The 144179-nt window shown below is 39.0% G+C and overlaps 1 protein-coding gene across 1 annotated transcript; it reads right to left on the reverse strand.

The window, feature by feature from the left end:
- Positions 1-3382: 3382 nt before the first annotated feature.
- On the reverse strand, positions 3383-103045 carry KLHL14 (kelch like family member 14). Its single transcript, XM_025996934.2, has 8 exons — positions 101219-103045; positions 74203-74324; positions 26469-26558; positions 18794-18872; positions 11247-11437; positions 11007-11165; positions 8043-8200; positions 3383-5550 (listed from the first exon to the last, which is right to left on the reverse strand). Exons 1-8 carry the CDS (start codon positions 102166-102168, stop codon positions 5410-5412), a joined length of 1890 nt encoding a protein of 629 aa, XP_025852719.1. The 5' UTR covers positions 102169-103045; the 3' UTR covers positions 3383-5409.
- Between the last annotated feature and the right edge of the window lie 41134 nt (positions 103046-144179).

Here is a 144179-nt window from a genome sequence, read left to right on the forward strand (position 1 = left end):
AAGCAAGGATTCACATTGCTCAATGAACACAGAAGGAAAGAAAAATGTCACCTAGAAGTGAGGCTGAGACCAGATTTTAAGGTATACTTTCCTGCCAAGGGAAAAGTTGGACTTTGTCGTTGCATCCAGGTAGCTGATCTGCATATTTCACTTTGAAGTTCACAAGATGCAAAGTGTTTTCACATTCTTTACATATGATTTTCATGATGATGTTTTGAATAAGAGATTATCACTCCATATACAGATGACAAAACTCAAGTTGGAGAAGCTCCATGACCTCCGAAGATCACAGAACAAGTTCCTTTTGCCTACTCTTCACATCCCTGTAGTTAATTTACACCAACAAGACAGCATTTGCCATGATGCATCATCATTCATTGTTCACTGTCCCCTCCAGCACAACATCTTCATAGATGGCAAATGTAGACAGATAATTCACCAAGAGTTCCTACATGACTTCAAATGGTTGACTTAAGAAGTTTCTTTGTTGGCAGGAGAAGATGGTGGTTAGAGGATGACTTAATCTTAAAGCCTTGGTTTGACTCCTAGCTCCATTACCTATCAGCTGTCTGACCTTATCAAATAGTGTACTCTTTCTGAGCTTAAGTGTCCTGACCTTTAATATATGAACAAATATTTACCTCATGGAATTGTTCAGAAGAGTAAATGAGAAAACATGTATAAAATGCCACAACAAGCGTTAAATTAGTGGGAGTGTTATGGTGGTATAATATTGTTGACATAACTTTGATTAATAAACAAATCTTATTTCTTTTGTTCCTTTTTCCTAATTTAGTTCAATCAGTTTCCAAATGTCCCTGATTTTTAAAAAAGATTTTATTTGTTTGAGAGAGAGAGAGAGAGTGAGAGAGCACAAAGTGGGGAGGTGACAGGCAGAGGGAAAGGGAGAAGCAGGCTGCTCTATACAGGGCTCCATCCCATGACCCATGAAATCATGACTTGAACCAAAGGCAGCTGCTTAACCAACTGAGCTACCCAGATCCACCTCCCCCCAAATATCCTGGATTTGAGTGACTTGATTGGGAGCAAGAAGCCACCATCTCTCCAAATGTAGGATGACTTCATTCCACAGCCGAATGTTTACCTCACTACCCCTTACCCCCACCACCTAACTCCATGTGTCATTTTGTCGTACATAGGGGATTTGAAAGGCCTCAGAGGAAGAGTCGGCCTAATAAATGAAAAACAAAAGGGGAGGTTAGAATCAAGGACCACTTTACCTGAAGTTATATAATTCTTTTTAGCTTGAGGAGTGGACAGTTCTACATGTTAACTCACTCCAGTCATCTTGTTTTTAGGATCATTAGTGAGCTAAAAGCATTAAGGTAATACTAATGTTAAGAATTGGCATTTACTGTGTCCTTAATATATGCCAGACAATAACCTAGAATAAAATGAGCCACTTAAACTTCAATTTGTAGAAGACTTCTTTCTTATTCTGATACCGTTGTGTTGCATTTTAAAGCATATTTTTCTTATTCATCTGTAAAAATGAACCTTTTGTCATTACACCAAGCCTGTAAACTCAACAAATGTAGAATACCTCCATCAAGAGCCCCATCCAATCCCTGGCCTGTATTTATTGTACCAACCAGAGCAGAACTGTATGGATACATCTACACAAAGAAAACTTACTACTTAGTTTCTTTTTATGTTGACCTTTCTGCTTTTCATTGCCGTTTTCTTTTCTTTTTTTTTTTTAAAGATTTATTTATTTTAGAGAGAGAGTGAGTATGAGTGGAAGGAGAGGCAGAGGGAGGGAACCTTAAGCAGAATCCACACTGAGCATGGAACCCTACACAAGGCTTGCTCTCATGACCCTAAGATCATGACCTAAGCTGAAACCAAGAGTCAGACACTTGACCGACTGAACGACCCAGATGCCCTGCCATTTCATTTTCTATCACAGTTTCAACATTCTCTAGATCAGATGCCTCTAGGAAGTCAGGCTTGATCAGTCATGATCTTCCTGGTACTTCATATATGTGACCTCAGTCTATCAAGATACCCACCAATGTGTATTAATTGGCTTTGGGATGTTTTTCCAACCTTATTTTAGCTCACTTGCTATTTCATTTAAAAAAGACCTTGACCTAGAGAACCAAATTTAATAAGAACTCTGACATTTATAGTGATGCTTTCTGGGATGTGTTCAAGAAATACTCATTACTTATAATGTCGATAATGATGACAATTTGTTAGGTGATATAAATATCAAGCAGCTGAGAAAATATGCATTTGGCCCTAATAGGGGAGCACAAATACAGGTACTAATTTTAAGCCTAGAAACACAGCTTCACTGACTAAAAAATCTGGTTCCTATGCTCACGCTCCTGGTTTTTGCCAGTCCAGTTATGGACTTAAAGTAGGTGGTTCCTTGGGATTAGGAAAAAGACAAGTTTTTGCTTGACTGCCCATATCTGGTCAGTACTAGAGATTTTGGGGACTCAGGGCATTTGGAAGAAGCCCTGCAACAACTAGCCGATTGACTCAGGAGAAGATGGTAACAGAGGCTACCACAGAGAGCAAGCATGGAAAGCAGGACATCCAGTAGAAGAACACAGAAACTCCATTACTCTTGTTTTCATGGAATATTCGGAGGGATCATATGATCCTTTCATCATGAGTTTAATCATCAATGAAGGCACACTTGCTGGGAAGAATTAAAGTAAATTATTTCCAGCTTGCAGGCTTTAGGAAATAGCTTCCAGCCCTTCACAGCTCTTTGCCTAGAAGGTTGCCTAACTTCTACCTTCAGCTACACGCTTCAGTTTCTTCTACTATCTCCCACAGCCTCTTTCCTCACCCTGCACTTCCTTTTCAGATTTTTAAGAAGAAAATACAGTTAAATACTATGTTTTAAGATGATTGATCCAGTTAAGTGGGTGATTCACTTATTCTTTAGCAAGTGTGCGAGTACCATTTAACACCTATGGTGCCTCTAATAATCTGCATAAATATTTAGTTACTAGATCTTAGATAATGTATACCTCATTACAGCACTCTTGTAGTGGACAAATTAGATTCTCCTCATGACTTTAAAAAAATAATTTTTTTAAGTCAGCTTTACACCCAACTTGGGGCTTAAACTCACTACCCCAAGATCAATAGTCACACACTGCACTGACTGAGGCACCCCCTAACAGATAATTTTTAACTCACTATTTTTTCAGAAGCATTCCATAATTTCTTTGCATTGTCCATACCATATATGTTTACATATTGCCAGGAAGCTAAATAAACTTGAAAAACATATCAGCAGAATAACAATAGTTAGGCACTTACATATTGTAAACCTTTGAACAATCCACCGTAGAGATTCATACATATGCCTTATAAGTAGGAATATGAGGCAATTGAATTAGTACATAAAGTTTTTATTTAAAGTTTTCCCCTTCCAAGCAAGCTTCATTTACACATTCTAATACTGTACAAAATTTACAATCTCTGTGACTTATGTACTCACTTTTCACTTCTAATAGTGTGTGCTTTTCTGAAATACAGAAAGCTTTACTTATAGTTATCATAAATGCTCTTATTTATTTTGGCTAGAAATAAAAAATAAACAAAGAACAAGTCTAAGGAAAGCGAATATCCTCATATAAACTGTGACTTTCAGAAGAAATGGTAGCAGTTGACGATCAAAGGTTCTGAAGCTGACCTTGTTCTCTTCATGATGCCAGCTAGGATTTTCCCCGCAAAGTGCTGTCACTTTTCTTTCCTTCTCTATATTGTTATGTTTTCAAGGAAAAAGAAATGAAAGTTGATTGCACTGGAGATAGATAGAGATATATATATATATTTATATATATATTTTTACAACGGATCCTTTGGATCTGAACATACAAATAAATACAAAAACAACAAAGATTGCACTTTACTGTAGAAACGGCGTTAGATTCCAGTACACACCCATCTATCTGGACATGCTCTGCAGTGAAAGCCTATCACCAAGGCATTTTTAATCTGTGCCTTCCCCAGGTTGTTGTTTGGAATGACACATTTGTTGAGGGGTTCAACAACACCTCTGGGTGATCAAAAAATATTTTAGGCTAGTATTTACTCCTAACTGCTGCTGTTTCAGCTCTGAAGGGCTTGAAAATAAAATTCATGTTCCTTCCGGTTTTGCTTTTTTGACTGGCCGCACTGAAAACTATCTCATGCTGTCCTGACCTTCTCCTAAATTCCTCATGCTCCTAAAGACAGCTAGCAATTGCTCACCTAACTGAGCTCAGGCATCTTTGGCGATAACAGACAAATATGGTGAGTTGGAGAACAATCGGGGGTAAGTCATGTGCTTTTCTAGAGCCAAATCTAGAGCATTCCTAGAGCCAAGGGTGAGGAAGAGGGCGAAATATTTGTTAAGAGCTATAATTCACTCCTGTGGCTCCTTTAAGTGGCATGTTTTAGGGACAGAGAGACAACTGGGATTGTACTTAAAAGAAACGATTCTTTCTTTTCATCCCTGAATTCCTGAAAGCAATCTCCCAGTTTCAGTACGGGTTACGTTCGGGTCAGATGTGTGATCCAACAGCATCTCTTCAATAGTGTACGAGTGACTTTGTCAGTCTTACCTTTTGAAGGAAATGACAGGTGTGTTCACTACTTTTTTATATACTGTAAAAAATGAGAAAACATGAGCCTCTGTGGAGTGAAGAGTGACATAATACATTTTGTTTTAATCTTTCGTATAAAATTGAGGACACAGATTACAACTGGCTAGCCTACAACCTACAGGGCAGAAAGCAATTGCTACGAGAGCCAACATCTTTCTCTTCTCTGATCCCAGGAGGTGCTGTGAGGGGCAGAAGGTAAATGAAATGAAGGTATACAGAAACAAATATGTTCCTCTTTAATCTTCTGTGATTTTCTAGAACTGTGTTGCCTATGGAGTCTGTGAAGTAGCCACAGGTTAGGAATATAGAATCAAGTGGCAATTTCGGTAATGCAGTAAGTATTTTAGCGGGGTCAAATTCTGAATCATTCATTAACACAATATCCCCAAAACTTCAACATAGATCACATGCAGGTAGACTACAATGCACAATACTGATCTTAGGTCTCTCTGGGGGCACTCTTCTGTATTTTATCTTTCTCCTTTCAAAAGTTAAGATCCACGTGAGGAGTTTTTGTAAAGCTGGGACAAGTTAAAACCAGTCTGAAATGGAAGAGTCTGTCACCACAGGAAGTTTGGTGTGATCCGATTACAGACACAGTTATCTGTTCAAGAACAGGTCTTTTTCTTGTGTAGTTACTTGTAAATCATTAGAAACCAAGGGTGGGTTTCGGCAGTTGTACCATTAGGATGCACTGTTCATAGTATAATAGTGATGTCACCTGTCATTGTCTCCTAGAATGTGATACTGTTCATTCCAGGGTTTCCTGGTGTTATTTATTGTAAGGTACACAGGCAGGCAGGATAACTGTTGCACAGGCTGGGCCTGCCAGTGGTTCTGCTACATCTCCTTCCAGTTCTGTCCAGGTGCCTTTTTCCGGACAATAGCATATCGTAGATGACTTGTAGGCCCCCTGTAATGGCAGAGTAGGGGGCATTTAGGGAAGGATGTCCAGAGAAGTGCAATGACAATCTTATTGATTACATTTACGTTGGAAAGAAAATATTAATTCTCTGCTCTTGCTAAAAAGTTCCAAATGAAACAGTGGACTTTAAACTGTTTTATCCTAAGGGAAAATTTGGGATTCAGAAGATTTCAACTTCTGCTGCATGTGTGTGTATAGTGTGTGTGTGTGTGTGTGTGTGTATGATTAATAATAAAAGTCGGGATGCCTGAGTGGCTCAGTGGTTAAGCGTCTGCCTCCAGCTCAGAGCATGATCCTGGAGTCCCGGGATTGAGTCCCGCATTGGGCTCCCTGCATGGAGCTTGCTTCTCCCTCTGCCTATGTCTCTGCCTATCTCTCTCTCTCTCTCTCTCTCTCTCTGTCTCTCTGTGTGTGTGTGTCTCTCATGAATGAATAAATAAAATCTTAAAAAAAATAAATAAAAGTTAAATGCCTACAACACCTAGATGATCAGCAAATCCCTTAAAATAATTGACCAAAATTGGAGTTTATCCAGCTGGTTTAAACTAAAAAAATTCATCTTAAATTTTCAAATAATTTCAAGAGATTGGATTTGAGATTGTTGCCTCACTTTCTCATTTTTATTTTACTACTGTAGAGAATCAGAGCTGGGATTAAAAACTAGCTTAAAATAAACTGGAAAAAAAGGGCTTGCCAACTTCTTTGCACGTTGATTGATTGATTGGTTGATTTTCAAGTGGCCACATTAGAAATAAAAAAAAGTCTTTAAGTAGTGCTTCTCTAGTTTCCCTTCCAAAACCAAAGCAGTTTGGTTTTTATCATAGGCAAAACCCAAAAATCCCAACCAACCTAATCATCCTATTTTGAAAGTGTACTCCTCATGTCTGGTTCCAAATGTGTACACTTTTGCAGCTAGTCATATGTACCAGCGAACAAGAACATGCCAAGTTATATATGTCTAGTTATATATATCAGTATATATTTGTCTCCATATAACTAATACCCTTTTAAAACTCCCCTCCGGAATAAAGGGGAAAGGAGAAAAAAACGAGTGGGAAATATCAGAAAGGGAGACAGAACAGGAGAGACTCCTTACTCTGGGAAACGAACTAGGGGTGGTGGAAGGGGAGGTGGGCAGGGGGTGGGGGTGACTGGGTGACAGGCACCGAGAGGGGCACTTGATGGGATGAGCACTGGGTGTTATTCTATATGTTGGCAAATTGAACACCAATAAAAAATAAATTTATATAAAAAAACTCTCCCCCCCAAATTTACACAATAACCTTGTTTGATGCAAAAGAAATAAACCCCACATAAATCTTATAAAACCAACACATAAATAAGATAATATAAAACAGTCATCATATATAAAATGAATTATGCAGACCATGAGGCCCTACATGTGTCCTAATGTGATGTAATTTGAACTACACAGCCACCTCCTCAGATGTTCTTGATGAAAGAGAAAAAAATAAAGAAGAAAAGAAATTTTAAAAAGAAAAAAGCTGAGCTTAATTATTAAGTCCTTAAGTCCAAGTTTCCATTTTATAGGAAATACAGAGACTATTTTAGATGACATTGCAAAGAAATTATTAACCAATTCCAGAATGCCAGCTATTCTGTATGATAATTGACCCTGTTTTATTTTTGTTTTGTTTTTTCTACAAGTTAATGGAAGAAGAAGTGGAGTGTGGTAATTTTCCAGATTGCAAGAGATGGATGAGATGTAATAGCCAAATACAAGTGAGACTATTGGATCCTGCCTTGAACATATCAACTTGAAATATACATTTCAATAGGAAAAAATCTGAATTCTGAATATAGATTAGATATGAAGGAGTTATTGTTAATTTTGTTGGATATGATGATAGTATGTTTACATACACAAATAATTTTTTAAAGATAAATACTGAAGCACTTAGGGTGAAATAATATGATGTCTAGAATTTGCTTCAAATTACTTCAGCCAAAATTTTTAAAAAGGTGGACAGATGGCGGCTGGGTTAACAAGAGTCCCCTGTACTCTTTTTGTGTGAGCTTGGAAATTTTCACGATAAAATTTGGGCAAAGTGAAAAGCAATGGCAAATTATATATTCTAAAGAGAATCTGTGGATATTCAACAATTTTTTGTTTTCATGCCTTACGGGTCAGAAACTTTTCAGACGATTCAAACAATTCAACAAACTAAGCAAACAATTTCAACAGAACATTTGTAAAACCCCTTTAGTCTCACTTTTAGTTGGAAAAGCAGAATCACAAAAGTATGGGGATAAGAGAGAAGAGATAGACCATATTTTGGGACACTGTTGATCAGATAGGAAGCCAGCTCGACAGGAACCATACTGATTCTTTCTTACTACCGAAAGTAACTTACTGCTTGCATACAAACATGATACTCTTAAAAGGTTTATGTATGGATGGTAACACATAGTAAGAACAAATCAGGAAGCAGGAGGGGAAGGTAAACGTGGACACATACCATACTCCAGCTGTAGCCTCCCACAAGGTAGATGCTGTCATCAAGCGCTGCGCAACCAGGACCACTTCGACCCTCCAAAATGGGAGTTTGGAGAATATTCCACTGGTCACCTTTTGGGTCATAGCATTCCACAAGCATTACATCAAGGTGGGAGAAACCTAAATGACACAGCAAGATGGAACCACACAAGGATAAACTCTTGGGGTCCTGATTCAAGGTTTGGGCTTTGTTTTAAAAACGCTCTAGAGCCAAGAAACAGATAATTGTGTCTTTAAAGAGACAAAAGTATAAATTTACTAGTGAAATTGGGAGACATGTTACAGAGACCTAAAACAAACAAACAAACAAACAAACAAACAAACAAATTCTGGATATTTCCAATTAATTCGAAGCAAGAATGTTTGACTCAAGTCATTGGTAAACATTGATTACATGGGGGTAGATCTTATTTAAAAGTGTTTATCAAAACCTTATTAAAAAGGTTTATAATAATTAAAAGCAAGCATTTTATAGAATGCTTACAATAAGCTAGTTGTCTTCCAAGTGCTTTCTGTAGATGAATTCACTTAATTCCCCTCAACCACACTATGGGATAGTTATGCCATTATGTTCATTTTACAGATGAAACAACTGAGTTGCAGAGAAAAGTAGTGACTTGAAGAAGTCACACAGCCAGCGAGTATACAGACTGAGGTTTAAACTCAGGCAAACAGGCTTTGGAGCTCATATTCTTACAGACTAAATTGTATTGCTTTTCCTAAATGAATATTTAACTCTGTCAAAATGTTTTAGTTAACTAAAAATGTGGTGTTCAGCATCTTTTACCTTTTTAGCAGCTTATATTTATAAGCCACAATGTGCATGATTTCCAATATCCACTAAGGATAGAGGTAGAGTAGAGGGCTAACTTCTGCTAAGGGTTGCTCCTCCCACTTCTGATGAAGTTTATCAGTGGCTGGGGCAGTAAGTAGGTTGCAGAGAACAACTTAAAAGTTCGAGGACTCCACTGGGGCTCTGCTTTTAATTTAGGAAGTCAAAAATCCATAGGGGGAGAGCTTCATGGTCACCGATCAGACCAAATCATTAGTAATATTTTTCTTCTATTTAAATGCATGCAATGGATATTTGCTAGCTGATACAATGCATACACTAAATTAATCAACCTATTGGACTCTTTTTTTTTTTTTTTTTTTTTTAACCTACTGGACTCTTCAAGGTAATTGAGAAGATAGACCAAAAAGTAGAATAATTTTCATTCTGGAAGAGGTAGATGAATTATTTCAGGCCACTAACTTCTTACATAAAATAAATCCTATAGCTTTGAGGACAGTAGAGCAAAGGGCTTACTGGAATTCTATGGTATATTCCTTTTCCCATTAAGGTTATCGATGATAATATACATACTTGAGGATTGGAGCAAATTCCTAGTTCTGAAGCCCTATAGTGGCATCGTAGGAGGATATGCATGCCTTCTCTGTGCCTAGTTCATATACATGTTGACTGTAAGCCTCACAAAAATTACCAAGGAAAGGATAATTATCCCTCTTTTATAGACATGAGGTTGAGAGTCTCGGTAAGACCACACAAGTGCATAACTGGGATCCAGACCCATACTTTCCCTCTAAGTCATGATGTCTCCCTGAACCAACCTCACTGTTATTTCTCATTTAGGTTGTCATTCCCCAAGTCTTTCTGTTCAAGTATAACCTCAAACATTAGAAGTTTCTAGAATGTTTAGTCATTATATGCAAAGGAAATCACATTTGAATGAGGAAAGCTACAAAGTTAATACTTTATATGAATATTTTGCTATAAAGGCAGGGTGTATGGATTGAGATGAAGGAACACCAGTGAGAAAGAAGGAGAAGAAAAAAAAAGAGTGACAGCAGCAAAGATAACCTCCCACTGAAGAGAGCACAAAGGTGAGCAGCACAGATGAGGATACTGACCTTTCTGACTAAATATGAACTTGGAAATATTTACATTTAATGATGACACCTGTGTGGTCTTTAGTATGTTAGGGGGACACATGTATGAGAAAGCCCAGAAAGGAATGTCTACACCTAACCCAGTGTTTAGATGGGTATATTGTGGAAAAGTAAATGCACAGATGGGCCTTAGCTACCACACATGGATGGCCTGCTTCTCATGGGGTTCAATTTCAAGGATTGTGAAAGGTCAGAGCTGGAGGAGATTTTAGAGATCAGCGCGACCAGTGTTGTCATTTTCAGGTGAGGACACTGAGGCCCAAAGCAGTTTGGGACTCCTCTCAGCACCAGAGATCTCTGTTTCCCTGTTACACTCAGTGTGACATACATGCATATCCTGGTTACACACGTGTGCATAAATTGCAGAAAGTTGTAGTCATAGATGTATATGGAGAAGGAAAGGAGCCCAAACAAAACCCTAAAAATACCTTGTTTTAAATGTTTGTTATTAGTAAAGCAAATGGAAGGAAGTTGAGAATCACAGAAGGTTTGATACTCAACTCGCAGAAGAATTTATTCTCAATTTAGACATGAAATTCCATGACATGTTTTTGTTAAGAAAAATCACGTATGAGCTTCTTTATGCAGCTATGACTGAAGTTCTTTATGATTACCACAAAAAACAATTTTCTGGAAAAAATTTATTACTATAACTTTGGTGATAAGGAATAATTTATTTTACTGAATTCATTGTTACAACAAATTGTTTGTGCTTTTCCGTTATTAATGCTCTCGTTTCTTACTTTCTGTTGACATCATTATTCATTTCTTTAATGTGTGTGGTAACTTAAAAATAATCCTCTCTGCAGAGGAGCCAAAATAAATGCCTGCCCAAGGGTACAGCTAATTTACACAGAGTAGATTTTATTTGGTCAACATGTTTTTTACTTGGTTAACTATGATTATCTAACAAGAAACCCCCTTAGCAAAGAAACAGGAGATGCAAATGATATTGTGATTAAAAAAAAAAAAAGACCTTTCAAATGATTTCCTCCAATTGCATACAAGCGATCATTCATTACAGCCAAAGTGTGGATGGCGCGTTTTGTGTTCATATCTTGTTTTCGAGCCCAGACATCCATTACAGGGTCATAGCAATATAGCCATGGGACATATTCTCCATTGTGTACACCCCCTGTGAATTAAACATATACATACAAGTCAAGAAAGTGCCTTGGAACTGAACTTTGTAACAGAAAGTGGAGGAATGACTTGCCTGAAATGTATATTTTCCCATTGTGCACTGCTCCTGCATGAGCTGCCAGGGGCTGTGGCAAAGAGGACACATAACGCCATTCATTTGTTTCTAGGTTATAGCACTCCACGCTGGACAAATAGCCGGTTTCGTTCCTTCCACCAATAACGTATAAATGTTTGTCCAACCGACATGCATAGAAACTGGCTCTTCTACAATGAAAACAACAACCCACCGTAAATCACAAAAGGAGCTCAGTCAGGCAAAGGAGGTACATCCTGCTTTAGAAAAAGCTAGCAGAAATTTGGAAATTACACACAGTCCCCTTCTGAATCCCAGACCTTTACAGTAATCATATGCATTGCCCACTCTGGCTAACATTTTGTTATTAAAGTAACAGTAGAGGAGAAATTTCACCAACTCTGATGCAGCTCCTTTTCTCTTGCTTTCTTATACACCGGTAAAGTGTTCACTAATGTTTGGGATATTTGGTACCTTGTAAGGATATCACAGCTCAGTAAGACAAAGTGAAAAATGAGGTAGATAATGTAACAATAATAAATTATCTTGACATTCACTTTTTTCATGGTCCTTCAAGGGTCATTGTTCCCAATTTATAAGAGAACTACATCATCAAATTTTTTCTTCAATTATCATTTTTTTCATTCCCAGTACTACTGCAAATAGAGAAACTTTTGTGAACTGAATTTAGTGTTGAAGTTTTGCTCTTACATAACCTATTGTAGGAATTTCATTGATATGGCTTTTGGTGTTGCTTCTTACAAAGCTACAGGATATTTTTCAGTCTCTATTCAAGAGAGGCACTTTATTCAATTTTCCCAGTACGCCTTCAAAGGCCAAAGACACCAGCTGTGTTGAAAGGCCTGGAAACAGGGAGACCAATTCTGAGGTACACCATAAAACAGGAGTGAGATATCGAGGGTCTGAATTAGAGTTTTATGGAAGACATACAAGGGCAGATGCAAAAAATGTTTTAGAGCAAGACATAAGACCTGGGAGCCAGCAAGACATGAGAGCTGAAGGAGAACACATGTTCAAAGGTGACTCAAAAATTTGGAGTTTGGATGACTAGGTTGATATGCTGAGCAAGTCCTTGACCTTTTGCTTCTTTTTTTCTCATTGATGCTACTGGAATCACATATATTTTGGGGATAACATGTGGTCCAATACTGAATAAGTACAATTGTTAAGTGCCAAGCCCCTCAGAGAGTATAATTTGTTTGACGAATGGATAGTTCTCATAAAATTTAGTGCCAAGACTCTTGGGCCATGTGAGTAGCAAGATCCAGTCCTAGAGGTTTTTATCAGGAGATTTTTGAAGCTCTGTTTACAAAGTGCCAAAACCTCTGGGAAGCAGTATTCAGCATCTTGATTGTCAGTTTAGTCTCTGGGATAGATTGCCTGGCTACAAGATTTATTGGATGCGTGACCTTTGACATGTTACTTAACCCCTCTCAGCCTGGATTGCTCATCTGTAACAGGGAGATGTTAATGGTACCTTCCTTAGAGGATTATTTGCAAATACATATGTAAAGTGCCGTCATAGTGTCCCCGTTTGTGTTCATGCTTTGGAATCTTCAGTTAACATTACCCAGACAAAAAAGTTTTTAAAAATCAGCCATCAGGGTGTTTGCAAGGAAACTTTTCCTAGTAATACTTTATTTTTTTAAAATTTTTATTTATTTATTATAGTCACAGAGAGAGAGATTGAGAGAGAGGCAGAGACACAGGCAGAGGGAGAAGCAGGCTCCATGCGCCGGGAGCCTGATGTGGGATTCGATCCCGGGTCTCCAGGATCGCGCCCTGGGCCAAAGGCAGGTGCCAAACCGCTGCGCCACCCAGGGATCCCCCTAGTAATACTTTAAATGACAGTTAAATTCTTTAATGTTGGTTTAGGTGATTTATTACCATATAGATAATGGTCTATGTTATAGATGATGATATATTCAGTTTTGCTTTATTTTTCCCAGCTTTATTGAGGGATAATTGACAAATAAAATTGTAGTATATGTAAAGTTACACTGTAATGATTTGATACATGCATGCATTGTGGAAGGATTTGCATAATCAAGTGAATTAACACATCCATCACTTCACATAGCTACCTTTTTTTGTGTGTGTGTGACAACACAAGATCTACTTTCTTAGCAAATTTCAAGTATACGCTACAATGTTAACGATAGATCAACTATAGTCACCATGTTAATACATTAGATATTCAGAACTTTTTCATTGTGTAACGTGTCTGCTTTTTCACCAACCTCTCATTTCCTTCATCCTCTAGCCCCTAGCAACCACCATTCATTTTGTTTCTGTAAGTTTGACTTCTTTTTTTGCTTCTTCATTTTTTTTTTTTTTTTAGATCCCACATATAAGTGATACCATGCAGTATCTGTCTTTCTCTGTTTGGCATCTGTTACTTTGCAAAATATCCTTCAATTTCATCCATGTTGTCACAAATGGCAGGATTTAGCCATAAATAAGATTCCATTGTACATATATACCACATTTTCTTTATCTATTCATCTGTTGGTAGGCAGATTGTTTCTATATTTTGGCTATTGTGAATAATGCTGCAGTGAACGTGGGAGTACAGATATCCCTTGAGGATACTGATTTCTTTCTCTTTGGATATTGTATGGTTCAGGTTTTTTTGAGTATTCCTGAAACTGTTAGCATCATTGATAATTTTAGAGCAAAATGTTGGCTGTCTTTGTTTTTTCTGTATTTTCTTGATGCTTTTGAAAGAAATATGTGCTGTGGGAAATTCAGAAGGATGGTAAAGAACACAATGATGGAGAAAGGAGGAAGGAAAATAAAAAGCAGGAGTGGCAGATGTCCTAAAATAAGGCCTATTAACCTGGGCCCTCTGGGTCTTCTGACGGGTTCAGGAAACTCTGACATTGTAATAAAATTGCCATAAAAAGTTGCATATATAGGTTTTGCACATGTGCATTTTTTGGAGAAAATAGGTTTGGAGAAAGTATTTGGAAGAAGCTTTTAATCAGATTATCAGAGCAATAATTAATCTAAAAAATTTTGAGATTTTCTGTTACAGAGAAGTAAAAACTCGTTTAAATATACTATTAGGTTAAAAACAGTCGCAAAATTAAATGCCCACAGATGTCCATTACTTCCTTCTATTTCTCTAACCAGATTTCAGTTCTCTCATTGAATGTGATAGGTCACGGTTGTCTTACAAGGATTTTTACCCTCTCAGTTAAAATATTTTAAAAAAGAATTTATTTATTTATCCATGAGAGACACAGAGAGGGAGAGAGAGGGAGAGAGAGAGAGAGAGAGAGAGAGAGAGAGAATGGCAGAGACAGACGCAGGCTCCATGCAGAGAGCCCGACGTGGGACCCGATCCCAGGTCTCCAGGATCACACCCTGGGCTGAAGGTGGTGCTAAACCGCTGAGCCTCCTGGGCTGCCCAGTTAAAATGTTTTATTGAAAAGACTGATCTGTCTACAAGAATAGATTGGAGTAACAGATATTTCTTTGCACCATGGACACAAGAGTACATCAGTACCCTTTTTCTATACGATGAGTCTATAACAAGTCATAGAGCCTCTGAAATAATTTTACTACTGGGCCATCTTTAAATAATTTGAACTATGTGGGCTGTAAGGTGTTGAGTTCTCTGCGCTATATACTGGTCTAGAAGAGAAATGCCTGTTAGTCATGACAAGTGCGAAAACCCTCCATTAAATAAGTTTAGATAATGGCGAATAAGAGCAAGATCTCCTCACCGTAGTGTGAACTCCTTTCATCTAGACTAAATTTCAGTTCTCTCACTTTTTCTGTCCTGGCTCCTTCCTTTCTTCCTGACCTTAAGTGAGCCTGTCAGAATTTGCTCTTGTTTTAGCCAATATTTTCTTAATTTGATGCTTCGTGTGTACTCCTAGCTTTATCCACACAGTGTCACTGTTAGGATCTAAATGGGGGAAAAAATCAGCAGGTTTCATTTCCTGACTAAAAGTGCATTTTTATGTAGAAATTCCAATAGTGAAGATTCTGAGCCTATGACTTATTCCCTTGCTAGCCCAAAGTAAGAATTCATGAAATGCATCATAGGAACAATGGATAGTTAATGGTCTGTCAGCATCTGTGAATATTTGCTCCAGGCTGAATTTTACCATACCAGGTCTCTCCTGGGAGTGCTCTCAGCCCCTCCTCCCCACATGAAGAACACACAGGATTAGGCTGTTTGGGTTTTTTTGTTTTGTTTTGTTTTGTTTGAAAAGTAAGTTCAAGATTACAGAAGATTTTTAAATGGGATTGTGCTATTTCTATTTCAAATTGTTCATCCATCCCTCCTCCAGCACCTCCTCCCCCAAAGCCAGAGGCAATAGTCAATGCATTGCAGTAAGTTTAAAGAGACTACCAGCAACTTCTACAAACATACTTTGAACGCTGCGTATTGTACAGGTCTTTACTAGTTCTTTCTGACCCTTAAGATGGTCAGTTTATATCCTAAAGCATGAGATTGAATTACTATAGCCTTAGATCAGCTTGAATTCTTGACTTTCAACCTCAGGTTAAAAATGGTAACAGATTTTTTTCAAACAGAAAATTGTCTTACGTCTTACATTGCTTATGTTGTTTCGTGTAAGGCTTCTAGAAACAAAATATTTAGATTTGGAAACAATTTTTTTAATGTATTTGCTTCTATCATTTCTGTTACTCTGTGAAATATGAACTTTGTTATTGGTGCTCTCCAAACTGCCTTTTCTTTTTCATCTTTTTTTTTTTTTCTTGACTGGCTAGGAGGTAAGATCTCCATATGAACAATACCTAAAATATCGATTTTTACTGGAAAAAAGTGTAAAGTTATCAAATCATTTCTATTGATCCTAGTTTCAATTTTTTAACCTCTTTGTTTCACTGAAGAATCAAATCCTACATCTGAGACCAAAACAACTCAGTAGCATTACATTTAAATGTATGTTTTCCTGCAACCATTTCTTAGGTAGCAGAGATGTAATCCATGAGTTAGCTGAGTAAACCTAGGAGTAGTGTATCCATTCCCCTGTTGAGCTGTGTGTGTGCCTGTGTGTTGCAGGGAGTATCCTGCATTTATATTAGAGCGCTCCTTTGGAAGCTCTGATTAGGTAAAAGATGTTAGGAGTCTGTCCAGCCAGCTCTAGGAGTGGGTTACCCCAGAGGTGGTTTTCAACATGTTTCTATTATTCTCAGTTTGGTAATTTCTCAGCATAATCACTTCTTAGCAGTTTGGTAGCAACTCATGGAAGGAGGGAGGTTGGGGAACTTCTGGTGAGTCTAATTCATGATGTATGCAATGCAAAATTAACTCATTTAAATGTTTCAAGAAACTTCTTTTCAGATCTGAAGGATGTCTCAATATTTTCTTTTACTTTTTTTTTCTTCTTTGTTTAATCACCAATTAAGCCACGCCAGTAACTTAGTATGCTACTTAGAATGGAGGCTTGGCAATGACAGAAAAATTTCACTTTAAGTTATGGATTGCTGCCTGGGTCAACCAACCCATAGGAGATCTGGAGCTAGAAGATTGACTGGGCATTTGTGAGATCTGCCTTTTCCCACTCAGCTCTGTAAGGAGCTCTTTATTTGGTCTATCGAGTTGATTGTTCTAAATCTAAAAAAAAACTTCTCTTACTAGGGACCTGACATGATATACCATAATGACTTAGAAAGAAACGTTAAACAGTCCATCCTGTCAACGGTGGCTGCCGGGCGCCGACAGACCATGGCAGGTCTTTTTATCAGGTCAATGAGCTGCTAAAAATTGTCTAAGTAGGACCCTGCCATGATAGGCCATAGTGCCTCAGAGGAAGTCATTATAGAATATCAAGTAAACAATACACATTTAAAAAAATTACTAATTAGGTTTTGCAGCAATACTTCTCATCCTTAGGGGCTCTACAGTGAGATAATTGACCGCGACGTGAGTTATGCTTCCCAAACCGAAGGCGTGAAGGTTAATTATCGTGGTGTGCAGCCCCCAGCAAAGGGGACCATGGTGATGAGATGCCGTCATTTCAAACATATTACTGATATTTATTTGAAAAATATTTTTTTAAATAAAACTTTTTGGAATGGTTTTGATTAAACGGTAAAGTGATGCAGCCACAATAAGAGGATCCAAGAAATAACCCCCGAGGGAGAGACACCAGGCACACTGGAGGAAGGCTTTGCGAGGCTCCCATGCACACATGTATGCACACGACAGGGACAGAGAAGTTGGTCAGGACATTAACTAGAATAATTTCCCAAGGTATTTTTGAACTACACCTTTTCCTAAAAGTGTCTGTGGTTCTTATACTGTGTCTCATCATTTCCAATGTATAGCTTTTAGGCTCTTGAAAGAGAGTTTTAATTTATTTAGAGGGAACAGAGTGTTGGATATGAAGTTTTCTCTTAACATTGTTCAAACTGTCTTGCTGCAGCAACGCACATTTTTGAATCAAGGATAGTATCTGAAAACTTCCTTTTAACTTGGAATTTATGATTAAGGATCTAAGTTGATCCCAGTGTAATCTTAGTGAATGTTTATAAAAGAGACGTTAAGGTGAAGAGTCCTGAGGGAAACAGGAAAGAAAATTATTTCTTAAATAATTCAGTTGAGAAGAAGAAATAGGTTGCAGCTTATTGTTATCATGGTGGGTACTTTCATCAAGAGGGTGTTGAAGTACTATTATTATTTTTTTAAAGATGTTATTTATTTATTTGACAGAGAGAGTGTGAGAGAGCATAAGCAGGGGGAAAGGCGGAGGGAGAAGCAGGCTCCCCACCCCTTGCAGGGCTCCCTATCAGGACCTGGGATCATGACCTGAGCTGAAGGCAAATGCTCAACCGACTGAGCCACCCTAAAGTATTATTCAAAAAGAATCGAGTGCTCAAAATTCAGCATAGGAATTCGCACATGCTTTTAAGATGTGGCCTCACATGGGTAAGAGCAGGAGCAGCAAAATATGTATAAATGTAATAGTCACTTGTCCCTTGGCCGCTAGGAGACTTTGAGATAAACACCAAATACATAAAAGATAAGATGACATCTTGCAAAACTATTTTTTTAAAGCGAACAAATGATCTGTTCTTCAATGTATGATGGGAGGATAGTTGAGAGGGCAAACGTAAAGTATTTGAGTTAGCGAGACTTGGAGCACTTAATACCGCAATTTCTACATCAAAATGGATATTATCCTAAGAATGGTGTTTTATATTTCAGTGATAGGATTAAAATATACTATCACTGAAAAAAGAGGGATAGGCGGTGAGGTTTTAGGTCCACTTGCCAAAAAAACCAAAGCAATGTGGTAAGAGAAGACAAGTCATACATTTTTTTTCTTCCTCCTTTAGGACCAATAATTGACTCATTTGATTATTTTTCTCCATTGAGTTAATAAAGTAGTTATTCTAAATTGGCCAGGTCAAATTTTGCATTTTGACTCATGTGTCTTTCATTGGCTCCATTTAGCATAATTTACCACAGAAAACCATTCAGCATCCATGCTTCCTGTAAAGCAGCCACAAATGTTCAGACATAAGAAATAAACACTTACCTTTCTTGCATGGGTGGAAGTTGTATCCAGCTATTAAATCGAGGATCATATCGGCTGACAAAATTTGTACTGTGTTTTCCTGTAAAAATATATTTGAGACATTTAAAACTTAAATTCCTTTGCTGTTTTGCACATTTAATAGTGTTTATAAGATGTCTTTGTTCTTGAGTTTAACACACAGATGAATTAAGAACAGGGACTATCTAACATAGTCTGAGAAGCAGTAAATCAGTGGTAAATGTGCCACCTCAATTATTTTTCTTTTTCTTCTCTTCCCCTCCATCTTTTCTTTTCTTTTCTTTTTTATTTTTTGGAATGAATCAGAGTAAAACTAAATCAACCATAAGAAAAAAAGCAAGTATGTTTATCAAAACAGTTTTACCACCAAGTTAGGGGACACATTTCCGGGTTTTGGTATTTTTGTGTTTTAAGAATGAAGTTACAGTCTATAAATAAACAGTTCTGGAGACTACCTTGTGTGATATCTCTGGTTAGAGCCCTTTTTTTTAATGATCCAAGAACCTAGCAGTGGTTGAGTCAGCTCTCTCCCCATGGAAATAACAGTGATCACTATAGTAAGAGTTTGCTTTAGGAAATCAAGTTTAGCCTATGCATGTCATGTAAGTTCTGTGCATGTATTTGGGGGAAGCACAGTTGCAGGTATATGTGATGAAATGGGAAACAGGAGTCCTAAGAGCTGGTCAACCAGCTTGTCCCCTCTGTTGGGCCTAGGAAGCACAGTAATGCCTCCAAAGCATTATAATGGATTTTATTTTACATATAGATTGACACCAAAGCAAGAAATGGAAGCAAAAGAGTACATTCCAATTTTCTTTGTAGCATCTGAGATGACAGTCATCTAAAGCAGAAGTTTTAACTCTGGAAGTCTGTTTTTGTTTACATTTGTAAGTAAAAATTGAAATACAGGTACCAAACTTCACCACAGTAATAAATGGATAGGAGTGTGTGTGTGTGTGTGTGTGTATGTGTGTGTACCTGCTCTCACAGGCATGTATATTCCACACAATCGTTAATTGGATAAATATGCTTTAAGCATTTATTGTATGTCTTATGTGTTCTAGGTTCTGAGAATATATTGGTGAACAAAAAAGGAAAAGTCCCCATTTTTGTAAATGAATAAAGAAATATATACTATATTTTCAAGTAGAGATGAATGCTATAAAGAAAAATAAAGCAGGGATTGAAAAGGAGGAGAATAGTTTAAGTAGAATGGTTTCCTGCCTACAGATGTCTTCTGCAAACCATGCAAATATCTGCAGAATGAGCCTCTCACACAGTGGGCCAGGTGAGTAGAAAGTCCCAGAGGTTGGCCAAGAGTTCAAAATGGGCAAAATGCTGGGGTGACTTGAACAGAAGTCAGAGGCATAACAAAATCCAGAACATAGTGCGCCTTATGGACTGGTATAGGGTTGTGCCTTCTGTTATAAGAATAGTAAGAAGCCACTGGAGGTTTTGAGCAAATGAGGAGCATGGACTAATTTACATCTTACAAAGATCACTCTGGCTATTATATGAAGAATACACTATAGAGGAGCACTCTGGAAGCAGGGGAGCTGTCAGGAAGCCATTATAACAGGCAAGGCAAGAGTTGATGGAGGCTTGGATGAAGGTGGAAGCATTAAGATATGGCCAAGTTTGGGATCTATTGTATGGGCACAGCCAATAAAATTTTCAGATAGATTGAATATTGGTAGGTGAAAAAGTAAATAATTAAAGATGACTGCCAGATTTTTAGTCTGAGTAAGTAGATGGAAGGTCATGAGATTTGCTGAAGTAGGGAAGACCAGGCAAGAGCAGTTTGGAGGTCGAGAAGAGAAACCATTAGTTCTGTTTTGGATTTAACTTTGAGAGGCCTACAGAATTTCAAAGTGGAAGTGTGTGGTAGGCTACTGGCTAAATGAGGCTGCATATGCAAATTTTAGAGTTATTAGTCTAGAGATATTTAAAATCCTAGAACAAAATGAAACCCTTTAGGCAGAAGGTATGGGCGTGGAAGATAAGGGGTCCTGGGATTGAGCCCTAGAATACAAAAAGAAAAACCAGCAAGGAAAGGAATTGTCAGAGATAGGAGGAAAGATATGATATTTTGGAAGTCATGGCAAATAGTGCTTAAAAAAGACCGATGGACAACTGAATATTGACCATAGGATTTGGCAACATGGAGGCTGGCGGTGGCCTTGACAAGTGTTGATTCAGGGAACAGGTAGGGGATTCCTCAAGAGAGACTAAAATCTGAGAAAACAGATGCAAGAGGAAGGCAGTGCTTCTGAGCACTTTTGTCATTAAAAAAAAAAAGATAGCTAGAGGATGTAGCATCAAGAGAAGGTTTTGTTTGGTAGTTTGGTTGTATTTTCATGTCCAGAAATACAGGCAAGAGCTTGGGCATGCAAGAGGGAACGAGAAATAGGCCTTAGATTGGAGCAGAAACAATAATAGGAGGGAAGATAAAATATATGGGTAGACTTGGAGGTAAGTGGCACTAGAATTGGTAGTGGCAAGATGAAGATTTTATCTTCTGATTGCTTCTATTCTCAATGAACTACAAAGAAAGGCCATCAGTGGACAGTGAGGAGGGAGGTTTTGGAGAAGGAGGCATTTGAGAGAGAAAGTGTGAGATAGCTAACCTGGAGGGTAGGATAGTATACCTACCAGGGAAATTTAGTGGGGTTGACTAGTAGCCAATATGGTTTATCAGTAGCCAGTGTGATTGTGCAGTTTTCTACAACCAGATTTAGTCACTCAAGTACAGGGACGAGGTGGAAGAGTGTTGGGCTTAACCAGAGCCAGGGCTTTACCAGGCAAGTATAATGGAAGGAGAGATGGACGCAAGGACTGCTGGTATATGTGCTAATGTGAATACAGGGATGGGCAACCTAAGTCCAGTAAGGAGGGAAGTAAGGACATCATATGATGACAGACAGTGAGAAAATAGTAGGGTGGAGTGAAGGAGGTGGCACATCCAGGATAACAGTAGACAGCTGCCACATAAAGGGGCAGCAGGTGATAAAGACTAGAGACATCCTTTAAAGTGGTGGGTTTTAGGATTGTGGGAGTGACAGTAAAGAGGTAGTAGAAAGCTACCTGCCTTCAATAATATGAAGTTCTGGATCAGTTTGGGGAGCAGAACCCAGTTCCCAGTATAGAGGGTGGCTGGGAAAACAGTACTCTCAGAAGATTGCCAGCCTTTGATTAGAAAAGGATGGAAGTAATCATTCAGAGGAGAGTTTAAGGATTCTTGGGATTTTGTGGACGTGATATGAGTTCTAAGGATCTTGTGAAAGGGTCCGGATGGTGTGATTGGTTGGTAAATTAAATTTTATTTGGGAATATACAGAAACAGGTAAGAGTCCAGAGGTGGGGATGACCCAAAAGACAAATGACACAGAGAGGCTCCAACTCATGGAAGGATTACATCTAGAGTTGGTTTATAAGAGAGTTTTGTAGAATTTGTAATCGTTTCACTCTTGGAAAAAAATATTCTTGATAGGTTCCAAGGTTAATTCCCAAGAGAACCTGAAGATGAATATCGTTCATAGGAATGTAGAGCATACCTGCCATAGATAAGAAAGTTTCTCTATAAAATTTGGTTTAGAATTTCCATTTAAAGGAAGACATCTGTCTCCTTTCAGGAATGGGGCAGAGTGCCTTCTGGTAGAAATTAACAATGTTTTCTTTGGTTGTATCGGTAGTGGTCTTCACTCATGGAAAAGGTTAAGTAGGGACTGGTGTGATATGGATTTAAGATGAAGAAAGAATTTCCAGGGGCAGCTTCAATGGTGTGAAAGAGGGGTGAGCGTGGAGGACTGGGGAGAGAAAAGGCAGACATTCTGGAGTTGGCAAAGCATGTGTAGAGGGGATAATGAATCTCAGAAGAAACGAGTATGGTGGAGTGAGGAAGGTGAGCTAGAAGAGTTATTTGTTCCTTCCTCATGGCTTCTCTTAGGACTCTATCAGTAGCTTGAGAGTGGTAGCCACGCGCAATGGAATTTTGGATTATTCCACATAATGGAATAATGCTTTAGTTAAACATAATGCTTTAGTCTCTTCTCATCTTTTCTATTTTTTTCTTAAATCTTCCCCAATTTCTTCTCTTTTTGTGATGATGCCCTGTCACCAGACACCATTGTTGACTACCCTTTAGGTGACAGGTAAAATGGAGCATGGGGTGGCAGTTTCCAGCCAGTGGTCAAAGGGAAGAAGGGGGAAGGAAAGGAAGACTGCCATAGGCAGTGTTTTGGGGAGTGAATCATCAGTAAGTGACAAATATAAGTCATTTTCCTGTAATCTGGGACACTGACGGAACATATGCATATGTATTAGAATATTATAATGCATTCCTGTCATTAATGACATGGAGTCAATAAGATTTAATATCTATAGCTGACTAGAAAAACAGTGTATGTATCCTGTTTAAATTTCCAGTAACTAATATGTTTTATGATTTCAAATTCTGGTCTTGTAATCAAGATAATAGAGAAATGAAATTATATTTGTATTTTACGAGTAAATATATGTTTTATGAGAATGTATTCAAATTCACAATTTTCTATTTCATTCCAAGACATGCATCTCAGGCATCATTTTCATAAGAAGTAAAGTTTAACTTAAGATTTTGTCTTTGGAACTGACATATCCAAAGCATTCGAATTCATGGATTTTAAATTTTTCCTCCCTGGTAGCAGTGAAATTAAAGTTCTATATTATCATAGGATTGCTATTCTTCATAAGTTTTGATATTAACTGCTTACTTTTTAATTGTATAAGGTATTATAACATGAAAATCCCATATTTTTGAGATGACTGAATCCCTGCACAGTTTTCTAAATGAGAAATGAAGAGTTCCCTGAGAATCAGAACCACTTTCCACCATGATAGAATACTGACTTAATTTCACAAAATCAAGGCAAAAACATGATTGTTATTTAGTATCTAGCAAAATACATATGTTTATGTGAGGAGGAAATGTTATACAAGCCTTAAAGACTAAAGCAGACAGACCTAGGTAGGAATCAGTCCATCTTCGTGCAAGCTCTGTGACCTGGCAAGTCCTTTCACCTCTTCAGGCTTAGATTCCCATAGTGAAACTAGAACAATCATGGAACAGGCCTCCCAGGATGGGTGTGAGGATTAAGTAAAATGATGCAGGTGAGTGCTTAGCAAATTCCTGGGAAATAATTAGTACTCAATAAATACTACTTGTTAATGTAGTATTTAATGTAAAAAATAAAAAATAAAAAAATAAAAGGTGGTCAGCTATGGTTGACCAGATGGTTGGAATATAAAGCTACATGAAAAATGTTTAAAGGATTGTGGTGGCTGTGTGATTGGTACCTAGCCCAGATACCTTTACCGGACTGGTACCTGCGCTCCCAGGTTGCTCACTGTCATAGCAGCTCCCTCCCTGGGGAATTATTCTCAGCCAGACAGGCCACATCCCTGCCTATCCTTCCCCTGACCTGGGGGAAGGCCTCAGCCAATGACTGAGTGATTGACCCAGGGGCACAGAAGACTGGCCTGCTTGCCTCCTGAGGTGACTGATTCTCCTCTGTTTAGGAGAGCCAGCTCAGTGACTCATCAGCATCTGCCCAGATCTGTACAAATGACTTGTTGTACCAAATACCCCTTCAGGGACAGAGTGACTCAGCTTTGTAGGTGGGACTCCCATAACTCTAAAAGAGTTAGCTGCCAGGCCCTTATTGAGAGTTATTGTAAAGTTAAAATAGTTATTAGAGTCTTTCTATAATTCAATTCTGAGCCTCCTAGTGGCCAAAGCAAAAAAAGGAGAGACATGTTAAATCACACAAATGCATTAGTGGCAATTTTCAAAAGCACACAATGCCTTAGTACTGCAGTCTGGCAAGAATTTGTCACATGAGTCTTCACATGTGGCACGCTGAGTGGTGACAGTGACAGGTATCCCTGCAGTAAATGCAACACTATGTTTTCTATAGTCTTTTGTTGCAGCATATTCATTCAGGGCTTTCAACTGAATTCCTGTTCCTCTCAGGGGTGGGGGGAGGCAAATCAGTGAGGTCCAATGGCACAGTTTAATGGGAATCTGAATTAGTCCAGAGATAAACCATGACTCTATAGACCAGAGGAAGAAATGCGTCCATAATGCTCTTCCCTATCCACCCTCCCCTCACCAATCTGTCAGCTGTGTGTGATAGACGCTGAACAGGAAGCAGATACAGGTTATTTTGAGGGGGTGGCGGGTGCATAACCCAGGGAGCAGGTTTCCTGTGTTGCTGAAAAAGTGTGTCTCAGAGGAATGGGAAGTTTTGCGAACACCAAGTGGTCACACCAAGACGCATATTTTACAGAGGCCTGCTCCACCTGGGGAGGGAGGTGGGCTAACAGAGCATTGTCCCCAGAATCAGGACTCTGCAGCCTTCTCTTGTCATGTGTTAGTTTTAATCTGGCCTTCAAAAAGACCGTTCTGCAGATTCTTTGCTTAGATAAACCCAGTTGCTGTGCACTATGTACTTACAAAGGCTCTATTCAGTTCAAACCACTTCAGAGGGACAACAGGTTACACAGTAAATGGGGAACTTACAGTGGATTGTACATATGCCAGCGTTTTTGGGGAACACGTCAAGTGTGTCATTGCAAAGATAAGTTAGCGGAGAGATATTAAATATCACTTTTGTTCCTGTTCTGAACCTGTTTCTCATGAAGCTCAGGAACTGTCCCCTTTGGAACGCTAAAGGATGGGAACCGAAAAAGCTGCAGGTTTTGAGAAAGAACGTCCTGCTCTCTTCAAAGAAATGTTCTTGGAAGGGTGGCCTGGGTTGTTTTCCTTTAAGATTTTCTAGAGTGAACAGATGTAACAATTTTCTATAATTTGCCTTGGTGCAGATGCTGAAAGAGAGCATTCACAATAAAATATACGCAGTATATGTAATTTCACTTGGATGTTCTGGGGTTTTAAAGTAAAAATGTGTACCTGCAAGCTGTTTTATGGTTTCTCAGTCATAATGATCTCTGTTACACAGAAGGCTACAACTGCGACTCCTCCCTCATGTGCAGGCGTTCCAAAAATATCTTGATAATTTTGCGTATTCTGCAAGGCACCGCGATCTCCCGTGTTGGCTGGGTGGGGAAGCGGGTTAAAACGTGCAATTTCTCTTTGCGATCAGTTTATGGAGTAATCACAGCGACAGGGAGGATGGTGGGGAACCTTGCACAAGGTGCAGCCACCAGAATGGGTCTCAGGCAACCAAGGCTGCGAAAGATCTTCAACTGGGGCTGTGCGCTATGACCGCAGATAAAGCTTATTTATGGAAACTGCATCCTTATACTGATAGAGCGGGAGAAAAGTGGTGGAGAAGGTGGTGAGAATTCTTAATAGCTGCAGCTTGCTACCTGCCTCTGGGGAGTCTGTGCTGATGCTCGTGGCGTTCCTCAGGGGACGGATAAGGAGAGGGGCTGGGGCGGCACTGCGAAGCCAAATCCCCAGGCGGCCCATGAGCGAATGCTCCGCTGCGTGCGTCCTCTGCAAGCTCAATGGTTGACCCTCCCTCCAATTGTCAGCCCAATTTACCGACTGCTTCATTTGTCCCTGTTCACAGAAATGTATTTTCCACAGTAATTACAAAACGGGCTGCTACCAGCGCCTTCCGCAACACACATACTTGTTGAGTTCAATAGTTACCATTGGGGTTCCACTGGTCCTCTCCACCCAGCACAAACAAGAAGTTTTCTACCTCCACGACGCAGTGGTGGGCACTGTTGTACGGCATAACTGGAATGGGGGGGGGGGAGAAAAAAGATGCATGAAAGTCTCCACCTTAGGACTCAGCACCTTGGCTCACCAGTTACTTGCTTCCACCACAGGGCATGAAATGTGCCAGTGAGTAGGAAGGAAGAAGAGAGCACAAGCAGCAGAGCAGGGCACCCGCCAATCCACGGTGGCTCAGCCGTGTGTTCACAGCAATTTCAAACCCAACCCCTTTTGATGAATTTTACATAATGTTATTCCGCAAATTAGTCAAGAACAACCTGTCATGCTGCTTTCGATTCTTGAGTTCTCCTCACCTGCCCGGCGATGGGGATCGCATTCTAAAGCAATGACGGATACTCCCAAATGGTCAGGGCTGGGGGTTACTTCTTGGAAGAAATAACCCCACGTACACTTGGAGCCATGGAGATGCTCTGCCCAAACTTGGTTTGCTGGCAATCTTTCCATAAACAGACTCAGGGTGCTTGGGAGCTTTCTATTCCACAGCAATGAGCAAGCTGAATTTCCATACAGTTTTAAGTTTTTAAATTAAGGTCCTGCTGATTTAATGCCTTCTCCAAATGTATACGCTTAATCTCCTGTACAATGTCATTAGCAGCACAATCACACATTTTCTATCTATCTGCTTAGGAGCTCTTCTGGAACAAAGATAAAAACTGTCAGGAACATCACAAATATCCGTTCCCTTGGTCTCATCCTCCCCCCTCTCCTGCCCCAACTTGCATGGTGGATGCAGGAGGGTGGGCGTATTCTTCAGAAACCCACCAAAGCCTGGTTTCTCTGTATTTGTTTGTTCTCATTTACATTCTCTTTTGGGGACACGCACAGTGAGACTAGGACAGCCCTGTCACCCCATGTGCAGCGCAGGGCCGGGCTCTGCTATTATAATATCATATGGCACATGTAAACTTACACAGAATTAGTTATCGTATCACATGTGGTGGTTTGGACCCAGTGACACCAGTAGGAAAAATGATGTCCTTGTTCAGCTCATCATATGGGCACCTTAAATCTAGGTGAGGACAAATGGGGAGGTGATGTGCATGTTCAGGCGGGGAACTTATTGCTTGACACGGATCAGCAGAGCACTTAAGAAACCAGTGCGGTGGGAAATCAATATGACTCAGGGCCAGCTCCTACTTTGTGCTCTTTTGCCAATGCTGAGAGAGAGAGAGAGAGAGAGAGAGAGAGAGAGCCTATCTTACATCCAATGTATTTTGGATGATCTATATCTCTCATTTCATTTTGCTTTTCCTGTCTTTTATTTTTCTCAGAATGCACTTATGCTGGCTAAGATAGGTAAATAAAATTCATAAGGAACCAGACATAGCCTTGAAATCTGTAACCCAGCTTCTGAAAGAGCAAATCAGATCATTTAAGCTTCTTACTAAAGGATTTTAGGAGTTTGAGTTATTTTTTAGTTATTTTTTTTTACTATGAATATTCATTGTTTTTGAACTTACAACGCCAGAAGGCATTGATACGAAAACCCCAGATTTCGGTGATAATGTAGAAAGTGGATGTGCCATGGATTTGTGTGGCCCATTGATTAGGTCATTGACTTAGGGAGTCATGTTGGGGATGTCCTTCTGCGCCTCAACCCTCAGTTATCTCTTTGGAAAATGATTTTAAACAGATGGCTCTGCAGGGATACCACAAAGTTTCTCAGAATCCATTGGGGCAGGATATATGTTGAGTTCACTGATCAACTAAGATGAAATATGTTTTGAACATTAAAAAAAAAGTAATCATCATTGTTTAGATTAGGATGCTAGTTCCAAAATAGCAAACAGAAAACTATGCTCCTCATAGGTGATGTATATTGTGTATACTGTGAACAGCCTGGCGCTACTCCAGTTCATCATCATGTCATCTGGGCAGTGTGAAGTCACAGCATTGATTGTCATCTGCATGCATCTATTCACATGGGACCCGAGAATGAGAATAGAGGCCATTGACTATACCCAACTTACGTTATGACTGCTGCTCTTTCAATATTTAAATTTTTGGTCAGCTCCATGCCCAAACCTTATAAATAATGAAAAACTGTATTATCATCTTTTTAAACTAAAAGTCCGGTTTGATAATAAAGCGCCATCTCTGAAAATATAACACTTGTGTTTTGTTCTTGCCATTTATTTGCTCCCATTCAGGCAAGCAGAAATTAAGTGAAGGAAATAATACGTGATTTATTCTTAAGCCTCTTTTTCATTTGATTACCCCTATTGTTATGCTTTATGCAAACAAATGAAACTATTGCACTAAACTAGAAACCTTCAAAATAAGAGAGAAGGTCTTTGAAGTCCTAATATAAAGGCTACTTGAAGGCATTCCCATTTTTTTTTTTTACTCTTGTTTTTAAACCTTGTATGCTATATTTCTTGGCTGGGTATTTTAGTATTCTCATTCCTGAATTATCGTCTTTTCTAAATTATTACCATGAATTGAGAGGCTATAAATACACACAAATAACTCTTTGAAATTATTCTGAACGCGAAACGTTCCAAATTTATTTTAAAAAATCTATATTAAATCAATGTTCGAGTTTTGCAAAAGACCTAATTTGACTTCTGATTAAACCTGAAGCAAATCAAAATAAATAGGGCAGTGAGCGATAGCAAACATCTGTTTCAAATGGCACGGGTACTGCATGTATTGATTATGTTTTAAATAACAAGGTATACATGCCTGACCCTTTCCAGATTTCTCAAGAGGTGGACACTGGCCTTGCCCTCACAGGCAGGTATTGGAGGAGAAGTTTGTGCTCATGTTCATCTACAGCCCAGTGCGAGTTTTTAGCGTGTCAGTCAGTGAGTTAGAGGGAAAGGGTAAAGAGAAGCTAATCAGGATGAAATGAGATTAAAGGCTGTCTAATTTTACAGCAACTGTGATCCATCAGCTACTGTGAAAGTGACAGTGGAAATGAATGATGGAGACAGACAGGTGGGGCTGTACATTTCACTGATTTATCCTCAAATGCACTGGGCCTTATTTTATTGAGTGAACATGACCGCATTTATCATGACTGTCATCTAAACCCACTTCCCTCCATTTAAAAAGGTCACTTTACTCAGAGGGAGTAGGAGAGAGGCACTTTCGAATCAGATTTAAAATCTCATAACACGTGTTTATAAGGCTCTTTGTGAGAATTCTGAACTTTATTAAACAAACTAGAAGTGCCAGGAGGTAAAGGGGTGAGAAAAGGCCAGAAAATTGTAAGAGGAGAAACCTTTGGTCACTTGAAAGAACACATTCATTTAGTTTCTGGATTGGAAGTATTTGTACCATGTTTACCTTTCCAGTTCCAAACACCTGATACTCAATTCTGGTCTGGGAAATTAAATAAAACATTTACATTTAGCATTTTTAATTAAGAAAGTGGGAAGCAAGTGACACTATCAAATAAACTTGGACAGGATATTAAGTCACAGTATTTACTCTGCAGAATGACTAATCATCACACACTCAATAGATGTTAGCAATTGTTACAAGCTGCCACAGTTTACTTCTATACCTATTAATTGTATTCTCATAATTTTAAGGCCATAAGAAAAAATCTCAGTTACACAAAGACTTTTACCCTGTACCACTGCAATAAAGTGTCCTAGAGTGTTATGCACAAAATTGGTTTGTGGATATGAAAATTGGGAGTCAAAACCTCAGAGTATTTTGTGTTACTTTTCATAATACTAACCACCATTTACCAAACATGTACCATGTACCAGGCACTGTTCCGGTGCTATAGATATAGATATAGAAATTGAATATGTGGAGCACCTGTGCGGCTTAGAGGTTGAGCAGCTGCCTTCAGGTCAAGTTGTGATCCCGGGGTCCTTGGATCGAGTCCTGCATCTGGCTCCGCACAGGGAGCCTCCTTCTCCCTCTGCCTATGTCTCTGCCTCTCTCTGTCTCTCATGAATACATAAATAAATAAATCTTTTTTTAAAAAAAGAAATATGTAATTGTATTCATGTATAGTTACCTATATCTCTGAAGATATAATGACACTTGTGTTTTGTTCTTGCCATTCATTTGCTTTCATTCAGGCAAGCAGAAATAAGTAAATGAAATCGGACCTGATATTAAAATACACGATAAAATGCAATATGTGATAAAATATGTCAATGTTTCATTTACCTATATCTTTCCTTTAATACGACTAACTTCAAGGGAGGCATTACTTGCTTGTTTTTTCTCTATTAGGAATACTGAGGCCTTGAGAGGTTAAGTCACTCGTTGAAGGTCATACCTAGCTAATGAATGGCAGAGAGAGAATCCGAACACAGGAAAAGCTGGATCCCAACCCACGCTCTTGTCCATTTCACTCTACTGATTTTCAATAGGTATGTTCATCCAACCAGGAAGTAATTACTGAGTACCTGTGTGCTCAATGATGGTGCTCTTGAAATTTCTGTGTAATTTTTTGTATTGAATCATATTTTAAAAGTTTATGACTTTCTTATTGAAAGGAATCCTTAATTAGAGCAAGTGGACACTCCTACATATTTTTTTAAATCCAGATATTCAAATAGTTGGTTTTCTTAAAGTAAGGCATGATTGTTTTACAAAGCCAGTGTTCATAAAAACACTTAACAAATCTATTGGCAGAGATTTAAAAAAAAAAAAAAGTGAGGTCGTATTTGACCTTGTAAGCAGATTCAAAGTATCTTGGGCACAGAGGCACTTTTCCTGACATACAAAACTTGCAGGGGGCTTGTTGTATTATGTAGGCCTTTTTCTGTTAGAGATCCTCACTACTCTGTTTCCTTCCACCTATGTCTAAGGAATATATATCTTTTCCAGCAGAAAGTATAAGTATCCTTCCTAACCACACATTTTCATGAACGTCCAAAGAGACTGATTTCCAAAGAAGGGAGGGCAATGCTAAGTTTATAGGATTGCTAAATAAATGGTTGTTGAATGCTTATCATTTTGCTGTAATGTTTATGAGGACCTTGATTTTCTATTGGCTTCAAATACATAACCTTGCAAAACTGTCAAATGCGACATACTTCCTAATTTTTTTAAAAAAAATTAATGCCCATGGTAAAAATGCAATCTTATAAAAAGTAAAGATTATGCAGGACCACTAAGTTTTCCTCCTATCTCTATGCCTCAGTGTTTCAGTTCCTACCAGAGAGGCTATCACTGTTACCATGTTCTTGGATTTTTCCTTTCAGAGAGTTGTATATATATGAGTCATTTCTCTATAATACAAATGGCTGCCACACAATCTGGGCATACTGTTTAGTACCTTGCTTTCTTTGCACTCAAGAATGCATTCACTTACTTTTTCTCCACCAGTCAAATATTTGTTCATCTGCTACTCTATGCCAGGCGCTGTTCTACCTGCTGAGGAGGTCATGGCAGAAAATGGCATCAAGAAACATTCTAGTCAGGGGGAAGCACACAGTAAACATATACACAAAGAAATAGGCACTTTTGTTTCAAGTGATAGGTACAATGAAGACAAGTAAAGCAGTGTCAGAAGAGACAGAATGACAGGCTGGGGGATGTTGATAGTGGTTAGGGAAGGCCTTTGTGAGTACACTTTTGAGTCACCTCAAGCCAAGATGACTTAGTGAGCCAGGAAACCAGGTGCAGGAATAACAAGCACAAAGGCCTTGGGATCCAGTCGTGGAATGAATCTGGCAAGAAGACCAGAACAGAGAGATCTGAGATGAGGTCTAGGTGGGAGACCAAGGGCAGGGCAGGTGTGAGGGCGTGGTCTTGGTCAGAAGACAACACTTGGATTGTCCACCATGGCTTTTTTTTTTTTTTTTTAATGGCTGCATAGTGTTCTGTTTGATGGGGATCCTATAATGTATTCCATTCTTAATTCATTCAACAAGCATTTATTCAACATTAATTATGTGCAGACACTTTTCTGGTTGCTGATAATGCAGCAGGAAACTAAGCTCTCATAGAGCTTACATTACAGGGGAAAGAAGTATGTAAACACATAATGAGCAGGAACATGGTCAAATGAAAATAGATGATGTAAGGAGAAAGAAAATGGGATGATGTGTTACGGCGTGATGGCATGGTTATTGCTCTAGCTAGGTGGTCAGGGAATGGATTTAAGATAGAGTTTGAAGGGTTAAAGGGAGGCACCGTTATAAAACATGGGCAAGGAGTCCATGCAGATAGACCCCAAAGCACAATGAACTGGAGATGCCTAAGAAGCCAAGAGAGGCCTGTGTGTCTGGAACCTTGAAGGTAAGGCCAAAGAATCATGGGATGAAGTCAGAAGGCAGGCAGAGGCTGGGTAGATAGGTCTTCATAGGCCAAGCTAAGTGGAGTGGATTTCATTCTTAGCGTGATGGAAAGGAACTGGAGGGGTTTTAACCAGCTGAATGATGCAATCTGATATATGTTTTAAAAACATTACTTTGGCTCCTGTAGATGTGGGAGGGAAAAAGGGGACAGAGGGAGAGAGAGCACCCCTCCTGTGATCTGGGTGGGAGATGACAGATGCCTGATTAGGAAGCAATGCTAGGGATGGACAGAAGGGGCATGTGTTGAAGGGTGTTGCTACCAAGAGTGCTCTGCTGTGTCCTTGTAGGCACACAACGGAGTTGCGCACACTTGGGAGTTCATCTGGAGGACTAATTCCTTCAAGGGAAATTTCTGACCCAAAAGATGGCTGCATTTTAGATTTTGTGGGCTATCGTTACATTTTACCCCTTTTAACATTTGTATCTTTGCCAATATGGTTGGTGAACAATTGGTATCAAGTTAAATTGTAAATGTGCACATATTTAATTATGCCAGAGGTTGAGCGTCTTTTCATAAATTTGAATTCTTTCTCTTTTTTTAAACGATTTTCTTTTTAACTAATTTCTACATCCAACGTGGGGCTTGAACTTACAACCCTGAGACCAAGAGGCTAATGCTTTACCAACTGAGCCAGCCAGGCACCTCAAAATCTGTCTTTCATGTATTTTTCTTGGTTGGGTTTTCAATTTCATGATATCAGAATTTATGTTACCTATAATTATGTGATTTCTGTTTTTGAAGTATTCTTTTCTATAGATTTGTCTAGACTGGCAAAATGATATTTTGGAAGCATGATGTTGCTAGAACGTATATTTGTGAAATATTTACTCATTGAAACAAATTCAAATAGCAATTACATGTTGTTGAAAACAAATATAACCTGAAAGAAAGATGCTCCACTTTAATAACAATAATATGGAATTATATGGAATTCCTTACCATAGGATCACAGAGGAATTTTAAAAAACAATTTCTTCAACTTTATAGTAAGTGTAATTGAGAAACATAAATAATTTAAAATTTACAAGTTAGTTTAATCCTACCCTCTAGTCTTTCTGCAAAGACCAACTTGGCCAATGATTCCTTGGAGATAGAAACAGACACATAATAAAACATTTTACATGAAGCAGGGGCTTGGTAGATGCTATACAATAAATAATCCACAGAAAAGGCTCTGTTACTTTTTTTTCTGTCATATTGGGTTGTACTATTTCTGCAAATCACCAATAGTTGTTTGTATATTTCAGGATGACTTGATCACTATGGACAATTAGTCTGGAAAATTAAGCCCTGTAAGAAATTTACATGGCCTGAATCCAGTGGTGAGTTGGTTGAAATTCTGAATTAACCCGAAGGTTACCAACATTTTCTCCCCAATGTGTTCTGCACGCACCGAGCCAGGATCCCATAGTCCCACTGGAGACAAAATTCTTGAAGTGAGTTCATGATACATAAATCTGAAAAAAGTGCATATGTATTAGGGTTTGGATGCTGTGCATGAACCAAGAGAGCTTGTTTCTTTCTTATGGTTCAAAATTGTATATAAAGGAGAATTTTCCTGACAATGAGTATTGCTTCAAAACTTTTGTGCAACTATAGTACTAAATTCATGCCTTTATTGTACACTTGCCAAATTATGACAGTATATTAAAATTGCCTGTCTTATGTTTGTTACTAAAGGATCTGTGAGCTCCTTGGAGCCAAACTGTGTCATCGGTATAGCTTTATGCCTACCATGGTGCCCAATACATAGAGCTGGGTCAGACTCAGGCATTAGTTTGAGCTTTTACACCTAATAAATTAATTAGTTACACTAGTGAAAAGGGGCACCTGGGTGGCTCAGTCAGTTAAGCATCTGCCTTTGGCTCAGGTCATGATCTCAGGTTCCTGGGATCGAGCCCCATGGTAGTGGTGGTGGGCTCTCTGCTCAGCAGGGAAGCTGATTCTCTCTCTCTCTCTTTCTCTCTCTACCCTTCCCCCTTCCCCCATGTGGGTTCTCTCTTTCTCTCTCTCAAATAAATACATAAAATCTAAAAAAAGAAAAGAAAAGAAACATTAGTGAATCAATAAACGTTAGTAGCATGAATGAGTGAATGCTAGCTAAGAGAGATTGTGGAATTTACTTCTTTGGAAGGTATGCAAAATAGGATGGGTCCCAGAAGATGGGAAGAGGGGAGGAATTGAAGGAAGAAAGGGAAGAAACTGTGCCTTAGATCAGATTCTCTGACTTTTAGGAGAGATGTCACCCTGTAAGCAATACATATGTTTTAAACGAAAGAGGTTTGCAGGAAAAACTGTGACACAGTTCTTTAGGAACTATTATAGACCTAATTGTGCCAAGGTCACAGGCTTTCAATAAATCCTTGTTGATTTACCGTTTCAGCTCTGAGCACTTCACTTGGGGAAGCACTAACAACCAGCAAAGCTAAGGGGACTTTTAATAGGACTTCTATTATCTTCTATTATCTACTTAAGCAAGACTCACTTTCAAAGTCTTATTTTTATTTTAATTAGAATATTTTCACTAAAATGTTCCTAGGACTATATTATAATATCAACTATTTAATTTTGAATACTTCCCGGCATGTTAGTTAGAATATAGTTTGATTTTCACTTTTGGAAAGTAAAAACATCTTTGGGAATAAAAGCTATGACCTCTTCCAATGATTAGTTCTCAGTTTGTTTGTTTTTCGGTCTTATAAAGCATTGTGTTTTCAGGGACAGATTGATGAAACGTGGCCTCCTAGTTGTTCCAAATTATTGAGGGCAAGAAGAAGGAAATCGGTGTGGTCTATATAATGAGAATTTACAAAGAGTTTTTTGATATAGATCCCATCAACTCGGTGTTGGACAGTGAACACTAGTGGTTCACGTTAAAACCCATCAGATGTCAAAAGGTATGTTTAAGGATTACTTGTCTATCAATTTATTCGTTCATTTATTTTGTTCCCAAATATGTATTGAGGAACTAGTAGTTACCATGCTAAAGTCTGGGATATCATTCTTGTATTCCAGATCTCACAGTGAAAGAGAACATAAACAGGGTGAAATAGGATACACAGTGCTCTAGGAGAAGAGCAGTAGAAGCGCCAGGGAGGAAAGGACTAAAGCTTTAGGGACAAAGAAAGGCTTAAGCTAAATCATAAGGCTAAAAATCCATTTTCCAGGATATCACAGCAGCAAAAATCATCAGCAGCAAAGGGAACGTGGATCTTACAAATATTTTTTAAGCTCCTACTATGTGCCAGAACTTGGACTAGCCATTAGTGATATTATTTTTATTTTTTAGATTACTTTATAAAAATTGATTATTAAAATTAATTTCCAAAATAGTAATATTAGGATCATATTTCTTCAGTATCAGTTGTTTTGTTGGGGCCAGAGGAAATGTGTTTGGTGAATGTGAGAACAAAGAAAAGGGACGGACCATTATGTATACCGTCTTTTTAGGCAGCTGTCCTATTGCCCAACTCAGATTCCCTCTGGAGCACTCTCTCCTTAGATAATCCAGCAGTAATGGCCTCTACTCTAATTAAATCTCTCCCAACATTTGGAGTCACCTGATATTTCTAGAAGCAGTTGGTAGGATTATCAGAACTGTGAGCAATACTTTTGTTCCTTTTAGGCCATCCCTCATCGCATTTGCTCTTGTTGCTTCCCTGTGTTATTATGCTATGGTATTTATTTGACTTCAAAGGATATTTCACTGCAAAGATTCAGAAGGATTTCTTGTACATTCCTCCCATGACCATTTCATGTTATGTGTCTGGGTATACTCACATAAAGTCGTGTGTGTGTCAAATCTGGGAAATACTAGAGCAGTTGAGTCAAGCAGTGATGATTATACTGTCGATAGCTTATAACACACAAAGGAAATTAAAGTGCAGCCCATAATCTTTGGAGATGAGCCCATGTTGGGTGGTATTTGCCATGGAAAGGCACCTAGGGCCATCTTGAGAAAGTTCTGAAATCTGTATTCCTGGAAAAGAGTGGAGAATTGTAACTGTGCAGATCGAAAGAGAGAAACATGTAGGGAAATATGATAAATCCTGAAGTTGCCTTTTCTTGTTTTTTTGGCACCATTTTTTTTACTGGCAAAACTAGACAGTCATTGAATGCTAAGTGATATTTACTTATAAATATATTTATGAATGTGCATGAATATTTGGCACTTTTCCTGTCTTAGAATTTAGACTGAGACCCTAAGGCTTAAGATAATCTAAAGGTACATGCCCAGCCATCTATGCAGGACTAGCTATAAGTGGCCCCTACACTTGTTCTGTCTGGTTGTGTGTGTACACACACGCACACATGCACATCCCTATTTCACCTGTATATACAATGACACAGAAGACTAAGGGGGGAATTTTCTTGAAGAGATTGTTGTAGGAATTTGGTGGAGCTTTGGGCATTTTCAATCTGCAGGAGAACAGAACACTCCTCCCACCTTCACCCCAAAGACAAAGATGAAGGCTGGTAGAAGATTCTTGGGCCAGATGTTTCTGTGTCTCTTGGGGCCTGACAAGAACAAGGAGAAGTCTGAAGGCAAGACACTGGTGGGAGCCATCTGTGATGGGAATGTGGAAGGAAAGAGCTGGGGCACAGTGGCCTGCATTTCTGGATTTGGTGAGGCAAGGATACCTAGTACATTCCTGTGTGCTGAGCTGGCACTTGGGTAGCTTGCTTGGCTAGAACTGCCACAAAAAGATCCTCCACCCAACAATATTAATCGCCAGGTCAAGGTGACTGTGATGGAAGCTATGTGGTGGACACGGTATAATGGTATAATGTGAAGTCTTTAAAAAGAGATTTATAATAGAACCCATAAAGAGAGTTCATCAAAAACAGTCAGCTTTATGGCATTTGTCTCTTGAAAGCCAATTTCTAAAAACACTAGATACATAAGAGCTCTCCTCTCTGTGTCTTCCTCTCCAGATCTGGTACAACCAGATTACTCAGGATGGCTGACTTTCCACCAGGGTGGATCAGCCTTTCTCAATCTCATGTCAACATCAGTGCAGGAAAGGGCTACACTGAGGCTGTTATCCATAGAAAAGTCTGGCCTTGCTTAGAAAGATTTCCTGAAGCCAGGGAATTTGGATTTCAGGACTGTTCCTGCTACCTTAGCCAAGAGTGGCTATTTGTGCCCAAGTTGAAAAACAATATGGTTTATGCCCAACACTTGCCTTCCTTCTGAGAGTTGGAATTTTGGATGCCTACCTGAGAAGGCCTCAGTAAAACTTTTGGGCACTGAGTCTCTAATGAGCTTTAGTAGTTGACATTTCACAGGTGTTGCTATAATTCAGGGCTGGAGGAAATAAGTGTATCCTGTGGGACTCCACTGGAGAGGACTCTTGGAAGCCCACCCTGTGTTTTTCCAGACTTTGCCTCATACACCTTTTCCCTTTCTGATTTTGCTTTATATGCTTCACTGTAATAGATCATAGCTGTGAGCACAACTATGCATTGATCCTATTAGTTCTTCAAGTGAATCACTGATCCTAAGGGTGGTCTTGGAAATCTCTGGCACAATAGAAGACAGAGAATCATCATGTGCATGGGGAGACTGAGGTTTTGATTTAACATTCCAGTATAACTGCGACTGTTTTAAGAATGTCCTAAAGTATAGCCCCAGAGAGAGATGCGACATCCCACAGAGAGGTTTTGAAAAATGAGTGGTTGGACAAAATCAAGTTGTTTTTAGTTGGCCCTATACATGTGACACTCTTTCAAGAAACTGAGTATGGATGCATGTGTTTATGACAAGACTGCTTTTGGACTCCTGAGGAACCCTTTTAGCTGGAGAGGCATGGGTTCCAGATTTCCTCTGGCTGGAATCAATGTGTAGATCTCTCTTGAGAACCCACTAGTGGCCAACTCTATCCTGTCAGAGGTGCCAGAGGATTTGTCAGAGAAGTTAACACTATGGTCCCTTTTAATTTCCTCAGAAAATTTACAGTCCAGTCGAAACACTAAATCGACATATTTGAGAGCACTTGGAAGAAGTAATGCAGTGTTGTAGGAGCATTGTACCAGAGAAATCTAAAGAAGGAAGAAGTCCCTGGTCCTTGGATTAGGTAGTGATGTGCTGCCTTCCATCTCTCTCTCCAGCCATCATATCCTTCTGCATCTTCACAGGGTGTCTTGCCTTATCTTCAAAAAAACTAGAAAATGTAAACTTCTTTCATCTTGTTGGTCCTTCCAGCTATCCTTAGGGCACCCCAGTCCCTAGGCCACAGGGTTGGGCTCACACTCATAGTGCTGGATACAGCAATTACTCTAGAGATGGTCTCATGACCCAGTCAGTCCCTTCAGAGGGTTTTTCATACTGGAAATGACAAGAAGACACATTTTCTTCCTGACCACAGATCCTGGGGCTGCTTGTGACAAAGGAGAAGAAGGTCTGAACAAAGGAGCTTGTGTAGTGAGGAGAAAAGAGACTTAAAGAGAAAGAATTCTAATAGGATTTCAAAATTTTATTTCTGAGTCATGTGCAAGGCCAGTGCTGCCCTGCCCTCCTGCTGATGTGGTCTCATGAGTTCTCTTTCTCCCCTGGACCTTTCCAAAATCCCTCTGCCTCTCTGCTTTTGTCTTTGTTCCTTTTTGGCTTAGTCTTCACAGAAAAGTCACAATGACCCTTCTTCTGAGTCAAATTGGATGACGACATTCACTTCTCAGTCTTTTCCTTACTTCTCATCACCCTTAGAATAAAGGTTCGAGTTTTCAGAATGGCCTATAAGGACCAAAGAGTCTCACTGTGTCACCTTCCCAAGCTTCTTTTCTACCCCTCTCCCCTCAACAATGGTGCTTCAGCCATATTGGCCATACTGGCTTCCCTGGACACCACAAACGAATTCCTGTTTGAAGTAATTGGCACTTGCTATTCTCTCTGCCTCAAGAGTTCTTCCTTTGTGTATTCTCATGGCTCACTCTATCACTTCATTCAAGTGTCTACTAGAAAGAGAGACCTTCTCTGACAATCTGATTACAAAAGGCCTCCCTTGTCATTCACCACTTGTTTACCCTGCTTTAATGTTCCTGACAGCACTTGATAATGCTTATCATTATATAGGGTTTTTGTTTGTTTATAAACTGTTTCCATATTAACAAGTAGGCAATCTACTAATATGTTAGCTGCATAGTTGCATGACTGTCACGCCTACTACCAAATCTCTAGTCCCTAGAACAATGTCTTGGCATAGAATATAGCCAATAAATATTTGTTAATGACAGAATAGTTTCAGTTATGCTGAATTGGATTTTTGTAACTCACAACCAACACTTCTGCATTTTGGATGGAGGAAGTAAAGCAATTTGGCTAAGATGAAATAGTAATTCAATAAGCATGGGACCTCAGCTAGTTGGTTCAGTATTGGAGACTCATGCAATTTACCTTCTAAAATGGAAGATGGTACAGTGTTACACAGATCTAGGTTTTATATCATTTTACTGTGTGAGTTTAGGTATCTCTATTTTCTTCATCAGTAAGATGTGGATTATAATATCTACCTCACAGGGCTATTGTGAGGATTCAATTAAATTGGATAGCTTACGTAAAGCACCAGGCTCATTATAGACAAGCTATAAAAGTTAGTTCTTTTTTGTCTCCTTTCCTTAGTTCTTCCACCAAATATTTTTACATTGTTTAATTTTACAGAAGACAAAAAAATTTTCAGATAAGCAAAGTTCTATTACTTGTGATATTAGCTACTAATAAAAGCATGAAACTGTTAAAGCATGGATTTGATATAGAACTGTCTTAACATACAATTTTGATGTATTGGAGTTGGAATGTGTGGTTCCCAAAAGATCATATCTGGGTATGTGGATAGGATGAAGTGGCACATGTCCCCACTATTTCATGTGTTATATTGGTGGTGCTTAAAGTGGTTTAAATTCACTTCCTAAAAATACACACTGCATGAGGATAAGAGATTTCATTTGTGATAACATATATCACACAACTACTACTACTATGTACTGTGTATGAAACAGAAAAGAACACAAATTTTCCTTGATAAAAGAAAAATGTACATGCATAGGTACATTTAATGCAAAGCAGACTATAGCTAATGATACGATGGAGGTCCAAAGTTCAGTGAAAGACAAGGCAAATGAATAGTAAATTTTTTAGTTGTTCTGGCACATAATAGTTACAGGTAGATGTATGTGTATTGGGTCTGGGAAGGAAGTGGGAAATGATCCAATGCAGAGGGGCTCAGGGAATTCCAGTCAATGCCATCTGTGTGTTCAGAGACATGGTGGCTGGGGAACTGTTAGGCAGTTTCGTGGGGCTGGAGTATAAAGTAAACTTTGAGGAGCAATGGAACGTAAAGTTGGAAAAGTAGAAACAAGGTCATGGGGGTCCTGGAATACCAAAGAGTCTACAGCTCTTAGTAGAGAGACAATGGAAGGTTTAGAGAGGGCATTAAAGCATGAAGTCTGTGAACAGGGAATAGATCCTGTCCTTTGATCTTGCTATCATTCTTTCCTCACCTGGATATGTTTCTGCTAAAATAAAGACAGCTGTCATCTTAAACTCATAAATCCAACAAAAGAGAGAAAGTTCTATAGAGCAAAAGCATGGAGAGTATGAACACTTTCAATTGTCCCCCCAGAAAAAGTAAAACATAACCACACATAAAATCTAAGAGGCAAAGGAAATGGGAGAGTGAGACATCAAAAGAAAGAAAAAAAAAAGACCACTAATGAAATTATAACAATAGGTATATGCATTATTTGTGGAGAGAGAATAGGCAAGAAAATTTTTATATAATAAAGGGGAAGAAGAGAGGGAATAGTCCTAATATCTAAGAAACTAGACATAATTGCAAGCAAACTATCCTTTAAACACTACTTCCAAATTGGATTTGGCTTCTCTTTCCCCTCATAGTAATAAAATGGGGAGTAATACTACCTCTACCCCAGAGAATGGTGACTATTATATGCACTGTGAGCCAACAAAGTTTAAGTCATGATTTAGCTCAAGATAATAGCTAATGAATTGTCCTCTTTCTTCAGGAAGAGTATCTGAGCATCAAAGGATAATAGAAAGGCCTAGATCCATTAAAAGCCTGTCCCTTCTCACTGTCCTTCAGACCCCTACCCCTTGGGTCTTCATTTCCCCCCTGGATCAGCTTATATTTCATTGCTTATCTCCATAATAATTTTCTGGCATACATACTCAACTTTCTTGTTCCTTTTTCTATTTTTCACACTTGGAGTGTGAAACCAAATGTTAGTTATATCCAACCCTATGTCAGCACCTACACAACTGAATGTGGTCGGAGACAATTATACCACCATGTGAATAGGCCTCGTTTTATTTTATTAATTAATTTTTGTTTGTTTGCTCAATTTACCTTTAGTCTTAGAAAATTAAAAAGATATACAGGAAGGGTATGTAAAAGGAAAGACCTCCTTTACCTTTCCCCTATACCTCCTTCCCTAGAGGCAGATGTCCTGACCAGCCCCTCCTGCCATCCATTTTCAAACATCTATGTAAATAGAAGGCCAAGTTTGGGTTTGTCTCTATTAGTAACCAGAATCATGCTGTATGTATTGCTCTTTGATGTGGTTGTTGAAGTTGTTCCCAATCCAGCATACTCTTTTTATCTGCTACATATTCCACAGAATTAGTGTCATCATTTGGATTGCTTCATTCTGCCATTATAATTATGCCCACTTTCATGCACAAATTGAGTACAGGGGTTGGAATTTGAGAGGGGAGAGTCTCAGTTTGAGTACCTGTTGATCTGAGGTGAAGGCGTGTGACTTGGTGTTGAGAAGGTGGCAGGCAGTGCACACGGACTCGGGCAGGAGGGTGGCTGGACTGTGGATTTAGGACTGGCAGACCAATGGCACTCCGTGTGATAGGAAAGTGGTTGGTTTTGCTCCTGGTTTAGAACAGGCCTCATTTTAAACTCATGATATTCTTGGCTTAAATTCTTAGTATGTTTCCCTAGACCACTCATTATTCCATTTTTCTAGATCAAGGTTGAACAAACTGTGGCCCATGGGCCAAACTTGGCCAACCACTGGTTATTATAAATAAAGTTTTATGGAAACACAGTCATGCCTATCAGTTTATATATTGTCACTAGCTGCCTTCACATTATAATGGCAGAGTTGAATAGTTGCCACAGATACCTAATGGCCTGAAAATGACAAAATATTTACTATCTTGCCCTTTACAGGACAAGTTTTCTGACCTCTGGCCTAAATGATGATTTCACATTTTGTTCTCTCTCCAACTCCTTAACATCTGCTCCTTGACTTAACTTTTAGCCGATAACATTGTTTTCTGTTTCACTAAGAAAATAGAAACAATTGGAAAAGAACTCCCACCGGCTCCCAGCATCATACCTACCAAATTACCTGCACCAGTATACCCATACGCTGCCTTTGCTTTTGCTTCCTTTTCTCATTAAGGATGGATGGGCAGTGCCTGCTTCTTTCTAAAATCAAGCCCTCCACTTGTAACTAGGTCCCATTCTCTCTCAATTACTCAAGGTATTTTCCCAGCAATTTTATCATGTCTGGCATCATCAATCTTTTCCCTCTGTATCAGATCTCTCCTATCTGCAGAGAAAAATGCTGTTAAGTTGCCACTTTAAAAGGGTTCCTTGGATCATGGTGCTTGGGTGGCTCAGTTGGTTAAGTGTTAAGACTCTCAATTTTGGTTCAGGTCATGATCTCAGGATCATGAGATCAAACCCTAACATGGGCTCTGAGGTCAGCAGGGAGTCTGCTTGAGATTCTCTCCTTCTCCCTCTCCCTCCCAAAATAAATAATAAATAAATAAATAAATAAATAAATAAATAAATAAACAAACAAACAAACAAATCTTTAAAAATTTTTTCTTGGATTAGTATCCTCCACTTTCTCCCTATCTCATTTCACTGTTTCTCTTTAAAGAAACAATCCGTACAAGAGTTGTCTTTCCTCAAACTTTCCAAGTTTTCCCCTTTCAATGCCACTTAAACCCTTTCTAGTTAGACTTTTAGCTTCATCGTTCCACTGACACAGCTGTCATTATGTTAACATCCATATTTGGATCTGATGTCATTTCTCTGTGCTTGTCGCAGAGGATCTGTCTGTAGCACCTGACATAGTAGATCACTCTCCTCCTCCACCTGTGTCCTTCTGGGTGACCATTCTCTCTGGATCCTCCTTCTACTTGATTAGCTGTTCCTTGGTCCCAGTCCTTATTGCTTCCTTCCCATCTCCTATCTGTAAATGTTGGCATGCCCCAAGAACATGCCCTTTAAATCTCTTCTCACCTCTACCCACTCATTGCCTTGATCATCTTCCAGCCACATGACTTTACAGCTCCACTTGAGTATCAAATGGGCTTTCCAATGTAGTGTGCTCCAAACCAACGCTCAGCTTTCCCCCTTCAAATACTTTCCTTTCCTACTAAGTCAATGTCAACTCTGTCCTTCCACTTGTTCAGGGCAAAAAACTGAGGGGCCGTCTTTGGCTTCTTTCTCTCATATTATGTTTGATAAAAAAAGCATTTTTTCCTCTGGGGATTAAAGATATCCTTTTAGACTTTTTCTTTGCCTACATACAAGTAGATAAAAATGGATTGTGATATATATGCTTTTCTAGTCTGCTTTTTTCCATCTATGAATATATGGTAAACTATTTTCATTCCAATGAATATAGATCTTTGTTAGTGTTAGTTTTTAATAATGATAAGCTATTTATTGTGTGTGGATAAACTAAAATTTATTCAGCAATCCCTAAGTATCAAACACAAGCTTGAGTCCAATTAATTGCGGTGATAAGTTACATTGAAGTGAATATCTTTGAACATATGATTATCTCCTTAGAAAAAATTCCCAGAAGTAGGACTGCTGAAAACAGGACCATTATATCCTTTTTTTTAGAGGGGGGAAGGGGCAGAGGAAGAGGGAGAGGGAGAGAATCTTTTTTTAAAGATTTTATTTATTTGAGAGAGAGAGTGTGTGTGAGCAATGGGCGGGGAGAGGAGCAGAAGAGAAGGGAGAGAGACAAGCAGACTCCACACTGAGTGTGGAGCCTGATGTAAGGCTCAATTCCAGGACTGTGAGATCCTGACCTGAGCCAAAATCAGGAGTCAGATGCTTAACCAATTGAGCCACCCAGGCATCCTCCCAGGACGATTATATTTCTTAGAAATTTATATTTTTATGTAATTTACATATAAATATAAATAAGCATTTTTCAAGATTCTTAGATGAGAGTAATATACTAATATTTATTGATGAAAATAACGTAACAAATAAACTTGATAATTTAGTAATGCTCTTTTACTAATTACATTTGAATTGCAGTTTTGAATCCATTGTATGTAGAAGATATCACAGATTCAGTTTACAGAGATTGAGCCTTCTGAGGGTGGATTCAAGGACCCTTTGCAATGACGCTGGCTCTCCAGGAGTTCAGACTGCCAACCACAGCTTTGGTTGATGATGATTTAGATGTCCAATTCACTTAGCATATGATCACAAATAGAACCTATTTCCTCTTTAATCCAAGTTGCTCACTTCATGATATAACAAAGTGTTACAGTAGAAATATTAATTCTGGTACTAAACAGGCAAGTAAAAAGTTCTCATTAAAGCAGAGTAATTATAGATACATATCGGAATAAAGTAGGATTTTAACTGTGAGCTATTTAAATTAACTTCCTAGATTGAATCTTTTTATGTGCAGAGAGGGCTTCCCTCTGGAATTCATGGCAACCACTTCAGTGTTCTTCAGGCATTCAGAGGAATGCTGAAGGAAGAACTGCCTGTTAATTGCCATGGCTGCAGACACCCATTGCTGCATCCTGCTCCAACTCACCTTCCTTGGACTGCTGCAATTTTGAACTGAGCCACTAGATGGTGTACACTGTTCTTTGCTTGCCCCCCAGAAAAAGCATCAAGAACTATGCTCTGAGATGGGGCTCGAAGTAAGGCCAGCAAAAACAAAGAAAAGTACAACAGTAAGACAAAAATTCATAGGATCTTTTAAAAACTCTAGTGTTCATTTTTTTTGATGCAGATCACTCTGAGCTGGAGAATAAGATCAGTATTATTTTCTTCACTTTTCTCAAGTAATTCCAAATATATATTTTTAAAGATTTTATATATTTATTCATGAGAGACACAGAGAGAGAGGCAGAGACATAGGCAGAGGGAGAAGCAGGGAGCCCAATGTGGGACTCGATCACAGGATCCTGGGATCAGGCCCTGGGCCGAAGGCAGATGTTCAACCACTGAGCCACCCAGATGCCCCTCAAGTAATTCCAAATATTTGAGATGGACCAAAATCTCTCTTTGATTCTCTGCTATTCATAATAACTTATCTTTAAACTTCACACCTCAGTGCTGAAGGCAATATAGTTTATTTTCCCTTTTAGAAATTCATATAGACAAATACTTAGGAGTGCCACCCTATGCTAATATTATTAAAGATAGATATTTAAAATAGGCCAGATTTTCCAATAATTGAAAGATCTGCAGATAAGTTCTGTGGTGTTTATGTGGCACAGATGTAATTAATTAGAATTTAGTGCTGCCCTTCTGTCTCTAAGCAACTTTGATCAATGCATCAATATAGGCTTGTATTTCTATATATAGTGTATACAGGGTTGAGAAAATGATTTGATTTTCTTTGCCTTTTAGGGAATAGTTCACACAGCATTATAAAATGATGAATTGCTTTAAGAAGCAAACTTTTTAGAGAACTTGAAAGAATAAAATCCTTTTCCTTACATTAAAGTTCTCTCTTGGGTTTTTACAAACACACAGGCATTTATCTGTGGATGACTTTTTTCTTTTAAAGTAGCCTCAACATATCTTTTACTCTTTATTGAATTAATTTTAAAAAATAGTAAATTGCTTTCAGTTAAGAAGCAAACATTTTAGTGAAGAAAACAAACTAAGGGTTGCTGGAGGGGAGGTGGATAGGGGATGGGCATTATGGAAGGTGCTTGCTGTGATGGGCACTGAGTGTTGTATGTAAGTAAAAATCACTAAATTCTACTGAAACTATTATTACACTATATGTTAGCTAACTGGAATTTATACAGAAAATGGAAACATTAAAAAAAAAGAATAAAAAAGCTCACCTTACACATAAAGGAACTAGAGAAAAAGCAACAAATAGACCCCACCCCCAGCAGAAAAAGACAGTTAATTAAAATTTGAGCAGAACTAAATGAAATCGAGACCAAAAGAACTGTGGAACAGATCAACAGAACCAGGAGTTGGTTCTTTGAAAGAATTAATAAGATAGATAAACCATTAGCCAACCTTATTAAAAACAAGAGAGAGAAGACTCAAATTAATAAAATCATGAATGAGAAAGGAGAGATCACTACCAACACCAAGGAAATACAAACGATTTTAAAAACATATTATGAACAGCTGTACGCCAATAAATTAGGAAATCTAGAAGAAATGGACGCATTCCTGGAAAGCCACAAACTACCAAAACTGGAGCAGGAAGAAATAGAAAACCCGAACAGGCCAATAACCAGGGAGGAAATTGAAGCAGTCATCAAAAACCTCCCAAGACACAAGAGTCCAGGGCCAGATGGCTTCCCAGGGGAATTCTATCAAACGTTTAAAGAAGAAATCATACCTATTCTACTAAAGCTGTTTGGAAAGATAGAAAGAGATGGAGTACTTCCAAATTCGTTCTATGAGGCCAGCATCACCTTAATTCCGAAACCAGACAAAGACCCCACCAAAAAGGAGAATTACAGACCAATATCCCTGATGAACATAGATGCAAAAATTCTCAACAAGATACTAGCCAATAGGATCCAACAACACATTAAGAAAATTATTCACCATGACCAAGTAGGATTTATCCCCGGGACACAAGGCTGGTTCAACACTCGTAAAACCCATCAATGTGATTCATCATATCAGCAAGAGAAAAACCAAGAACCATATGATCCTCTCATTAGATGCAGAGAAAGCATTTGACAAAATACAGCATCCATTCCTGATCAAAACCATTCAGAGTGTTGGGATAGAGGGAACTTTCCTCGACATCTTAAAAGCCATCTACGAAAAGCCCACAGCAAATATCATTCTCAATTGGGAAGCACTGGGAGCCTTTCCCCTAAGATCAGGAAAAAGACAGGGATGTCCACTCTCACCACTGCTATTCAACATAGTACTGGAAGTCCTCGCCTCAGCAATCAGACAACAAAAAGACATTAAAGGCATTCAAATTGGCAAAGAAGAAGTCAAACTCTCCCTCTTCACCGATGACATGATACTCTACATAGAAAACCCAAAAGCCTCCACCCCAAGATTGCTAGAACTCATACAGCAATTTGGTAGCGTGGCAGGATACAAAATCAATGCCCAGAAATCAATGGCATTTCTATACACTAACAATGAGACTGAAGAAAGAGAAACTAAGGAGTCAATCCCATTTACAATTGCACCCAAAAGCATAAGATACCTAGGAATAAACCTAACCAAAGAGGTGAAGGATCTATACCCTAAAAACTATAGAACACTTCTGAAAGAATTTGAGGAAGACACAAAGAGATGGAAAAATATTCCATGCTCATGGATTGGCAGAATTAATATTGTGAAGATGTCAATGTTACCCAGGGCAATTTACACGTTTAATGCAATCCCTATCAAAATACCATGGACTTTCTTCAGAGAGTTAGAACAAATTATTTTAAGATTTGTGTGGAATCAGAAAAGATCCCGAATAGCCAGGGGAATTTTAAAAAAGAAAACCATAGCTGGGGGCATCACAATGCCAGATTTCAGGTTGTACTACAAAGCTGTGGTCATCAAGACAGTGTGGTACTGGCACAAAAACAGACACATAGATCAATGGAACAGAACAGAGAACCCAGAAGTGGACCCTGAACTTTATGGTCAACTAATATTCGATAAAGGCAGAAAGACTATCCATTGGAAGAAAGACAGTCTCTTCAATAAATGCTGTTGGGAAAATTGGACATCCACATGCAGAAGAATGAAACTGGACCACTCTCTTTCACCATACACAAAGATAAACTCAAAATGGATGAAAGATCTAAATGTGAGACAAGAGTCCATCAAAATCCTAGAGGAGAACACAGGCAACACACTTTTTGAACTTGGCCACAGTAACTTCTTGCAAGATACATCCACAAAGGCAAAAGAAACAAAAGCAAAAATGAACTATTGGGACTTCATCAAGATAAGAAGCTTTTGCACAACAAAAGATACAGTCAACAAAACTAAAAGACAACCTACAGAATGGGAGAAGATATTTGCAAATGACGTATCAGATAAAGGGCTAGTTTCCAAGATCTATAAAGAACTTATTAAACTCAACACCAAAGAAACAAACAACCCAATCATGAAATGGTCAAAAGACATGAAGAGAAATCTCACAGAGGAAGACATGGACATGGCCAACATGCACATGAGAAAATGCTCTGCATCACTTGCCATCAGGGAAATACAAATCAAAACCACAATGAGATACCACCTCACACCAGTGAGAATGGGGAAAATTAACAAGGCAGGAAACAACAAATGTTGGAGAGGATGCGGAGAAAAGGGAACCCTCTTACACTGTTGGTGGGAATGTGAACTGGTGCAGCCACTCTGGAAAACTGTGTGGAGGTTCCTCAAAGAGTTAAAAATAAACCTGCCCTACGACCCAGCAATTGCACTGTTGGGGATTTACCCCAAAGATTCAGATGCAATGAAATGCTGGGACACCTGCACCCCGATGTTTCTAGCAGCAATGTCCACAATAGCCAAACTGTGGAAGGAGCCTTGGTGTCCATCGAAAGATGAATGGATAAAGAAGATGTGGTTTATATATACAATGGAATATTACTCAGCCATTAGAAACGACAAATACCCACCATTTGCTTCAACGTGGATGGAACTGGAGGGTATTATGCTGAGTGAAATAAGTCAATCGGAGAAGGACAAATAGTGTATGTTCTCATTCATTTGGGGAATATAAAAAATAGTGAAAGGGAATATAAAGGAAGGGAAAAGAAATGTTGGGAAATATCAGGAAGGGAGACAGAACATAAAGACTCCTAACTCTGGGAAACGAACTAGGGGTGGTGGAAGGGGAGGAGGGCAGGGGGTGGAGGGGAATGGGTGACGGGCACTGAGGGGGGCACTTGATGGGATGAGCACTGGGTGTTTCTCTGTATGTTGGTAAATTGAACACCAATAAAAATTAATTTAAAAAAAAAGAATAAAAAAGTCCCCCCCTTAAAGTACTCTCTCCAATTTTTATAAATAGCACATGCATTTAAAATATGGATGATCCTTTTATGATGAAGTAGTTTCAAGATATCTCCTACTCTTTCTCGTAATATTAACCTGGGTCCTATATGAATTATAGATCCTCATCCCAAGTAGCAGTTAACTTTTTGAATCTTAATTAGTCAAAGATGACTATGGAAAATTGGTAGGATCATCTTTTGTGGGGAAAATAGTCTTCAAACCAACAGGACCTCAGAGCTGACAAGGACTGCTCAAAGTTCATTTCCTCTATGCAATAATGAAATGAAAAAAAAAACATCTATAGGTGGATCTTCAGTTGGAAAATCTAAAAAGTCAGTGAAATTACTAAAAGGATTTAATGGTGCTTCTGAAAACAGACCTAATTTTATGTTCTCATTTTTTGAGTTACATTCATCTGACATTTAGAAGTAATTTTAAGGAAGATTTTTTTATTAGCTGAGAGATGAGATTTCTTGGACTATAATGATAAATGATGACTATATTTTAAGAATATAGTCAATTCATGATTATTCAATGACCAGTGGTCTGATTCATATATTATTCCAGTATTATTATTACTTCTGTTACCTCCTTTCAGTCTGTCCTTTGGTTACTTAATCCTTCAGAGAGTGGGTAAAGCCAAAGGACAGTGGTAATTTTGAGTAAATTGATCATGTATCAGCCGTGAAAAAATTTTGATTTTTGGGTCAGGGTGTGTGGTGAAAGAATAGGATGATAAGGTCAAAATTCTATAAATTATAAAGTTTTTAGTTTGCTTGAAGTTCAACTTTTAGTCTTTTACTTCATATAATTAATATTTACAAATTGTTTTTACACATCATTTTATATATAGTTTGTATTTTAATTTTTTCAAATATTACTTTCATAGATATGAACGTTTTACATTATAACTCCTGAAGGCTTTACATATTTATTATTTGCATATTATGTATCCTGCTGTCCTCATCTGACAGTCTAGGCTGAGCCCTATAAGAGCAAAATCAACTCAGATTGAGATTGAAATGGCCTCTGTCTCCAAATTGGCCTTCCCCATGATGGTCAGGGTATTGGACCAATAACTTCAAAACCTCTTCTGCCTCATGTTGTATATATGGATCACAGTAAATGAAGTGAGTAGACTGGATATTTTGGTTCTATTGGGCTCACTTTTACTGCATGAAAAGTATTATGAGAAGTTCCTGTTACTATTGTATGGGCATCTTAAGGAAAGAATAATCTGTTATAATTGCAGTTTGATGATAGGTTTAAGTAATTGGAAAGAAAACGTGGAAGTGAGAAGGAAAAAGGGAAGAAACTCCTCGTGGTTGCCTGAAATCTAGGCTGTATAATTCATGGTTCCTCATGGAGCCAGATGATGAATTATAGAATTAGTCTATGTGATTCAGACAAAACACTTTGGACAAAACAAAAGGCTACTAGAAGACTCTCAGTTGGTCTTGCTTTATTTCTGAAAAGTTGGTATTCACTCATTCCTCCACTCATGTATTCAACAAATATCTCTTCATTGAATCCTACTCTGTACCAGGCTTTGGTCATACATAATCCTATTTTCTTAGAGTTGAGTCATTAGTTCTCTTTTGTCTCCATCTCTTTGCCCTTTCAGATGTCAATGATGATATTTGCTTAATGCTGACTTCAGAATTTGTATTTCTAGCATTTTCTCCTCTGTCATATAGACCAATTCCAGTCCTCTTTAGATACCTTCCCTTAAATATCTGCCAGTCTTTAATTCTTCCTTTCTTCTTGTTATGCTCACCAAATATTCACCTGCAATGTAATATGCACAAGTCTGGATGTGATGAATAGAGACACTGCAACACAGATGTTTAAGACTAAATCTATTCTCCTCTAAACTTACCTTTTCTTCTTGGTTTCCTCTTCTAAGCAAAAGCATCAGCTCAATTTGACCAAGCCATACTGTCTCTTATCTCTGACTGCCCAGCATTACCAAATGATGTTTAATGCTATTTATAAAATGAGTTCTAATTTTGCCATTCTTTCATTGTTTTCAGAGCCATTGCTGTAAAGCAGGCCCTTATTATTATCTCCTGCCTGGTTATGCAATAAAAGGTTAGTTTGTCTCCAATCTCTCCTTTTCCAACTCATCCTAAATTGGCTTTTAAAATACAAATTTAATTATGTTATTTCCCTGCTCAAAGATTTTTGGTGATTTCCCACTGACTGTAGAATAAGATCTAAATGGTTTTCACTTGACCCTTTACACTTGTTCTCAACCTACCTTTCAGCAATTCCCAACTTTTTGCAATTTCCTCAATTTAGAATGCAATGTCACATTCAGCTTTTGTTCATGTTGTTCTCTCTCTGGAGTAAGAACTTAACATGTTTGCATGTCATTTGCCAATTTACAAGGGACTTTCCCATGCACCTTCTGTGAGGTGGCAGGAATTATTTTCTAGAGTTTAAAACAGAAAGAACCAAGGCTATGAACACATAAATGGTTTATTGAGGCTCTTACGATTAGCAAGAGAGCCCAAATACTAAATGTCAGTAGGCACTAGCACCAAAAAACAGATTGGATTGAAGTGTAGCATTTTTATTGAATAAAATGAACTTGGAATATAGATTCCCATCAGTATTTAGTGTCATATATTTTATCCAAGAGCTTTTTTTTTTTTTTTTTTTTTTTTTACAGAGAAAGCCAATTCTTAAATTGGATTTATTACACTAATTAGAGTTTTAAAAATTCAGTATTTTATAGTCACTGTAATAAGCTCTTTTTTTTTTTTAAGAGACATGAGGGATAGGCAGAAGGAAAGGGAGAGCGAGAATCTTAAGCATGCTCTACGTCCAGCACAGAGCCCAATGTGGGGCTTAATCTCACGACTCAGATCATGACCTGAGCTGAAATCAAGAGTTGGACGCTTAACTGACTGAACCACCCAAGTGCCTCATGCTCCACTCTATTTTTAATCTTTGTGTATTTTTACAGTGATATAGATATACTCAACAATATTGCTACAGTTTACTTTCATGAACACTTCGTAAAAACAGCACCTGCTGGTTTCATCAAATTTTATAATACTTTGTGCCACAATTTGATGGAAACACATTATTTCAACAAATATTTAGCTAGTACTTGTTTTGAGCAACTATGGTAGGCACTTAGTACACAGTCCATAGGAAAAAATACATTTTCAAAGCTTGCCCACAATTTTTGAATTTAACTATATCTATATCCCTTAAGCCCATTATTCAAAGATCTTGATAAATTGGATATTTCTCTCATCACTAAAAAGTATAAGCACTTTGGGCCTCACTATATGACATTATGTGTGTGTGTGTGTAACATTATATACATATGTATGCATGTATGTGTGTATATCTGTGTATATATATATACATATATCTGCATGTGTATATATACATCAAACAATTTGATGTAACACTCATTCAGTGATCACTGTATAAATAAGATGTGAAGGCAAAGTGGCTTTCATGTCTGTGAGTTTATTGATTGCCAGGGTTGCTTAAGTTGCTATTGTTGTTCAGACACTACTCACCCATTTCTTCAATAATTACTACACGTGCTTGACACAGTGGCTATAAAATAAATAAGGCACAATATTCTTCCTTTCAGTCTAGGAAGGCAGACATTGAAAAAACTACCAGACAAAACAATAAGCTTTCTAAGGTAAATTGGGAAGGGCTCTGTGACAACACAGAGGAAGCAGCATCTATTTGTTAGAGGTGGGGCGGGAGTGACCCTGGCACTCAGTCAGAAGGAGGTACGTGGCTAAGTATCGCAACTCTATGTGCTCCCTTAACACCCTGTACCTACCTTTAGCTTCGCCTATCATATTATAGAGAACTGATTCACTTGTATTTTATCATCTATCTATCTATCCATCCATTTTAGGACTGATTCACTTGTCAAAATTGTGGAGACCCTAATACTGTGGGCCATGTCTTATTTGTATCCCAAAAGCTGAGCACGAAGCTTGAAATAGAACAAGTGTTGCACAACTATGTGTGGAATTAGACAAAAACGAAGAGCAGCCCACACAGAATAAAGGGCATGAGCAATGGCCTAGGGGTTAGAAGGATGACATTTTAGGGATCTGCATATTGTCTGGAAAAGCTGGAGGAACAAGTGTGGTATGGGAGAAAAAAACCCAAGTGGATTTGGGGAGGCAGGCTTTAGAAGCCATGCTGAGCAGGTGGATTTCATTTTGCATGCTCTGGGGATTCATGGAAGATTTTATACTAGGGGACTGATAATGGGAGTGGAGATGAAGAAATGAATTAAAACAGAAGATAATAATGATGGCACTAATTGGTAGAATGAAGAAGGGAATCAGAGGGGAATGACAAGTTGGGGATGAAACTTAAGTTTTCAGGTTGGGGAGTTGAAGATGTCATTTACTGCAATACAGAACAAGGACAATGGGTTTGAAGGCAAGATAAAGATTCTAAGGCCAAGTGGAGATGTTCTGGAGGCAGTTGGAAATATGGTAGTCAGTTTCAAGAGAGAGGCCCAGCCCTCATAGTAAGATGCAGGAAGGGTGTTCGGGATGAGAATAGGGTTGGCATGATGTTTTGCCAAACACCGGTGTGTAAACAGTAACTAGAAAAGAGGCATCCAGGAAGGTACCCGAGAAAGTACATTTTTCCCAAAGCTACATTTTCAGAGTAAGAAGATGACTTAACCAGATAGATACGACATTCATTGAGATGAAGGATATATTAGAAGTGCTAGAAGTGCAGAATGGATGCTCTCTGGACCAGAACTCATCGCCCAATAAAACCCTCCTTGTTCTTCATGATTTCACTACTAGGCCCACCAGGCTTCCTTACATATTAACAGTGTAAAAATTGTCATTCCTCTCCTCTTCCTCAAGTTATTCTTCTTCTCCTTTGGAAACATGTATATTTTAAGATGATTTTCACATTGGTTTTATTAAATGGGAATGTGGGAGGATGGTGATGGCACAGTAGCAAGGTGAAAAGTAGAGTTGTAGAGAACAAAGTGCGTTCTCTAAGGAGAAGGCTCTTTCCCCCCACCTTGGCCAGCAGTGTGCTAGGGCTCTGAAGCTGGTGATTTTTAAGCCACTCAAACAGTTATACACTGAATTCCATGCCTTTGGACACTTAGGTAATTAGTAGACAGGGGACAACAAAAGTGGCAGATTCCATATTTAAAATCCTGCTGACAGAAAACTTGGGCATTCCTTGGTAGTCTGCAGAGTGGCACACATCCCTGGGCAATTCTGGAGAGATGTGGGGGTGTAGCAGGTGTCTGCCACTCTGACGCCCTGGTGCCATGCATCACAAGAATGGGCAGAGGTAAAGGGTAAGAAGTAAGCTCCTCCAAGTGGGAACCATCTATTTAAGGGATAAAAGAAAGGAAAAGAATGACTTTCAAACTAGATTTTTATTGAAGCTAATAATACTCATTAAGAATGATTCGTTATTGACATCTACATTCACTGAGCATTTGTTCAGGCTTGATTCCCATAAAATTTACATTTTTACCTGTTTTTTTTTTGTTCACTCAAGGGAAGGCCTCCTCTCCCCCAACCTTGACACATTTGTTTTAAATGGCTAATTAATCAAGCTCTTCTTTTTCACATCGCTGGCCTTCCTCAGTTACCAATCTAAAAATCTTTATGTGGTGAAGAGTGTTGGAACACTTCATTCTCCCACAAGTTTGGAGAAGCCTCCTCTAATCATCTCCATTTTCAGAGCACAAGCACAGGGAACTCACTTGCCTGACTCACCCATTTCAATCCGCAATTACCCATCTGACCTTGAAATAGAGACAGTATGATTCTCCCGTAGGACCCTCCGGGTAATGGCTTTTCCTTCTACATTTAGTGACAATCAGGAAGGAGGTCCCAGCTCAAACTTATGCCATCCCTCAGATACATAGTACCTTTTCTTTATCAGAAACAAAGCCTCAAGTCTAACACGATAGGAGCTACAATGACAAAAAAGAGAGAAAAATGTAACCAAGAGGAACGTGGGAAAATGGAGAGGAGTGATAGGAGCAGAGCAGTGTTCTATGAAGAAGGAACACACAGAGCCCAACAGGGATCCACGCTCACAGAGCCCAACAGTGGTCTCAACTCTCACTACAAACAATAGTGTTTTCTAATTTTTACTTCGTAACATTAAGGTATGCAGATAACAATGCTGTATGGTGGAAAATGTTTTCCATTCATAACAAGAATCATAGAGAAGAAGAAAAGTAATTTTATCTTTTAAGTCAAACAAACATTCCTGGTTATTCTTACTTTGAGGGATGGCCCTGGTATGATACTGGCTATAGGCTTGACCTGCTACTGGTGGACAGGCTTGGTGGTATCACGTCACTGTCCCTTTCTTACCTGCCTCCACTCCCAATTTGTTGATTTGGTAGTGAGTGAGCCAGTTAGACCCAGTAAAAAATATAAAACAGCTAGCTCAAGTGTTAAGGAGATTGGAGAAGCCAAAGTAGATATAGTTCCAAAGAACTGAAAATGTATCTGTATTTTGACATTTTCAATCATTGAGTTTGGTCTGTAATAAAAGGCAGCTTAAGAATATTGAATGGTAGGCCTCTTCTGATCACCGCTGCAGATCCACTCTCCATCTCCAGTGGAGAGTCTTTCCCTGCTTGATTCTTCCTTCCGGGTGCTGAGGGCACTAACCACATCTAGGGACTCCCTTTCCTCTGGCTTCTGGCGGGATTTGGTTTCAGAAGACTGAGGGGAGGAAGAGGGAAAGGTCAGGGTATATATTATCCCTGGCTTCCTTCTTCTGAGTATGTCTCTCCAAGCAGCCCTATGTCTGCTTCCTGTTGGAATCCTGTGTTATTCATCAGGTATACTTCAGCTTTAATATGGCACCTTTTGAGTTCTCATATCTGCATTATTTGCATTAAGGAGTTAATTATTTTCTTTTTTAAATATTTTATTTAATTATTCATGAGAGACATAGAGACAGGCAGAGACATAGGCAGAGGGAGAAGCAGGCTCCCTGCGGGGAGTTGGATGCAGGACTTGATCCCAGGACTCCAGAATCACGACTTGAGCCAAAGGCAGATGCTCAACTACTGAGCCACCCAGACATTCCAGGAGTTAATTATTTTCCATTCAAAATGGCTCAAGTAAATTAAACACTTCGGATATATCCTTTTCTAAATAATCCAGTTGGAAAAAAAATTTCATGTTAGAAAGAGATCAAATGATGTCAGTTACAGGTCAAAGAACTCCTAATAAGGTTTCATAGAACATGGCTTAATAGAAAGAACGCTGAACTAAATTAGGTCAGAAGCCATGGGTTTGAGTCACAAATTCATCAATTATTGCATGACCTTGACAAGTCACTTAGCCACTTTGAACTTTAGTTTCCTCATATGTCAAGACAGTGATAATAATGCCTGACCTGTTTATCTCACAGGGTTATTACGGGCGACTCAATGAATGATAGACTGAGACGTGCTTTCCAAATGTGAGGACTGGATACCATTATTACCCAGGGTTGTTATGAGAATAAAATTTATCCAATAAATACACTTGTAAAGTTTCGTTATCCTGAAGAGCCCCCATTACATGTATACTCTTACTCTTAAAAGCATACTGACAAGATAAAAGCAGTATAAAGTTGAGTTTAAGATGCAGAAGACATCTGGTTGGTTTCATATTCTGGCTCCACTGAATCTATCTTGAAAATACTCCTCAACCTTGGTTTCCTCATTAATAAATGGAGAAAATAATGATATTGACCTCACATTGTCACTCTGAGTATTTAATGAGATAAGCCATGTAAGGCTTGAAGCACAATATCTTACAAAAGAAGTTCTCCATCTATTTAGCCTCAAGCCATAAAGGTTGAGAGAGAGCATCTCAATGAAGACAGTGTCATACAGAGGTTAAGCATCCAGGTTTTGGAAGAAAAAATTTATGCCTTGGAATATTAACTGTAATTTTCAACAAGTTATTTAGTCATCCTAAACCTTAGTTTTTAAATCCTTATCAGGATTACATCTACCTTAAAATAGGATCTAAATAAGATGCATACAATCTGTTCAACACAATGCTGGCCACATAATAAATGCTCAATTAAAATGTTCATTATCATTTTGGTGTTGCTGAAATTAAAACTCCCTTCCTTATCTTTTTATCCTTTACTCTTTTGCATATATAGTCTGCAAAGAGGCTGGTTTACATAGCAGATACTTGCAAATTCAAAGACAAATTAAGACAAGCAGAAAAATGCAACTGCACACATACATATCTTTGAAAGGTTGATATTGTCTCAGCACAAGCAGTGGATGACGTCTTGGAGGACCCCATGGCTGTTGAGCCAATATTTAGCCACTCTGGGAACTGGCCTGTGATGCTGGCAAGAGTGAGAGTTAATCCCCCCAATTCAACCTTTGCCCACTGTCTGGGGGCTGTGTCCTGTGAGCCAGGCAGGGAAGTGGAGAGAGTCAACAAGGTAGATATAATGTCTGCCCTCATGGTGCTGGCAGAGAAAGTGTTTCATTTATGTTCAGAATAGAGTCTATCTCCAAAGTTAAAGATGAAGGTCACAAAATATTCCCTGGGAGTCAGTATGGTTTGTGATTTAAGAATGTGATCTCTGGAGCGAGACTACCTGAGTTTAAATCTTGGCTTTGCTTCTTCTTCTTCTTCTACTTTTTTTTTTTTTTAATAAAAGATTTATTTTAGAGAGAGAGAAAGGAAGCAAATGAGGGAAAGGGCAGAGAGAGGGAGATAGTTTAGCAGACTCTACACGGAGTGTGGAGCCCAACTCAGGGTTTGATCTCAAGACCCTGAGATCATGACCTGAGCTAAAATCAAGAGTTGGATGCCTAACCGACTGTGCCACCCAGGGTTCCCTTGGCTTTGCTTCCTATGGAGGGCACTGGACAATTATTTTACCTTTTAATGCCTTGGTTCCTTCTCTATAAAATGGGAGTAATAAGACATCTTGCACCATGGATTGTTGTGAGGACTGAATGAGCTAATGCAGGTAAAGGGCTTAGTCAGTCCAATAAATGTTAGTTACGAGACCGTAAGTATTGTTTTACTACCAAGAGGTATGATTTATGAATACCATAGTTATGTTCTTAGATTAGAGTACAAAGGTTGGCAAATGACAGGTTGTAGGTCAAATCCAGTTCTCCACTTATTTTTATAAAATAAAGCTTTCCTGGAACAGAGCCATGCATATTCGTTTCCCTGTTGTCTATGGATATTTTCATGCTGGCAGAGTTGAGTAGTGGTGACAGAGACCTTATGGCTGCAAACTCCAAAAGATTTACTATGTGGCCCTTTACGGAAAAAGCTCATTGACCCTTGGATAGACAACTACTACTAACATATTTTTTGTCAAAAGGAAAAGTTGTTGTAAAAATAATTTATTCTGGGAAATGTGTTTATATCCATGTGTTTGCATTCTGTCAAGTGACATATTAGACCCTGCAAACAAGTGAAACTCAGAAGACTTCAGAAGGTACTTCTTTGTGCCCTCCCATTTCCCATAAGTTCTGCTCAAGGAAGCAAAGTGCATGAGGATGATGCTACGAACCTACTTTCAGCAGAATAAATGTCCAGTTATTTTCCAGTAGTATTAGTGGATTCATGCCGTTCCATCCTCTCTTTCAGTGGGCTTGCATTACCCACAGTCACATGTGCCTGTATGAAGCTGTAGGGTGCAGCCTGTGGCTTGGAAAAAGAATTCCCTCCATATGGAGTCAGCAGAGCTGTAGAGGGAACTGAGCTCTGATCTTTGGGTTTCCTCAGATCATGATAGAATCAGGCATTGGCCATCATATTTGTAAGTGACTAAACCTGGTAAAAAGAACAGAAGGTGCTTCTTAAAAAGATGTGTATTTTATGGAAAACTTAACAATTTTCCAAAGGTCATGAAAGGTTGTTCTGTCTGGTGAAAGTGCTTGGTTAGCGCTACCCTTCTGGCTTCACCATGTACTCATGGCTATTAAGCTTTTCAGTTCAGCGCTGAGACAAGATGGCAATGGAAGCCCAATGTGAGATTAACAAATGAACTGGACATTAGAGAGACACATACATGGAATAGGGGGACCATCCTGGGTTATTTCCGACTAGATCTAGAAATCCATTTATCTGTATTTGTGACAAACACAATGTAAGATATTAGACCTTGCAAATTTAATAATAAGATTGAAGGCACGTAACCATTGCAATTCTCCTTAATTCATCTGCACATAGATCTTTTGATTATCATTCGAGTGGGCAAAAGGACTTGGGTTTTTGACAAGGATAAAGACAAAAAAGGAAGCTCTATCTTTTTTTTTTTTTTTTTAAATGAAAGCTCTAAAGTGGAAGAAGTAATCTAATCCTAGGAAATGTTTATGAACACACAAGAGCAGCTACTGGTATTTGGTAAACTTAGTGATTACAGTCATGAAATACTTCAAACAAATTTATGACTGGATAGGAAACAAAGATCTGAGATTTACCAACACACTTCAGATGAAGGAGGTCCTTTGTGTCATTAGTACAAAATGAAAAAGACAAGCAAGAAAGTGAACCGGCACAGCTTTTCCCTCCTTAGCAAATCACGTCCTGGCACACAGATCTTACCATCACTATTTCTGCAAGTGGGGAGGTACACAGAGCCGTGGCGGGAGTTGCAAGTCTCTAAGAAGGGAAGGCTATCTCATTCTAGCATGACTTTCCCCAGGAATAACTCAATCCAATATTTTTCCTTTGTTCTTTAATTAGTAAAAAAGGGGATACTGGAAAGTTCAACAAATAAATATGTATATTTATGATATTAATGTATTCAGTTTGTGCAGAGAATATTCCATTTTATTCTGCATAAAATGCTGGAGTGCCTGTCCAGTGTTGCTTCACCTTTAACTCTTTTTAGAATATGCACTCTCGTTTTACTCCAGTAATGAGAAACAGAAGAGTGCAGGCTCTGGAACTTTATTTGGGTACACAATTTGGTTCTGCCATTTACCATCTGTGTGACCTTGAGCAAATGACTTGATATCTCTGTTTCCATTTCTTCATCTCAAGTAGAAATAATCGTAGTGCCTAATACCAAAGTGGTGTTGTAAGAATTAAGTAAATAAATGCTAGTGATGTGACTAGAATGTGTGCCTTCCACATAGTGTCTGTTTTTTTGTGTTTTTTTTTTTTTCCTTATGTGGGTCATTTGCTAGGGGTAGTGAGGTAAACTGTGTCTCTCGAAAACATATCTTTAGGTCCTAACCCCCCAGGACCTGTGAACATAAACGTCTTTGGAAGTAGGGTCTTTGCAAATGTAATCAAGTTAAGGTGAGGTCAGAGTGGATTAGGGTGGGCCCTAAAGCCAATGACAGGTGTTTTTATACAACAGAGGGAAGAAAGATTTGGATCCAGAAGAGTCACAGGGAAGGATTCCATGTGAAGACCAGGCAGAGATGGAGGTGATGAAGCTACAAACCCAGGAATACTGAGGATTGCCAGGAGCCATGAGAAGCCAGGAAGAAGCAAAGAAGCATTGTCCCCTCCAACTTTTGGATGGGCCCAGGGCTCCGCTGATATTTTGACTAGATTTTTAGCCTCCAGCAACGTGAGACAATACATTTTGTTGTTTTAAGTCATCTAGTTTTGGGGATTTTGTTATGGCAGCTCCAAGAAATGAATATAACAGTAACCAAGATGAGAAAGTGGGGACTTGTGGAAGAGAATGAGAGATTAAAAGGTGAAAACTCAGGACCTAGATGAGGGCTCGCATGTGGTTCACTTGGATGTTCTTTGAATTTGGTCATTTCATAGGGTCACCTGTTTTTTTTTTTTTTTTTCCTTGCACAGAGGGGATTGGGTTTGGGCCAGCAAGATTGAATGGCAGACAGCTCTCCAGGGTAAATATGAACATCACAAAGCTGTCTGTCATCTAGAACTGTGCTGCTGATACAGAAGCCATTCACCACGGGAGGTGATTTTAAGCGGAAATTTATTAAAATTAAATAAAATTGGAAGCTCTGTTTCTCTCTTGTAGCCACATTTAAAGTGCTCAATAGCCACATGTGCCTAGTGGCTGCTGTATTGGACTTTGATGTTTGAAAGAACATTTCCATCATTGCATAAAATTCTATTGAACAATGCTGAACGATATTTTTGTGGTTAATAAGATTTATTTAGGGGGCAAGTGAAACAAGCGGACAGGTTGTGTTGAGAAAAGGAAAGTGTCATATTCCTGTAATATGGATAAACAACTCCATAATTTGTTAAAAAAAAAAAGAAAAAGCTAAAATGATGGTAAAATCCATACTTGGACAGCTGCTCACAAGGCAAGTCTCACGTGCTGAATGGTCTACTGTTTTCTTCATAAAATCATCTTTATCACTACTTTTCTATAATTTGGACAAAGGAAACTATATTAATTATTTTAGACTGAAAATTAATATAGCTGAAAACTAGTTTGTATCCAATGGCAGGCATCACCATGGAAAGGTATGGCCTGCTTTGCCTTCATCTGGTCGAGATACATCTTGTATAAAATTGGTTAATATTTTGGTCCCTTAATACTGAGAAGGAAGTAAGTGCTACAAGGCGACAAATGAGATCAAAAAATCTGTGAGCCACAATCTCTTTCCTCCTCTTCAGATCTAATCATACAGATGAATAAATTGCCATAAAAAATAGCAAAAATAAAACTAAAAACAATGACTGAATCATTTTTTTTAATCTCATGTACTCTGTGTTCAGGTAGCAAGAAATTTAATTCCAGTCGGACCAGTCTCCTGTGATTTTTTTTTCCCTTTTCATCTAAGATATTTTTAATGCTCAGAGGCATTATAATAGAAAAGCATGTATTTTTGCTTGGTTTATACCCATCATCCTTACCATTACAACAAGACAAAAGCATTAAAGTAAAATTAATCATGTCAAAAGATTTTAGCAAAAACAAGTGAGACCATGCATAAAGCATCGCTTTGTCTAGTGTGAAGTCATGCTCTGATTAAAAACATATAATGAAAGCTAAAGCGATACATCATTGCCTTAGCAGTAGGGTTTTCTGAAAGCACTTTGCGGTTCTCGACATAAAAATGTAGGGAGATTTTGGTCTTTGAAATTCACAATGATTATTGTTCTAGCTAAATAACTGGAGTTCAGTCTTAATTTTTTTTGAAAAGAAATTAAGACTTAATGACCAAATAAGGCATGCTGGTAGGATTAATAATTAGCACACGCTGTAAGGAGTATCCAGACACAGAGGTAAGAAAGTGTCTGCTCAGCAATCCCCTTTCAATGAAACCATTGTTGAAGCCAGCTGAATGTGGCCAGGGTCTTAGGGTATCCTCCATGAAATACAACTGCTTGCTCCATCAAAAACAATGTAATTAATAAATACAAGGTGTGGTAGGAGAGTGATCATTCCCCAGCTGTGAGAACATTTTGTGTATGATACACAAAACCAATTTCTATCTGGCCATATAGTCATGAAATATAGATTTGCTTCTGAATTCCAGTGCAAAATGATTTCTGGGATCTGAAAAGGAACAGTTTGCTTATTTGCACTTTGCCTTAATTACTCCTTTATTTTGATGGAGATATTTGCGTATAATAATCACTCACCCCAATTATCTTTCCATTTTTGGGTTGTAATTTTGAAAGCCATTTCAATTCTTTTTTTAATGAGTTTTCTTTAAATGATAAAAACCATTCTGTTCTATGGGAATTATGTGTATCTATCCAATTTTTTATCCATATACATGTTTGTATATCTATATTGTAGACGTGTACTAGTTTACATATATATAATAAGCAGGAGAAATAGTGAAAATCAAATAAAGTCAGACATAGTTAAACTGTTTGAGTGGATGCAAAATTTTAAAAGTTCCTCCCCAAATGCATTATAATATTTGGAATGTATTTTAAAACATTTCCTTTAATATAGAGGCATCCAGTCTTCTGTGAATAAATATCAGTCCTGACAAGGAAGTCACATCGAGACAAGAATGGACAGGAAGATGCATGGAGAAGTGAGCTATCTCTTCTAACTCATAATTGTTCATAGGAGAAGCAGGGATAATTTTGCAGGTGACCAGAAGAGCGAACCAAATTATTTGTTGAATCTAAGGGTACGTGGTTTGTAATCATTAGGCTTATCAAAGAAATATTTTGATAATCCTTCTGAGAACTTGGGAGGATTGCACTTTTCCACTCACTTTGAAGTCAGGTGTGGCCAAGTGATTTATTTTGCCAATAAGATGCGCTAAATTCAGAGCAGAAGCGTCAAGAGTCAGACTGAAACTGTCCTCTCCCTTGCCAAGGCAACAGTGACAAGTCAAATGGTGGAGATGTCATGAACTTGAGAACTAGAATACGAAGAAGTAGGACAGAGATCACAACAAATATACCATAGGCAGGTGACATGAAAAGAAATAAGCCAATAAGATTTGGGAATTGTTGTTATGACCCCTCAGCCTAACCTTGCCTAATCTGACTAATGGAGGCTTTGGTATGAAGAAGGCCCACAGTGGCTGATGACAAAGAAGCCCAGATTGGAGGGTGGAAAGATGGAAATGCATGTTTTGGCATGGAACACCACTGGGTAAAACTACTATTTGCTTTTACGTAGATAGTGGATTGGTTATTTAATAATCTTCCACTCCAAGGTTGGAAGAAAGAATGTTGACAATGTGCAGTGGTTGCTGCTGGTAGCACTTGGCAAGATCTACAGAAAAGAGATGATCTCACAAACAAAGCTGGCCCATTTAGAAGCAGGAGTGAAAGGAAATGAGGTCCAGAAATCTAGGAGTGTACAGCATTGGAAGAGTTTGTTTTTTTTTTTTAAATCTCATCTGGTAAAAGATTTGGGTTTTGTGTGTCATACACGAAATTAAGTATGTTTTGAGCAATAAAGGTAAATTAAAACTCAGCTGACAAAGACAAAGTTAAAGATATGATTTTCACAGTAATTTCAGCACATTAGAGTATCTTAGAAGAAGTTTAAATAAAGGACGAGATACCCAGTGTGTTCTTCTAACTCCGGAAAAAGAGTAAAAAGGGAGCTTCCCATTAAAGACTGATAAATATATGGGGCGTTAGAGTGTGTGTATGTGCTTATGTGTGTGTGGGTGTGTGTGTGTGTATGTGTGCGTAAAGGAGAGAAAAAGGGAAATAAAAAAAAAACTAAGGAGAAAGCAATCTACGAAGTATATTAGAAAAGAACTGTGGACATGGTCACTGGCCATGGAGTGGATATAAACATAAGAAGATAGCTAAGTTTTCTAGAGAGTTAATTGCCAAAAGACCTACCAGCCTGGATTAAAGGAGGCTGTGAAAATTAGAGACTTAAATGTCTACAGACATGAAAGGTACTTAAAAACTCTTCCACTCCCAGGAAGAGAAGAGCTAGTCTCAGGTTCACTTCAGATAGGTCCAAAGAAGATAATGGAAAAAGAAGAATCTCCCATAAGGTGGAACCAGGGGCCATGGAGAACAAAGGAAAATGAGCAGAACCAGGGAGGGCCCTAATCAAGAAACACAACCTTGGATAGGCATCCTTCAAAATGCCTGTTTGGTGGGATTGCTAAATTGCTATGATTTTCCCAAATGAAAATGCTTATTGAGCTGATCCTGTCCCTAATCAATCACTGTGCACGATGTGGGAGGGAACCAGGTAATTTGATTGTTTAGTTTGTTTCCAGATCAAGATCAAGAACAAATAAGCCTGATACTGGGAGGGTTGTTCATCACCCAGAGATCATCACTAAGCTTGATGATTTGTGGTGATCTGCCTTATGTGGAGGGGCAAGTGGACTTTGATCATGGCAAGGAGAATACATGAAATATTTAATGTCCAGTAGGGCAGATTACAGTAGGCACAGTTACTCTTCACCAGACACTTGGATTCTCTTCTTCCTGAACCCGGGGAAGATCGTGCTTCCCTGCCCCCTTAAAATGTGACTGAGCATAAATGCTAAATGTTGCTTTTAATTGCCAGTTCAAGACACTACAGCACATTCTTCCTCCATGGCATGGATGACAGAAATACTTGTTAAGATGCAGCCCCATGTGCCTGGATTCCTAATGACTCTGTTGAGCAAATGCTCTCTGCCAACCTGTGTTGGACACATAGTGTGAGCGAGGAATAAAATTTTTGTTGGCTCAAGCCTCTGAGATTTTGGAGTTGTTTCTTACTACAGCATAATCTAGTCCATCCTGACTGATACACATGGTTCCGTGCTAGAAATAGATAGAAATTTCACTCTAAATGGAAGGTGTGTCTTCTTTCTCAAACTCCTGCTGACAAGAGCAGAAAGAAATTTTCAATCTTCTGCTTTTCTCTATTTGGCTATATGCAAAATAGACTAAAATACAATAAGAATTTTTTTTTGAGGAACAACTATCTTCCAGATGCTGAGCCTACAGCCTTATTTGTATTATTTGATTTAATTCTCACAATATCTCTAAGAGATAGGTAGAATTAAAATATTCACTTTGCAGATGAGAAGGATCAGAGTGAAGGCAGCATACAAAGGGCTCACAGTCAGCAAATGCCCAGGTGTATATTTTAATTTAGCCTATCTATCCTGAAAGATGTGGTTGTGTGTGTGTTTGTGTGTGGGGAGGGGTGTTTTGTTGTTTCATTTTTGACACTGCTTCAAAGGCAGAGTTAAAATGTCAGGAAATTTGCATTGAACTATGGCTTGTTAATATTATTATTATTTTTTTAATAAATTAATTTTTTATTGGTGTTTAATTTACCAACATACAGAATAACACCCAGTGCTCATCCCATCAAGTGTCCCCCTCAGTGCCAAACGCAAGTTTTATCACTTACATATCATAATTTGCAGTTTAGTCCATAAGCCAAGATAATATTCTTAATCTCTAGGAGTAGGATATTCATTCAATTAACCTATACTAGTTTTATTCTCTGAATGTGGTACTATGACATGTACTTTGGATCCATTTAGATTTTCCTGAGTGAAATGGGTCAGCAGAGATTAAATCCCATTCATCTGTTTGGATTCTTGACTAATGGCAATTGTTGGTGAGACAGATTGGTGTGCTACATGAGGCAGCACTCTCCGATGGAAATACAGAGACCAGTGTTCTATTCCTCATCCTGCCACTAAATCATCCTGGGACTCTGGGTATGACACCTTCTTTCTTTCAGTCACTTAAAGTAAAAGCCAAATTTGTGAACCTGCTGTAGAAGTGCCTACATGGTCTGGTTTCTGTTGATGTCTTTAGCCACATGTCACATCTTTCTCCCCCTCACTCTTTGATTTCAGCCATGCATCTTCTTTCCACAGGGTCTTCATACTTACTATCAACTAACCTGGAGCACTCTTCTTTTCACATCTTTACTTGGCTAACTCTGGCTCATCCTTTGGTTCTCAGCTCAGCTCAACTGCCTTTTCTTTGGTGAGATTCTCCAAGAAGGCTAAACTAGATCAGGGCTCTTCATTACAAGATCTTCTATACCTTTTATACCTTTATGCTCCTCCTTCAGATCACTATCACATTTTGTTATTATATATTGCTATCTGGGATTATTTATTAATGTTGGTTCTCCCCACTCTTCCTGGCTCTAAGATTGGTGAAGGCATGATAATATTTGCTTTGACTCAGCCTTGTTTTCTCTGTATTGAAAACAATGGCTGCATAGAAGATATCAATTACATTTGTTGACTGAATGAAATTAATGTGTAAAATGAGAGGACTGGGCAAGATCATCTCATCTCTTAGTATTCATATCCATTGGCTTGCCAGACTTAGTTTGCAATTTGCCTAGGAATGACACAGGAATGAAGCATCCCATATGACTCATGCCTTCTTTATACCAGACTCAGTAGCAAGTACCACAGTTTGTGTGTAAAGAAAGCATCAGCATTATTTGTACATGTGCTGTTGTCTGAAGAAAAAGCAATAGCTATATTCAAGGGAGGTATAAACCAGAAACAAAGTCAACTAGTTTTTCCAGGTACCCAACTTCCTTGAAATACAGTAGTTTGGAAGTGACCACCACACATATTTTTAAAAAAAAATCTATGAAAAATCCACTAATGCACTGGTGCATAAATACACAGTAGCAAATAATTCAAGATATATAGCAATGTGCAGTCATGTATCTCAAATTAGAATTGAGCTCATTGAAGGTAAAATTAGATGCTAACATATTTAAAAAGTCCAAACACAATTCTCTTTCTTTCTTTGTCCAAAGTCATGGAAACAATCACTCCACAAATGGAAATAAAAAGTTCCAACAAGCTATGAGAAAACAACTGTCATGCTATAGTATAAAGTCTTTAGATCACTATGTTTTCACAGACACGTTTCAGTTCTTACTTTTTTTTTTTTTTTTTGCAAGGGAGAAGAGGCAGAGGAAAAGGGAGAAAGAAAATCTTAAGCAGGCTCCACACCCAGTGGAGCCCAGTGTGTAGGGCTCAATGTGGGGCTAGACATGGGGCTTGATCTCACAACGCTGAGATCATAACTTGATCCAAAATCAAGTCAGACACTTAACCGATGGAGTCCTGTAGTCACTCCACAGAGTTCTTCTTAAACTGATCTTAACAATTCCTTGAAAAAGTCCCATATAATATGGTTCTTAGTTAATCCTCCAGCCCCACCACATACTTTCCCAGACTCAGATTCTCCTATAGATACACAAATTCATGTCAGTTTCTAGAAGGCACCAACTCTGTCTTGCCTTGATAATTCCTACCCACTTTTTCAACTTTATAGAAGGTCACTTTGAGGAAAGCTTCTCTAACCTCTTATATTTAGATTAGGGGCCCTTTTTCTGTGCTTCCATAATACCCCGAGCCTTCTCTCTCTATTCTTTACACTCTCTGTTGTAATTGCCTTCTTAGCTTCTTAAGAGGAGAGACGATCTCATCATATTCAATAATTGCTTGTTACACGAAGGAATGAAGTTTGTAAATAAGTCTAAATTCTTCCCAGGCAGTTTCAGAGTCATTCTGGAAGCATTTAACTGTTTTCTGAGGTTCTCCAGCAATGAGAAATGTACTATCTATGGATTCTTCATTCCTTTCTAGAAATGAAATGAAAATAAATAAAATTAAATAATTAGTGCAGTTAAATCTAAAGATAATATAAATAAAGGAAACCTGCAGGTATAAAGCCTTCAATTGGGTTGACTACTTCTTTCTTTCTAAATAAATAATCATAAGAAATGATTGTTAGCTTTTGATTAACTTGACTTTCTCTCCAACATATCCTCAACAGAAATAAACTGAAGTCAAGATATAGAAGGTCAAGGAAAGAAGTCTAGGTGACAGTATCAGTGTGCAGGCTTATATTTCCTGAATGATCAGCAATTATTAGATATCGTATATGATCAAATCTGTATTCATCTTTTGGAACTGAAGTTACATGGTCTTATACAAGATTTGCTTTGTTGGTACTATTCTTCAACATTTATGGAAAAGTAAATTTGAAAAAAAAAAAGAATGAAAGGGTGCCTGGGTGGCTCAGTTGGTTCAGAGACCGACCCTTGATTTCAGCTCAGGAATGATCTCGGGGTCTTGAGATTGAGCCCCACGTCGGGCTCTGCACTGGGCATAAAACTTGCTTGTGATTCTCTCTCTCCTTTTCCCTCTACCTTTCCCCTCTCTCTCTCTCTCTCTCTCTCTCTCTCTCTCTTGAAGAAGAAGAAGAAGAAGAAGAAGAAGAAGAAGAAGAAGAAGTCGTCCACTAGCCTCTGATCTTTGTGAATCCTAAAAGAAATTGCTGACACCCAGCCCCAGGACTGCTCTCATATGGGTGGGATCAAATTCAATGTTCCCCAGGGATCAGAGGAGATAGCCCAGGAAACCTCTGCACAATAGTTTCTTTTATGTCCTGTGACTGAAAAATACAAGGCCCCAAATCCCTGCACTACCAGGTAGAGGACAGAGCTGAAAGGAAGAAGGAAAAAAAGGTTTCTCCCCCTACTTCTGGCAAAGAGAACTGAAGTGGCCAGAAGAAGAAACATGCCTTTCTATGTTAGTTCTTCTCGTTTTCATCCTAATATTATTAAAGGGAAGTCATCATGGGCACATGGAAGGACAGATTATTACTTTGAAATCCTTTTCCCTCTCATTGCTCACAGAAAGCAATAACCAGCACCTAACAAATAGAATGTTTCATCTGAAATGCAGGGAAAGGAAGTCTGCCCATAGGAAACACCCTTCCCCACCAGGGAAGGACTTGGCCAATGGAGAACACGGAGAAAGGAGATGGCTCCTCAGTGCTAACCAGTGGCAGGGATCGTAAACGACTTCTTCAAATGGACCCCATAAAAACTTTGACATATCAGAGAGGGGTTATAAAAAAAAGTATAAAGTAGCCACAGGAATTGTTTTGCTTGATCTTTGCACCAAGGATTTAGGGCCTGCAAAGTGCAGGAGGCATGTTTTTTTTTTTTTTTTGCACTGGCCATTTTAGTATTCATGTCTCCTGTACTGCTTTCTAATAAGTTAAGAATGAAACGGGAGACTGCGCGCAGGAGTGAGAAGTGCAGGAAAGGCAGTACTGTAAAATAAAAATGAATGAAAGTGCATCTCAACTTCCCCTCTGTTATTAACAGTCGAGAGAAAAACAATGCCAATTTTACTGTTCTTACTTAACGTTTTACAGGGACAGGAAGACTCTCCAGTCATTTTTACATGTTATTTCTTAGTACTTTTCCTAAGAAAGACCACAGAGCTCTGTCCCTATTCTCAACATTAATTATATAATGTTGTATTAAATGATTTTTCCAAAGAGGCGGATAATAATGCAATCTGTGTCAGCACGTTACCCAAACGGTCTTTTCCGTGAGAATGATTGTTCCCTTTGCTGTGTGGGTAGACCAGCCTGCTGGCTGGCTGGTGGTTGGACTTTGTGTTCTTTATGTTATGTGGATCCACTTTCTCACTTCTCCTCCCTTCACTTTATTATTTGCACAGCCTTTCAGCTGTGATTCTAAAATGTAACCTACTCAGGTAAGATCTAAAGAAAGTGACGGCTGTCTTTCTTTTCATTATTCTTTAGTCTGTGATTTGGGTAGGCCATGTGGCTCCCATCACTGGGTGTCTGTGCTCTCCCTGTGGAAGGCATCCTCCAATGAAAGGAGCATGTTTGTGAGACAGGCTGAGAAATGTTTGCTCAAACCAAGTGGGCAAAAGATTCTAAGATTCAGAGGCCCTAGCTTGACCTCTGGTTTTGGCTTTTTGCTAGTTAGCTTGTTAGTCTGTCTGGAGACAGTTGTTTAATAGATCAGCAGACCCCAAGTCAGGCACTGTCTGCTAGCATTAACTGTCATACTCACATCCTCATTTCTCTGCCAGTAAGTTCAACGGTCCTTCAGGGTCAAAAGAATGGCAGTGGGAAGCTCTTCCAATGAGAAACATTTCTTCCTTTATCTTTTGGTGGCCCAAATAGTGTGGAAATCTGTCAGTGGCCTGACTTATTTATTAGTCAAATAAGATGTCTTAATTAAAAAATACAAATCATCCAGATAAACTGTCTATATCTCTCCAACAAACCTGAAAAATATGCCTTCACTTGGGGCCATGTAGTCACAGCCCAGCAGGTAATAAACTCTATTTTTTAAAGTACAAGTCCCAGTGAAATGAAGAGCATAAGTGGAGTAGACATTTATTTCAAAGCTCTAAGCATGCCTGACTATGGAAAAGAGGTTCAAGATCTTCGAGTATGCTCCCACTGTAAGAACTTTTCTACACATTAATGTCTTTATTTCCTTTCATTTCAAACCTGGTGAATGGAATCAACTGACAGTAATTGATCTCTACTTCTGAGACTGTAGATTACCACATCCAGCATAGGAAAATTAGGTTCCTGGCTCTGGGACAGTGAGTCAAAGTGCTGTATCTGTTGCAGTGTAATTTGTCTCCTCTCTGCCTAGAGAGCTTGAGTTGACTGATGCCTCCAAGGTATAAGGGTCTACACAGTCCTTGTGCTCATATTGGCAGTATTGTTACAATAGTGGTCATAACGCCTGCAATCTGTTGAGTTCATGCTATGTGCTGGATGACTTCTAAACACAATTTTATTTAAAAATTATTTCAGTGGCAGGGACTCCTGGGTGGCTCAGTCAGATAAGCATCTGCCTTTGGCTCAGGTCATGATCCCAAGGTCCTGGGATCAAGCCCCACATCAGGTTCCTTGCTTAGCACGGAGCCTGCTTCTCCCTCTCCTTCTGCCACTCCCCCTGCTTATGCTCTCTCACTCTCTCTCTTTCAAACAAATAAATAAAATAAAAATACTCCAATGGTGCTTACAAAATGAAGCCATGACTTGGGACATTTACATGCCTTGCTCAACGTCATGGACATGGATTTGAACTCAGGTCTGCCTGATTCAAATTCATGCTTTCTTACTACATCCTTCTAAGAGTTAAATTAGGCAATGTGAGAAATTTGAGTAGGCTGACCATAAGTTTCAGGCTATACTATTGTCCTAGCATAACCAATGGGTCCACATGTCATGCTCTAAAGTGTCCCAGTTTGGAGAATAAATTGGATGATCACTCTGTCTCCAAAAAAGGTTTAAAATGAACATGACTTTTCTTAGGTATTACTCATGATGCTTTAATTAATCTTTTTGTCTTTAACGAAGGACTTTAAACCAGTAGCAATTAGACTTTGCCTGGTGTAACTGGGAAAGCAGAGGGACTTGTGAATGAGGGTCACTCCTTTGGCCTCCGTCTCTGTCATCTCTCTTCAAGAATCTTTGTCTTTCCTTTTTCTTCTATCCTCCTCCTAGTATCTGTGTCTTACTCTGTGTAGGCATTCCCTATTGATCAGGGTCAGATAACTGATACTTTGGTGTTACTTTAAAAATTAGGCTTCATCACTCATTTAGATGCTCAAATCACTGTTAACAGTACTTTTGTCAAAAAGAGAATGAAAGCCACTTTAAGGGTCTCTAACATGTTTTCCTTTCTTCCTTCTCCTTAGGCTTGCTGCTGTGACACCCCCACCCCCACTTCTTTACTACAGCCGTAGTATAGAGGTGTCCAGGGAGCTTTCTCGTTGCAGTTCCTGGACAATGCTACTGGCGGTTTCACTGGGGTAAGCCAGCTCCAAAATGTATTATTTCAAGCACCACCTCACATGTCTTTGCTCCTCTTCTGCTCTTATGGGCAAACTGTTGTCCCGTTTCTATTATTTTAAAGGGCTCTTAGTAAGAAGAAAGGAAATGATTTTTTAAAAATCCGATAAAATACATAACTGCTTAAAAGACACATGCTATAAGAAAAGCTAACTTTCTCTTTTGTCGGTTTTAAATGTATGGCTTTGATTTATGGATCAAAATTACTCATTTATTATTTTATCTATACAGCTCTGGGCAATTTTGACAGTTAAAATTTAGTTTTATTGACCAGTGCAGTCACCGTGCCCACGAGGGGACTGGGGCACACAGCCGGCTGCACTCAAGAAATGATGATTTTTGATTCCATGACTGAGTCAGATTGGGAATCATAGCCGATATAACAATAAGTTCCAAATCTCAGTGCCCAAGGCAAGAGGTTTGCTGTAAAACACAATCACCCTTTAAGGAGGGGAGGAAGAGAATCTCGGGACGAAGTTTGCAAGCACGATTTAATGCAGCTGGGATAGGCCATGGATATCTGTCCATCAGGACTGCAGAGAATAGAGGGGAATGTTTCTCTAAGACCCACTTCCACAGACTAAAGGTGAATGAGCAGAAATGCCTGAAAGGCAAAATGAATGTTAGTTGTGTAGACAACGAACCAGACACCCATTACGATTTGAGAAAATTCACTAGGTCTATTAACCAACCTTTCACTTTTTGATATGCAAAAAAAAAAAAAAAAAAAAAAAGAACCGAGGCATTTCTTTTGGGACATTCTGTGACCACCCTCTCTCTGTCATAGAGACACAAACTCATGCAGTGCTTTTAGGCCAGATTAATTTAGGCCTATTCGGCTACCAAATTGGCCACCTCTGCAATGTTAATTTAGTCTTTTACTCAAAATCCCCTGTGATACATAAACAGACCTCCAAAGGCTAACAAATCAATAAAATGTCTAATTTGATTAGCCACGTTTTCAAATTCATCGAGACAGCTCTAGGCTGAAATAAATAGGTGGGTAAATAAATAAAGGAGGGCACTCACTTGTGAGTATTTTCCACGTCTTCTTTTCATCATCGTAGTACTGAACCAAGTTGCTGGGGAGCCGGTCCGGCCCAGGAGGCAAGCCTCCGACCAATAACAGCATTTTCTTGTTAGAGCGAATTCTTCACCCAAAACAAAAGAGGAGATGAATAACCACATTATTGTAGAGCCTTTTTAGTGGCGACGAAATCATAACCATCAAAAGAATGTTCCTTGCTTGCAGATTTCTATTTCATTTTTTCCTGTTTCTTCTCCCATTCATGTCTCAACAATTTTTTTGAACCAAGCAGAAAAATGATCAGAAGAGCAGCATATCCCCATACTCATGGAATAATAAGCTCCCTTTATGCAATTTGTTAGAGGTTCATTCTAGAACGACCTTTTTCTTATATTATCCCTTTAAATCATCACTCTTTACAGCTGAGTACACATGAAATGCTCTGGAGTTGTACTAAGGTTAAGCATTAAAGTTGCATGTCAAAAATCGTATTAGTCAAAATCATTATTATAAGCCATTCTCCACTCAAAGAACCTTGAAAAAATTAAGGTTATGCAGAGAGTTTGTGAGCCAACTCTTTAATCACCCAGGGAACTTCGAGTACCAGTTTGGTACAATTAGTAGCACAGGGCTAACTGGGGTAGGTTAACCTGGTATCAAGGAGACTTTTTGTTTAATTTAGCTGAGACTTCTGCCTTCATCTCCTTCCCAGCTCCCCCTCCCCTTCCCATGCACCCCCCCACCTCCGCCCGGCCTCATCCCTGGGCACCACTGGCGACACAGCAGCACCAATTGGTAAAAATGAGACTGTGAGGTTGTTTTGAGCCTCCCCAGAGTGGAGCCCTGCCAATGCTTGCCACTGATCCAGCGGCATGAACCTGCTCAACTGTGCAAAGTCACTCTAATTCCCTCCCTCTGTTTTTCTACCTTCTCCCCCAGGGGGCAACCACTGAAAGGAGTGACTACCCACCCATCAAGAGCTGGCAATTCGCTGCTATTAACCGTGACTGTGATTCCCAGTCTGCCTGGCAGTTCCCGAGAACAGGCCTGCAACGTCTCATATGCAGTAAAAGCTGTAAGATGCATCCTGGCCAGCACACATGACCTGATGGATGTGCGATCCTTGGGAAGGCTAATGGATTGAGCACACTTGCGATTGGAGCGGGGAGGGGAGGCCCAGACCCCCACAAGGGGCCTGCTGATTTAACGGTCGCTTTACATATAATTGAACTTTTCATTTACCTGAGAGGCTGAAGGTGGTGGTGGAAGAAACGGAACAGCCATGACTGAAGGAAAAAGTCAATAAATACAAAAGGGTTCCTCTTAACTATGATCACAACCCGCGGTGGTGGCTCTGAATCGGTTATTACATATTCAGCCTGTCGTTCTGATTCAAGGACGCTTGGCAAAGTATGCCCTTGTGGAGAAGCACTGTTTGTTGGTTAAGAACCTAACATTCGGAGAGTTAACTTAATACAGTTAATGACATTTCCATGTGAAGGAAGGGAACAGGAGAATTCCTTTAATGAAACTCTGGTGCCATTGAATGCGCTGTACATGCCTCGGTAGGAATAATACCTTCTGGAGAAACTCCAATCGGGGAATCATGGATAGGGGGAGCCGTACTTACAGAAGAATGCCCAATGTAACGTCAGCTTGCAATATCAATTTTGTCACAAACCAAACATCCCCTCACTTCTTTGAATTCTACAGTACTTTGGGACTGTACTCATATATGCCTGTTGGACCAGAATATCATAGCAGAGAGCTCCAAACTTTGAGGATTTCAGTGATTAGGGTGGGAGGGGAGGGCGATGGAAACTCAGTGAAGGAAGTAGCTTTCTTTTATTCTGAAATGAGAACCTGTGTAACTGATGTGCTATGTAATCTCCTAAATGCATGGTTAATAGAACTAAGATAAGACTATTTGATTATTGTCATTATAGTCCAAAGAATCAACCACTCTGTGAGTGTAAGACAAGTTAAGATGAGAGCAAATACTCTTTTTTAGGTTGCTGCCGTCTGTTACTATGTGTAGACATTTCCTGTTCGACTGGCAGGCACCATTCTGTGGCTGTCATGACATGATACATCTACCTGTTGCCAGACTATGGCTGATGGCAGAAGGACCAGTATCTATGGTCAGACAGAAGAGGAAAGACTCAGTGAAGTGGTAGTGTGACCAAAGCAATATAACTAAATCTCTATTTTTAATGTTTAAATAAAGGTACTTCTTTGTGTTTCATGAATGACAAATGGTGAGAAATGAATGACTTAACTATGTTTGCAGGGTTGTTTCATTGATTGGTAAGGCCAGCTTCCCTGGGCAAATCCATATTAGTGATTTCAACAGCAATTTAGATGGACCATCTCTGGAGGTGAGGAGAGGATCTAGAGTCTCTGTTCTCTCTGCCCGAAGAGCCACTCACTGCCATCTGTGCTCTAAGAAATGGCCTGAGATTACCAATACCTAAGCCACTGAACAATTGGAAAATGGTAACCACCTTCACCCCTGCCAACAATGACATGATTCAAAGGGCTACCTAGTATAGCAGTAATGAAAACCTCCACATAAACTAAGAGAAGTCTCAGAACCATACAGCCTTCTCATGGAATGTGATGAAGGATTATATGGAAGGAAAGGCAATTCCACCTGACCCTCATTGGTTGCGCATTTCCTGTGAAGGACCAGTGTTTTAAGTTCATTGTGTATGGCCTTTTAGTGAGTGAAGACATATTTTAAACTTGCACTACTATATTCATATGTTCATTTGACTTATTGCGGCATCTCAGATGATTTTGTTTCTAAAGCTTGTGTCACTTGATTTTCTAACCCACTATCAATATTATTTAAGTCTAAATAAAGTTTAAAACTCTACCTTGCGAAGGTGAATTAAATAGAAGCCAAAAATAGGATAAAGCATGTGAGAAGTAGCAGAAGGCAGAAGAAAAAATGCAGAGACTCACAGAACTCATGTGAATGGTTTCCTACCTATTTTCTCCATTGACTATGGAAATAGCCTCATGTTACAGAAATAACTCCATTTACAGGGATGTTAGAAAGTTCTCATAGTCAAGCTAAATGGCATGGAGAGTGTTTAAACACAGGCCTCCTAATGTTCCCAGGCCTATGATCTTTGAAAACTTCAAATTTATTTTTAAATTTTTTGTCTTATTATAACTTCTGATTAAGACCCAGATGACCAGGATTCTAGGGCTAATTTTCTTTTCTTTCTTTCCCTTTTTTAAAAAAGATTTTATTTATTTATTTATTTATTTATTTATTTATTTATTTATTCATTCATTCATTCATTTATTTGAGAGAGAGAGAGGAAGAGAGAGAGCGTACCCTCAGGAGGAGGAGCAGAGGCAGAAAGAGAAGGAAACTCCCCACTGATTAGAGCCTGCTGTGGGGCTCAATCCCAGGACCCAGGATCACGACCTGAGCCAAAGGCAGATGCTCAGCTGACTGAGCCACCCAGGAGATGCTTTAGGGCGAAATTTTCTATTCTACAGAGTAATTTTGTGTAAATTACTTGGCTTTTTGGAGTCTCTGTTTTCTCATCTTTAAATAGATTAATAGTATCTGACTTACCTCTTCCAGGGATTGTCATGAGGATTATATAATATGATAAAGTGAAAGTTCTATGTAAAGTCTAAGGTAAACTATTAATCTGTAAATATCAGCAATACAATGTGGGCTTCATTTCAACATACCAAACCTGATTAGTTAAAAAAAGAAAAGTAACATTTGTCACTGAGTTTCTTGTTGAGTTCATGTATATAAGTACAAGCTAATTAAAAGGACTTCACTACCCAGTTGTTATCTGTTCTTAGAAAATTATTACTTTAACCATATTGAATATCTTTTGAGCCTTATTATGAGAAAATACACATTTAAACATTACATGAAACTGAATCTTTCTGGATCCAAATAAAGGGGTCTAATAGAGATCACTCTACATTTTTTTGGTTTCTTAAGAATAAAACAAATGAGAAAAACCATCACATATTTTACTTTGATATAAATGCAATGTCAACTATTCAATTACTCCTAGAAAGTAATACATGTGAATAATTCCTGTGGAAAAGCTTCCATTCTTTTTACAGTGTGCAATTATAATAGTGACACTGACAATAATGACAGATAATAATGAATGTGTATTGGATATTGAAACCTCTGATTATCATGCTATTTATTTGATGTGTGTGAACTTCAATTTGAAAACACCACGATAAAAAAGATACCTTGTGAACCAGAAAAGTAAAATTAGGAGAACCTGAATTAACTTGCTGAAGGGGGTTTCAATTATTCTTTTCTAAATAATTCCAGCAGAGCCTTACAGGTTTAATTTTAGATTAGGAAAAATCTACAGGTGTAGCCTTTTGCAATAATTAAAGTTCCTTCACATGGACACCTGGTACACTTTTTTAGAAACTCTTTACATAGGGAACCGATTTAGCCAAAATGAATATTTTCTCTTCAAATTTGTTAATATTTTTAAAATACTCCTTTTCAGTCTTCGACTTAGCACCACCTAGACCAACGTAATGTGTTTAAAAGACAAGGAATTAGAGATAAAGGGCTTAGTATGTCATGATTAATAACATTATTTGGATGCCTTTGATTTGCCTTCCTAGATTTTTGCATAGAAAAAGATAAGGTTAAAAAGGCGATGGAATTTGAAGGTCTCCTTTGTTCCATCTCAGTAATTGCCCAACATTTACCATGTGTCATATTTGTGTGTGTGTGTGTGTGTGTGTGTGTGTGTTTGCGCGCGTGTGCATATGCGTGAGTGCTTGCGCGCTCACATACTCTGGTTCTGGGGATGAATGATTGAAGGATGACCTAAAACCTCCTTGTGTAAACAAATTTTTCATCATACTGGTAAGTACGGTAAAGTCTCATTTATTTATATTTCAGTGATTTGGAACTTAAATAATTGGGAAACAGGCCAGATAAAGTTTACCTTTCCATGATACATGGAAAAAGTTTTCATTAACTATATTGCAAGGAGAGTTTTAACCTGTTGAAGAAATCAGGTGGTCTGCTGGTACTTTAGAGCTACCTATGTACATTTAGACTAAATTCCTTTTATTACAGATTACAAATCTTTCTCATTTATTTATTAAAGAAAACATTCTGCAGTCTTCTAAGAATCATTACATCAAAGAGTTAGAAGAGAACTTTGAAGTAATCTAGTTTGGTGATCCCCAAGCCTGGGAGGCACCAGGTTCATCTGAGGGGTTACAAAATTTACATTCTTGATATTGATCCTCGGGTCCTCACTCCCAGAGATTATGATTCAATTGGGAAGATGCCTTAGCAATCAATAATATTTCACAGTCTTCCAGTAGATCTCAACTAACATACAGCCAGGTTTGAGATCACTGACTTGGTCCCCTTCTCTCCATAACATAGAAATCTTTTTTAGTAGTTTTTTTCCATAGGTAATTATTCTTATCATTTTGGCAATTTATAACAAAATGGACCTTAGTTTTTCAAATCCCCTTTATTGTTGAAAGATGTTGGACAGTTTTGTTAAATATGTTTTTTCTCCTTATTCTGATCTGAAAATCTAAGTTTTCTACAAGAAAAAGAGCAAGTGCCTAACTGTGTCATGGCAGCACTTTAAATATTGCAAGACAGTTGCCATATGTCTTCTCTTCTCTGTGTCGAAAATCCTCAATTCTTTCTGAGAAAGTTTCCTCCCATCATATTCACCTCTTTTGAGTATCTCCATACTATTGCTGTACCTTTTTAAAGATATGGTCAGAATTGTATACAATATAACAATATGATATGTGACATGATGTGTTTTATAATATATTTTATATATTATATTTTAAGGCTTTCTAAAATTACAGTAGTCTTTTAGAGGTCCCAGTGCTGTGTTGGGTTCCTGTTCAGCTTCCAGAGGACTACAAATACAGATTTTTTTTTTTTAAACCAAGTGTTTCCAAGCCAGGTTTTTCCTGTCCTATATTTCTTCTGGGTAATATTTTAAACATCAATGTGTGACTATTTTTAAAATGTTACTTAATCTCTACTGATTTAGATGTTTTGTTTCAATTCACTTATTATTTAGCAGTTATTAATTGAGTTCCTACTATGTTCCAGGTACTGTTCTAAACACTGGAGCTAATGGTGGGAACAAGAGGTATAAATTCTTTAAATTCTCTCATGGCACTTAGTTCCATCCTAGTGCGGACACCTATTGAAAACATTCTCAAAGCAAGGATCCTGCTTAAGTTGTTAAGGGGTATAAGTCCTACAACTTGGGTGAGATCCCTGGCTTTAGTTCTTTTTTTATTTTTATTTTTTTTTTAGAGAAAGAAAGAGTAAGTGGGGGGAAAAAGGGGCAGTGGGAGAGGGAGAGAGAATCCCAAGCAAGCTCCACGTTCAATGCCGAGTCTGACGTGGGGCTCAATCCCATGACCCTGAGATCACAACCTGAGCTGAAACCAAGAGTCAAATGCTCAACGGACTGAGCCACCCAGGTGCCACCCAGCTTTAGCTCTTTTGAGATGAATGACCTTGGGCTAAACTCTTATCTCTTTTTAACCTTATTTATGAAATAGGGATAACAACAGGCTTAAGGAATAGGGTTTTTTGATTAAATTAAATAATACATGCAAAGCATTTATAATAACACTGGATAAATGCTACCATTACCATGTTCCTCCTCCTCCTCATTGCCATCATCAGTGTTAGCTATTTCTTTGTTGTAATTTGCAGGCTTGACAAGCTAGTGGCCTATGTCCCCATCCTAGTATTAGAACTTAAAAATAATGGTGCTGTATTTCCATTGTTTAGATATTTTAATTATCCTAACCTGTTCTCTTTGAAACAATACTAACTCATTGGGGGTTTTACTCTAGACTTCCTCATCTACGGTCTTTTAGGAGTATGTAGCTGTTTTTTTGTTTTGGTTTGGTTTTGTTTTTTGTTTTCAAACATAGTGATTTGATGGAAAAACTAAGCAGTTTTGAAATGGTAAACTGGAGTAGGTAATCATTTTCCCATCCTCTAAAGGCCAAGTTAATTTTAATGTCAGAGTCAACCAGACCTGGATTTAAATTCTTTTTCTGCCACTTCATAGATTTATATCCTTGGGCTGGTATGCCACCTCTCTGAGACTTAGTTGCTTCATCTGTAAAGTGGGAATGTCACGAGGGTTAAGTGTAATGAGAAAATAAATGGTTGCTACTTGCCAATAAAACCACCTTCCAGAGCCAGTCCCTTTAACAAATGAGAAGTACTTTGTGCTGCTGATGCCTTGGAAAATGAATGTCTCTGTCTCGTGAAAGGAAAGAAAAACTGTCACCTCTGACACAATCCAGTAGGGAGAGGCTGGAGAAGATTGGAGGAAGTTATGACTCATGCCCATTACTTTGCAATTTTAATGGACTTCACTAACCCTATGATGGCTTGGTATTTCAAACACGCAGTGAGTGAATGGGCAATTTCACATCTGGTGGTCCAGCAGGGATGTCTAGTGGTGGCCTGGGAGGCAGGAAAAGCAGGGAGATGCAAGCCCCCAGGGATTCACAGACGTGAGGATGGGTGTGGGATTACCATAGGCCATGAGATATGTGGGGTTGTAACAGTTTCACCAGATCTGGGAAGCCACCCACTGACATTTGGATTGCATATGGAAAATATGTAGCTCTCACAGTAATCAATCGATAAATGATAACTATTATTATGATGCATAATTATTAACCTTATAAATCACTTGTGAAAAAATCAATCATTGGAATTTGGCTTTTTCTTATATTGCTTAGAAGCCTTTCAGAAATCATGGGTTGCGCTATTCATAAATAGCCTGCATCTTTACCGCATAAGTGAGTTTCACAAAAATATAAAACCATTGGGTTTCCTACAATGGTGTGGACCCAGATCTCTAATAAATTCAACTTGCTCACTCTCTGGTCTGCTAGCTCGTTCTCTCCATCACCGATCTCACCAAACCTTATCCAAGTCACCAAGTTTTCTGATAGTCTTGATTATTCTGCTATGTTCTTGCTATTTTCTATATTTTCCAAGTCCTGAGATTCTAGAGCCATGATGTTTCTTCAGCCTATCTCCATATTCCAGTCAAACTGCAGTTAGCCTGAATCAACTGGGTTTGGCTCTCTCCTGAGCCAATGGAGCAGTGGTGTCCCTGTCATATTGACCTGTCATAACTTTGTCAAATGAATTTCAACAAAGCCTGATGTTGATCATCAACTACTTCAGTCCTTAAAAAAAAAAAACTATTGAGGAATTCCCCATTACCTGTCATCTATAAGGTACGCATTTTCCCCACATCATAACTTCCCTTTCTCTCTCTCTTTCTCTCTCACAGGTAAATGCCTTGTTTATGATTCTCTTTAGGGATAAAAGAGTTTCTGAGTTAAGGTCTGAAAAAACTTGAAAGAGGAATTTCAGTTGGAAACTGCTTAGACTATGGGGAAAAGTAAGCCGAAGAAGATCCTGCGCGATTGGCCAGGAGGAGACTTTGAAAATCAGCTAGACTTCCCGAAACTTCCAGCTAGAATGGTACCCAAAAGTCCCCAGAGGAGAGCTGCTACCGTTTTCTTAAATTTTTCCAGAGAAGTAAACTCCCTTGAGAATTTGTTCCAGCTGATTTGCTGTTGTATTTAGGTTTCTTTATCATAGCTGTTCTTGGTAATTACACAGCAGCTTTCATCGGAAGAGCCTTTAAATAGACCTGATAATGCCTCTCTGAGGTAGGTAAACACAAAGTATCATTATCCCCATTTAACAGATGAAAGAATAGAGGAAAAAGGGCTTGGGCATCTTTTCCAGTGCCTCAGGATGGGTTTTATTTCCTCTATCTCACAGAGGAAATGTCTCTAGCGTTTTCTCACACCACCCTTCTGTGATTCTCAGGGTCAGGTATAACTGAAAATGCTTTAGTTTCCCATCTTCTGACCCTGGAGCTGCCTTCTTCCTACCACACGAGCCTGGCTGCGTAGTAACTGGAGAATGGTCAGTCATACACATTACTCAGTTTTTCTAAGATGGAAGTAACTTTAAAATTTGTTTGATTATATCATAAAGACAATTCATGCTCGCTGAGAAAAATTCTGACCATACTTACAAGCAAAAAGGACTTGCAGTATAGTAGGTGGTCAATAGACGCTTCTTGTATGAATGAAGAAATGATAAAAGAATGAATGGATGAAAAGAGTCACTGGTAATCTCACCTTCAAGAAACACATCATTACTGATTATCATCTCATCCTTTTTCTTCCCTCTCATCTGTTTTTAATGTCCAGTCCAGGAGTGTGATAGTGAAGATGTCAGAAGGCAAAAGGGGAAAAGGAAAAGTCATATTTCTGAACTCTAAGGTGGACGAGTTAGACTTTGGGTAACAGTCTTACTGACAAACACCCACATTTAACTTGCCACCTTTACTCTGCACTGCCTGAAACCCCTTTGTCTTTTATCCCTACCTGAGCATGTCTAAATAATCAGTCTTGCTGTTGTCACACCACCACATTCATGGTTTTTCTTGGTTATCTCTGTCTTTCTTTTTGTTCTTTAGGATTATTATTGTCTCACAGAATGAGAGCTGCCCATGATAGAGAAAGTTTACCACATTTCAGTTATTAGCACAATATAGAAACTTCATGATATTTGCCACATCCACACACTATGATATTATTTAATATTTTATTTAAAACTGCTCACTTAAAAAATATTTAATCCTACTCTAATTTAGTGGCTCCCAATGCTGGTGACTCTTTAGAATCACTGGGGAAAGCTTTCTCAAAGTATCTAGGATGGGGGCAAGCTCTCAGAGATTCTGGTTTAATGACTGAGGGTGGGACTCAGCATTGTTTTTTTGTTTTTGTTTTGTCTGTTTTGTTTTAAGCTTTCTCTGTGTGATTCTAATGTGTAGTAAATATTGAGAATTATGGCTCTAAGCAATCATATTTATGAATTATGGACTTCATGGATTAATTGTTCTTTATTTCTATACATGCTCAAATGTAGTAACACCTAACCTAACTATTATAATAAATTTAAAAGTGGTTTTTCATGTACCATCTGAAGTTATCTCACATCCTACCAGAAGTAGGCAAACATAGTTGAGGATACATTATAATAAATGGAAGAAGCCAAGACATTAAGGCCTGGACCTCTGAAAACCATGTTACATTCCAACTCTGCCACTGCTTATATATTTGGCTGTGAAAAGATCAACCTCTTTATGGACTTTAGCTTTGAACATTGCAATTGTAAGTAACCTTCTTCCTGCCCCCCACTCCCACCCCCACCCCCCAATTCCTTGCCTGAACCCCTGTAGCATGCTGGCATTGTCCACAATTCCTCCCTGGCACATATAAATTCCAGGTGGATTAGGAATGTGACCATTTCTTCCTGTATGTGGATGAGGTAGTTGGCTTATGCTTTTGCCACTCTCTTCTGGGACCAAACTGGTAGACTGGCTAATGATGGTAGAGGTAGATGTGACAAAAAAGCCTTCCATGAAATGCAGGCCTCCTCCCTGAGATCATAAGCCTTAAGGGCCAGAATAGGTGCATGTTTATATTGTACATAGCACTTCACACTTCATCCTTGGTCCTTTGCTTCATGAGGGACCATGGCTTCCAGCCAAGTTTTTACTCCTGTATTTCCCCCCTCCTTCCCACACCTCCCAGATTAAAGCTTCCTTTAGTAACTAGAAGCAGTTGAATATCTTCTTTGCTTGATTACCTATATAATCCCTAATTCTAATACCTAGTACTTAGTGCCTTTCTTCTGAAGAGCATAAATTGCAATGGAAATAGCATCTCATTAATCCTCCCCGCATCCCTGTGAGGAAGTTGAGTGGCAAGTATTACCTCCTAGGCTAATCCCCATGCCTGCAAGTGGGACATGGGATCTCACTGCTCACTAGCACAGATGCCTGCTGCCGAATGAGCTGGCAGGGACAACCAATGTTTGTGTGATAGGAGAAAGCTCTCCTCCTCGTTCAAGAGAGAAGTGGTTCCATGCAGCCTGTCACAAAGGAGCCATTCAAGCTCTGTGTAGCTTGGTGACAAAAGGAGATAAAGCATCACTCTCACGCTAGTGATGGACTCATAAGTAATGCCTGCATTTAAACTCCTAATAAAGCTCAATTATTAGACTGTGCTGCCCCCTGAGAACAATCTCATTATTGAGACTTCTCTCTCTCTCTTTCTCTCTCCCACCCATCTGGCCGGCTTTTTGAAGACATAAGAGTGACTTCCTGACCTGAGGAAACTGGTATCTGCTGCACAAGAAAGAGTGCAGAAAGACATAAGATCACAGAATGATGTTGAAAACACAAGTTCAGGATATCATATACCTGGCTAAAATTACTTGTACCCAAGAATCTAGGATGTAGCAGTCAAAATGAGTATATCAACAACATCAGCATTCACAAGGAAGTCCAGCCATTCCAGATGATGCTGAGGGAGACCATGGCCAGATCCTACCTCATGATCTAGAGCCTGATTTTATCCATTACTCTAACTCCAGGGAGAGATTTCTCGTGGGGGAAACTAGGAAGCTTGTTCTGAGGAACTGGAGCCAGCCTCCTACCAAGCAGGCTGTTTCCAGTTGGAGAGTCACTGCAGGAGTGGCCATGCAGGAAGACAGTGAGAAAAGTTAGTTAGTAACTGAATATATTACTCCAGGCTTCTCTTGGAATATTCATGGCAATAAATATGTGTCCATCTTCAATTTAAGAAAAGAGAGTTTCAGCTGATACCTTCTAAATGGGCCCAGAATGTGATTTTAGGGGCAGAATAATTCCGTGAAATCATCCTGGGATTAAGATAAATGAAGAAGGTTACCCTTACTTTTGGGTAGATAAGCAGCAAGGGACTGAGACAGGCCCCGGGTGTGTGTGCTGTGGAGACAATGAGGTGTGGCTTGTGGGATCCAGCTTAGGGACACCCTGCTGCTGTGGGTGAAATAGGAATCTCTTATTCTCCTCTTTTCCTCTCCCTCCCTGTGGGGAGCCAGTTCTTTCTGTTCTTTGCTGCTTCACCAACCCTGGAGGGGCGAATGCTGAAGTAAACCCTAGCTCCAGGGCTTTGGGAGGCTAAGAGACTTCCCGATATTCCCCCTGAAAAGGACATCTGTGTGGAAGCGTCCCAGACCCTCCCAAACAACCAATCCACAACAGTATCCTTTTCAATCATCAGTTCTTTGCCAGGCGGAAGCAAATTATCCTGGGGAAGCTGACCACATTCTCTGAAGCTGAATTGTGGACACTCTGACATGTGGCTTGCATTATTCTGAAAATACTTGAGTGTAGTAAATACCCCAATTCCACCATCAGGAAATAAATCCCTCGGAGTCTGGTAATTCCAATAACTTACTCTGTGATTCACTTCCCCCTTTCATACGTCAGTTTATCAGATTTCCTTTAATTCTGCAACACCTTCCCCTCAACCTTATCTTTCAGTAAATCACTCTTAGCATTTTCTCCCATCTTCTGCAGATCTGAAGTGAATTGGAAAGCAGAAGCAATTTTTTGTTTTAGTCTTAATGATTTTCAAAGCGTGGTCCAAAAACCACCAGTAGCAAAATCACTTGGGATGTTGCTAAATATGCGGGTTCTTCAGTTCACATTCCAGATTTATTTAGAATCTCTGAGGTAGGGCTAGGGAAGACATATTTTATTAAAAAAAAAAAACTCTATTGTTGATTCTTAAGAGATCTACTGATTTAGGCAAGACTTTATGAGGCCGAGGAAAGAGGATATTTTTCTCTTCCAGCTTTGTATTACTGGAAAAGCTATTCATATATTGCTGACTTGGATCATTGCTTAATTGCCTATATAAGTTTGCCCTATAGACCTAGTTGAAAAGTAATAATTCAGTTAGCTTCCCTAACCTGTTTTCTAATTCCTGTATCCTATTATTGGCTCTTGGTGTAAACTGAATCATGTTTCCCGAAATTCATATGTTGAAGCCTTAACATCCAGTGTGATTGTACTTGAAGATTACCTTTAGGAGGTAATTAAGGTTAAATGAGGTCATCAGGTGGGGCAGTAATCTGATAGGACCAGTGTCCTTATAAGAAGAGAAAGAGACACCAGAAATCTCTGTCTCTCTGCACACAGAGGAAGGGCCATGTGAGGACACAGAGAAGGCTGCTCTCTATAAGCCAGGAAGAGGCATCAACAGAAACCAACCCTGCTGGCAACTTGACCTTGGACTTCCAGCCTCGCAGAACTGTGAGGAAACAAATTCCCGTTATTTAAGCCATCCAGGCTGTGTTATTCTACTTATGGCAGCTCAAGCAGACTAACACAGCTTTCCTTTAACTGTCCAGCCAACAGGAACACAGGGCAGAAAGAGACCAATGAATCTCACACTCACTTTTGGGAACTGATGCTCAAGAAGGAGCTTTCTATAGTCAAACTTGCATAAATACCTTGGGAAAGGGTTTTCCTAATTTTACCGCACAAAGGCTATACTTTGTTACAGCCTGCCATCTACATTCTGTATGGAGAATTTGGGATATGGAGAGGTAGGCTCCTTATCTACTCCTCTCGTGCTCAAGGGCTGTACATATGTAGTAAATGTTAATGGATAACAATGTTCCAGTGGAGGAAGGGCAACTAGGAGGAATAATAACAGATATAGCTAATGGAGAGAAGTGATTCGCATCAGCTTTGGTGGCAGACTAATTAGTGTCTATAAAGCCATAGACATGAATTTCTTTGTGCTTTCACAAATTTTAAATGTTTTTTATGCTCTGAGACTCTATAGTTTCCTTGCCATAAAAAAATGTGAAGCATTTTCCAGACACATCTTTCTGAGTTGAGAATTATTCTTTCTAGGTCAGAGAGACCGTCGTTTTCTGGAACTTGGGCTCTCAGTTTGACTCGGCTGATGGAAGGCTGGAGGGGCTCCTTTCTGTACAGGGGGTGCCCCTTCCTTGGAAGACAGTTTACTTAAACTACTTGCTGCTGGTTTAGTGTGCTGCTTTCTAAGTCTGGAGAAATCACAAACCTTGAATTTCTTTGAGTGAATTAGAGTGCTGTTTACATATTTCAGTTTAGCTTTGCCTGCTTTCTCTCTTTCCAAATTTTGTGCGTTTTTTTTTTTGTTTTTGTTTTTTTTGTTTTTTGTTTTAGATTTTATTTATTTATTCATGAGAGACACACAGAGAGAGAGAGAAAGGCAGAGACACAGGCAGAGGGAGAAGCAGGCTCCATGCATGGAGCCTGACATGGGACTCTATCTCGGGTATCCAAGATCATGCCCGGAGCTGAAGGTGGCACTAAACCGCTGAGCCACCTGGGCTGCCCTCTTTCCGAACTTTGAATATAAGAATGTCTGAGTGATAGCTGAAGTTTGTTAGCTTCTAGGGATACTGAAGTGACTGCCTAGAATTAGTACCTTCTTTATGTAAGACTTCCACATAGGGAAGAAGATGCCTGCCTTTTAAACTACGCAAATGACTAATTTAGAGAGGTTACCTGCTTTTTGGGATCTGTTGCTGGTGCATACTAGAAATTATAAAGTTATCATATACTTTTGATAATACTTTGTCTCCTTGAGTATCTAGATAAAGAAATCCACATTAAAATTCTACCACTTTGCACTCTGATGGTGGCCTGGAGCCTTCTTTGTGATATAATAGAGATGTAAACCTTAATGGAAAGCAAAAATTTATTTGGTTGTTCAAAGAGATTCATAATCAAAATACAAATTGTCCATCCAGAAGCATAAATAGCCATGACCGAAAATCCTGGGCTGTATTGTTTCTTGCTGATCCCCATAAGGAACACTTTTGCATCCCTTTCCAATTGAGAGCATCTGTTTTGCAGTTTGTTTTCTTTTTACATATTTCTTCTGCAGTGGCTCTTATGGGTTATCATTGTCTTGGCAACCAAAAAAATTCACCTCATTCTATTGTCTTGGCAACCAAAGAATTTCACCTCATTTCCCTAAAATAATTATTGTATAAACATAGTTTGAATAAAAATGTCCTATGTAGCTCTAAGAAAATTTAAATAAATTAAGTAATGGATTTTTTTTTTATTAAAAATTTTGCTAAAGTGAGTCCAAACTATTAGTTGAGAAATATAATGCCTAAGTCAACGTAAAGCCAGAATAATCACATGGAGAAGAAAACAACAAAACTGACCACAGATATTTTCTTCTGTCACACCCAGCACTGGTATTTTTAGTAATAGGCATGTGTGTCATACAAAAGTATCTTGAGAGTTTTCCACTGTATATCTGCATGCATTTTCTTTTCATCTTTGTCAGCTATAGCAACCAATTCCTGCAGAAGATGGGCCCTGGCTGTGCTCTAGGAGCCACAGGAAACACTACTAAAAATCCTTTAAAGACTCATAACTCAATAAGAAAAAGACAAATAACCCAACTAAGAAATGGCCAAAGGATCTGAATCGATATTTTTCAAAACAAAACAAATAACCAATAAGCACGGGAAAAGATGCTCAATGTTGTTAATCATTAGGGAAATCAAACCACAATGAGCTAGCACTTCACAGCCATAATGATGACTGTGGTCAGAAAGATGGACAGTGAGAGTTGATGAGGATGTGGAGAAAGTGAAACCTTCATACACTGCTGGTGAGAATGCAAAGTGCTGCAGCTGCTTTGGAAAACAATCTGACAGTTCCTCAAAAAAGTGAAACATTTGTTCATTGTTCACTGAATATCATATGACCCAGCAATTCCACTCCCAGGTATATCCCCCAAAGAAATATAAACACAAGTCCAACACAAACCTATATATAAATTGCTTATAGCAGCATTATCCATAACAGCAAAAAAGTGGAAATAACTCAAATGTCCATCAATTGATGGATAAAGAAAATGCAGCATATCTATACAATGGAAAACTCTTTGGCCATGAAAAGGAATGAAGTACTATTACATGCTTCAACATAGATGAACTTTGAAAACATCATGCTACATGAAAGGAGTCAGAAAAAACACCACATATTATGTGATTCCTTTTATCTGAAGTGTCCAGAACAATAATACTATGAGTCTCTGGAGACAGCCCTCAGTGGGACTGAGGGGATGATGGAGGAAGATGGGAGCTGATTGCTACCAGATTACAGGGTCTTTGGGGGGGGGTATAATAAAATTATTCTAAAATTAATTGTGCTGATGGCTGCACAACTCTGAATATACTAAAGTTACTGGATTTTACACTTTAAAAGGAATTGTATATTATGTAAACTATATGCCAATAAAGCCATTTAATGTGAATCCACCATGATTTTTTTCTAATTTTTCCAATTGCTGACATAGATAGATCAAGAGGATGGAACGGACTCCAAGGCTGGCCTAAGCTCTGTTGTTCCTTCAAAGGTGTAAAAAATAGACACTTTCAGCAGAAACATTATCACTAGCAGAGCAGCACTTGAGATTTATGCTATGATAATCCAGCTCTAGAAAGAACATCTTGTATGGAATCAAGGATCCTAATAAATGAACAGAAAAGCAAATTAGATATAAATAGAAGTATCCTTATAAAAATAAACACTGTCCATTATAAAGTATTCATAGCTAGGCACTACATTAAGTGTTGTATATACATTCTTCCAACATTCAGAACTGCCCAGATGAAGTGGGTATTAATTACTATGTACACCTTATGATAAGCAGGCTGAAAATAAGTTAAGTAAGTCACTCAAAGAAAGTCTGCTTGTAAATCATCGAGGTGGGATTTGACCCACCTCTGTGTGACTTTTAGGTCTTAATTACTACACTATGGAACTATTTAGATATTTGCATTGTAACACGGCCATTTTATTTGTACATCCTCTTATGCCATATTCTTTCTCTTATCCATATATGTATGTTTCCAAGCTTTACTTTGTGGTTCCTACCTACAAATGTCATTTTGGAGTGAACACTTGTGAAAACCTTAAAACAGGGAGATTACAGGGATTGCCACTGACAGTAGAGGTACAGTTGTCATAGTAACCAATCCACCCAATTGGTCTTTGCTATAAGGCACATGCTCCAGCCTCTATATAATACACCAATATTGTCTGGGATCCTTTAGAGTTATCAGTGAACTCCCGTTTAATGCATATGAGGTTCTAGATCCTAGTGTGCATATTAAAGCATTAAAGTTTTTCCTTCAAAGTTTCCCTCTCTGCCTCACAGATTTTCATTCTCTCCTCTAATCTTTTCCATTTGCCCAGGATGTTCTGGTGTGATTGGTTTTAAGGGGGGCTAAAAATCAGAGCCAGGCAGTGGTCTGCTGCTCTGTTGTAAGTGGGATTTACAAATGTCATTATTTTCTTTTGGGGGAAAAATTGACCCTCCCAACCCAATAATTCCTCACTCAGTGCCAGACTGTGATTTGTTGACTGTCCCGCTCCCATTCCCACATACAAGATAGACCTGCAGGTGCTAAAAACACATGTCAGAAATCATTGCACAGAAAACTTCAAGCTGGCACCGAGCTAAATGTACTTTGTCAATGGATACACACACAGACACGTACACACATCCATCGATCCACAATTTTTCTTTCTTTCTTTCTTTCTTTCTTTCTTTCTTTCTTTCTTTCTTTCTTTCTTCTTCTTTCTTTCTTTCTTTTTTTCTTTCAATCCACAATTTTCTACAATGCCTCTCCATTTGCAAAAACTGTCTCTTCTCTAACATTGGTGCTGTCTCTCTTCCTCCTCCTCTCCATTTCACTGGCCTCGCCTGTCTTCAGAGGCACCTGAAGGCACATAAGGCAGGGAAGTGAAACCGACTGTAATTCTTCAGTTCACTTCTCTGCAGCCTCCAGTGAGCCAGTCTCCATACGGTGGCCCAGCTGAGCTCTGAGGAAGTTCAGAGTCCCTGTGCAGGTGCAATTTACCCACCCGCTCACAGGCGCACCGGGAGCCCAGGACCCGACATATGCATGTGAGGGGCTTGGGGATGGCAGAAAACGAAGCCTCAAAGCTTGAGTTTAGGAGATTAATAAGAAGAGGGAATGCTCCTCTATCAATGGAAGAAATGGAAGGCTTTTACATCTAAGAAGGCCATCGTTTTCCCTTTGAGGAATTATATATAAATTACTGTGAACACTCAGAAAGTCTAATTTTCCCACTTCCTTCTGATGCCCTTGTGCTCACTTTTGGGTTCCTTCAACTTCATTACTCTGGTCTTAAAAGTCTCTGACTAATTCGGGGCTCTAGTGAAATCACTGATATATTCGAGAGGTTTCTTGACGCGCAAAAATGTATTCAGTTAAATTTTGTCTATTGTATCTTTTAAAATTAATAAGTTGATTTTAAACAGCATTTTCTGTTTACATGGTTTTTTCATGGTTTCAGCATATCATTACCAAAATCCTGGCAAGTAGAACTATAATTACTAACCCATTTTACTGACGTGGGGCTCAGCTAAAGTGCAGCTAGGACATCTATTTAGATTGATGATTTCAAAGGCAGCGTTTCCACCATATTATTGCTGATTTTATCAGTTCAATTTTTTTTTTTTAAAATGCCGATTTTTCCACCATGGAATTCAGCCAAGTAGTGGATAGTTCTTAGCAGAGCCTACAACTTCCTGTATGATTTGGACAACCCTTCTTGCATAAGCGCCTAGCCACACACACTTTCTGTCAGTTCCTGGAAGGTACCAAACTTTTCTCTGCCTGGTGCTTATGTGCACTCTCTTCTCCCAGCTTGTGTTTTCCCTGGGTGCACACCTTGCCCTCCTCCAGACCCATTACTCTGGATATCTCATCTCTTAAGGCTCATCTTAAACCTCCTGGTCTCTCCAGTGAGGTTGCGGGCCTCTGTTATATGTTATCCCATGTCTACATATGTAGATATGTTACCCCTACATATGCAGATATGTTATCCCTACATATATCTATCCCTATCCTATAATATATATGTTATCCCTAATCTACAGCACGTATTACCGGTCTGATTAATTTGGGTAATTCTTTCTTTTTTTTCCCCTTACACTGGTAACTGCACAAAGTCAGCACTGTTAACTGCACAAAGTCTGTCTTGTTTAACTCTGAATCTCAGAATCTAGCTCAGAGCTTGGTGGATGATGTGTTTACATTCAATGCAAACTTGGGGGCTAGTTTTCACAGCAGAACTTCTTGTTAGCGGTAAATTGCAACACATCATCCCAAGTTCCCACTGTGGGGGTGGTGTGGTCATAGGCATGGGTTTAGAAAAACTATCCAGGGCTATGAAGGTCCTCCTGTATCTCAGGTCTGCTGCCAGTTCCAATTACACTGAAAATTAAGATGATTTTGCAAGGAATGCCCCTATAGTTTCATATCCTCCTATTGGAATAACAGACTGTCCCCTTTGAACTCTGACACTTCTGAAATTACCACATTATCTAAAAGAAGGAAACAGAGTTTTTAGTGAAACATCTTGATTAACTCAGATTGCAGATATATAATTACTGAACTGAATTGAATTATGGGAGTGAAGATAACCATGATTGACCTTTCTCTGTTCCTTGGGGAAACATTTTTTTTTTGTGTGTGTGTCTTTTAAGAACTGACTTTTCTCTTTTCAATGTAAGACCATCAATGATCTTGTAAACTATATTAGTTGGGTATGTAGTGACTTAAATGCTCCTAAATTTGTACTTCGTTGTCCAACAAATATTTAACAACTACTCTCCAGGCTCTAGAATTTCCTTGCCCATCTTCTTGTACTGCTAAGTCCTCTTTTTCTTTCTTTTTCAGATGGTTTATCTTTTAATAATTTCTTCGATTTCCCATATTTCCTTGTATTTCCCTTACTGCTTCTTTTTCTTCTTTTTTCACTTCCCTATGATTTATTTTCTCTCTTTGCATCATAAACATTCATTATTTTCATTTCCCCAGGATTGTAGGCTTTCTCTAGTACCTTTCTGCTTTAATTCTTTTTTTTTTATTCTCCCGCCCCCCCCCCCCCCCCCGCCCCCCGGCCCCAGGCCTGGAGCTGCCCGCCTGCGGGCCCCAGGCCTTTCTGCTTTAATTCTAATGTTGCAAACAGTTCTAACCCTATTTTCATTAATATTATTTGTGACTAGATAGGCCGTTTTAATATTCACAGTGAAACAGACATATTCACTGTTTCATCTATGTTATAACTGAGAGTCCTTCCTCTGGTTAACTCATTCTCCTGCCAATATAATAATAGTGTTGTGTTGTTGTTGTTTTTAAAGAAATCATCATGCATCATGAATTATCTTGGAAGTTAATGGAAAGGACATAACAATGAATATATTTTCTAAGTGAATGACAGAAGGTATAAACATTTATGGTATAAAAATTGTTAAAATGATTTTCTTGAAACAAGATATAAACCCAATAAATTTCCAATTAGAGTAATCTTATTTTGTGTTATTAGAGTATACAGACCTTTTTATAATTCTGGCTTCCACCTGTTGTATTTATCACCTGTAAGTATCACCAACATGAATAACTTTCTATTGTCCTCACGGAAACAAAGCTGATACCCCTCTAATACTCTAGTGCACAGAAATCTAGGGAAAAAAAATCTCTTGGTTCAATTCAAGCTCCTAGGCTTTGTTTTGTGTTTTGTTTTATTTTCACAATTATTTTTCATAGTTAAATTGAATGTTCTCATTTTTATTGATTTATTTAAAATATATTGGCTCATTGTATTTTTAGTAAGTTAATTTCTGAGTGAAAAATCTTAGCAACCCTATTACATGGCCCCCTAATCTCAGAACTAATAATTAAATATGGTAGACCAATGGAAAAGAATTTTGGTTTTCCAAAGTATTTATCTCACTCCTTTTCATTGTTTGGGTCATTTGAAGAAGCATGAGAAGTTGTAACTTTTAATCTCTTCAGTGATGTAGTAAAACAAAGATATGGAAGGTATATTAGAGTTCTTTTTCTGTATAAGCCATATATATATATATACATAATGTACACTCACAACAAGGGAGTATTCTTCAGATGATGATGACTGACTCCCAATTCAATCCTATACAGATAATTAGACAAATTATTCATCTTCTCTGAGTCTCAATTTTCTAATATTTAAAAAGATGAGAAGAATGTTACAAGGAGTAGAAAATGTAAGCAAGTAATATGGCAAACTCATGGTAGGTACTCAACAGTGAAAGTTACTATTGCACCTGGTAGACAAAATTGTGTGTGTGTTGATCATCTTTCAAATAACTTCCATTTTTATTTCAACATTGGCTTTGTCAATTCGCACTTAACTGACTAACCTAAGTGTCCACCTCAATTATACTTAAGACCAGTATCAATTCAAATTGAACTCACATTTGTAGATCAAGGTCAGGCACTTGATCTACTGAGGGAGATAGACACATAAACCAAGCCTACAACAGTAGGAGTGTCCTCCAGAGGTTACTCATTTTGGAGAAGGCAGGGGGAAATTATAGATGTACTCAATCTAGCTAATTCCCTTGGAAGTCAGGAGTCCTGACAACACATACCCTTTGATCAAAGCAGCTGGAGTTATAGAATGGTATTTAGAAAAATAATTGTTCATATGTTCACTTATGTGCTTTGATTAGTCTGCTGGATATGTGCATGTCAATCTTAGCAATGTGTTAAATGTACCTGACTAATGTCCTGCTGGAAATCATTAAAATATCACATAAATGATATTTAAACCTCTTCTGAATAATGACCAATTTCTGTTAGTTGGTTCTCTATATAGTATGCTTGAAAAAATTGAGCAACTCATTCATTTTTTAAATTAATTAGTCTTTACTTTCCGAGATTGCTACTTAAATTCTTAAGCCTTATTATGGAAAGTTGAAATTCTAATTTGGCATCAGTAGAATTATTGAGACTTGTATTCTTTCCAAGCAGAGGGAGAATGATCAATGAGATTCTTTCCACTAGAATGCGGACAAAATTTTGCGTCCATTTTGTTGATTAATATATCCCAAGTGCCTAGGACAGGGGTTAGCAAACTATGACTCACAGAACAAATCCAGCCTGCCTCCTGTTTTTATATATGCCCCGACCAATGGATTTTACAGTTTTAAATGGTGGGGAAAAAACAAAAAGAAGAAGAATATTTCATAACATGTGAATATTATACAAAATTTCAGTGCCCAATAAGTGATGTTCTATTATAACACAGCCATGCCCATTCATTTACATATTGTGTGGGGCTGTTTTTGTGCTACAAGGGAAGAATGGAGTAGTTTTAACAAAGATTGTGTGGCTCCCAAAGCCAAAAATAATTGGTATTTGGTCTTTTACAGAAAAAAAAAAAAATTCTAACCCCAGGCTTAGAACAATACTTTTCCTTAACTTCTTTTCAGGTCAGATACATTATTATTTAACCCTTACAAGTTTTCCAAAAGGAAAGTCTTAAGTCTATATATAACTCTAGGGCCAATCACTGCCTCATATCCTAGAATGGAAAGGTTCCTTGCATGAAAAAGAACACTGTGGATGAGAACACAGACTCAAAAGCCACACTGCCAGGTCCAGACTTTGGTTCTACCACTTACCAGCTGTGCAACAATGGGCAAAATACTTAACTTCTCTGTGTATCAGTTTTTCCATCTATAGAATGAGGCTAATGGTGGTACTCATACCTTAGTGCTGTTTTGAGCATTAAATAAGTTAATGTTTGTAAAATGCTTAGAACATCTTCTGATATTAAGTAGTTGTAAATAAAGTGATATATTTTTTTACTGTATTTTACTGTATTTTTAAGTTAAGAAGATAGAGAATCTTGGAAATTGGCTAATGAGTAAACCGCACCATTTTCATAAATATGGAAAAAAAATACAAGATATGAATTAAAAATGTGAACATGTCCACTTTTGTCAGTAAATCCTCTGAGTCAATACAACACATTAATATCTACTCTAATTGCTTTTTGATTGTAGGATATAACTATTTGGTTCCCATACCTGTGATATAATTTTGTAATCAATGGTCCTGTTTCACATAATAAACAAATTGTATTCTGAATGGTTGAGTAACTTCTGATACAAAAATCTAACTACCTAACAACTTCTAATCTGAGGGTATCAAATTGATATAAAGGGAAGTAACAATTTAGAGAATACATGGATACGAGATTGGTTTGCTTTGCTAAGGTTGTTATTCAGGCTTTAGAAAGAGAACTGATAGAAAATATAGTCCTACATTTAAGGAAATAGTTTTTAAGCACCAAAGCCAGGAAACAAAACTATGTTAGGAAATCTAATGGCTTTTTAATCATTACAAGTCATTTTAGCCAATAGATAATTGTGCTCCTTCAAGTTTAAGTAGATTTTTAAATTAATTTCTATGAAATCTTTAAATAGACTTTTTTAGAGAGTGAACTCTTTATAAGGTGGCCCTCTGTCTTCTGTGAAATAGAATCTCTGGAAAACTACACTTCAGTATAGGACTGTACTTGGGACTGTGGTAGCTGGTGGTTAAATGTTTTAAAAAACATGATTATTTTCTTTACAGGTGTTTTCCTGTGGAAGGGTCAATGGACTTTTTATGTGCAATAGTACTGTAGATTGGGGAGCATATTGGTGAAGTGCAACACTGAAGCTTTCTTATTTTATAATCTTAATTCTTTCAACTTTCAGTTAGCATTTATTTAACTGTTGCATTGTGTGAGATGCAATGAAAATGTAAAAAAGAAGTTCCTGAATCCAGTCCAAATTGACTTATTTGAATGACTACTAAATTATGCTCTAAAATTTAAAAAATACAAATGAAAAAAAAAAACTTGGGGGGTTACTTAAGCTAAACTTAGACTGTATGTTGTCTGATATTTACCTTCTAATGTACTATAAACATTGCATGTTATGTCACTTATTAAATTAAATTTCATACTTTGGAAGCCTTTATAAAGGTCTTTTCTAGAAACTTTTTCCAGAACTTATTTCTTGTTTATATTTCTTGCAATAAAACAAAGAGAATAAGAAATAAGACTTTGAATGTCTTAATTTTTGTCTTCTCAAGTCCTTTTCTCTTAAATTAGTTATGCATATATTTGAATATAAGATAATAAATCCTTTATTTTTAATTTATTATTCTTTTTAAAATTTATTATTCTATGCTTAATTTGCTAAAATAAAACATGAATCTGAACATAAATGGCATACTCAGAAAGACTAAGCCACTAGAGCAAAAATTAAATATTAATTTGGGTATTTAGAAAGTCTTCAGGCTTGGGTTGCTTTATTTTTCTAGATGTAATAAAAATTCAAAATTACTTAATAGTCTTTAAAAATATTTAAAATATTGTTATTATATTAATGGCCTTACTTTCTATAGATAACGTGATTCTTAAGCAAGTAGATTCTTTTTGAAGTGATTCTAGTTCCTCATATTTTGTATTTTTTCCAACAGATTAGTCAATTTTAATTTTTCAACTCCTTGTCTAAATTTGAGGAATTCTTTCATAGACTTTAAAAACTATAGGTGGATAAAAAGTAATAAATATAATGCATCCCCACTCAATTGTCTTCAATAAAAGTGATGCATTTGCAAAAGCAATTGTTTAACACATTTATCCTTCTGTTAAACTACATGTAAATCTGAGAGAACATTTTTATATTATGCTGATGCTATAATAAATGGGCCAGTATAATACTATTGGTTACAACTTACAGCATTTGTCTACATTAAAGTTAAGATCTTGATGGTTTGTCTTACATCTTTTTTGCAAATTAAAATTAGAATAATGTAATTAGTCCCCCCAAATTAAAATGCTACCATTATCAGTAATGGAACCAAATCTGAATTATAGTACTTTGAGACCAACAACAGGTTCACATGAACTGTTTTCTTCTCTGTATCTTCTGCTTTTAAAGGAAAATACAGTTTTCTTCCTGCCGCAGAAGTATCAGATTCTTGCAGCATCCATGACACTTGTAAGCATTTAGTGGTCAGACGCCACTACATATCCTTCAAATGATATGGCCCAGTGAAGCTGGAAGGTGTCGTCACGGAGCCAGGCAGCCTGGTATCTCAGCCATCCACCAGGACAGAACCAGCAGGCCCCAGCTGGTATGCTGAATCCAGACTAAGGTGGAAAATGGACTTTGCATTTTGAGAGTCAACTGTCCTAACACTGAGCCCTAGAACATACTTATTAGATAAAAGTGCATTGAGGGCTTCAGAAATTCTTTACAAGGTCCAATTTGTAGTGTTCAACATCCCGAAATCACTCTTAAAACAAGTTAAGCCTTAATCTCATTATCCCTCTGGGTTTCTGAGTTTATACTAGATTTTACATGTTTTTCAGAATATGAATAAATGGATGTTCAAGACTATAGCTGTGTTGTTTGAATTCTTGAATCTGTATAATATATACTAAATGAAGTATACTTTGTAGGTCATTTAAAAGTGATACAAGATAGGATAACAGAATATTAATCACCAGTGCCCATTAGTGGGCTGACATTTGCCCATCACACTAAGTTTTAATCTTTAGACAAATGAAAAGCTCTGACAAAATAAAAGTACATTCCATGTTCTTATTCATAGCTGGACTTCTGGGCTCACTATTCAAGCACACAAGGGTTTGGATTCTTTTTTTTTTTTTTTTTTTTTAAGGGTTTGGATTCTTGCTTGTGCTATTGTCCTAATATCCTCTTTTGACACAATTCATTAATTCATCTCTCACAAATATTAGAAAAGCAACTTAGAAGGTGGCTAAGTCCCAGATTTCCCATACCTCAGTGGGCCTCACCTGAATACCAGTGCTGTAGAGAATATTTTCCTGTTCTTAAAACATCTCCAGTTGGGTCTAGTAGAAACATCACGACTAAATATTTAATTCCATAAAGCTGCACAGAATGCATCCCCCCGCCCACCTTTAGATATCCTTCTGAATGGGAAAATACCATGATGGATTCTTAAACCATGTAACACTTTGGTGGATTAGGCTGGGGTGGGCAGCCTGGCATCTGAAATCATGATAGTTTTATCATGAGAAACTGAGAAGACACTGCTTCTCTTTTTTGAAAAAAAAAAAAGAAAAAAGAAAAAAGAAACGCTCTGCTAGGACTCATTAAAAGGGGTCTTAACATTGGAACCAATAAAACATGAGTGTCAATTCCTACGGCTAAAAACAAATCTCAGCAACATTTTCAAAAGGCATCATTTCTCTCTCCCCTTTGACATGAAACCTTATTTGCAGCACACAGAGACACATTCCAAAGAGCAACAACAAGTCCCCAACTTCTTTGTGACTTCAGAGCAGGCACAAGGACCTAACTGGAGCCAGATGACTTCCCTCCTCCCAATTTTCAGCCCTGCTCTCCGTGCTCCTGGTACAGATGGAAGCTACTAGGCGTGATTCCCTCTGACACCCTGAAACCTCCTGCTTTGCTCTCCTTTAAAAGTGCAAAAGAAAGGCTTCCCACAAAAGATAGAAAAGTTTGCCTGGGTATGTGATGCCAGAATTTCCAATAGTGACCCTAAGAGACAAAAACCTTTGGGAGCTCTAACTTCCAGAGGGAGCAGACCCCAGTCACTAAAACGACGACGACGACAACAACAACAACAACAACAAACCCTCGAGTGTCTGACGGAAAGAATGAAAGCTCTCTTCATGGAGCATCGCCAGGGCGCTCCTGCTCGCCCAAGGCAGGAAAGAGGTGGAGCGGGGTGGGGACTTGTCACTGCAGAATCCTTTTCCTTAAGCGAGTTCATTTTGAGATTTGGAGGGAGGACTGGTTGGAGAGGGTTCCAGAGCTGCGCTTCGAACTGCCCTGGCCTTTGGCCCCACCTGCCTGTCAATTTCAGCCCACAAGTCCCACATTTCTTGCCCTGGGGACGGTGAGAACGTGGGCTCTCTAGCGCTCGGGGATGCAGTTAGGCCACTTCCCCGATGACCTTTCAGGGACTCCGCAATCAACTTTCCCCACACAGTCTGAATTGTTTGTTTGCGTGTGTTTTCAGCCTGCCAGAGCCTCCCGCGCAGCCCACCCCTCTCCCCCCTCCTCTCTGCCCCCTCCCCTCCCTCCGGCCTTTCCAGCTTCCACCCCCCCCCCACCCCCGCCCTCCTCTTTGTTGTCTCCTACCTGCTGGCCAGGCTCTGCCTGCAGTGCTGCCTGAAGGGCATCAGGTGGTAGTTCATGGCGTCCAGCAGCAGCTTCTGGCAGACCGGGTCGGTGCGCATGAAATCCACTGACTGGACCCGCTCCACCAGCTCCGGGGCCGGGATGAGCGCGAAACGGAGGCGCTTCATGAGGTCGGGCGCGTACTGCATGCGGGTCTCGCGGTCGTGCTCCAGCCACAGCACGGACATCTGGAAGAGCGCCAGCTCCGACTCCACGGGGGGCGGCAGCGAGTCCAGCAGGGCGCGCATCTCCTCGAAGTTGAGCAGCAGCACATCCTCCACCAGGTACTTGTTGGCCAGCTTCTTGGTCTCCTCCAGGCCGTGCAGCGCGGCGATCTTGCACACCTGCTTGTAGTTCTGTACCGAGATCTGGTCGTTGAGGAACTGCACGCAGAGCTTGGTGACCTGGGGGATGTGCAAGATCTTGCTGACCGACAGCACCTCCTCCACCGTGTCCAGGGAGAGGGTCACGTTGGCCGTGTAGAGGTACTCGAGCACCAGGCGCAGCCCGATGGACGAGCAGCCCTGCAGCACCAGGTTGTTGATGGCCCGCGGACTGGTCAGCAGCTTGTCGTCGGGGGAGGAGGAAGGAGTCCCGGGCTCCTCCTGCGGCGGTGGCTGCTGCTGCTGTGGCGGCTGCTGCTGCGGCGGCTGCTGCTGCTGGTCCTTGGGGGCCCCCAGGCCGTCCTGGCCGCCGACCCCTCCCCCGAGAGGGGGGTGGCTGGAGAAGAGCGATCGGAAGTACTGCGAGCAGGAGGCCAGCACGGCCTTGTGGCAGTGGAACTGCTGGCCCTGGGCCGTCAGGGTCACGTCGCAAAACAGCTGCTTCCTCCACAGCAGGTTGAGGCCGTGCAGCAGGTTGTCGCTGTGGCTGGGGTCGAAGGTGGAGGTCCTGTCCCCGGATCTGGACATGGCGAGCTGACTCGGCGCACCTGGCTTTAAACCCTCCTCCAACCTGGCAGACAGGGGTGGGGGATGGGAGGGAGGGGAGCGGGGTAGTGGAGGTGGTGGGGTGTGGTCGGGGTGGGGAAGGGTGTGGAGCGGAGGGGAGGGCGAAGAACAACAGTCAGTGCCCCGCTCGGCTCCTGCCCGGCGCGCCCCAGGACCCCGACCCCAGGAGTACGGTCTGCAGGCGCTGAGTCCGTGAGCGCCACCACAAGGGCCCTGCCTGGGGTCGGGGCGCCGGCTCGGCTCCCTGCTACTCCTCTCGCCACCGCCCACACACTTCGTCCCTCACTTTCCTAAAACCACCCCGGCTCGGCTCTTGGCAGCGACAGTGGTGGCAGCAGCGACGGCAAAGTGGCGGCGGAGGCCGAGACACCTCGTGGGCTTGTGTCCATGCCGGGCCCGAGGAAGGGAAAGGCCGGGGAGTGGGGAGCCGGGGGCCCGGGAGAGCGCAGAGGCGGCCGTCGGCGGAGGGTCCAGGTCAACTTGTGCCTGCAGCTTTGCTTTTCGCAGTTGGTCCAGTTTGGAGGGGGGTGGGGTGGGGTGGGGTGGGGTGGGCAGGGGACCCGACAAGCGTGCGGGTGGGCGATTCTCAGCCCTCCGAAAGCCGGGAACCCCTTCGATTATCCGCGCTGCCCCGAGAAACTCCTAGGCTCATGGTCCGAGGGCGCAGATAAAGCCCTTTCTTCTCCCGGGAAAGTGCAGCGGAGCGCGGTGAGGACCAGCTCCGAGGACTCGGCAGAGGCGGGAGCTGTCCTTATCAATTCTAGCTCGTTTCTCTCACCCCGGCCCTGCCTGCTTCCCTGCTTCGCAAACTGTTGGCTTCCCCGTCACCGCTCAGTTTGGCTCATTTTCCAGAGACGCCTTGAAACCTGGCAGGAGAAGCCTTCCTGCCCCCCCACCCCCACCCCCACCCCGCCCCCACCCCCACCCGGGGCCCCCTCTCTCCCGTCCCCCGCCCCCCCCCCGCATTTCAAAGCGCGGGAGTTCAGACGTGTATCTCCCCTTCCCTCCCGGGGCGACCCCGGGGAGGACGGGGACGGAGGAAGTGGGGGGTACTGGGGTGGATTTAGAGCAGGAACCGGGAGGCCCCGGAGGGATTCACGTGAAAGGTTGTGTCTCCCAGGCACCGGGAACAGTGGCTTTAACTCCAGTAACTGTAAGAAGTTCAAGTTAACTGGCAGGTGTTGGGGGAGGGGTGGGGGCCGTCCAATGGGGGGGGTGGGTTCCGTGCGGGGTCTCCGCATCCCACCCAGCGTCGCCGCGCGAAGCCTCAGCTGCCCTCCGAGCCCCTCGGTACAACCCCCAGCGGCCCCCCACTCGGGCACCCCCACTCTCCTGGCCCTGGAACTACTTCTGTTAAAAAAAAAAAAAAAAAAAAAAAAAGTCTGAACCGCCCGCATCTAGGCGGAGGACGGCAGGTTGGGGGAGGCGAGGCGAAATCGATACGCCAGGTCCTTAACCTGTAATTGCACCTTCCAGGGCCGAGCGGAAAGGGACCCTCTGCCCACATCCCGCCCGCGCGCCCGCCCGCCCGGAGGGCCGCCGCCGCCGCCCGGCTCCGAGGGATCCCGCCGGACCTGCCCCTTCCACTGCGGCTCACTCTGCCCTGCCTGGCGCCGGTCCTGGATCGCCGGCTTCCTATTTATACCGTACTGGGCTCCTCTCGACTCACTTTACCATCCCGTTTCAGGTGGACCCTAACCTCCCTCGAGCTCCCTCCCCCGGCAGGACCCCCTCCCCCAGCGGCCCCCAAAGCTCTGCCTTTCCTGAAACATCTCCCAGAGTCTCTCCCTTTAAGTGGACCCGGTCATACCTCTCTCTCTTGCTCTCCCCGCTTCGTTGTCTCGCTCCCCCCCCCCCCCATCTTTTCCTGTTCCCCTTCCTTCTTGTTCTCCTCCTTTGCCTTTCCCCCTCATCTGCTTATTTCTTGCAATAGGAGTTTTATTCTTTATGAGCGTTTGCCACACAACTGCCCCCCCCCCCGGAAAGACTCCCTCCCTGTCCCTTCCCCCGCCAACAACCCAAAAGACAGAACAAAATACACACAAGGCAGACACAAGGCCAGAAACTTACCTGCTTTCAACCAGCTGCAAAGTCAAGGCTCACTTAAGCTCCCCCCCAAAAATCAATTGTCCTTCCTTTTTAAAGGTTTGCTCTCTCCTTGGGAGGGGGAAAACACCTTCTGGTTCCCAACTCCAGGCAGTCACTCTTTACAATTTATTTTGTCGTACATCATTTGATCACCATGAATTAGCAACAGCAAGAAAATGTAGGAGAGGGAGAAAAGAGAGAAAGAGAGAGGGAGAGAGAGGGAGAGAGAGGGAGAGAGAGAGAGGGAGCAGAGCTTTCTGCAAGAGAAGAAGAAGAAAAAATGTACGTGTGACAAATTATGCTACCAAGAAACAACACATCATTATCCTTGGGCCTGGGGCTCAGTGAGTCGTAACGAGAGTAATAGGAAATCCACGGTTGGGGAGAGAAACGGTCGTGCTTGGCCAGTAGAGAGAGACCATACAGGGGGATGGATGCTGGAGAGACTCGCAAAATTATGGCTCAAGGCTATTGTAAAAATTGTCGAGCGTAAATGACTGCGATTTCAAACATCTTTGGAAGAAAGAAGGGGAAAAAGCGAGCCCCCCCTCCCTCCCTCTCCCTCTCTCTCCCTCTCTCTTCTCTCTCTCTATAAAGAACCGTCAAGTTTTAGTGCGCATTGCTAATTAGTCAATTTCTCTCTGCCTTCACAGGCTGGCGACTTCGCTGCTGAGCTGAAACTGCTAATTTCTGTGACCAGCTTTTTTCTTAGCTGTGATCTGGATGAATGAGTAGCTGTCTCACAGAGATGACAAAAATAAACTCTAATCCCCCCCAAAATTTCCACTACATCTTTCTCATGCATAGATTTATGATCTTCAAGCGCTCTGTGCAATATGCAAACTTTTTTTTGTGTCTGTATATATGCTGTTGTTTCCAGATTTCACTACACTGGTATGCTGCTTGCCCCCCCCCCCCCCCACCATGAAATGCAGAAAACGTCTGATCTCAAAGTATGCCAAGATGCCACTTTCTAGTGTCTCGGTATCTGGGGTTTGAGTCTAATTTGGAAGACACTAGTCCTTGCCTAAAAGGTGAGTGGCTGAGTGTACAAACTGGGGGTGGGGGAATTAGAGCTGGTAGATGGAAAAGAAGACAGCCCTTCGCTTTTTATTTGTTTCCCTGCACTATACAAGCTTTATGATCTTGTTGGAAAACATATTTTCTCTATCATTTTGCCTGGTTAAACAACCATCTCTGAACTTCTGTGTCAGCTCCTCAACAGATAAGAGTTCAGAAGTCATATTTTGTTTTTAATTGAAAGATTATCATATTGTCAGATTTGTCTTTCAATTAAGAGTCTTTGAATTGCAGGAGCTAGAATCAAGTGCTGGGAAACCCAGCTGCAATTTCACAGATGTAACCTTTAAACTTTAGACCTCATCTGATACATAAGGATGACCACATAAAGCTCACATTTTGGCCCGGCTTCACATGCAAAATGAACCCCAAAATGATTCTGGAATTTTCACTGTACCAGAGATTCATGTGCATTTTGGTAGAGGACATGTTCTCTAGACTTATCTCATGATATATTGTGCCCTTACATTTATAGCCCTGCATTTTGGTTGTCAATGGGGGTTGGAGGTGTCCCAGAAAGGAAGAAAGAAAAAAAAAAAAAAGCAAAAAAAAAAAAAAAAAAAAAAAGCATGCCCTTGAATAGAACGGGCATGAAAGAAAGCTGGACATGAGTTAAACTGAGTTTTCTTTGCTATCAAATATATGAATATGATTCATTCTAATTTATATATGCTCTGATTAGTAAACTTATTAAAATACACATCAGGGCACCACTGAAAAAGGCTGTCTTCCCACTTTCCCTTTTGATTTGTGAGATATGGAAAGACACCTGCTTAAGAGAGGGGGGAAAACTGAAAATTCTTTGGTTTAGAAATAGGGAATTCCCCATTTAGAATAATAAACATTAACATGCATGTGGGATATTTGCTCTTAAATAAATGAAGAAGGATCAAACTGAAGCATTTACTCCTCACAACGGTCCTTCTCTATCAAGGTCCTAGGTTATCTGAGAGTAAGATACTTTATTCAGATCTTATTGAGATGCTGTATTTCAGCTTTCATATTTATAATAAAAAGCTCAAATATATGGTAAAATAATAGAAAAGGATTTTTTTTTTGTTTTTGTTTAGAGCAAGGAAAAGAAAGAGAACAGATTCTTCAAATCTTCTGGCCCTACTATTTGTTTTGAATGTTCCCTTTTTTGAATTTCCCTTAGTTAGGTCTTGAACAGGAAGATTGTGTAATTGTGATACAGTGTCTTTTGGGGGGTTCTGTGCATTAGCAATTAAAGCTATCATGTCTGTGCAGGATCACCAAATTCTCATACATTGAAAGTATAATTTGTATAGTCTGCTTTTGATGTTCAGCTCTTATGAGCTTCCAATGAAGTATTTGGAAATAAATCCAAACATGAGTAAGAGTATCGATCACTTAAACTATTGCCATCTTTCCATGTTCTCATAAAGGAAGTAAGACATGTTTTGAGATCTCAAAATATCTTGATTTTGAATTTCTATTTCTTTTTTCTTTACTAATAGGATGTATTGATTGCTAATTATGATGACATGGATCTTTGTTTCTCCCAAACAATATGAAAGACACATTTCAAAAATTTTAACTATCTATAATTTTGATGCTTATTTAACAAGTAGAGTGGAAGGGGAAGAGAAGGGCTGTGGTCTTGCAATTCTAAAACAGCTGTTGAAATGAAGTGGCTAGGCTGCTTTCTTCTGGGTTTTAAAGTACACTATTTGAGAATGTTTAAGATTTCAGAGAAAAAATTACAATTATGGTTGTTTCATAAGCAATTAAAAATAATATTGATGATAAAACATCCCTTCATAATCTATGTGTGCACTGGCATATATATCATGTAAGTCTCACACCTCCAATATCTTGCACTGGCTTTGACTGAAATTATTGCAGAACTCACAAATGATATGACACTATTTACAATAAATCCCGTTATGAAAGATTCAATTTGCAGCAATCAGATGCTAGCTACTAAGCGATTGTAAGTATTTGAATTTTATCCTACTTCACTGTTCAACGTACAGAAATTGCATCTGTGTGTTTGATCTGTCCTGCTGAGCACTATCAGCAGCTTGCATCTCTGCCACTATTGTTTTTAAAATGGCAGGAAGGACGTGACTAGTCAAGAGCACTCAGCAGGATGGATTTCACATGGCATAGGAGCCCGAATTGTCTTATAAAAAAACTAAATATGATCATGTAGTCATCTAATTCAAGCAGTCTTCATACTTCGACAGAATTATCAAAATTATTCATCAGTGAATCTGCATTTAAACTATGTACAGTGGAGAGATTCTGGAACTGCCACTACCGAGCAATCTACTGGAGCTGCCACTAACTCTGAGCAGTCTGGTCAGCCTTCCGGGTGGCAGGGACCCAGGCGAATCAGTGGCTCTGGTTGCTTAGGACCATCTCGCTGGACTGGATGAACTTAAGATTATCTTGAGAACAGTTCCAGAAGTGTTTTGCTGCTTCACATGAAGGGGCAGCCACATTGAAACTTCATTTTCCTCATTCTCCACTTTTCTGCTTCAGATTTATGAGTTACCACCAAATTGTATAAACATCAAAGATTGGCTTTGCCTGTATTTCTTTTGGTTACTAAATACTACTTCCTGTGGCCTGACCTTTATGATTGCCACCATTGTAAGATGGATAAAGGGAGAAATTATTCCATTTTACAGTAAAATTGAGCAAAAAAAGGACCTCCTAGGTCCCCAAAGCCAGGGAGTGGCAAAACCCAGACAAAAATCATAGGCCTCTATTTTAGATCTTGGGTAGACATGGCCAGAAATATCACAAAACCACTAGCATCATGAAGCTTATGGAAGAGCAAAAAATCGGAAATAACAGTAAAAGATAAGAAATGGTACAACTGGCTAGTATTTAGTCAAAGCCAATGGTTTACTATTGCTCTGGGGCCAAGTCCAACTCCTTGGCCAGTATTCCAGGTTCCTAGGTTCCTGTGGTAGCTCTTCTGGTAAGTCTGTTTTTAGCTGCTTTTTGAATACCTCCCACTTTCATACCACATGTTTAGGTTGTATCCTTATGAGAGGCCTGGGTTCTCTACATAGAGAAATCCCACCTATTTCTCAGATCAAACTCAGATTTCTTTCCACTTTGAAACTCTTCCTGGCAACTTTGAACAGAGTAGTCATAGCTAATTTTTACGGAACTCCTTGCTTATTTGGTGGACACTAGCCTGAATCCTTTAGATGTTTTATTTTCTTAATTCTTTTGCCAATCCCATGAGACGGCATGGTAGATTGTGAAAAAGGCACCAACTCTCTATCCTTCCTGGTATAAATATCCCATTATAAAGTGGCTTTGCTCTTCTTCCCATCAAGAATGAAGTCTATTTCCCCACCCCCTGAATGTGAGCTGGCCTTGTCGCTTGTTTGATCAATAGAATGTGCCAGAAGTCACTTTGTGCCAATTCCAAGTCTGAGCCTTAAAAGGCCTTGTATGCTTCAACTTCCCCTGTTTGAATCCTGCCAGCTGCCATTTGAAAAAGTCTAGGTTAGCCTGGTGGCAGATGAGATACTACATGGTCTCAGCTGACCTAGGATGTATGAATGAGCCCAGCTAAGACAGAAGAACCAACATAGCTCAAGTTTACTGACCCACGGAACTCTGGGCAAAATAAATGGCTGCTGTTTTAAGCCATTAATTTTTGGGGTGACTTGTTCCATAGTAAAATTAGCCAATAAAGAAAGATGCCATTATTCTAACCTTATCAATGAGCAAAATGAAGTGCAGAGAAATCAAATAAAATTTTCAGGGCCACACACCTTTTCAAAAGTAGAGCCAAGATCCAAATCAATACAACCTGACTCTAGAGGTTAACCATTATGCTACACTAGCCACAAAAGAAGTGCCTGCCTTCTGTGAACTTCTTACATCTATTCATCAAGCATATGTTAAGTATTTATTATATCCCAGACAATGTGCTAAACATTGACGATAACAATGATGAGTAAAACTGCGTCCTTGCCCTCAAGGGGCTAACATTCTAATGGAGGAGACAGGCAGGTAAATTAGACACAGCATGTGAATAATTACAGTGTGATGATTGCTCTAATAAGGGTATGTGTAATGAACTACTGGAGCAGAAAGAACAAGCTCCTAAGTTCCTTATAGTACTTATTACCTATAATACTTTCTTGATACTTATTGTTTACCACTTTGTATAGCTAATTACTTATATAGATTAATATATTTTATGATCTCAGCTAGATTATAAGCTTCTAGAGGAGAAAAAGCCTGGTATCTGATAAAGTCTCCCGTGGTCCACAGCTCTGTATCTTGCCCATAATAGATATCCAATAAATATACTGATGGACTATGAAAGATGGATTTTCAAATTTTTCAGGGTATCAGCAGAAAGGACAAGGGGGTATTTCAAAATCCGGGACTGTTTTGGGCATTTAACTAAGGAGATATTAATCAATTGCTTGATTTTAAATAATAAAATCTTTTTAACATTGTGAAATAAACATTTATTGTACATAGACAAGAATCTGATAGGACCTTGTGAGTATTTCCCTCAAATCCTTTACCTACGGCAACCATCACTTGGCCAAGTGCTCTAAAAAATCGAAGGGAATAGTTACTTTTATGGAAATATTTATTAAACTGCTAAACCAAGGTAGCACAAAGTTGTGTTTCTAAGCCTGCATTCTGGAAGCAGACCACTTACTTTTGAATCCTAGCTTTGCCACTCCATCTTTGAGACTTTGGATAAATAACATTTCTCTGCCCAGTTTCCTCATCCAAGAATGGGGATAATTATAGTACCTGCCTCCTAGGGTTTTACAATGCTTAAATTTTGTAAATATTTGTAAAAGTGCTTAGAACAGTTTCAGACACATAGTGAGCACCATGTGAATGTTTGTTAAATAAAAAATACACATATGTAACTAAAGAAGAACTTTTTCTTTTTCCTATTCTGCACATTATGCCCAGTATTCAACAAATATGAGTTAGAAGGAATAAAGACATCTGCTTTTCTCAGGTTTGCAATAATTCATAATGCTATTCAAGAGACAACCGGTCATGTTAACAAAAGAATCATTATTTTTGACTTTGTTCTTTAAATGTTGTATGTTTCCATTTATCTTCCTATAGTTTTAAAAACCACCATTCATTTATCTTTGGGAACACTTGGTGTTTTTTTTTTTTTAAAGATTTTATTTATTTATTCATGATACACACACAGAAAGAGAGAGAGAGAGAGAGAGAGAGGCAGAAACACAGGTAGAGAGAGCAGGCTCCATGCAGGGAGCCCGATGTGGGACTCGATCCCAGGTCTCCAGGATCACACCATGGGCCAAAGGCAGGGGCTAAATGGCTGAGCCACCCAGAGATCCCAATACTTGGTGTTTTATGTACGTGTCTTGGGTAATTGAGATTCTAAAAATGCAAGGACTTTTATTATTAATATTAGTTTAACATTTATTATTAATATTAGTTTAGGTTGCTGAATATATACCTGACTCTGAAAAGTGGCTTTTTGGCAATAGACCTTCATGCCAATGACTGAGATGAGAGAGAAGGTTGCTGGGCTTCAGCTTTTTCTCTAACGTTATCTGTGACCTTGGACAAATCACTTTTATTCTCCATATTTGCAGAGAGAAAACATTTCCTTCATTTAACCAGTCTGGGGTTGCATTTTTTTTTTTAATTTTTTTTTATTTGTTTATGATAGTCAGAGAGAGAGAGAGAGAGGCAGAGACACAGGCAGAGGGAGAAGCAGGCTCCATGCACTGGGAGCCCGACGTGGGATTCGATCCCGGGTCTCCAGGATCGCGCCCTGGGCCAAAGGCAGGCGCGAAACCACTGCACCACCCAGGGATCCCCCTGGGGTTGCATTAATACTAGAGTGAATGTTCCCCAAAAAACAGTTGGGAACTTTCCTCATGACCTGTGGAATAAGATGAGGGCTTAAGCAATATAAGAAGAAAAAAATTTCCCACAGAAAACTGTCCAGAGGCTTGAGTCCAGAGCATTTACTCAGTCATCTTTGTGCAAACAATCAGATACGAACAAATAAAAAATTGGAAGTTTGCTGACTGTTTTAAGAGAAATTATGTGCACTAACAAAAAAATTATTTTATTAGCATCAAAGTTTTTGAAGAGTTGGGGTTTATGGGAAAGTATTTGTTTTACTGTAAAAATGCCATAATCTGAATATTGAGTAAAGGAAGGCATGACAATCTTTCCCTATGAGCAAGACAATGCATCTTTATCACAAAGAGTTGTTACCTAAATCTGCAAATTATCCTAATCACCTTCCCCACCCTTAAATTTTTCTTTTTTTAAAAAATATTTACTTATTTTTGAGAGAGAGAGAGAGAGAGAGCAAGCAAGCAGGGGGAGGGGCAGAGGGAGAAAGAGAAAATCTTAAGCAGACTCCCCACTGAGCAAGGAGCCCACAGGGCTGAATCCCAGCTCCTGAGATCATGACCTGAGTCGAAATGAAGGGTCAGATGCTTAACAGACTAAGTCACCCCCAGACACCCCTCATTTTTTTTTATTTGTGGCAATTTTGTTCTTTTTCTTACTAATGCTTAAAAAGGAAGATATGTATTGCTGGGTTGGAATATTCGCCAGCCCATTGACATTTTTCATAATCAAGAGAGAATGATGTAAGTTTTCTAGTCAAATACCTAATTGCTTAATTACTAAATATTATTGTATCATTACAAGGAAATACTACCTTGACTAAGGTCCAGTTTCTATTACAGATGAGCTGTTTATACCTTAAATATCTATTTATTTCTGCTCTCAGCTTCTTAGATATCAGTGCAAATTTCTCCAATTGTCCATTTTCAGAATAATCTTTCTTTGTTACTTTCTTATCTTTTTCACCAGATCCTTCTCATTCCTCCATCCCACACCAGTATATCCCATCCTATTTCTACTTATGTTTGTTTAAAATATATTTCACAACATTTCAGAAAAATTTAAACTGTTCAAATTCTATGACTTCATATTGTTATATTGTTGAAGAAGTTTTGTCTGACAGTTTAAATACATTTTGGGAGTTGGTTGGCTGAGGTGACAAGTAATTTAAAAATTCTGTTGGGTATTTCACTTTGTTATTTAAAAGACAATCAACTAACTAAAGGATATATTTTCTCAAAATCTGTTGTTAACATGCAGCCAGTGCTGTTACAACATGATAAATCTGAATGGGGAAATTTTCCTTTTGTCTTTACATATTATTGAGCTCAGCATTAAAGTAACACGAGTTGAGATAAGGACTAATTTAAGTTCTCCTTGGGGACTTGAATCTCATCTGCAAGAACATTTTGTCCAGTTTTATCTTATTTTATGTATATTAATTTCCTTGGCTTTCTAACAATAGTCAAAAGAAACCAAATACTTCAAGAGAAAATGTCAAGAACACCCTTATTGTGTAAGATGGAGCTCTTTGCAGTGCTTATCTTTAAGAAAAGCTTTCAGTTATAACTGCTTTCATAAACTTAAAACGTATATATTCTTGACACAAAATTCTACAGCATCTCTGAAGGGGCTAAAAGTTGTCAGTTGAATCTCATATGTAAATGCTTCTTTGCCCATTTAATGAATATGTCTATTGATGCTTGGGAAAACTCAAGTATAATGATTTTAGGTAATACGTACAGTATCTAGTTTTGAAGGTAAAATGTTAAATGCATCTGTATATTTGTTCTTGTTCCCCAAAGTTTGTATTCCTCAGCATGGGTAACTGTCAGGACTTGCAAAGTGTATTTTCTTTTGAAACTATTATTAATAATATTTTATTTAGCTTTTTTCTAAGCTACACAGGTACTTCTTAAATAAATTTTTTATTTTAGAAAGATTTAGATTTCAGAAAAATTGAAAAGATAGCACCGAGTCCCCATATACCTAGCACTCAGTGTCCCCTATTATTAACACCTTACATTAGTGTGTTGCATTTGTTACAACTAATAACAATTTGATGCTTTACTATTACTAACTGCAGTCCATAGTTTATTAAAATTTACTAGATTTTTTAACCTAATTTCCTTTTCCAGGATCCCATCCAAGATATCACATTACATTTGGTTGTCATATTTCCTTAGGCTCCTTTTGGCTGTACAGTTTCTTACACTTTCTTGTTTTAGATGACCTATAAGTTTTAGAGATACTGATCTGGCTATTTGTAAAATGTCTCTCAGTTGGGAGTTGTCTGTTTTTCTCATGATGAGACTGGGTTTATGGGTTTATAGGAGGAGGACCACAAAGATAAAGTCCCATTGTAATCTCATAACATCAAGAGTATATGTGATCAACATGACTTATCACTGTTGATGTTAAAGTTGTCATTTGGCTGAAGTAATTATTTGCCAGGTTTCTGCAGTGAGAGTAGTGCCCCGACCCCCCATTTTCCTTTAAATTATACTCCTTGGGGATCCCTGAGTGGTTCAGTGGTTTAGCGCCTGCCTTTGGCCCAGGGCACGATCCTGGAGACCTGGGATTGAGTCCCACGTCGGGCTCCCTGCATGGAGTCTGCTTCTCCCTCTGCCTGTGTCTCTCCCTCTCTCTCTCTCTCTGTATCTCTCATGAATAAATAAATAAAAATCTTAAAAAAAATAAATTATACTCCTTGGAAACTAGTCATAGCCCACACTTAAGGAGTGGAGAGTTATGCTCCGACTCCTTGAGGGTGAAGTATCTACATAAAGTATTTGAAACTTGTCTACAAAGGAAATTTGGTCTATTCTCCCTCATGTATTTGTTTATTTATTTAATTATTTCTTTATATCATTATGGACCCATAGGTATTTATTTTTGTCCTTTGGGTTATAATCCAGTACTGCATTTTTCTGTTGCTTGAACCATTTCAGTTTCAGCCATTGGAAGGTCTTTTCAATTGGTTCCTGTATCCCTTGATATAGTCCTATCATTACTGTTCTTTTTCCTTCCTTCCTTCCTTCCCTTCAGACCTCTGCTCCCCACCTGCTCCCTCTCCCCACCTTCCCTTCCTCTCTCCCTTCCCTCTTTCCTGGCATGGCAAGATATTGCATGCTCACTTTGTATAGTTCATGCTTTAGTCCTAGGATCAACCATATCTCCAAGGAATCTTGCTTTCTTTTATTGGAGATGATGTTAGAAATGAAGGTTTGAGCATTAAGTATGCTAATAATCCTGTATGTACACATATCTATGTATGTTTCTATATGTAACCATCTATATCTATATTAAGCTAAGTTCATATTGATGTCTCCAACTTTAATCCATTATCAATCAATTTTGATTTAACTTAAATGGTTTACATGGGGAAAACAGGAGGAAGAGGAACAGACAAAGCAGTGTCCCTACTTTGGGGTAGATGAGATTATAGCGTACACTGAGCTCTCGCAGGATGTAAACAAGTGCTTTTATGGAGAAATAAACCATATCCTTGATTAAGAGTCTTCAGATTTATTATTTAATAAGGTTATACTTAAAAAGTGTAACATGCAGGAAATGAATATTTTGCAACCGAAGTCCAAAAACTTTTTAATTAAACATTTTAAAGTCTAATAATATTTTTAAAATATATTTTCAATAGGAAAGATGTCAGAATTCTATAACTGTAGAGGAAAAACTCAAACACAGGCCTATTGAGAAGAGAGTATAAGAAAAAGCATCTCAGCCCTAGCCTGATCTTGCTTCTATTGATCCTGATGAACACTGGAAATGCATAATAGAATGGTTGTAGCTACAGTTGATGTAATAGTTCAAAGCCCAGGGGGAATAGGAGAAAATAACACAGGCTGTAGGATTGAAAGAAATGGATTTGAAGATCACTCCTATCATTCATTGGTAACATAAATATCCTAATGCCGCTAACCTTTAATTTTCTTATTTGTAAAATGAGATAATAATAATAATAATAATAATAATAATAATAATAATAATTTGTATTACAGTTGAGGGCAATATAACAGTCACAAAAGCAAACAAAAATGTGAAAATAATTTTTGAACTGATAAAAACAATGCAAAAAATATTATGGAAGAAGATCATACCCATGTAGGTAGTTGGGGGTCGATATTGCATGGTGATCAAGAATGTTGACTTTGGAAAGAGATCATTTGGTTAAAATCGCAACTACACAATTTACCAATCTTGTAAAATTGGGTAAGAAACCTAATTTCTCAAAGAATCAGTTTTTTTACAGGCAGAATGGGATTCATTTGGATTTCAGTTTAATAATCTATGGCGTAGAGAGGGACATTGTATGGTTACTAATGTCCTTTTTAGCTCTAAATATTAAGGTCTGAGTGTCTATTTCCTTGAAATGCTAATTGAGGCATTAGATGGGGGCTCCAAGGTCATAATGTAGAGCCTGGGTAAATTTTCTTGAATTTGGGAAGCAGGAGGATTGGGCTTCCTAAGCAAGACATGAGGATCCTCAGATAAGTTATGCCTGAATTCAAAGATCAAAGGAGGCTATATCCTGGGAAGCTCCTTCACTTGCATGGGCCCCTTCCAAGGTTCTGGGAGGGGCCCTAGCAATGTGTAAAAATTTCAAAAATAATTAATTCCAACAAATTAAAATGTTTCTCTATTTCCACTTGGACTTTCCCTCATGTCAGATGGTGTTGGAGGAGGAGCCATAAACATTTTTGGACGTAGTGAAAGGGAAGTTGAATGGACAGTGTGGTGTGAATGGAATAGGATGTATTTATGTGTTCACAATTATTTTCACATAGAATTAAGTTATTATTAGTTCCCCCAATGAAAGAATAACTACTAGGAATATTCTGGCTTTCCACTGTGCTGATTCACACAGCATCAAGAAAAAAAAAGTGTTAAGATTGGAAGTTCTATTGTGATATGAGTATGTACTCTCAAAACAGTCCTTAAAGAATATGGGGTGTTTAAGATGATTCCCTGCACAAGAAAATTGAAATCTTATAGTTGGCTTATGAAAGAAACTTCCATATACATTGGGAAGGTGAAAGAAATTTTCTTAGGTATCAATAATTAAAAAAAAAAAAAACAAGAAGAAAGACTAAAGACTGATCTTTTGTCCTTATAGAAAACCGTATTACATTTTTTTTTGCCATCATGCAATTGAAGACTATGAAGTCAACATTTCATGGAAAAGAGGTGTTACAGAGATATATGTTAATTAGTAAAAATTATGTTATTTGTATATTTTGCAAAGTTTGTAGTATTGGTACTTTGTAAAATTGGTGATTTTAAGCACCAGGAAATGTGAATCTATCCTGTGTTTGCTTCTCTAAGAATTGTACTAAGTCTGTTACAAGTAGCTGTGAAGTAGACGGATTTCTGTGATGCACAAAGATACAGGGCTGAATATAGATTTCCTTTTAGATCCTTTGTATTTTAGGAATTCCTGTGAAATGAAGAATTGAGGCTCTCAGAGCTTCCTTCTGTTTGTATGGCCTCCTTCCCTGATAGCCTGGAGGAATTCTGTGGCTCCCAAGGGCCCAATTTGCTAGCTGGAGCCACTTCGGCAGTAAACTGGTCACTACTGCAGACAGGAGAGCTGGACTGGTTTGTTTCACTGGTGCCTGTATGCAGATGGGCCTCACTATGTATGTGCGTATGCATATATTCATTCACCAAAATATTTAATGCTATGTGTGAGATGACTTTTGTACCTACATGTTATTTCTTAGAATAAAAGCTTTGAGGTTTGTGCAATGGAAAAATTGGTGCTGGAGGATCATCTAAGCACCCTGTCACTTATCAATATGGTTCTAAAATCCATTGAAACCTAAAAACTCTTCTGATATCATAACTCCTAATCTGGCTTTTCTTGAACTCATACACATATGTGACGGCAATTCAACAACCTTCACCCTAAATGCTTTATTCTAATGGCCACATTTCAGAATCTGAGGGCATACTTGTGCTAAATAAATTTCTTAGTAAAAATGTAATTTGCTAATGTGATTTAAAAACCACCAAGTTATTTGGGAAAATAAATGTATTGTTGATCAAAACACCTGAATAACAATTTAAGTAGTCACATTCTCTCTTCCAGAGCAAATATTATGATTTTCGTGTGTTTATATGCAGTCGTGGATATATACTTGTGTGCACACATATATGTATGTATGTGTGCACATGGATTATATTTTTTCTTACATACACGTCTACACTTATAGTATATATAATCACTGTATATGTGCACTTTGTAGGACTTAAGAATTGCTTTACCCATTCTTAGAGGGTATGATCTATTAAAATATTGTTTTAGGACCAATGTAATAGCTTTAGTATAGGAAGAGATATTACCTGTCTCCTATGACCCTGGTGGATTCTGCTATTTAAGAATATATACACATTTGCTCAGTGGCTTTGTATATTTCCCAAGAGTTGGGGCACCAGGTAGCAAAGGCCAATGTGAAGCAACTAAAAAATTTCACTCTACTCTCTAAATATTTCAAAAAGTACAACATCAGTAGCCAGAATCTAAATTTTTCTAAAGCTCTGCCCCACAGCATGGAGTGAATGGAAGGAATATGCTTTAGGTGAAGGGCTTTCTGAGGCTATTTCTGGCATCCAAGCAGCAAATGGTGGCAAATGAATCTGCGCTATAGATCACTTAGAATGTGGATGGTCATTTTACCCTCTGCTATCCGCAGAAGACACCAACCTATTACCACAATATCCTTATCAGAAATTAACTGGAGGCTGTGCCTGTCTTCCAGGATCCCCTTTTGCGTTGGAGACACTCTCCTGTTTGCTCTCCTCCATACCCACTGAGAAGATATGCAGTTCCACTATGAGGACCCAGGGGTAGCTTAAATAATTTCTGAAGTTATAGCTTACTGTAAGCTTTCATGCACTTACTCTGCTGAAGAAAATGAATTTACTACATGGAATCACACTTCTCCTAAAATATCCCTCGGTCTCCACAACCTACAGACATGTAACAAGCAAAGGAGTGCTTATAGACACTGATCTATTAAACCATTTTCTTAAAATACCTACAGTCTTTTCATACAAAACAGAAAAAAAATCATTAAACCTATGGTTTGCCAGACAATTACTTTGTCAAATCTCAAGAAATTGCATAATAAATTGTATACATGCATCAAACATGAACACCAGAGGAGTATAACAAGCTATGTATTTCCAGTCCACTTGTTCTTGCATCCAAACAGTAGCTTTTGTTTTCAAGAACAATTCTATATCTTTCCTGAAGGCTTTCACAAAATATGGCTATACATTTATCTATCAAACTAAGTATAAATAATTGAGACACTTAATATGCACAGTAATGGGGAAATGCATGAATAACTTCATTATTAATGTCTATTGATTACTTATGTTTTCAAATAGGCAAATGTGCTGCTAGTATTTTTATCATGTAAATCTATATGTGTATTTTGGTTTTACCTGTTTATTGGCAAATTTACAATCCACATTATGGGCATTTTTATTGCTTTACACACTTATTTGATATGCACATAACCAAGGTCAGTTTACAAACTGACTAGTGTTTACTCAATTTGATTACTATGTTACATTTCTGAGTTTATTTTCCCTTTGGAAAATTAACTGTACAAGGAAGCCCAGTAAATCTTTACTTAAAAATTCCAAACTTTAGATTGATTTCAGCAGTGAGTTTGTATTGATCTCAAAAGCTTTGCGTTCCTAACTAAAAACTAATCTTTATTTCACCCTTTAGTGACTGCAGTCATAAATATGCTCACTCCTACCAGTGTAGAGTGGATTAATGGTTATTGGAGATTGGGGCTTCCAACTGAGTCTGGGAAACCTTAACCTTTGGAGGACAACATGAAGGCATTTACCCCTTGTCAGCTATAATCCCTAGGTCCACTTTTGACATTTACCTGAGTGTTAAAGAGGAAGCAGAGCAGGGACTGGGGAATAAAGCTCCAGAGATTCTGCTTGGCTATTAATCACTCACGGTTAGATTGACTGCCGTGCTTGATCTGGCTGCTTCCGGCCATCAGAGTCACTGAAAGGCATGGCCTTGCCTCTCCACTCTGGAGCCTGGGTTAACTCCTCCTGGGGAAGACTTTTACTGCTTGCCTGCAAGGAGGGGCTTCTTGCAATGCCAAACCCGTCTGTCATTATCCTTCCAACTTTGCTGTACTGATGGAACTAATATTCTGGGGGAGTATGTCCAACCCATTTGTGTGATCTAATTATAGAGAATAAAAGAGTTAAAAAGGAACAAAACAGAAGTTGTTATCGAGGGATGACCAATAACATTCCAGGCAGCAGGAGATGAAAGGCTGACAAATGGTAAGGAAGCTGTAAAGCAGTGTTCCTCAAAGCATGGTCCTGGGTACCTCCTGGATCACAATAACTAAATGAGAATATGTCAACTTAGCATCACCTCCTGGGCACCAGCATTCTGAACTTCAACAAGCACTCCGACGAGCTCTTATGCCCCTCAGAGTGTGAGACAGACACACTTTCATGATAAAGGGGTGTGTTTCCCCCTTTACCACTTTCTATGGTGCAAAGTAAGAATTTTATTTTTTTTTTGGACCCGATGGCAGAAATTACTATTAGCTAACTCAGTATCTGTATTTTTCCTTTTTTTTTTTTTTTTAGTAATGCAAACTTAATTTTCAACTGGCCTCCTTGTTGCCCAGTTATTATTTTTCAGCCTTCCTGACAGTTACATATGAGAGGCTTTTGTGTGGGATTTATAAAATGTCTCTCTTAAAGGGTTGAGGCATGTCCTTTTCCCTCCCTTTCTTTAGTGTGCTTAGCCCATATTAACTGGAACCTATTAACTGGGACCCCCGCAGGTCATCATGGACCACAGGACAAGGCTGTCACCTGGGATTGGTGGGTCAGAGAATTTGAAGGCACTGGGGTCCCTGATGATTTTCATGAAACCACCCCACTGGTCTTGGATGATCGATCACTAGATCACTTTCACATGACAGAGTAAAACCTGCGTCTTTAAACCTTGACCATGGGAGGGATTCACTATAGTTCAGAGCTGAGTGAGATTAGCAACTGGTACAGATCCCTTCAGGATTATGGGTTGACTTCAGGCAAAATCTTCCCACTTTGGATGACCCCGACTTTTCCCGAACATTATTATTGCCTGTGACAGTGAGAGTGTATCTGAATATTAACAGTCTCTTTGTTACGTTTCCATGGGCTCAGGAGTCAGAAAGGTACTCCTGGCCTTGCTTAGAATTTCACGAAAGGTCCGTGTGCTTCTCGCTGTTGTCCACAGAAAGGTGATAGGTTTGTAGCGGCTAGTTGGCCATGGGGGTTCTAGGGAGGATGGCAGCCCCAAGGACAGATGTGCATGCAGGAATCTAGATTGCCCGTTAAGGCAATTGATCACTTAGTGGTGCCCTCCATGCTCCATGAAGTTAACCTTTATCAGACTTAAGGCTAGGCCTGTTACATATGGATGAAATGCAGTGTCTTAAAGACATTCGAAGCTTACTTAAAGTGTTCCTTTTACCTTGAGGAAGAAAAGATTGTATTTCTTTTTTCCCGTTGGTATTTTTATTTCTTCTGTTCCCAAATCTGATACTATCAAGTCACTGTCTTTGTGTAGGGATAGCACATCCAAACTTTACTGTCATGACTTTTAAGATAATGTGCAAATACAGCAAGCAAAATAAGATTTTCTATTTCTTTCACTGATGTTGGCTCAGTTACTGAAGCCATTTATTAGAGGCTTTTCCCCTATTTTTTCCTTTTCTTTCTCATTCTGCCATGAATGCAGTCACAACCTTTACCATGATTACCTTTATTGATACATTGATTAATGGAATGGCTACAGCGTCCCTTGCACAAACAATTCATTAGTTAAGATCACATTCTGACATCTAGTATGATCCTAGTTATGTTAGAACAGGGACTTTCAAAGTGTGGTCCCTGCAGCAGTTGCAACAGCATCACCTGAGAAGTTGTTAGGAATGCAGATTCTTGAATGTAGGAATGCCGCCCAAGATCCACTGAATCAGAAACTCTGGAGGTAGGGCCCAGAAATTTGTATTTTTACAAGCCTTCCAGATGATTCTGATGTCTGTTTAAGTTTGAGACCAGTGTTCCAGAGCGAGTCTAGTCATGTCTTCAAACCAACCCACCAACAATGCTTGAAGGTGTATTCCTTAATGTTTCCACGCGAGTGAAATCTTCAACTCCCATAGGTTGGAATTGAACATTCAATTATATAACTTTTACCTCATCTATCTTCAGTCTACAGTTAATTGGGCCAGGCAATAAGATGATTCAATCTGTGCTAAAAGGGCACAAATACTAATAACAGTTAACAATGTACAGTATTCTTTCAGTTTTCAAGATGCTGACACTTTTAAAATTTCATTCGATTATGCAGCGGGTTCAGTATGAGTTAATGCAATTTGATTGTAGGAAAAAATAATAAAAACAAACCATTGCAGGGACATGTTTTATTCCTTTCTTTGCTCCTATATTGCTGGTTTTCTGGCACTAGAAACTATGATTGATAAAATAAATATGATTTAACGAATGATCACCTAAGTGAATAATGTTTAATAGTACTATTTGAATAATATTTGCTAATGAATTAAGGGGAAGAATCTATGGGGTTTTAGGCAAAGTCTATTTGGAAGGAGAGAGAACTTTATGAAACACATTTCAGTTTTGTAACCATATATCTGACACTAAGACATTTGACATTAATACTCACTGACTTATAGATACACTGTAGAGATTGACTTATTGTCCTCATTTCAATGGGAAACACAAGCTCAAGATAGTTATTGGGTCATACCCATGAGACCAATATTCTTTCTGTATTATTATTATTATTATATACTATTAGATGGGAGAGTATAATTTTTCAAGAACATAAATATAATATTTAGGAATCGACTTAAATGGTTCTTAAATCCAGGTTTTATTATACCTGTAATCTAAATTGGAATATTGTGCTCCATTAGTTTACTAAATATGCTTAAATAGTATTTTAAAAAATTATATTAAAGATAAGAATCAAGAACTATCTTTGAAAATGGGGTAAAATAAAGCAAAGAACTTCTAAAAAAAATGTCCAGCATCTAGCTAAGTGCTAAATTTATTAAAGGCATTAACCAAGTACTTTTACTAATAGTCCAGGATTGTCATCCCAACCAAACATTTCAGGGTTTGATAATATTCTCTCTTAGCTCCAAGACTCTTAAAAATAATATCAATCCTAAGACTCTTAATCTTTTCAAAGCTCTCCAAAAACAGCAAATCCCAAACCATAGTGTTTTGAAGCAAACTTCTGATAAAGAATTTGGAATATTTTCAATAAGAATAACAAAATTAAATTTCCAGGAGTGTGCTTTAGTGGAAAAGATTCAATCTTTGGAGTTAGAGAACTGGGCTCGATTTCTACCTCTGTAACTTACTAGATCTAAGTCCAAGTTAGTTATCTCACTGGGCCTCAGTTTCTTCATCTATACGATGGAACTGATAATAATACCTGCCTCATACAATTTTTGTGAACATCAACCAGAATGGCATGTGTGTTCATTTTCCAGCCTAGAGATTGGCAAATAGAAAGTCCTAGGTGTACAATAGCTCTTGTTATGTGAAAAGACAATGTGAGGGATGCCTGAGTGGTTCAGTGGTTGAGTGTCTGCCTTTGGCTCAGGGCATGATCCCGGGATCCTGGGATCGAGTCCCACATTGGATTCCCTATGGGGAACCTGCTTCTCCCTCTGCCTGTGTCTCTGCCTCTCTCTCGGTGTCTCTCATGAATAAATAAAGTCTTTTTTAAAAAAAGAAAAAAAACAATGTGAATGTACATGAAATAATTTGTAAAATGTGAAGGATGCGGACGTGTTGGTTTGATATATTAGTTTTGTAGAAATAGAGTGAAAAAATTATAGTTGGGGAATCACTATTTCTAAGAACAGACTTGGAAAATTCAAGCCTGTTTGATTTCAGTTAGTGCGCTGAAGGCACACAAAATCTGAGGAAATAGTAAAGTCTTCTATCAATTTGTATGAGGGAAAATCATTCCCTAGTAATTAAAAAGCAAGCTTCTCTGGAATTCTGGCATACTGAAAGAACTAGATAGGCACATTCAGATAGCCTGCAAGCTTTTTTAGTAGTGTAAATTGTGACACTGAATTTTTAAAGAGAAAAATAAAGATGACAAAGTAAGTGACAGTATCCAAAAATGATCCTGCCTTACATTCTTAGATAATTTTCATATCACCATTTACCACTTACCCTAAATGAATAATTATAGAATAAGGGTGAACAGTATCACCCAAGAAGACAACTACCCTGTCATCTTCTAATTCACTGAACCCAATCTTTCCTGGGTACTTATGGTGTCATGTGGTACAAAATGCAGTATTTGCTTTGGAAGAGTTCAGCAATCCAACTCTGTAGCACATGAAAGAAGAGACACATATCTAGAAGAACCTGAGTAATTCCACAGGTGAGTGGAAATAGCCAGCAGACAGAGCACTAACTAAAACACACTCTCCTTGAGGAACTGTCATGATAACTCATACATAGTTACACACACTTTATAAACAATGCCACAGATGAATCAGTCAGAAAAAGCCTAAAGGTGAGGATGCAGAGCTTCTAATAACTCTAGAATGCTCATTTTTTTGTAGTTACAAAAACTAGAGATTATTTATGTAGAGCAATAGTTCTTAAGGTATGGTCCATAGAAACCTGGTGGTGCCTGAAATCTTTTCAGAGGGTGCATGAAGCCAAAACTATTCTAATAACAAATATGTTATTTGAACTTCTTACCATGTTGAAAATTGTACTGACATTGGAAAAGGCATGGTGGTAAAACTACCATTTTTAGGTAGTCTGAGGAAGAATCAAGGCAGCAGCACCAAATGAAACAAGCAGTCATTGTATTCTTAAATGCTATGCACTTTTGGTTTGGTTTATCGCCAGTTTCACTTAAGAATGTTTTTGATGAAGAAATAAGTTATTAATTTTATTACATCTTAATTTTGAATATATATATTTTAATGTTCTGTGTGACAAAATGGGAAGTTCTTGTGTATACCAAAGTATGTTGATTGTCTTAGGGAAAGCTTCTTGTGCAACTGTTTGAGTTGCAAGCTAAACTAACCTTTTTTTTTTTTTTTTTCATGAAACATGACTTGAAAGAATGAAAAAGTATTTTCGGACGTGAAATTCTCTTGACAATGAACAAAGTGAAACTGTCATTTCAAGAAAAACAATTGACAATACTTATTGCCAAGGATAAAATTTGAGCTTTCCAGTGAAAAACAGAATTTTGGAAAACTTATATTAACCATCATGAACTTGATTTAATCATTTATTTTATGAAATTGGTGGTACTACTATTAACAGATGATTTTAAAAAATATTGTGCAATGATATGTGTCGACATATAGAAGCTTTGCATAATTTGATGGAGCTGTATTTTCCAAATATTGATGCTTGATATACAAAATCATACATGGGTAAAGGATTCATGAAAAATGGAAGATAAACCAATGGATTCAATGTAACAGAGCACAGAAAGTTAATTATTATAATTTCATATTCTACATTGCAACAGATCCAAAGGAAACTACCACTTGTCAAGTTTTGATGTGATATCAAAAAAGAATATAAAAAATTATCTGAAATGACTACACAAATGCCATCCTTTTTCTTAACTATAGGTCTGTGTGAGTCTGGGTTTTCTTCATATGCTTCTCAAAGAGCAACATGTTATAACCAATTGAATACAGAAGCAGACATAAGAATCTAATTGTAATCTATTAAGCCAGGCATTGAAATGATTTGTAAAAATATTTTTAAAATGCCAGATGGCTCCCTAATCTTTGTTTGTTTTGGACAATATAGCTACTTTTCATAAACTTGTGATTTATTTTAACACAGGTTTGTCATTTTCAAATGAATTAATAAATACATATTTGAAATGTCTGCCTTTTCATTTCTAGTAAAGTAAATATCAATAGGTATGATCCATATAATTAAAATCTCTTTGGAGTACTAAATATTTCTTAGGAGTGTAAAAGATTCTTGAAACAGAGGTTGTAAGAATCACTAGCATGGATTATAAAACAAACAAACAAAACTTTTGGTAAGGTTTTGATTTCTTAATCATACTCTCTTTGGAATATTTCAACAATCTTGGCCAAATGCCACATTTGAGCACGAAAGGACAAAGTTAAAATTGCTGTGTGGAATGTCATGGGGGATTCTTGTGGGGGATGGAGATTGTTAATGGACTTCCTGAAGAACCACAGGAAGTGACTCTCCCTTATAAGCAAGTCCCTCTGGTAAGCTCCCCAGGGCATTTATTCTCTGAAGGCCAAAATACTTCTAGCACTGGAGCATAAGGTACTTTGATTTTGTGATACCCCAGGATGTAAAAAAATAATCTCAAGGGACGATTATAAAAAAAAAAAATCTGTCCAAAAATTGTAATTTGCTTTAATTTTAAAGCCTTATAAATATTGAACTTATGATTGCTTTTTAGAGATATGTGTATGTATGTGTGTGTATATGTATGTGTGTGTATCTGTGTGTATATGTGTGTGTGTGTGTGTGTGTGTACACGTGTAGTGTGGGTTTGTACTAAACCTGGTATCTAGTATTTACTAGCTGAGGAATATAAATGTTAAAACATTAAAAGGCATCCTATGGATATGGGGACAATGTTTGTGATGTGAACTAATATAACCATTATTGAAGCTCACCTGTTAAACTTTTCCTTCAATTCTAGTCACTTTATTCTTTTGTTTTTCCTCTTCCTTTCCAGCAAGGTTCTAGCTCAGTACCCTCATTGTAATTGACTCCCCCAGGCTCTGTCCATTTTTATTAAGCACCAAAATGTCAGCTAGTTAGCCAAAAGATGTTGCTGAACTCTGCACGGTGCATTGCACACACTCATATTTAAAGGTATACATGAGCAGGGGAGGCCTTCTGCCGAGCCAGGAGCAGGTCACAAGGATATGGGAAGCCTCCCCTCCCGTCATTCCCTGCATGCCAGAATTTCCACTTAGAACAAAATCCCATTAGTTTAAGACTGAAAACATGGGGAAATCCAAATACCTCCATTGTTGTACCTTACTGTGAAGAGAGAAATCCAGGATCTGTTCAGTAGGAAGAACTTCTCCTCTGGAAGGAGAGGCTGGCAGAGGCCTTCCTGTGGAAAAGGAGAGCTGAAGGGTGCAGGTAACAGAGATGCCAACATTAGTTTCCCCAGGAATCCACGTGGAAACATTAGTTTCCCCAGGAATCCACGTGGCATAGTGACAAGCCCATGAGGGTTGGTGCCAGCTAGACCTGAGTTTGAATCCCTGTTCCCCCACTCAATGACCAACCAGGTGACTTGAGGCTATCTACTTAATCTCATGGAGCATCAGCCTCCTGAAGTGGTAAATGAGGACAACCGTATCTACCTTACAGGGCTGAGTGAAGATTCACTGAGGGCAAGCCTGTTACATGCCTGGGACACAGTAGGTGTCCCATAAATGTCTATTTTCTGTTTTTGAAGTTTTCACACACATTTTGATATTCATTACCTTTTGATGGGCAAACGGACCCATTTTTTTCAGGGAACAACTCTACGTATTTTAACTTCTACCCCATGTCCTAATGAGTTCACCTGGCTTAAAACTTTTCAGAGTGTCTCACACAGACCAGTATTAAAAGCTTTCTTTAAAAAAAAATGCAAAGAATAGGGTGTTCATTCTATTCTCTCAGTCTCCATGGTCAGTTGTGTCTTCCAGAAATTCCAAGAAGTTAGTGAGGCCCGACCTTCCTCTTTTTCTTCTTTTCTTTCTGTAAAGCACGCCAACAATCTTTAATCATGCTGTGATTTTTCTAAATGCCACCCAGGTTAGCTCCTGAAATAGTTTCAAAGAAAGATTTAACTCACAGACACACAAGTAGCTGATGTGCATTTTCCAGAAAGTACTCAGAAACATCTTTTTTTGTAGTATATTTGTCAGTTTTCTCCCTTTATTTTCATATTCATTTCTACAGAGAAGCATTCATAACCTTTGTTATAAATTTTAATAATACCACAGACGCAGTTACAGTTTTGCATCTGTATATATGCTTACTTCTTGTTGGGGTGATAGACATGCAAAACACTTTAAAGCATTTTTTTCCTTTTAAAAAGAAGAAAAGTGGATATGTAAAGTGGACAGAGTTGATCTATTAGCTGTTTCCCAGGCCACCTAGTTTTTAACTGATAAAAACTAATTTGTTCAGTAGAATTTACTGTTCAGAATGAGAAGCTTTGGAAAGGGAGATTAGTATAGAGAAAATGGGCTAAAAGGGGTTAGAACCAAGTGTTCTCTGTATTAATAGAGAACATGCTGTTTACCTGTCTTATATAGGCTGGAAATTAGCCATCCAATCACTCTGAATATGAGAACAGTGAAGAAGAGTCTGGGACAAATGCAAAGGGACATAGCCAAGACACAAATATCCAACAACTAACAGCCCAAAAGTCTGGAGGGAAGGATCTCATCAGAGATATGAGTAGACCTTGGAGAAGCAAAGCTCACATCAAATGCTTTGTTTGAGGCAAACATTTCTCTGACCTACCTACTTTGGCTTGGCAATGACAATCCTTGAAGTGACCATGAAGGAACACAAGACCATAGGTCAAAGGCACAATCTTGGAATGAGTAAAATGGTAAACTGAACTTCAAAAAAAAAATGTAGTAATGTCAGGGATGGACAGGAGGCAAAAAAATGGCAAAGCACCTTTTAAAGGAGCTACTTTTAAATGGTGTTCTTCCTCTTGATGGCACACAAAGCAGGATCCTCTTACTTGATGAAGTGTTACTACCAACAGGAAACTAGTGTTGACACCCAGGGATTGCTTGTCCGTTTCATGTTACTTACCTCTCCTGTACTGAGCAATGATCAGATGAAAAGGTTGGAGCTCCTTTTTTGGAGTGAACTGAAGCGTGTGATGTGTGATAAGCCAAAACCATCAGTGGCATTCGGTGATGAGGGCACAATCAACAGGACCTGGTGCCCGATGTGGTCTGCCTTCTTGCATTTCCTTCCACCTTACATTTCTGTTTTAGAGATTTGCTTTCATTCTTTTTAAATCTCCAGTGCATGCAGTGGAAATCCTCCTTAAGCATTCCTCTCTCTATTTTGTTTTTTGATTTTTGTTTTTTGTTTTCCCCCGATAGATCGCATGCTTCCTTCACCCTGTGAGAAATCGCCCTGGCAGCTTTCTTAAAGCGTAGTGGGAATGTCTTGTGCTATTTGTCGAACTTTATACAAGGGTTCTCCTTCATCATGCCCAATGTGCCATTTGCAAAATCCACGGCCAATAGCCGTTCGTCACTCTGCATCGCCGTAGCACTGCGCCACTTTATTTCTTCTCTTCCAGGCAAGTGAAAATGATGATCTGACTGAGATCGCAATCACTGCTTGATCAGTACCTGGCCTCCTGCAAAGGTCCGTGCAAGCACACAGGCTTTTTGTAAGGCGCCACTGAGCAGAGAGCAGATGGAGCGCCCCCCGCCCCCTCACCTGGTGGCCCCTGAAAAACTTCATAACTTGGTATTGTTCAAGGAGTTAGTCAAGCAAGGAGAGTGGAATTGTACCTGTTGTTCCTCAAGGTAGAGGATCTGCTAAGCTGCTGCAGAGACTGTCAGACATTCATAGCTCTTTCTACGTATAAAGAGCTCATGGTTAGGTGAATACAAACCTTGAGTGAGAGCTCTGTAACTTCCTGTGTTTGTCTGAAATCATGCACAAAATAAGCCAGGTTGCAAAACAGAGCTCAACCAATGTATTCCCTCTTTTACAGTTGCATTCTTTTAATGCTATTTTAACCCCCTCCCCACCGGGGAAAGATGTCCTGGAACCAGATCACAAACACACAGAGCTGAAAACTTGAAAGTAAACTTTCATAAATGCCAGAGTTTCAGAAATGATCACGTAAAGGTTTTCTTTTTCTTTACCCCCCCCCCTTTTTTTTGTTAAAACATTGGTTGTAATTTCTACTAGGTGTCACAACCCAGTGAACCATTAAAAGTGAACCGGCTCACTGAACCGAACTGAACTGAACAGATGGAATTCCACCCTTGCCGTGCTTGAAAGACTCCGTGAACAATACAAAGTCTTCTTTTAAGTCCCCTCCTTGCAGTTGCTTACCTCACTAATGCAAACACGTGGGGGGCTCTCAGGCTAGAACTTGGCCCCCCAGCTCTTTGTTCGGTTGTGTGGTGCTGTTGTTCAAGCAGAAGGGAAGGCACTTCATTTGAAATCCTCAGCACCCCCCGCCCCCATTTTCTAAGTCCTGGGGTTATTTTCCATTTGCTCCCAAAAGTATGTTGGTCGTAGGATGTTTTGTTCTCCTTCCATTTTGCCCTGACTTATAACTTGGTCTAATCTGTCCAGATACAGATTTACTCCAAAATATTTCTTGAAATCTCTTTTTTTTTTTCTAACTAGGCCTGAGCAACACAGACTACTGTTATTCTTTTTATCTGTCTTCAGTTTATTATTTCAGTTTTCTTTCTTTTCAGAAAATGCAGATGAATGCCGGACCACAACATAAACAATTTCAGGCCTTTCTTGATTCCTAAAATCCTCACGAGGTAGGGAAAGTGAACTGATAAACAGAGTTATAGACATGTATTATTTACTTGTGTATTGAGGTGCTAAAGATAGTCTTAGAGGGCCAGGAGATCCAAGGGCTGTTTGTGGTTAATTCACTAAGTATTGCTCAATCAATCAATTAATTATATATTTATGAGGGCTAACTAGGCCCAGGCATTACACTGAATACTGTGTGAGATCTAAAATGGAATGGAATTCAGGTCTCTGCTTATCAAATAGACTGTAATTTAGAAGAGATAAGTTTGGCAGAAACAATTAAGCATTTGAGAATTCACACCATTCAGGCGGTTTCTTGATTTCTTTATTCCCTCCTGCTCTCCTTCCTCTTTTGACTCATGACTGGAGCCATAGTCTGTTGACGTGTGGTCAGCACATCAATATCTTCAGTTTTGGGGTTAGTTATGCTTACTTTCAAGGCTTATGTTTCGTAAAGCTTCAAACTGATTCTGCTTCTTTGAAAATCAGGCTATTTCTTCAAAGCATGTTCTAACAGGGTTTGAGAGACAATGGACCAGAGGGAAGGCCAGAGGTCCAGGACTAGGAGTTTGGTTAGGCACAAAAGGTACTGGCAGGTGGATCATTGATTAATTCCAGAGAGGTCAGCTGAGGGAGAGATTAGTAAGTAAGGGGACCAGAATCCAGGGAGACCAGCATTAGAGATGAGATACTGAGGTTAGGATTCCGGAACACTCAAGGTCAGGGGGTGAAAAAGAAGTTTTTGGTAACATGCGGTCATGAGTCCAGGTCAAAACTCCTCAACAACAAGAGATCAAGAGCTGTATAAAAGGTCTGAATACGAGGCATAGGATGTAAACAAAAAGCATGAATTTGATACTGAGTGACCCCACGGTTCTCAGCACTTCGATGTGGCTCTTGAACTCCAGCTGGAGCTGATTTCAGGGGAGGCATGTCTGTCAAAGTCCACAAGCAGACAGTTTTTTGATTAGGTGAAGGGCAGGACAAAGAATTAAGCGTTTTGTGAGAGCATGAAAATATAATATTTGGAAGCTGCCTGTGAACTTGTGGATTTCTGAGTTTACATATTCCATACGGAGCAAATCTGCCATTTAATTTTTAGGCAGTAAAACACAGCACTGAAGTTCAGTCTAACATTGTAGATATGAGTTCAAGTCCATGTCACACTACTTATTAGCTATCTGAACTTGCATAAGGTACTTAACCTCTCAAAGTCAGGGTTTCTTCAAGTGTAAAATGAAAATGACACCTATCTAAGAGTGCAAAAATATCCTAACGTAAAAATAATAGAAAATTATTAGTTGTAGACATTATTATTATCATAGTCCTCATTATTATAAACCTGAATTTTTTTATTCAGGGATTTTATCCCTTTCCCTTTCAGAATCCAAGTGTTACATTCTAGAAAATTAATAGTTTGGCTATTCTCATTGATTTTTTTTTTTAACCCAGTGACTCAATCTTCTTTCAAAAAGTCTTTATTTTTTTATTAGTCTTGATAAGCAGCAATAACATAAGCTTATGAGGAAATATAGTGTAACACTCCACCCACACACGCCTCCCCGCTCCCACCAATGTTTTCAAGCTTCTATCCAGGGGAGCCCATCTAGTAGCATGGATTGAAAAACCAGGGGGCCTGAAAGCCTAAGAAGAGCAAATGTAAATCCTTCTCTATCTTGTTCTCACAAGGCAAACATTTTATATGGTCACCACCCAAAACCACACAAAAATGAGTTCCTCTGTGATTCTTTGGAAATCTAGTTAATAAGGTTTTCTTTTGTGTGTGGTCAGTACTTAAACCAAATGGATACTGGAATAGTTCAGAATGTGTTTTAATTTAAATCCTGTTTTAACTACTCCCTGTGAATTGCTATGGGCGGGGGGGGGGGGGGGGGGGGGGGGGGGGGGCGGGGTGGAAACAGCTATAAATGGAAGACTCCTGAGGCAGAAACTGATGGATGCCTTTACCAAGGAAAAAATCAGTTTCCTTCCTTTCTTCACATTGAGCTTCCATAACACTTTGTTTAAAATATTAAAATAACATCAAATAAAGAGCAAGACCCTTGCTTTCTAAGCTAGATCCTGGCCTGTATTACCATTGGCTCTTGAGAAATGTTTTTGAATGGAATATTCTCTTTTTTCATGGTGCCTGCTTGCATTCCCATTCTTCCCATTTTGCTACTTACTCCCTCCCATTACCTTATCTTCCATAGTCTTATTCACATCCATTTCTGAATCTTAACTTGTTTGTGTTGCCTACATGTTGGTGTCACAAAGAGTGTGGGATACTTTTGGATGCTGGAAGCAAGGAGGCTGCTGTCCTAAAAGCTACCATCAGTCCGTGGCTTGTTTCACAATAAAAATTCACTCATTCATAGATTAAGGGTATCTCAGAATTTTATGCTTTCACTTGGGGAACAAACTAGTCACTTGAACTTTCTCTCAGTGCTTGATAAGAAGTTGGCAATATCTTTGCAGTTGTGGATTCTCCCCACCCCGAGGGCTTTGGGCAGGAGGGAGAATAGTTCTATGTCCACATATAGATTCTGTGAGGCCATCAAAAAGCCTGAGAGTGGATGGAAGGACAGCTGGGAAGGAGGGAGCCAACTGCGTTATGCTCAAGCCATACTCGACTACTCATAGTTCCTTGCCTCATACAGCTTACAGATTTCCAGGGTCTTAGCCTCACGCTCCTGCCTCTGGAATGCCTATCTCCAATCCCTCATTTGGTTTCTTCCAGTTCATATGTTGTCTCCTTTGCAACACTTCCTCACACACTCTTTTGTTCCAGCCCCAAACAAGTGTCCCTGCACATTTTTCTCTACTTCCATAGCAATTATTTATGAATCTCTCTCCTCCATTCATCCGTGACCTTCTTCACAAGAGGTTCCATTTAATCTTATTCATCTTTGGAAGGCAGAGTAAGTGAGTGGTTAAGAATATGGACTCGAGTTAGAAGGTTTGGGTCAAGCTTTTGTTTCCTGCCCCTGCTAGCTGTGGGATCTTAGGAAAAGATGTTTGACCACTCTGAGCCTTAGTTTCACCATCTGGAAAATGGCTGTTTGTTACCCCAGAGGGTTGGCTTTGACTAACAGAAGAACCCACAGAAAGCAGTTAGCATGAAATAAGCCCTCAATAACTATGAGCTCTGATTGATCACATTGTTTAGCTTTAGTGCCTAACACTGTCTGCCTCATAGCAGGGCCTCAGTACCTGTTTTGTTTTACTTAGCTCATGTCATCATTAAACCCTGTGGTAAAAAAAAAAAAAAAAAAAAAAAAAAAAAAAAATATATATATATATATATATATATATATATATATATATATATAGCTTCAAGATTCAGCTTAAACATTTCTTTCCCTACAGGGTAAGGAGTCAGGATAGAGTCTTTCCTTGAAAGACGGTAGAAATAAAACAGAAACTAAACCACTAAAACCTGAGTTCATATTTAACATTGTGAAGAATATTGCCAAGATAAAAGTTTGGGGAGTGACAGATTCTTAGTTCCAACTTTTGGATCGCTTCTCATTTACTATGTGAATATAGAAATATCTTCAGATTTTTCTTTTTTTGCAGCTCAGTTTCAAAATCCACAAAACAGATATTGTAGTGCTAGCTTGCCTTCCCCAGATGTAAAGAAAACAGAGCACAACGATACTCAACCAATTTTATTACAAGCCCCCTCCTGCTCTTACAGCAGGGAAACTGAGATACAAGTCTGGGGACTTGATCAAGGTCGCAGTCAGTGGCAGAGCCAAATTAAAATTCATGTTCCCAGAGTCCTTTCCGTGCCATTGCTTCACCTACTGACCCATGGTGCTCTACCAAGAAGTACTTCTGATTAAGTGAACTTTCAGGTTTCAATAACACAAAACCTTGGCAAGGACTTTAGGTAACAACCTCCTATCATATACTCCAGTCACTTTTTGGCAAGAACCAGCTGTCTCCTATATATGTTGACTTAATTGCCTTCTACAGGCTGACAGTGACGAAAGGGGTGCACTTACAATGTTGAACCAAGAGTACAAGAGTTTAATAAAGTCTCTATTTGAAAACTAAAAAGGGGCAAATAAAAATGGGAACAGATGCCTTCCTTGCAGACAGTATAGTCCATTAGCAGGGACCATGCCTTTTTGGGTTTACTATTGTGCTTTCAGAGCCAAGCACAGTGCCTATATATTATGCTTTTTCAATTAATATTGAATGAATGAATGAATGAATGAGTCCGTGGAAGCTGCAGAGTTTCAAGTGTCATTGAATAGCCTCCCATTCTTAGGTGCGATCTTCTCCGAAGACGAAAATGCTGGATATTTTCCTTTACTTCATGTTTAAAAAAATGTTTTGAGAAAGATTACACCTATAGGATAGATACTGCACGCCAAAGTGAGATGCTGGATCAAAACGCGCATATTTTAAAGCAAAAGGTTAAGAGCTGGTTTCACAAATTTGGAGTTTGACACTAGGGGAACACTGACCCAAATGGAGGGTGTAAAAAGGTTGAGAAAGGCAAGGGGAAAGCATTTGAGGACCATTTCACGGGGAAAGCTGCAGTGAGACCGTCCTTTTTCCCTAAGGGAGGAGGGCTGGAGACACACCTGCTCTCTGTCACACGGAAGGGAGAACTTCACCAATTGTTCAGAGAGCTTCTTATTCCTCCTCTGGGTTTGAGCCCAGGGTAAACGGAGTCCTGACTGCAGCCCAGGAAATTGAAGAGCAGAGGAGATGTATTGGAGAGCTGGTTTGACAGCTACACAGAGGTGAGTCACTGCTGCATCCCGGAGAGTAACTACTCTCTTCTTGCGGGTTCAGAGAGGCAAAACCCCAGGTACCAGCGAGGGAGCTGATATAGGAATGGCCTCAAGCTATTTTCTGTCCTGGCAGAGAAGCTGGCCTGGAAGAGGCAATGGGACTCCAGCAGAGAAAAATCTCCATAGAATGGGCTCTCTAAGAACCAGAGGCTGAGGGGGCAGACAGGGCAGTGAAAGGAGGAGCACAAGCTAGAGATACAGCTGGAGAGGGCTGGGCCTCTGAATTTAGCTACTAAAACCTCTGCGAGAGAAAGAGTCAGCACACAAAAAAATCTTCCCTGCCCATGTAGCAGAAAGTCAGCTTAGAACAATAGCAATTTGTATGAAAAAAATTCCCGGTCTGTCTTTCTGCTTCTAGATAGCTCCCTGGGTTTCAAACCAGGAGGGGTTAAAGATCATAGCGAATGAGTAGGGTAGAAAAAGTAGAAGAGTTAGGACAGAGAAGATGAGTGTCCTGCCTCCCAGGTGGCAGGCAGTTTTCCTGAAACTGGCCTGGCTGGTGGAGAGGAAAGGTTTTAACTCTAAGCCAAGTTCAACATTTTAATAATTGCTGGCAATGGGCATATGACTATTGATTAGGCAGTTTTGAGCCAGTAAACAATAACACAAAAGTAAAGGAACCTGTTGAAAGGGTTTTTTAATGACAGGAGCAAACCTTCCCTACTGAGTACATTTTAAAGGAGGAGGAGACACCAAAATAAAGTTACATTTTGAGTGTATCTCATAAACTGAGCTTGGCCAAAGTAGAAGATAGATGTCTCTTGATGTCATAGTGCACATTCTTTTGTAAACTTGGACAGAACTCTCATATTAAAAATGCACAATTTTGGTCACTTTGGAGAACAACTTCTGTGTGGCATCTTTGTGTACTCAAGGGTGCACTGCCTCCATTTAGGGGGTACAGATCTGAGGAGACCATGGGTCACCAACTTTGTTCCTTGGAAGCCAGATTAGTATGAACATGTCAGTCTGGCTAGAAGAAAGGACTTGAAAGAGACTTAAAATTATTTGGTTTTACCCATCTGATATCTGCATTGACTCCGTTATACACTGAAGAAAAAAAGGTCGATTCTCTGCTCACCTGCCATCCTTAGTTCATATTTTAGAGCTACCCTAATCTGGGCCAGTGTTTACCAGCTGGTGAAATGCACTTCCTACAATGTGGTTCATCTACCTGTCTTACCTCTCAAGATCTCTCAAAGCCATTTCTACTCTTACATCTTTCCCAGTAGCCTATCAGACTTAAAGAGTTGGCCTTGGAAATGGGGATACAACTATCTTGGTGGAAGAAAGAAGAAAATGAGAGAGGAGAGCTAATGACTGGTACATTGTTGCCATGGAAATGAAGGGGCATGGAGAGAGTGGAGGTGATGTTTACTGAGCAACTATCCAATGCCACATACCACCAGAGTGCTTTCACATGACTAATCGAACTTTCCGTGAACAATAGCTCTTCTAAAATTAGTGTTCATACACCCTTTATGTAGAAGAGGAAATGAGAGAAGGGACTTGCCTGGCATCATGAATTCAGGCCAGTCAGTTTCCAAAATCCCTGATCTTTCTGCAATTCCATACAGCTTCTTTTGAAACTATGTTTTAAATACATTTTGAAGCTTGCTTGTGACTTCTCTTATTCTTTTTAATCTCCAGAATCTAATCCCATATCAAAGCTGATAGTATTTTTAAATAAGGAAATTGTTTTTGATTTCCATTACTACATTTTTATGAGACTACATTGACTTCTGTTATTAGAATTGAATTTCAGGATAGCAAATGTCATACATTCTTAGCACTGTATACCTTTCCATTATAGTGCACAACAGTTGATTCCAATCAACTTTTTTTAAACTCATTCCACATTTTCCAATATTTTTATACTTCTATTACCATTCACAAATATTCTCAGAAGTGTGTTCCAATCTGGTGATATTATAACTTTCCCCTAGGGGTTTATTAGCTTCCATGTTACAGTATTCATTTCACCTACTTTCATTTCCTTGGACTAAGTCCAGAATAGCCCCTGGTCCTGTTGATTACTTCACAAGCTGTGTGAGGGAACATTTTTTGTAATGCACTCAGAGACAAGCATCCATCTGACTCCATTCCTGTGATCTATCAGTCATTGTCAGGGTATTGAAATTGCATCACGTTGACTACTTTTATTTTTCTAATGCCTTCACCTTTTTTTTTTTTCTGTTCATTGCCTAGCTTTCTGTTATTGAAAAACATAACTCTTCACATTAATATTTATTTTTATGAATTTGATTCTCTTTCAGAAAAGTGGTCTATGTGGCTTCGCTTTTTTTTTTTAAGCCAAGTAGATAAGGAGTCCCAATTTGAGCTCATGTTGCATTTACCAAGATTTTGACCTGCCTCTGGAGATAGAGCTCCTAGGAGTCAGGCTATTGCCCTCTAGGATCAAGTGACTTCTTTAGGAGGTTCAAAGGAAAAAGGTAAACTTCAAGTTGGAGGGGAGATTCTAAGTACAGCATGGTGCTTGTCAAGTGGAAGGTCCAGGAAGCTAATTGAGTCCTTAGGTTGAGGCACATGAGAGAAACAAGCCAAGTAAAAATAAAATGAGCAATTTCTCTACCTTTGAGGGATAATAAGAGCACAAGGTATAAGTGGCATTGGTATCAGTGGCTAGGTATGGATGGCTTTATGCTGTCCTGGAAGTAGCAGTGCTGGAGACAGTAGTACAGGTGGGGGTTGGCAGTGGTAGCACTGATAATGGTATGTCCATGGTGTGTTTCTGGAGCCCTTGAAATCGGATATTGGAAGCATTTCTGTATACATAGGCATCGACGATGACAGAGTTTCTGATGGGCAGCAGTGAACACTGTGGAGATGATGCCATTATAAGCCTTTGAGAAAGGGACGGGACTGGGCATCCTGTTAGCCCAATAGAACATTACTCAGTGACTTCCAGAATCATTTGAGGAGGTAGGTTCGAGTTCCCTCAAAGTAGGTTTGTGATAAAGTCAGAGAAATACCATTTTGTAGCTTTGGGGACCATTTTCTTAGCTCCAGGCTGACATGGCCCAAGGAAACACAAGAAGTAATCAGGAAAAGAAGGACCTGAACTACAGCTGACACAGTGTGCCCTGTGCTGTCTCATTCCCCACAACACTGCCACGGATACTACTACTGCCCCCATTTTGCAGATGATGGAATTGAGGTGCCGAGAAACTGAGTAATGTGCCCAAGGTGTCATGACTCCTAAATGCTGAAGAAACTCCAGAAGACTAGTCCTAGAGGACATGCTGTGAGTCATCTTCTAACACTGTGCAACCTCATTACTTTAGTCTCAAGATTTAAGTAAAATCTTAAAGATGAACTTTGGAAGAAATTTTTTGAAGCTGGTAAAATTCCGTTAAGAAAAACCACTGACTACATTAGCTCAAGATTGGAAAAGGAATATTAAACTTACTTAAAAAAGAAATATTGCTTTTAATAACTAAAATATCTTTATGATAAAATAAAACTCCTCTTCTAGATTTTCCCAATTCCCTATTTCAATTATCTTGCATTTATTCTTTCATTTCTCTTACATTTTTCTTTCCATTACAGTTGCCATCACCCTAGACCAGACTGTCATCATGCCTGGACAATTACGATGGTGCCCCAAGGAGATGCCCTGACTCTTGTCTGTCATTTAATATATTGCATTAGACAAATGTTACTAAAAAAGCAATCACTTGTAACCTGTTCAAAACATTTATTGGCTCTAAATATCTATAAAATACATCCTGTACTCTTTAGCCTGGAGTACAAGGCTATTCATGTATACATACATTCATATGTCTTCCCCATATGTGTCCTTATCTGCAAATATTCCCCCCCACAAACACTTTACTCTCCCCACACTCACGGCTCCTAAACATACGTTTCTCCTGCTTTCATGACAGCAAATGGCACTAGTTCTCCAAGACCTTGTTCAAGTCTCACATCTTTAATAAAATTCCTCAGTTTCCTGGCCGTACATGATATCTTTGTGTGAATTATAAAAAGGCCCATCCTATCTGGTCTGAAGTAAGCTGTATCTGGAAAGAGGGCTTCAGTGGAAGTAGGGTTGAATTTCAACTACCCCACTCCCACCCCACCAGGGTTTTTTGTGCAGGACATGTATGTTCTTCAGCCAGTGGCAGCCCTGGTCACTGCAACCCCAGGAAGCACTCACACTACATCTAATTCCTAGTGCAATGATTGCCTCTATAATTCATTAGGCAATTAATCATGTATTGCTCGGTGACATCCCTTCAATTTGATTTTTAAAAATTTTTATCAATATTTTTCATTTTTAATGTATTACTGTCTTAACGTCTTGGAATGTTCCCTCTGGAGGACACGGGTAACATATTATACTTCTTTGTAGGTCTCAGAATGCACAACACAGTATTTTGCATTTTAGGAACTCAAACAAGATGTTCGTTGATTTTATTTGAATTGTTTTTAGGAAATAAACATAACTAATTACAAATGAAGCATGAATTTGTTGGAATTAATGATCAACAATTGACTGTCCATTGTTAGCTAGAAAAGATAACGTTTCCACCAACACACACACACACATAGACAGACTCATACACACACGCACACACACATGCACAATTTTAGTGTGATTATGCTTTACCATTACTATTATTATTATTATTATTAATAATCTTTCAGATTTTGGTATATTGTACTATCCACAACTACAAGTGGAGAGAATTTTCTTGCACTTTGATTTACATTGAATGCTATATAGCCCTTCATTAAAGCTGGGCTTCTCAATGTAATTATTTAGCCAACAACTATTTATAAACACAAAGTACTTCAAGGGGAACAATGAAAACATTTCAGTCTCTGCCTGGACTGAGGTTTAATTCAGAGTAGGAGAAGACATTCATTGCAAGACAGATGGAAATTCCATAGAACCACTACAGGAAACGTGAATTAGGTGTTTGGAGGAGCCAAGAATCTTGAGCATTTACATTTGAGGGGGAACTTGCAACAGGGCAGATAGATTACGTGGTCATGTTGGTGTGAAGAGTACTCCAGGTAGAGGCAAAGCCTGGACAAAGATAAATTGAGTAACCAACCTTGAAATCAAAAAAATGTTTTCTTTGTGCAAATTATCATTGTCTAGCACCTTCCCAATGCCACATCCGCCTACCTCCCGAACACTGTGGATCTAATGTGTGAGGGCTGCCTGGGGTGGATTATCACAGCGTCACCTGTTTTGGTCCTTAGCAATGACACCTGTATGGTTAGAAGCATCCTGTGCCAGCATATGTTCTCTAATTCTCATTATGGCCTAGAAGGACAGACAACCTTTAGATAGAAAGGAATGGCTATAGCATTGACACTCAAGTTTCTCTTAAGGGTTTCTTGTCTTTCCTTTTAGGGTTTTCTCACTTGAACCAAATTTTTCATCACCTTAGTCAGACTTGGGAATATTCTGCAATATTATTGGAGGGAAAAAACCCTCCAACAATCCTTTTGTATTTTCCATTCACCTTAGCACAGTCAAGAAAGATTCGAATTTTCTATGGGAATGTTATTTCAGAAACATGTGAGTGGCATTTCTGCCTCTGGTTATGAAAGACTACTTGTGTTAAAATAATTCTCCTTCCGAGTACAAGCAGGAAAGCTGGAAGAAGCTTCAGAAATCTTTGGTTAGAGGCAGTATCCCTTTGTTTGGAGGTTTGGAGTTAATGTTAGCATTAGGGCTAGCTACTAAGACTATGAATACTTGAGGGGCCATGAATTCATGGTTATTCCAATGCCATGTTTCCCCTCAACACACGTGTTGATCCATAGGTGGGTAGGCTTGAGAGCTGAGGAACTGACCGAGTTTTTGGAAGTTTTACAATGTGAGGAGATAGAAATTGGAATTTAGGGCTATATGGGTAGCCATAATTTCAGGAGTCAAAGTCCTATAAGTTTGCTAATCTACAAACATCAACTAAGAGGCTGAAAATGCAAAAAGAAGCCAGCAGCTAACAGGAAGGGAAATTCAGTAAACTTTCATCAGTCCTGTGGTCCTGGGGAAACAAGTTAAAATTCAGGGCCCATCAGGAAAGCGGGACCCAGGAAACATGTCTGCTTTTCAGTTGAGAACCTGAAGTCTATACTCGATTAGTAGAGGTGAACAAAAATTAGCTGTCACAAAAATGGAAATTCAGCTCCAAGTCAGTCCTGTCCAACCTTGGGTTCGTGCAAATGGCCCCTATTCTTACTGCTTCCCAGAAGCAAAAACAAATACTCTCCTCAGGAGGACAACATCATTCAGAACTCTAAACTATCATGCACCATGTCTGGTATTCAACAACCACAACAAATTACCAGGAAGGAAGGTACCAGGAGAAAGCACCAAGTTGCAGACAGTCAAGAGAAAACAACAAGCAAAGTGGAGACTGACGGGCGAGTTGGTTAATGGAAACACAGGACACGGACTTTAAAATAACTGTGCTTATCACACTGTGCCAGTGTTAACCACAAAGAACAAAAAGCTGGAATGGCTCTACTCATGAGACAAAATGGACTTTATGATAAAAGCACAAGGGAGACTTCATGCTCAGAGGTCAATTCATCAGGAAGAAATAAGAGTTGCAAGTCTGTATGCACCAGATAGCAGGGCCTCAAACTATGTTAAGTCCATTGGACAGAACTAAATAGAGAAACGGATGTGTTCATAATCATAGAAATAGATTCAAACACATTTCTTTTAATAACTGAGAACAAGGATAAAGAAAACTCAGTGAAGACGTAGAGGGTTTGCATAATGCAACAATGCTCTTACCTGATTGACTTACATAGAAGATTGCTCAAAGCAACCACAGAATATACATTCTTTTAAGTGCATGTAGAACATATCCCAAAATGAAACATATGTTGGGCCATAAAGCAAACTGCAATTAAATTGAAAGATTTGAAAACATATAGAATAAATTCCATGGTTAATACTTCAGTGTTGTACACAAATATTTAAGAACGTAGATCTTATGTTAAGTGTTCTGCCATAAAAACAAAAAAACAAAGGCAGCAGGAAACTTTTGAAGGTGATAGATATGTTTATAACCTTGACTGTGATGATGTTTCACAGGTGTATGCAGATAACCAAACTCCTTAAATTGTTTACATTAAATACGCTCATTTCTTTTGCATATCAAGTATAACTCAATGAAGTTGCTTAAAAAAAAAACACTTTCAATTGTTTAGAAATTAAGAAAGTCCCTTGTATAACTTAAAAGGAAGTGTTTAGTGGAAATTAAAAATATTTTTTTAACTTGATATTTTAAAACTGGATTATAGCTAAAGCTGTGATAAGAGAAATTTTTAGTCTTAAGTTCATGTTATAGAAAGGAGGAAAGATTACAAACTAATCACCTGAGCCCTTATTTCAAGAAGTTTAGAAAAGACTAGCAAATAAAGCACACACACAAAAAAAATACAGAGAGGATAAAGGTGACAGAAAACAAATATTCAGAGAAAAATCAAAGAAGCAAAAAGTTGGAAGTTTGAAAGAGTAATACATTCATACATCCCTTGCAAGATTAATCAAAAGGAAAAAAAAGGAGGATAAACATAGAATATCAAATTGACAACGCAGATATTATTCCAATCCTTCAGACATTAAATAGATAATAAAAAATATGTTAAGGACAATTTAAACCTATGAACTTGAAGATTCGGATAAAATGGACAAATCCCTTTGAGAAATACAATTTAATACACCTTATATAAGAAGAAAAAGAAGGGCCACCTGGATGGCTCAGTTTGTTGAGCACCTGAATTAGCCCAAGTCATGATCCCGGGGGTCCTGGGATCCAGTGCCCTGCATCGGGATCCCTCCTCAGAGAGAGCCTGCTTCTCCCTCTCCCTCTGTTGTTTCCTGCCTGTGCTCTCTCGATCTTTCTGTCAAATAAATAAAATCTTAAAAAAAAGAAGAAGAAATAGAAAAGCCAAAGAGTCCTATACCTAGTAAAGGTATTAAATCTACAAAAAACATCTTTACACAGGCGCAAAATGCAAGGATAAGATGGCTTTATCAGTAAATTATTTAAAACAATTACAGAAAAAAAAATCTTTAGACTATGCCCCTGTGACTTAGCAATTCTACTCCATCAGACATACATACATATACTCACCAAAAGATGTGTATGTGTATACGTATATATGTATAAATGGTCATAGCACCATTATTCATAACAGTTCAAAACTGGTAACAGCCCAATTGTCTATCATCAATAGAATAGATAAATTCTAGTATAGTCACACAATGGAATTCCTCACAGAAATGAAAATTAATAGACCGTTGTTATGTACAATAACATGAATAAATCTTATCAATAATGAATGAAAAGTCAGACAAAAGGTTACATACTATATCATTTCATTTACATAAAATTAAAAATCAGGCACAACTAATCTATGGTATTACAGGTCAGGAGAGTGTTGCCTTTGGAGCAGAAGATAGAGATAGGAGGGGTCCATGGAGGGCCTCCAGGTGGTGGTGACATTTACTTCTCTATCTGGGTGGTGGTTATATAGGTGTATTCATTGCATACAAATTAATTGAGCTACATACTTATGACCTGTGCACTTTTCTTATATGTGTATTGATAAAAATGTTTATTTGGAAAAAAAAACGTGTAAGAGTGAGATAGGGTGAAGGGGAAATTGATGCAGAAATAAACAAAACAGAGGCACCTGGGTGGCTCAGTAGTTGGGTGCCTGCCTTTGCCTTAGGTCGTGATCCCAGAGTCTTGGTATCGAGTCCCGCATTGGGCTCCCCATGGGGAGCCTGCTTCTCCCTCTGCCTATGTCTATGCCCTGCTCTGTGTGTCTCTCATGAATAAATAAATACAATCTTTTAAAAAAAGAAGGAAACAAAATCTACTTATTAAAATGCATAATAGCATTTTCAAGATAGAAGTTTCTGACCCCAAGTTTCCTGCACAGAATACTAGAGAATTGTTTAACAAGTTTTCTCAACCACTCTCCTAAAATGAGTTGGCACCAACTGCTAGGTGTTTCTTTTTTACCAGGTTTCCCTAATTGTGTCTTTGTGTTTATGTTTGTTGGTTTTTTATTAGTAGTATAGGACTGAATGAGGTAAACTTTCTCCTTTCCTTCCCTCCACTTACTCCATGCTGCCCTCAGGGCTGAGTTAAGGATGTTGAAACATAGTCTCGAGGGATGGCTCCTGCCTTTACCACTATTTTCCTCCTGAAAGAGCTATTGGAGAAGCAGGGGCCACTGCTCTTGGGGACTCCGCAGGGGAAAGTCACGTCCCCATTTTTCAGGAGTACAATTTGGAATCTGTTAGTTTCTTCAGAGAGCCTAACAATAGGGGATTTCTAACATATGCTGTTTTTGCTGACCAGTTATGTTGAGATAATTTCTGTAAATCAACGCACGTGTATGTGTGACCTCCACAAAGTAAATTTGCTGTTAAATCTGTAAACCTGTTCATCAAAA

This window comes from Vulpes vulpes, chromosome 13 (assembly GCF_048418805.1).
Source record: "Vulpes vulpes isolate BD-2025 chromosome 13, VulVul3, whole genome shotgun sequence".
Taxonomy (NCBI): domain Eukaryota; kingdom Metazoa; phylum Chordata; class Mammalia; order Carnivora; family Canidae; genus Vulpes; species Vulpes vulpes.

Coding starts and splice junctions, on each gene's coding strand:
- KLHL14 (XM_025996934.2), bottom strand. CDS start 102,168: ATGTCCAGATCCGGGGACAGGACCTCCACCTTCGACCCCAGCCACAGC. Junction 18,873..26,468: donor GGACCAGTGGAACCCCAATG/GTAACTATTGAA, acceptor ATATTTTTACAG/GAAAACACAGTACAAATTTT. Junction 5,551..8,042: donor GAGGCTACAGCTGGAGTATG/GTATGTGTCCAC, acceptor CTGCCATTACAG/GGGGCCTACAAGTCATCTAC.